Source organism: Anolis carolinensis, chromosome 1 (assembly GCF_035594765.1).
Source record: "Anolis carolinensis isolate JA03-04 chromosome 1, rAnoCar3.1.pri, whole genome shotgun sequence".
Classification (NCBI taxonomy): domain Eukaryota; kingdom Metazoa; phylum Chordata; class Lepidosauria; order Squamata; family Dactyloidae; genus Anolis; species Anolis carolinensis.
In genome coordinates this window covers 172,233,093-172,354,988 of record NC_085841.1, presented here as the reverse complement: position 1 = coordinate 172,354,988, position 121,896 = coordinate 172,233,093, and the positions used below count along the sequence as shown (strand labels likewise).

General features: G+C 41.5%; 1 protein-coding gene across 3 annotated transcripts; it reads right to left on the bottom strand.

The window, feature by feature from the left end:
- Window positions 1-10,068: 10,068 nt before the first annotated feature.
- Window positions 10,069-80,398, bottom strand: peli1 (pellino E3 ubiquitin protein ligase 1). 3 transcript variants are annotated; one of them, XM_062958887.1, is made up of 8 exons: window positions 79,995-80,398; window positions 52,529-52,601; window positions 25,127-25,269; window positions 22,714-22,843; window positions 15,622-15,723; window positions 13,729-13,926; window positions 13,417-13,605; window positions 10,069-11,599 (listed from the first exon to the last, which is right to left on the bottom strand). In XM_062958887.1, exons 3-8 carry the CDS (start codon window positions 25,195-25,197, stop codon window positions 11,033-11,035), a joined length of 1,257 nt encoding a protein of 418 aa, XP_062814957.1. In that variant the 5' UTR covers window positions 25,198-25,269; window positions 52,529-52,601; window positions 79,995-80,398; the 3' UTR covers window positions 10,069-11,032. The 3 variants fall into 3 exon arrangements, with proteins under 3 accessions (XP_062814957.1, XP_008112409.1, XP_003215234.1); XM_008114202.2 differs by lacking the exon at window positions 52,529-52,601 and adding an exon at window positions 32,924-33,077 and having other exon boundaries at window positions 10,170-11,599; XM_003215186.3 differs by lacking the exon at window positions 52,529-52,601 and having other exon boundaries at window positions 10,170-11,599.
- Window positions 80,399-121,896: the final 41,498 nt, after the last annotated feature.

Genomic DNA, 121,896 nt, shown 5'->3' with positions numbered 1-121,896 from the left:
GTGATTCATATGATTTCACCCTGGTTAATGGCTAACAGTGGGAGTTGTAGTTCAACCCCCTCCCCTGCTATGTGTCTTCCTGGCTTTCTTGTTTTTGATAGAACTCCTTTCTTCAGGAAACCACTTTTTATTTCTCTCCTGATATTTATGGAGAGGGAATTATATCTGCTCCACTGCCTTTTATATGACACACTAGATTACATAATAAATTTATACTTTGCCATTTTTACGTTTTATTTGTGTTTTTAAAGCATTTCTCTTTTGCCTTGCAACCCACGGGGTAGATGAAAAACATTTTAAATATTAGATACACAGAAACATGTTGAAACAAATTAAAATAATTTTTCAAAAGGTTTTAAATTCACTGACAACTGGAATATATAGAACAGCCATCCCAGGCTTTTACACTGATGAATTAATGCAGTTTGACACAACTTTAACTGACATGGCCCAATACTATGGGATTTGTACTTTGGGATTTGTAGTTGGGTGAGGGACTAGCACTCTGGCAAAGAAGGTTGAAGACCTCATAAAACAACACCTCCAGTGATTCCATAGCAACAAGTTTTGCATCATCTCTGTAGAAAGATAGAATGCTGCTATTCACAAAAGGTGTTTTTTGAATCTATTGTTGTTTTTCTAAGGACACATTTGGGGTAGTGAAGGGGAGAGGAGGAGAATCCCGACCCTTGTTACTGTCCAGCATGCCAACACAGAAGCAGAATGGACTCGTTGCACCAGGACAGGTGATGGGAACACTGTGGGATTGTGGATTTTGCCCATCAATAGCATTGTGATTGGAAAGATTTGTTAAGAGAAAACAGACCATTACTTTCATGGACTGCTGTCTAATTTATGTAAGTATGTACAGATATTCAGGTTGCTTTCTATAGTAGAGAAAAGACAGCAACTGGCCTAAGCATACTTTCCAAGAACTACAGGTCAGCAATGTTGACCAGAACATTAGAACAACATTTGAACTCAAAAGATTGTGAGTCACGATTTCTGGCTACATTTCCCTGCACTTTGGAAACTGAGATACATGGGAGTCCCACAGAGGCCATCACATAATGCGAGGGCACTTCTGGTGGGACTCCATCCAGCTCCACTTTCACAGTGCATGGAAACAGAACAAGACTTTCATCTTCAGTAGTTGGGTGTTACCCAACTTTAAACCTGAGAAAGCAGGGGAAGGCGGGTAAAAGACAGGGAAAGGACATGGGAAGGCTGGCCATCCCAGAAGACAAGGAAAGAGTAGGGAATGGAGTAAGATGGTTCCTCCGCTTTCCTCCACATGCCTGATGAAATAGTTGATTTGTTGTTGATTGGACCAAAACACCATCAGCTCCAAGAAGATGAGAAAAACGAGGAGAAGGGTGGCATCTAACATCGCACATCCACTTTGAAATATTCCATCCTCCATACTCTATAACTGCCACTTCAGGGCCTGCTTTTATTTAGAACACCTGAAGAAGGTGGAAAGTGAAAGGCTGTACTCTTGCCTTCAAATATGTATGCTTTGTTTGGCACTCAAATCCACACACATGCACATATCATGCACACAAAGCACATTGCCTGAACAGTATCAGTGCCAATATGTTAATGAATGTTGGCATGGCTGCATCAGGGCTGCACCTGGGGCCCTATCATACTACAGAATTATAGAATCATAGAATCATAGAATAGTAGAGTTGGAAGAGACCTCATGGGCCATCCAGTCCAGCCCCCTACCAAGAAGCAGGAAATCGCATTCAAAGCACCCCCGACAGATGGCCATCCAGCCTCTGTTTAAAAGCCTTTGATGCCACTTCAACTGCTGCTGCTCCATCCTATAGGATTCTGGGATTTGTAGTTTGGCAGCACAAGCAATCCCTGGCAAAGCATCCTGAAGGCCCTCCTTAATCCACCAATCCTGGGATTCCAGAGGATGTTGCCATGGCAGTTAAAGTAAAATCAGTGCTGTAAACCTGCAGATTGAAAAGGCTCTCTGGGAAGAGGAGGAAGGAGGGATATGGAATGAACTATACGTACAGTTTGAATATAGCTCACTTTGTTCATGCTGAAAGTGATTTTAATTAAAATACTAGTATTGAGCCTCACTGGATTTACACTGCCATAGAATCCAATGTCTGAATTCAGATTATCTGCTTTTAACTGGATTATGTGACTCTACACTGCCACATAATCCAATTCAAAGCAGATAATCTGGATTCAGAAACTGGATTATTTGGCACTGTATATGGGGCTAGCATTTCTATGTGATATGATTTTAAGAAAGAGAGAGATGGAATAAATTATCACAAGGGGTTGGGTTTGGGTGAAGTCAATATTAGGCTACCAAATATTGATTAGCTACCAAAACACTGAGGAGCCCTGGTGGCGAAGTGTGTTAAAGCACTGAGCTGCTGAACTTGCAGACCGAAAGGTCGCAGGTTCAAATCCCGGGAGCAGAGTGAGCGCTCGCTGTTAGCTCCAGTCCGAAAACATGCAAATGTGAGTAGATTAATAGGTACCGCTCCGGCAGGAAGGAAACGGTGCTCCATGCAGTCATGCCAGCCACATGACCTTGGAGGTGTCTATGGACAATGCCGGCTCCAACCTCCAGTCAGACATGACTGGACTTAACATCAGGGGAAAACCTTTTATCTTTTTTTTACCAAAACACTGATGTAGTTGTGTCTTCCCAGCACTGTAAATAATAAAAGACCAAACTTTAAGAAATATTGACATGTGTTGTTGAGTCATCCCTGGAATAAATTTTAAAAATGGATTATCCAACACATTTTTGTAGTCAATGTTTTCAGTACATCGTGATATTTTAGTGCTAAATTCATAAATACAGTAATTACTACATAGCATTACTGCATACTGAACTACTTTTTCTGTCAAATTTGTAGTTAAACATGATGTTTGGGTGCTTCATTTGTAAAATCATAACCTAATTAGATATGTAATAGGCTTTTCCTTAATCCCTCCTTATTATCCAACATATTCGCTTATCCAATGTTCTGCTGGCCCGTTTTTGTTGGATAAGTGAGACTCTACTGTACTTGACACTTGACAGAGACGTTGCCCAGGGATGCCCAGATGTGTTTTCATCCTACTGGGAGGCTTCTCTGATGTCCCCACACGTTAGAGCTGACAGATGTGCACTCACGTGACTCAGGAGTTTGAACCGGCAATCTTCAGGTCAACAACCTTCCTTGACGCTGAACACATGGAAGGCACTTCTATGTATATAACTTCCTTGTAAGCCTTTGTTGTTAAAAATGGTTGAAGCAGAATGGATGGGAAAAGTAATTTACTCTATCCCAAGTAGGCAAAATGATTAAAAAATTCTATCTGCCAATGTTGAGCCTTTTCCCTTAAAAACAATTCCAGGCTCCTTGCTTTCAGAATAATAAAATAACAAGAATCAATTAGCGAACCTCGTGTGTTACAGTAGATGGCACTCCAGCATCATATTTAAAAATGCATGTTAAAGAAACACTTTATTTGGTTTTCAAGAAATGCTGTAAAAAATGATCGGACATGAGAATATATTATTAATTTTCAAAACTAACAGACATAGAAAACTGGCTTATTTTGCCCAAAGCTATCAGTCATGGCAAAAAGAGGCTGAAATGGCATTTGCCTGTCTTTTATATTTGAAAGTGAAAAGGAATAGGACACCTTATATTTCCAAACAAGATAAAAAGAAATGAACATCACTTAAATAAAAACTGAAGAAAATGTATTACATGTCTGATGTAAATTGAAGAATAAATAAGGAGATAAACACCCTTCACTTTTCCTGTTACTAGTTAACCAATCAGTATTGTTATAAATATACCACAATTTCTGTATATAACCTAAGAGGGGAAATTTGTCATTTATTTCAGATGTCAAGAAAATGGTACCATCCTTTGCAAAATATGGAACAGCTTCCTTTTGGCTGGGTCAGCTGACAGGCAGAAGTGAAAGCTTCCAAGAGGAAAGGATTACCACATAACCTTTAATACTTGGATACATGGAAGACCATGGGAAACAATGCCTATCTTCAGAGTATAGTATTATTTTTTCTTTGTTGCTTGAGGGCGTTTACAACCCAAAACGCAGGTCCATAAAATGTGTTATGGCTGGTACATTCATTCAAAATATGGGTGGTTTGGGTGTGTGTGTGTCAGGGGAAAGTACTTCAATAGGACCCAGTTGACTTAAGAAAACTAGCTTGTTCTCTTTCATATTAAAAATGATGATCAATCACAATTACAGTTATAGTTTTCAGATAAGTAATTGTTAGTCTTTTGCAGCATAAAAAGGTGGAAGAGAGGGAGAGAGAAAAAGGAAAGTGGCAGTACCTTTAGGACTAACTGGTTTTTATGTTAGCATGAAATTTTGTGGATATAAGACCACTTTTTTGGATGCAATATTGAGTGAAATTAAAGCTTCTGATATAAAGTACATTTTATATGGTTATGGAAGTGGGATAGAATGCCATAACTTTTCCTGTCCTCATCTCCTGGGCAAAACCGCACTGAGTCTCCTTTGTGGAGAGAAAAAGCAGCGTATATATAAACATATTAATAATAATAAAGGAGCAAGGGCTTGGCAAAAGAGAGCTTCCATTCCTATCAATGAGCTCCCTAGTGCCTTCTTCTCCCAGTGAAAGGCAGAGATATGAGTAAAACAAAGTAAAAACCTATTTTCCTTTCCCCGCCCCAGAGAAGAAAAGAACCACTGTGTGCTGAGTAGCCAAATGTACTCTGAGGTTTAACAGAAAGCTTAAAGACATTTTATTCTAAGTAAGAAGGATTATATTAGGTTTCTAGGTGTCTTGGAGCATTTTTTTTTTCCAGGTATAGAAATATGCGAAATTACAGAACCATGTTACACTCCAAAAACACCTTGGAGCCAACAACCAGCTAGGAAACGTAAAAAAGTCTTAATGTTCCCTATGAAATACTATCCCACTCGTATAGCTACATAAATATGCTTTATGCCTGAGGCTTTAATATCATTCTTCAGGCGTACTACATCAGAAGAAGTGGATTTATATCCATCAGAGCTCATGCTAATAAAAAATCATTTTTAAAGATGCTGCCATATCATTATTTTCTCCTCCTCTACTTACTATCATGCCACCAGGAACAGAAATTAAATGTCTTGTGATTGCCTAGATACTCCCTGCACCCTCTCTAGAAAACAAAGCTTAGGTGGTCTGGTTTCTAGACTTCTGGCAGAGGCTTATCCTATGTATAAATTAAATACATTTTAAATATTTTTCTTTAAAAGATTGGAAAATTAGTATTTTTAAACCTTTAGGTGTCTACCTCCAAGTTTTAGTAGTCATTTTTGTCAGTAAGGCCAAAATATCCTATATCGGTGATCTAGATAGGAATGCATGGCTAAATATTTGCTTCTGCCCCAACACCCAAACCTATCTTAAAAGCTAGGACCTGTTCTAAACAATGGGGGTCTCTCCTGCTGGCAATTTGTAATGTGATGGGAAATTGTAATGTGAGTCCTGCTTTTGTGAGAGAGGGCTGGAAACATTATTCTCTGTGCCCTAGTTGCAAGCAAAACAGACCTCCATCCATGGGTGAAGCTCCTTTGTTTTTAATGTGGGATCCAGGCAGGGGGCATGTCTCTGTTGCATGTACTGTATGTGAGTAGAGAGAAATTATGGATCCGTAGTTCTAGGTTACAAATTTGTAGCTGCAATACAGGATGCTGGTTCATATTTTGTCAGCATTTGCCTCAGTCCTTGGGATTGTTTTGCTGAAAAAGTCAGTTCAGACGGTTTTTTGTTCTACATGTTCACTAAAAAAAAAAAAAAAGGATTCACTCAATTGGGTTGTTGTATGGCCATGTTCCAGAGGTATCATCTCCTGACGTTTCGCCCACATCTATGGCAGGCATTCTCAGAGGTTGTGAGGAATGGAGAAACTAGGCAAGGAAGGTTAATATATATCTGTGGGAAGTCCAGGATGTGAGAAGAGTTGTCAGTTGGAATGTTGTGTGAATATTGCAGTTAATCACTCTAATTAGCATTGGAAAGGTTCGTCTCTTCCCTGGGGGGCATCCTTTGTTCACTCAATTGTTCTGCAGATCCGTATCCCATTTTAGCAAACCTTATTGTTCCAGATTTTTGTTGCTGTTATCTGGTCTGATGGAATCGAGAATGCTTTTTATTGGCTTCACCTTGCATTTTGTGTGTATATAGATTTTTTGTGTGGGTCACTGCGACAGTACCGGCACAGCATGGGCAGCGTGGCAGCAGTGGAGGCAGACAGGCCTCCTCCTGCCCCTGCGCTTCCTCCCTGGCTCAAGGCCCGGCAGATCACAAAAGGGATAGAAAAGAGAAAGAGGGAGCAAAGCAGCCATTCTGGGGAGGTGGGGCTGAAGGAGGAGGCTACGGCGTGGCCCCTCTCAGACGGCTGGTCGACTGCTCTGGGGGGTTACAACCCCCAGGTTGAGAACCGCTGCTTTATTGCATTATCCTTGATAACAAATCCCAGACTGAAGGTAGATTTCACTGACAGCATAGGCCTTACAACAGTGGCTCTCAAAACATTTCTTTAACAGGGACTCCCTTTAAATATATTTTGTTGCTGCAAACAACCAAGACTTAGCTCAAGATTTAAAACAAAATGTAGAAGTGCGTCAAATATTTAAAGTTGCTCAAAGGTCTTCTAATTTGGAGAGAAGGGAGAAATTAGTATATGAACACATTCCTATTTCAATGGAATGATTTCATAAATAATAACCCTGAACGCTGCCCTATTACTTGTTGATTTTAATTAATGGGAAGCCTGGTGCTGCATTTCACTCTTTCACTTACAAGCCTTGTTATATCAGGCTTAATAGATGAAATGTGCATTCAGAGTTCCAATTCCATCTTTTTCAAATTGTTTATATACTTTTAAGACAAATGAGAGCAGAGGGTAATTTTTCACACAAGTATGTAGTTATGAAAGGCACCAATACTTCAACAGGCTTCTTCGATAGCTCTGGAAAAATCTGCTTGTAGGTGAGCTCAGAAATATGGGAGGGACTGTTTTTCATACTGCACTTTCAGAGCACCATCCTATGAATATTTCTATGGGCTTGTTCTGAGCCCCTCTATTTCACACATTAATTGTAGCCTCAGCTCAACCACAGCAAAGGCAAAATGATTTGTGACTCTTCCAAAAGCCAGATGAAAATGTACTGCTGCATGAGCTCCTCTCGGTACTTCAGGCAAGAGCTCCCTTTCCTCCTCGGGTGCCTGGAACTGCCTTGACTTGATCTAACCTCCCCTTCCACCCAAATCTTTCCTGCAAGTCTGTCATGTACTAGCATGGCTTGTGAGCCATTACACACATAGCCCTGGGCAACCAGCACCATGCAGCACATGAAGCAGGCTCTCAAGAGTTCAACCATGTATTGGCCTGGTGCCTGAAAAAGTAGCTTGAGTGGGGAAGAGGAAAAGGAAAATTTGTGCTTTCTGTTACCTGGTGCTCCAGCCATATCCTGCCCACCAAGGTTGGCCCTTTTCTCCCTGCTTCCCTCTCCCAAAATTATATGCCACTCCCCACCTCCCTGCTGCCTGCTACTCACTACTAGATGAAGTCGGCTCTCATTCTTGCACTTTCCATGCCTCCAAGGAGTTGAGAAGAACCGTGAAATGGATGAAGAGAGACTAGTGTGGCATGCCCACTAGTCTCCAAGAAAGGACTATGTATATGGGATCCACTGCCTCTCTTTTTGCCTACTGTTAAGTGCTTCAGGGGCAGACAAGGGTGGAAGCAAAGACACCAACAGAGAGGAGTTGGGCACAGGCTGTTTTTCAATTGGTTTGTTTTCCAGCAGCCAAGTGAGGGCGACAGATGTCATATAGCAGAGCCAAGATCATATCCAGGTGCTCACTGTTTCTTCAGTTTCCTAGGCTGTATACTAGAGCAAGAGTCCACAAACTGAGTACTATGGGCCAGATGTGGCTCTCCAAGGTCCTTTACCTGGCCTCCGCCCCAAACTTTAGAAGTAGGGTCATCCTAAGTCTGAAATGACTTGAAGGCACACAACAACAATCCTAATTAACTCGACTGTCTCAGCCCAAAGCAGGCCCACACTTCCCACTGAAATACTGGTAAGTTTATGTTCTTAATTTTAAATATTATATTGTTCTTTCATTTTTTTGCACTGCAATAAAATATGTGCAGATTGCATAGGAATTTGTTCACTTAAAAAAAAAACCCTATAGCCCAGCCTCCCAATAGTCTGAGGGACTGTGAACCGGCCCTCAGCTTAAAAAAGTTGCAGACCCCTGACCTAGAGACACTTTCTGTCTTTTACAGATGCTGTCTGATATCACCATGGCTCCTTCAGGGGTCCATGGGCGACAGGTTAAGAACCACAACTTTAGAATACCCAGATTACCTGTTGTTTTTTCCATAAACCAACAAGAACTTCCCATCTGTCTTTTATATATAATTGTCCAGTATTGACAGTTATACTCTGCGCTCATTGACGAGAATCCAATGACTTAGAATGAATGTATTTAAGAACATAAATACAGGAACACGAGAGCAGCCCTGATAGACCTAGTATCTAGCATCTTGCTTCCAACTGGGGCCAGATACCCCTTGAAGTCCAAAGAAAACAGTCCACCACTGAAGAATTCAGAAGGGTGTAAAGCCAATTGGCAATCAGAGAGTTGAACTATAAAGTAGTTGTGATACAAAATACTTGTGAACGGCCTTGGTCTTTTCCCTTCCTAGTGGATCATTTTCTTTTATTCTTAATAAAGACCCCCGTGTCTGTAGGAAATATGATAAGAGTTTTTAGCCTTAATATTTACTTAATTGTGCTAGTACAATGTTTAGATCTTGCATTGCTATGGAGGTACTCTTTTGTAACATCTTCTTATGCTCTCCTTTGGGTTACATTTGCACCTGGAACTGAGTTAGGTGACAACCACAAAGAAGACTTTTAAGCTGCAATATTACATCAATGACATTCCTTCCTTACAAAGCATACCTGCTGCCTATGTTGGAAAACTACCATTGGTGGACTTCAGCCTGCTAATCTTTCAAAAGCAGGGACTTAAAATCATAGAGTTGGAAGCAACCAAAAGGGCCATCCAACCCAATCCCCTGCAATGAAAGAAAAGCACAATCAAAGTACTTCAGAGACATGGCCTGCCAGCCTCTGTTTAAAAATCTCATTTCGAGGTAGTGAATTCCACTGCTGAATGGCTCTTGCTGTCAGGAAGTTCTTCTTAATGTTTAGGTAGAAATCTTTTTTCCTGCAATTAGAATCCATTGCTTCATGTCCTAGTCTCCAAAGCAGCAGAAAACAAGCTTGTCCCCTCCTCAATGTGACATACTTTCAAATATTTAAATATGGCCATCAGTTCTCCTCTCAGCCTTCTTTTCTCCAAGCTAAACCAATCCAGGTCCCTAAGCCATTTTTCATAGGGCTTGGTCTCTGAGCCTTTGATCATTTTAGTTGCCCTTCTCTGGACACATTCCAGATTGTCAATATCCTCCTTGAATTGCGGTGTTCAAAACAGGACACATACTCCAGGTGAGGTCTGACCAGAGTTATTCTAATATGGAATGGGGCCATTTAGTGAGAGAGAGACTACAGTCACATTCATACATTTGAAGAGATTAAGACTTCCATGCTACACACATTTACTTGGGGGAAAACTCCATTAAACACACTGAGATACTACTCTGAATCCCACACAGGTTATGTTGACATGGGCGAATGTGAATAAATATGTATTAGTGGTATGTATCTTACATATTTAGCAGAGATGCTATGGGTCAGAAGTAGATGATCAATGCTGTATTTGGAGGTCCAGCTATATCTACAGTATTTCCTGAAACATACACCTGAAAAAGTTTCATCATCATTATAGAGGCACCTGCAGGGGCAGAATATAAATTCCTCCATGTCTGCATGTATTTTTGTAACTTCACACATATCAAGTTGTATCTGTTGGATCACTATGCTAATCAGTTCCTAATCACATGTACAAAATCTGAATATTTTCCTCCTGGCTAACTATTGCCTATCAGTTGGAGGGGGGCAAAGATCTTACTTGGTTATTTTTTATTTAAATAAACATAAACTTTTCATTGTTGCAAAGGCAAAAACAAACAGAAAAAAACAAACAAAAAATCCCAGAACACAGAATATAACACAGGAAGAAAAAAAAATTTCATTGAGGATAAATTGCATATTCCAAGTATCAGGTAAATGTTAAGTGACCAGTTTCTTTTCTTACAGTTCTACCAGACAGAGAAAGAGAGAGAGCGAAAAAGCAAGAAAAAAACGAGTTTATCTGGAATATCTGACTTGTGGTTAAGCACTTTTTAAAGAAAGAGCATATCCACGCCATTTGTTTTAATTGTGTGTAAAAACCCTTGACTTTGCTATGAGATCAATGCTGTTATTGATTTTTACAAAATAAAGAAAACTCTTCTACCATTTCCCCCTCCTCCTACCCTATTCTGGTCAAGAACTACTCTACACATCCAGTCAACGGATGCAACACATCACTACCATGCTATTCTATCCAAGTCATGTAGGATAATTTTTCATAGTAAAGATAAATAGAAAAAGGAGTTATTATACATGTTCTATTTTACATAAAGTTTCCATTCAAGCTGTAAACTAAGGTCCTTTTTTGAGCTGATCACGCTTACCCTCAGTAATGTATTTACAAAAAGACAATGTTTAGATATTAAAGGCAGGTTATCCAAAACATTACATTAAAGGCAAAGAAGTTTCTCTTTTCCATCTCAAAAAGTGATGGGCGAGGAACTCACTTCAGCCTGCACCACCTGCCCATCACCTGGCTTTTTTACACAGCCAAACATCTTTATCTATAGAGGAATTAAACCACTGAAATAACAATAAAAGCATTCTTCATCTCAAAATAAACTGTCAAAGCCCAGAGAATGAAATACAGTTGATTTAAGATGACAGTTCATTTGAAATCAGAATCCTTTAGCTTATGCGTATGAGTTTAATGCAGTCCTTGGGTTACATGAGTGTGTTAGTCAAGAGGTCCTTGGAAAATAAGTCTTATGTAGCCTTGTTCCCCAGAAAGCTGATGTGCGCAGAAAGGACAGGCGGCATGAAAAGTGTGGGTGCCATGTGGAAGAGGGATTTGGGACCAATAGGAAGTTGTCTTTTCCGAGCACACGTGTCCACAGGGGCTGAACGCATGAGTAGGAGGCCCAGCATCCACATAAAATCCAGCTTCGCAGCCGAGCCATAGAGGCACATAGGGGCCGACAGACCGGCACATGGGACATTCCCGATCCTTCCCATCTCTCTCTTCTTTGTTCCCCCAGTTATGGTAGCCATGGACGTGGCCACAGTTTAGATAAACCCAGGGTTGTTTTTCATCCACAACATCTTTTCGCTTCATACTAGGAAAGGCTAACGTGTTAAAGCCCACAGGGCATTGAGGCCTAGCAGCATTGATTTCCTGCCTCAGGGCTTCCAGATGCTTCACGGTCGGAGTACGAGAGAGTCCTTCTGCAGTGCGCCACAACAAGGTTGCCCCGCAGAGGTCTATCAGCGAACCATCTTGGAGCTGGTTGGTTTCATTCTCCACCTGAGAAAAAAAAAAGTAAACACAGATTACACACCGCAAATCTTATGGAAAATGTCACTTATAAAATATGATACTCCGGCTTTGTTCTGTTGCCAATTAGTTTCTGGGCAAAGTACAAGGTGCTGGTTTGACCTAAATGGTTTGGGCCCAGGCCACCTACAAGATCACTTTCTCCTATATAACCTGCCTCTTAGGACAATGTGCTCCTCTGAGGGACAGTTACTCCAGCCCACCAAAACCCGACTTGAAACTGTCACTGAGGACCATTTCATCGGCTGCCCTAAGACTATGGAAGAACCTGTCAGAAGAGCTAAATCAGCTGTCAGAATTTAAGATTCAACAGAAAACCTATCTCTTCCAGCAGGCCAACCCAGATCATAACTATGAATTTTAAGATCACATTCTCTATTTATTGTGTCTTTACATTTGTTTCATGTATTTTTTTATATGTGTACATTTCAATAGATGCTTTTACTGCAATATGTGCAGTATTATGATGTATTTTAACTATATTGTACCCCTCCATGAGCCAGAGGGAGAAGTGGAAAATAAGTAAATAAATACATATTGATGAAACTGCTTCTCTCGGTGGAACAAGGAGGGAGGCAGGATTATCTCCTCTCCCCTCCCCCCCTCCCCCGGAGCCTTGGAGCACACCCCAAAACATTTTAGGAAACTCAGCACGTTTTTGGATGGAGTGAACAGATGATGCAAGGAGAAGGGAAAGTCATGTCACTGGCATAATGTCCTGTACTGTTCCCTTGGCCGTGCTACTAAAGGAGAAAATGAGAAAGCCCATGTTGCCTTCAACAATGAATGAACAATTCTGTTTCCCTTGCATTGTATTTCTATATTAGTTTGCTAATTTTTAATCAGCAACAACTTCCATTTCTAGTACTTAAGTGCTTATTTCTGAATGAATTCTACTCAAACCTTTTAAAATGTGTTTTATTATTATTATTTGATTAGAGAAGCTTTGAACAAATGCAACTTCTGATAAATTCTGATCTGTACTTAACAGTACAGACGAAGGTGGTTCATACTGAAATGTGTGAAGACCAAATTTATCATACACCCCAAATTGCCTGTACCCTATATGTTGCCTATACTCCTTTGGACCTATGTCTTACAAGAGGGTTGAAATGCTAGGTTGCTGCCCATTTGGGCATTTGCAACTCTAAGCATTTGTGATTGCATGCTTAGCTGTGGATAACCATAGCTGCAGAAAGAGTGCGATGGTGGAAATATTTGTATCTTCCCACATGCTCAGAATTTATATGTCAGTGGTAATAATTGAGTACATCAGGAGCTAGATGACAGGAATCCCACTGAAGTCCTTACATGACAGGTAATAAAACTCCTCATTCTTCTTGAGTATCTTTCTAGGATTCCACCTGTATTACATAGGATTCTATTAGGTCTAAAGTAGCAATGACCTCTTAGATCTGGAGTGGGGAATGCATGGCCCTTCAGATACTTTTGAATGGCAACTTCTATCTAGATTGTTCACCATAACAATGATTATGGCAGTTGTAGTCCAGCAACATCTGGAGGACCATGAATTTTTCCCCCTCCCGTGATGTTAACCGAGGGGAGGAGCACTTACAGAGCAAGAGAGCTTGCAAAGAATTTATCTTGAACCCAATAAGTATCGCTAATTCAATATATGCAATGTAATCTAATAATTCTTGGGGCAAAAGATAAGCACTCTGACTCATACAGATCCTCCTTCTGAAAATATCTGTGTAATGCAATGGGTCAAATTCTCACTGAAAGAGGATTATCTATTCCAACTGGAGCATGACTCTCAGACTTACCATCTTTCCTCTCTGCTGAGCAGATCTTGTTTCTCGGAGACTGAACACATTCCCACATACCGATATCTCCCTCCACACCCCCGGCTTGGAGTCTTCAGTGAATCCATTGCGTGGATGCATAACAAGGACTCCATTTGTGGTTAGCCCATCCATTTGCCCATCAGAGGTCTTCCACTTGGCAGCTTTCTCCTATAGGAAAATATCAGTGAAATAGCATTTATTCATTTCTTAGCCATTCACCCTGCAAATGTGCAGGAAAGCAAGTTGGGATCTTAAGTCTGAACTGAACAGCAATGGTCAATTGTCCCTTACCCCTAGAAATATGTTTTTGGAGGAGTCAAAGCCAGCTGCATATATTCTTGCTGTGAAAGGAGGATTTCGTTCACATATTATCCTGCAGGCAAATCTTGAAATGGTGCTCTGAACAGACTGAGTCTCTGAATTGCTCTGGCTCCCAGGAACAGTATCTGTCACTACAAAGTCTATAGGGCTCTCTGTTGATCTCCCAATCTGTTAAAAATAGATAGATATAATATAAAGTCAAACATTCCAGAGTAAAATAACATTTAATCTCTCCCCCTTATTACTATGAAGTAATAAGATGAGCATTTCTAAAAGTCTAAGCATGGAAAGAGTTGGTTTCTTTCTGTCTTGCCTAACTGACATCCATTTTCATACAAGTATGAAAATGCAGGAGTTCTAAAACATAGTACAGAGAAACTAATTTTGATTCTGGTAGCTTCACAATTAGAGCAATATTCAAGAAGGGTCTTGCCCCACCTGTAAGAGTTACCTGGCGCAGCAACTGGGCTTGGGACCCAAGTATGATTAGGGTAAAGATGAACTACTTAATTCAGTGTAAACACCAAATGCTTAGCTTCTTTTTTCCTGGCTGAGAACCATGGGGCACCTTATTGCTCTTGGTTGCCATTCAAAGATAAAGGAAGGGATACTTCAAAGCCAAAAATCACCACAGTCTTCTAAGAGATTCACGTGAATGTGAAATCACAGATCAGTCTGTTCAATCTAACTGTGTCCCCTTTCAGGCCACCTACACAATCAAGCTAGCTCTCCTTAAAAAAAAAATTACAGAGATGGGCAGTATTTCCACATTCCCATGCCCAAAAAAACACCGCTTTTGCTTTAAATTTGCCAGTGAGCAGCATGGTGGAAGCCCTCCTCTCTCTTTCAAGTGGTTAAAGAAAAGCATTTCTGCCTTACAACAAGAGAACAGGGAACACATGTTTTTTTTTTTTGGAAGTAAAGTACTCCAGGAAGCATGAGCCAGCTTCCAAAGAACATACGAAGCCCTAATAGATCTGTTTTTAAAACAGAAGTGTACAGATTTTATTTTCTTTCTATCATACCATCAAATTACAACAGCAAATGCACACAGGATCCTGATTAGTTAACTTACTGCTATACAACCTAATCCACCAAAGCTATCTTTTTGTTTGTAAAAGTTTTAGTGGCACAAGTTTTGATGTGATAAACGTTTCTATTCCTTCCCACCACCCCCAGGTGAAAAAGACAAAGTTGTTCTTCTATCAACTTTCAGATCTCCTGCCATTACATGGGGCAAGGCAATTCAAGAGACTCCTGGGTCGATTTATAGAACTGGAAAAATCAAGTGACATTTTTTAATTAGAATATGCAATGTCAGGCTGAGATATGTTGCTCACTCCTTATGCAAAAGCTCTCTCTATAAAGAAAAGTAGCATGCTGAGGAAAAAGCTAGACTAAACATTTTCTTCCTGATATGCTAGTTTTCCTATGTGCATGGATTTGTATGTCTATGCATAGTGGAGCATATAGTTTGCTGAATGGGTAAAGAATTTTAGGGATGTTTCCCCTGTTTGGTAGGGCTGCTTCTATATGGCTTATTTCTTTTACAATCATTGTTTAGCAAAAGAGTTGGCTTATTTGGCTTAAGGTAGTCAAATTGTTGGCCACTTGTTTAATGTAGTGTGTAGTTTTGTCCTAAAAATCTTTATAAAAGGGGGAAAGGTAGTATGACACACAAGGAAGAAACATACATTTATTACATTCTTTTCAAAAATGTTTGATCCAGAGTTTCTTGTCAAAGAAATAAAAAAACCCTGATAATTTGGCTCATTGACAAATATTTCCTTCCCATCTCCAGCAACCAAAAGCTACTAAAGCCAATAGATCCTTTCTGTTTTAACAAATGCAAATTTTATATACCTGGAACATGTCTGTGTTGCTGTCATGTGTGTATTCAACCACCACTGTTTGAACTCGTGACAAGGTGTAGGATATACTATGCTGGTCCTTATTGCTTATTGCCTAAAAGGGTAAAGAAAGTTGTTATTACAATAAAAACAAATGTATTTGTAAAACAAACTAAGCATTATAGTAGTGCACCATTATTGTAGATAATCCCATTCATGGTTTTCCAAGTCTTGAAATTGCAATAATCAGCCTTCCATCTCTAATTTCTTATACCCTTGATTTGAGAAAAAAATACCAGATGCTAAAATTGTGGTATAGCCAAAAAATATTTTAACCCTCCATATACAGCTTCTCCCATCATAAATTTAGCATGGCAGTGCAAAATCACTAGGCCACTGATACCTCTTGGCACAATGAGTCTGCCAGCTATGTGTGCCATGAATGCAACTAGTGTTCTGAAGCAACACAGGACCATAATTGTTCATGGATTCACGGCATTGCTAAAGCTGAATTCCTGTGCCCCTTTACGTAAGAATAAGCCACACTATATTCAGTAGGATTTGCATCTCAATTCCCAGAGATATGATTGCTCTGTAATCCTATTATGATGACTCTTGATGCTATCCAATCTACATATGCAGGTCCCCCTCTTACCGTATACACTACACTGTGAAAGTAGTATAGACGCATGTTTCCCCCCTAAGTCCTATGCAGCTGCTCTCTTGATGTACATCTTGCATTGTATTCCAATATGGCAAAGCAACATGAACGAATGGACTGCTTTTATATATAGCAGAAATATACAGCAAACGTTTCTGTATGGTGAACAGAAAGACAAATGTCTTACAATGCACTGTATAAGAATGAGAACAGAAAGTGAGAAAAAAAGTGCTCACGTTTTTGTTCATCATTACTAAGACAAAAAACACCTATTTCAATTACATTTGCAGTGAGCCCTCAGTGTCTATGGATGCTCAAGTCCCATTATATAACAATGGTATGGCAGAATGGCATCTCTTATACAAAACAGCAAAATCAGGATTTTATTGTACTTTTTTTCAAGAAGGGGAGGATATTTTCGAGTTGTGGTTGGTGGAATCTTTTTTCAATCTAATAAGCCTTTATTGGCATATATAACAAGACAGTGTAAAATGCAGAATATATTATACAATAGAAAAACTTCACATTTGACATACATTCAATTTGCAAACTTCATTCAGAAACCTTGCCACCGTGAGGCAACAGTTAAAATCTTGGGAATTTACGCGTAAAAGCATAATTACTTTGTCTAGCTCTGTTTGGTGTTTCATAAAATCTATAGCTTGCAGTAGCAAGCTTGATCTTAGTTCCTGGTAGAATGGGCAGTGGAGAATATGTGGGATGGAGTCCAGCTGTCCTGACTTGCAGGGACAGAGTCTCTTGTCGCTCGGTAGGCTGTTGACTCTTCCTCTATGAAGGAAGATGGCATAATATTGAATCTAGCCAGCATATGGCTTTCTTGTATATGGTGTTAGTGATCTGCTGCAATATAATAGGCTGGGTTTCCCTGTGTGAATGGAATTGCCATGTTCGTTGGCGAACAAGATTTATTGGCCAAACTCTGCAGTTGTTGGTGGTCCATTTCTAGCAGCCTCTCTTTAATGATGGTAAAGGTCTCAGTGAAAGTTAGCATATTCAAGGAAGACACCATCATAACCCAGTTTCTCGATCTTTGCTAGGACTGTTGTGCACTATTTTGAGTGATTGGTTGAATCTGTTGAAGCAGAATTTGTAGGTGCAGAGAGCCAACTGTGCATTAGATTTGGTGGGAATTAATGATTACATTTATATCGAGTGGCCATTTTCCTTTAAGTTAAAAGCTTGTAGAGAGCAATAGTATAGTATTATACTAGGGGCCCTTCCACACAGCCATATAACCCAGAATAGCAAGGCAGATAATCCACAATATCTGCTTTGAACAGGGCTATCTGAGTCTGACTGCCATATAACCCAGTTCAAAGCAGATAATGTGAGATTTTATATAGTTTTTGGAAGGGGCCTAGAACTCCAGGAAACCTGGGTACAGATCCCCTTTTGGCCATGAAAACCCACTGGGTGACCCTGTGCAAGTCATATTTTTTCAGAATCAGAGAAAGGAAAGTACAAACTACTTCTGAATAAATATTGTCAAGAAAATTTAATGATGGAGTCTCAGTTAAGTCAGTAAAGGACTCGAAGGCACAAAACAACAATGAATAAAAGTCTGAACTAGAATCCTGTACCAGAATGAAATTGAGAAGTGCCATCAACAATTTCTCTCGACTCCCCTTGTTTCTTGAGCATGGTAGAGAGGGAAATAGCTGCATAATTTTTTTGAAAATCCCATGTCCTATCCACTACACCAGAAATCCCTGTCTTAATTTATTTCCAGTTTATAGCTTTTGATGCAATTTGTCATTGTAGCTATAGTTTATTTTTGTGAGCAAAATAAAAATAGCTAAAGGTGTAGACAATTTCTTGCACTAGACCACACACTGAGTGCTACCTTGCTGCCAAAATGAAAAATTGGGTAGCAGTGTTTATTTTTCAGAAATGTATTTGATTGGCATTTGCACAAGATATTGGCTTTATGACTCTGTTGATGTCAGTAGCAAAAGATGGCTTGTGGTAATTGCAGAAGTGCCAGAAGTAGACATAATATAGTCCCTGTGTTGTAGATCTAGCTTAAATATATAAAGAATGCAGGCAAGAGGATAGGCTTCATGTGTCTTTTACTATGTGTTATTCTTATCATTTCTTTGTAATATTTTGGACCACCCAATTATAGAATTAAAATTATTTTTAATAACTAGCTTTGCCCAGCCACGTGCTGCTGTGGCTTATGGGAATCAATTGTTGGCCAGGTGGAATAGCAGTGAATAGCCTTGCAGCCTCAAAGCCTGGCCGTTTTCTAGAGTAGCACCCTCAATCAAAGAGACACTTTGAAACCTGGCTACTTCCTTAGTAGGGGAATCCTTGTTTGGCCAGCTTGAACTGCACTGAATAGTCTTGCAGCTTAAAATCCTGGCCGCTTTCTACATAGAGCATCCTTGCTAGGCCAGGTTGAATGGGACGGAGTAGCCTCGTGGCTTCAGAGCTTGGGGGTTTTCTATCTAGGGGACATCTTGGTTGGCCAGGTTGAATATCACTGAATAGCCTTGCTGCTTGCAAACCTGGCTGCTTTCTACCTTGCGGAATCCTTGGTTGGCCAGTTTGAATAGCAATTAATAGTCTCAGTGTGGCAGGTATGAATGCTGAAATTAGCCACCTTGATTAGCATTTAATGGCCTTGCAGCTTCAAAGCCTGTTTGCTTCCTGCCTTGGAGAATCCTTTGTTGGGAAGTGTTAGCTGGCCCTGATTGTTTCCTTTCTGGAATTCCCAATTTCCCTGCTTTCAGAGTGTTGCTCTTTATTTACTGTCCTGGTTTTAGAGATTATATTGTTCTGTATTATTATACCACAGTAATTATTTCACATTACAGTAGAGTCTCACTTATCCAATGTTCTGGATTATCCAACGCAGTCAGCCTTTTAGAAGTCAATGTTTTTGTAGTCAATGTTTTCAAAACATTGTGATGTTTTGGTGCTAAATTCATAAATACAGTAATTACTACATAGAATTACCGCGCATTGAACTACTTTTTCTGTCAAATTTGTTGCATAACATGATGTTTTGGTGCTTAATTTGTAAAATCGTAACATAATTTAACGTTTAGTAGACTTTTCCTTAATCCCTTCTTATTATCCAACATATTCGCTTAGCCAACGTCCTGCTGGGGTGTTTGTGTTTGATAAGTGAGACTCTATTGTATATTTATAATCTTATATTATATTTTTAGAACTGGATTATATGAGGCCCCTTCTACACAGCTGTATAAAATGCACACTAAAGTGGTTTTTTTTTTATCCCTGCTCTTCATCTTCTGAATCACTGCAGTGTTCCAAGAGCCCCTTCCCAAAGAAACGTGTCGTCTTACTGAGCCTTCAAAATGGCAGCTTTTGAGTGGCAGACCTTCCACAGGTATGTAAGGTGACACCCCACCCCTTTTGAGACAAAGTGGGGCTAAGAATCAAAGGGTCATGTCCTTGATGTTTCCATAAGAACTCTCCTTCTGGTGAGCACAAGTGGGGACATACTATGCCCTAAACTGAGTGTGGTTTAAGCAGCTGTAGAAAGAAACTGGCAGCACGGTCCCACCTGCCCCAAAACGTGTAGCTTTGTAGCATGAAACACAGGGAAAGCCAGTTCATAAGGCATGCTTCAAACTGATTTCCTTTATTCTCTCACCAGGAGAGCCAGCCCTTCCAGGAGCTGCTGCAAAAGCACTTCATCACTCCCAGCACAGAATGCTTTGCTATACAAAGCATGCATTTAGAAGCTTAGATTACCAGCCTCCTGTTGTGCTCCCTGAAAGCTCAAATATACAGATGCTAATTAGGTGCAGGTGTGTCACCTCACTAACTATGAATTAAACAGGCCCCCCTCCCCCTTTGAAAGTGCATGACTGATCTAGCCAACAAAACAGACCCAACTGGTCCCACGTAGCACTTCGCAACAGAAGACATGTTGCTATGAGACGAGCACATTAGTCATGCCTACTGTTAGCCATATGTTAGCCGAGACACATTGAATGAGTAAGATGCTCAAGATGATTAAGTGCCACGAAGGATGAGAGGCAAAATGTGACAGCTGACACAGCCTTCTCCCTTCCCAGCTATTACCAGAGGAACATGAGGGAGAAAAGTTTTTATTTAAACAGCACTTTTTACTCAAGCTGATATCCTGTGGTGATTACCAAGTCATTTGAACGAAACCAGTGTAACTAGAAAAACAAAGGAAATGGAAATTTACTCAGTGCAGGATGGGAAACAGCTAGCAAAGCAAATTGTGTTACTATTAGCCAGCTCAGTTTGGCAGTTTGGGGGACATGGTAGTTATTTGTCTCACAAAGCAATGTTCTGTTGTTGGTTAACTGGTCAATATACTTTTGTGAGTTCAAACTTGTGGCTTGAAGGGTAGAATAAGATGAACTGAGTGAAAAGATGAGGATGATTTCTTAAAAGTGTCACAAGACCTAAATAATCTTTTTCAACATTACAGTGCTGAAGACTGGATTTACAAGATGCCTTTATTTGTTGTGCCTCAAAAGCTTTCAAGAGCTGAGGGGTAATAAAGAAATACTTTATATAATAAGTGTGATTTATCAATAAATGTCACACTTAAGTATAAACTGTGTGGTTCTCATATATGGCAGGATGGGGATAAAACTGGGGGCAAGCACTTGAGACAGAATAATTTATTTTTGTTGGAGTTGTATGCCAGGCTGGCACCCCTGCAGGCCTCCAGCTGTTTGGGCCTCCAACAACCAGAATCCCTAGCCAGCTTGTTCAATGGCAGGAATTTTGGGAGCCGAAGTTCAAAATATCTGGAGGGCTGCACATTATGCAAGTCTGGTGTGTGCCTTCGAGTCGTTTCTGACTTATGCCGATCCTAAGCCAACCTATCACAGTGTTTTCTTGGCAAGACTGATTTAGAATGTGTTTGCCCTTGCCTTTTTCTGAGGCCGAGAAACAGTGTCTTGCCCAGGGTCACCCAATGGGTTTCCATAGCTCAGCGGGAATTTGAACCCCAGTCCCCTAACTGGTAGTCCAGCACTCAAACCATTAATCACACTATGAACAGAACAATGCGAAGAGGGGCAAAAATTCCAAAGTGCCTGCATTTTTTAAATGACCAGTGCGTTTGAAAAAAGAATATAATACAAACATCTCAGCTCCTTCTAGATTACAAAAACTTTTGAATCAGTCTGCAAATGATGAAGATTGCAGACATACCTCAATTAACAAAGCTCTGATAAAGAAAATTCTTTTTTTAATAAAGCCTTTCCCCTCATGCTCAGCCTCATTTTTCTTCTTCATCTTCTGTCTAACTTGAGGTTTTGAGCAGCAGAATAGAAACAAGGTTTGGAGAAACACTGACTTTGGTGCTGCATTGTAGCAGTGTGTCCTGTTGCAGCGAACAATCAATAAAGTTTGAGCTGGAAAAGAAGAGAATTCTAACCAGCCCTACTGTAGTTATGTGTGCTGCCTTGCAATAGTCATGCTTAACAGAAGCTGCCTCCAGAAGCCTTATTGAGAATGGATGAATATCAAAATCATGAAAAGTAGAAAGCAAATAAGCCTGTCTCACTAAACCTATACATTTGGCCACTAAGCTGGAAATCGTAAGAAAAGTGGAGGTTGGTGAAAGGAAAAAGTAATTGCTGGATGCACTGTGGAAGAGGCCTTTAAGTGGCCTCTAGAAGGTTAAAAATATTTTTGTGCACTTTCTCAAGGCTTACCTGATCTGGTTGTTTCATTTCACATATACATATTGTTAGTTCTGGATAAATACATTTGTTCAAACATGCCAAACTGCCCTCCTTTTTGTGGTGTAGGAGCCAACCCCTACTCTGTCTCTGGGACCAAACTTCCTGTTAAAGAAGCCATGCCAAGAACAAATCTACATTGCTAACAGATGTGCCCCTGAAATTAGTTTGAGTTGCACCCCTCGCTCCAAGTACTAAAGAGACCTGGCCATCTAGGCAGCATCACTCTGTGATTCCAGAAAATGCCAGACATACAGCCAATATTGAAATAATGTTAAAAGTAGTATTAGAAATGCTATTTAGGGAAAGTTTACCCAGAGGTTCTTGCAGTGAAGTGAAGTGTTTTGAGCCTGTTCAGTCATGGGTTATCTTTGAACATAGACTGATCTCTCTCTCTCTCTGACAAAATCACCTTGCAGAGTTGTCACAAGGATGAGGTTGAGTAGCCAACACATTTTTTTTTTAAAAAAATATTTATTTCATTGTTGTATGAACAAGATTCAAGAACTGATAATAGTATAGGAAAGGTTCTACTCACAAGAGGGCCCTATATATTTTTAAAAATCTTTCCATAGGGCAAGACTAGCCTTTCAGAGTAAGTGATCTTGTTACAAATCCATTCATCGGGTCTTATTAGAACCTGTTTCCAACTCATACTGAATACATGAAGAAATAAGACCACATCTCTAGTGATGGCAACTCATTAAATCAAGCTTACCTTTGCTGCCTGAGGTGTGCAGGCAATATGCACAGTGCTTGGTTTCACCCCATTTGCTTTGGGCCTTTTAAATAAAGCAAACCGGCTTTTTCTTCTTCCTCTGTCTCCATTTGGCAGAGAGCCATTGTACCTATGGAAAAGGTGTAGGAAGAATTACAAAGGGGATTTGGGGGAGTAGGTAAGGCTTCTGAATTTGCCAGTTTCATCATAAAGATGTGAATGACAAGATCTTCAAAAGAAAGTAATTTTTTTAAAAAAATCTCATAAGCATCATTTCACTACAAGGAGATGTATTAAGAGTGGTAGTAATATATGCCTATATAGAAGGAATATATCTCTAAAGTTTGTGAATTCGTGAAGTCTCAAGAATTAAGAATGCAACAAGAAAAAAAGGAGCATAATAGACAATGAAACACTACATTTTAGTTTCTAAGGAAAAAAAATGTGAACATAGGCATATACGCGTAAGAGTACAACATTTAAAATTATATAGAGTTTGCATTACAGATTTGCTGGCTCATATTTTCCAAAACATCAACAGATTATAAAGCATCCACTAAACTGTGTCAGATGTGAAATAGATCTCATGTTGTGTGTGTATGTGCCTTCAAGTCAAACCCATTAATTGTAGCTTGTTGAGATCACAGCACTTGGTGATCTCCCATCAAAGAACTAAACTGAACCTGCTTAGCTTTCAAGCTCATACGGACCTGGTATCTTTAGGGTGCTCTGGTTCTTATGGTATATATCCATTAAAGTTGCTGTAAAAACCTCTGCATGAATTTAAAATGTATGTGAAATTGCCAGATAAGATGTAGCTTAATACGATCCACATGCAAGCTCCATGATCCATGTATCCCAGCTGAAATTGTCCAATTTGATGCTTTCAATTTGTATGAAGTGTTGCATCACATCCAATCCTTAGCTCTCTCCGTACTGCTTTCCACAATATTAACTAAAGATTCGTCTTGAACTATGAAGACAGACACTACTTGCCAGTGAAATGTTCTTCACACAAACTCACTCTGAACAACAAGACAGAACAAAGTCTAATCCATTCTGAATGCCACATCACCAGTTAGTATCTATGGCATGAAAAAGATGTAGTAGTAGTTTAATTTCCCCTTTCTTCTCTTATTATATATTGCTCTCTGAGAATCTATTTTGTGCCCTCTGCCCATTTTTTTTCTGGTTAAGAGAACAAAAAAAATTGGGTCCTTTGTAAAAGACGGTACATATGGGCTACTGACAGCAGAAATTCTATGGAGAGTACTAAAACTATATCCAATTTAGAGTTATCTCTATGATGAATTGTCAGCTGTCATGCAATTAAAATTACAAAAAAAAATTCCTGAGAAAACAGGGTGGTACCTTTTTCTCTGACACACACTGGAAACCACTGACTTTAGCTATTATTGCTGTTATTGTTGTTATTATTATATTTATATTTATTTATCATGACAGAAGCGAATTGAGGGTACCGTTGTAATGTATTTAAAAACACAGACAAAGTTTAAAACTTGGCATTATCCTAAGTGTCCTTTGACCAGTAGCTTGCTACTTGAAGTGCCTCTAGTGTTGCCATAAGAAGGTCCTCCATTGTGCATGTGGCAGAGCTTAGACTGCATTGTAATAGGTGGTCTGTGGTTTGCTCTTCTCCACACTGGCATGTCGTGGACTCCACTTTGAAACCCCATTTCTTAAGGTTGGCTTATATGATATTTATTATATTTATATACACCTCGCTTTATCTCTCCCGAATGAGACTCAAAGTGGCATAACATAAAAGCCTTAGCATACAATTTAAAATACACAAATATGAAAACATTAAAACAGAATTAAATATAGACAGTATTTAAAAATTCAGTTAAAATCCATTAAAACATATTCAAAGTTAAAAAAAACCACTCACACTCATGGAAAAACACAAGAAAACACCAGCAACATTTGGACAATGGGGTTCAGATGTATCAAAACCTGCAAATGACTGCAAGTGGGTTTAATGTCTTACAAGAATATATATTAAAAACAGAAGTGCTGACAGATCTGTTACTTATATCCCATTGTTGTTCTAAATACCTGTATGTTGAAAATAAATGATTTAACACAGCCTTTAATTAAACCCAATGCCTATAGTGCTAAGGTTAAGCACACTTAAATCTTTCCTGCAGAATTCAATGGAAATTAAAAGTACTCAGCTTCAGTTGAACTGTGCCCAAGACCATACAGTACATTATGATCACATGCCTTAACTAACATTGATTACTCCATCATTAAACCTGATATCACAATGCTAGAAGAAAATGATACAGGAAATCTGTAAATAGCTAGACAGTGTGGTAAAGAAAAGGATCAACAAAGAAACTTTTTGCCTTCATTAATACAGATTTTCATCTGAATGTAAAGCACTTACCCCAACACAATCAATTCACCATATTTCACTAATACTTTTGATGGATGATTTTCTTGATCAGGCGAAAACATGGGCCTAGTAGTACTTTTATCTCAAATTTCACTTATTGATCAAGAATCTTGCCCCCCTTTTTTCATTATTTCCTAGAAAAAGAGAAAAGATGCAGGAGAAATTAGTTGTGTCTACCAATGTTGCCAAACACCAGATTATCATTATTGACTTTGTAGACCCACCTAAAATATATCGTTATCAGAACTTGAAAGCAACTAATTTCAAACAGGATGCTATTTGTAAGACATTCCTTTTTCCAATAATAAAGGCATGATTATATTGCTTTACCAGTGAAACCCAATGGGTAGTAACTGCACTTCTTTATAATTGTGTGTGTATACATGTTCTCACGTCTCCTACTGACTTATGGCAATCCCATGAATTTCACAGCATGTTCTTAGGCAAGGAACACTCAAAGAGGTTTTGTTAGTTCATTCTGCTGAAATACAGTCTACATCACCTGGTATTTATTGGCAAGTACTAACTAGAGCTGACCCTGCTTATATTCCAAGATCAGATGGGATCTGGTGCCTTTGGGATATTGTTGAGGCAAAAGTGAAGTGAATGGAAGACAATGTGTTTTGTACAACAAGCCCACTGCTTGTGGTATTTCTATGATTTTTTAAAAAGTTATTTTAAAGGCATAGTCATGTTAGCATGTTGTAACTAAAAACAACCCAAAGTCCGATGGTATTTCTTTATTCGGAAATCTGAAACCTCTAAAACCAAAAACTTTTTGCTACCGGTAACCTGCTTCCACCGTTGAAGCAGAAACAGTGATGCTCGTGCTAGCATTTGTGAAATAGTAGGATGTGTGGATTGCCACCATTTCACAGATCTTTAGTTTTTCTCCAGCTAAAACAATAGCAGCAGTATGAAAGAGGGAGTGCTCTGGGATAATTCTGAGCATATGCAGAGTAGCCATCCCCCCCTCCCCCAGCCACAGGACTATGATGTATTGGACATCATGTGAGTGGAGAAGGGCTCTGTGGTGAGGACCAGGCAGGTTCACCACTGAGCCACATGTCACAGTGTCAGTATCCATGTCACGGCACCAAGGCAGAATAGTGTTGCTGCCCACAACCAGCTTCACTACTCTCACTTTTGCCATTTCCCTCCTTCTCTGCCCCTTGATGCAGACCAGAAGCAGCCGCTGTGAGTGGACACAGAGAAAAAAGTGGTCAGAGCATACCTCAATCTCACTTATGCCACTTTCAGTCATTTGGTTCTCAAACCCTAATTTGGAAATGGGAACTCTGAAGCCCACTTCACAAAGAGTTCACCATGAGTAGGGACAGAGAGAGCAGAAGGCAGAGCAGTCTATAATCTCAGTCACACAATTTTAGGTCACCTGGCTCTCAAGCAAGCATTTGCATGAGGACAGGAAAATTGGGCAGTGCAGCTTACTATAGAGGGATGGTTGTCATGATTTATGGTTGCAAGGGTTCTTATTTCATATCACAAGTTGGCAGAGAAATAGAGAACTTGGAAAGACACAGAGTAACAAAAGATAGTCTCTCTCTTGCACTCTGGTTGCAAACCAATAAATCAAACTGTAACACAGCATGCTAATTTCTGTGTATCTCCAGTTGGAGCTTAATTATGTATTTATTATATTCATTTGTTATATAGCTACCGATTAGTTTGTTTTTTACTTGAGAAACAAGGCTAGGGGAGATATGGGAATCTGTAAAATGGCAGAGTCATATGTGTGTGTATTCCTAAAGCATTTCCAATAAGCGTTACTCAACCTGTACCATAATCCTTCTAGCAATTGTTAGTGTAATCAGTGTAATAGTTCTTCCCTGTAACCATTAAAGTTCAAAGATTTAAATAGTTAATAAAAGTTTAGGACCCAACTCTATTGTTTGGTCTCATTATTTCCTACTTGGCAAACTATTTGCTGTATGCTACAAACTTCTTTTGAACTATTCTGAATGGGGTTTCTATGAATGTGCAGACCTATATGTGTAATGTGCAGAGACCACAAAGAAGTACATATAGTACAGTTAACTACTATTTTAGAACTACATCTGTAACAAGTTGTTTTAAAAAGTAACTTCAAAAGTCTGATTACTATTCTGTTAATTGCCATTTTCACAAGATGTCCCGCTTGGTTAACCAACTTTTCTCTTTGCCTGACAGCCAGTGAGAATAATAATACAGTAGAGTCTCGCTTATCCAACATAAACGGATATGTGAGACTCTACAGTAATAATAATAATACAGTAATAATAATAATAATAATAATAATAATAATAATAATAATAATAATCTTTATTTCTAGACTGCCCTCTCCAGAGGGACTCAGGGCGGTTAACATACACATAAACAGCAAACATTCAACGCCACAACTACTTCACTAATATCAAAAGTATAAAATGACAATGACATACTCATTATAATAAAAATTCCAAATTAGAAAAAACAATTAATTTAAACATGACACTCAGTGAAAACATTATTGCATGAGTGAGCATACACCTGGACCGATTTAAATGGCCAAATTGCTAAAAATGTTCAGTATTTGTTGGTAGTTTCACTTAGACCATAGCTGCTATGGGGTGACAGTTATGTTAATCCTGTCAAATTGTGAAGAAAATTGCTTCCAGGTTTGGTTTCAAATTTCACTGGTTCTTTGTTATCTGCTGGGGTTTGGTTCCAGGACCTCCTGTGGACACCAAAATCTGTGGATGCCTAGGTCCTATGGTATACAATGGTGTGGTAAAATGGTTACCCGTATATATAATGTTCCATTTTGGAAAGGATTTGGGGGGGGGGGGGGGAAGAGAGAGAGGTTACATCTGTTGACTGTTGAATTCATGGATACAGAATCCATGGATATGGAAGTCCAGGTGTAATATTAATGATCTTGACAGGCTACAATAGTTCTTGTATAGCAGTCCTAAAAATTTAGTATAATACATAGAGAATTGTATTTGAAGTTTGCTGATTAGTCATTGGCCTTGGGAGAATCATTCAGCTCTGTCTGAATGACAAATTCAGGATGGATCATCAGAGAAGCTCCAGCAATTACTAACTAGAAGGTCATGTTACAGGCTAGCAATGTACAGAACTCCTAAAAACTATACTCGTCTGTGTTTGTGTGGCGTGCATGTACCTTTTGCCATTTTACTTAATGGTGTTTTTGCATATTGCAGAAATATGCCCAAGAAACAATTAGTGTCCTGGCACATGTTGATTTACCATGGTGCAGGAAATGGTTAGCATGATGATGAAATTAGGCCTGCACTGAACAGGAAAATGCTATCTTAAAATAATTCTCAAAATAAAAAAAATATGGCCAACTTGCACTGCAAACACACCGTGCTCCATGTATACTACATCTAGGGTGCTTTTCGTGTACAATTTTCTGTTTTCTATCTTACATTATCAAATAAGGCATACAACTTTTCTTGAAGCATTCATGCCAATGACCATCTTATTAATCATATTATTGGAGTGCAAGGCGGCATTCTACTTCCATACCATGAAAGATAGACAAGCGATGAGCAACACACTCCTTCATAGCCCAAGGCCAGTTGGAGAAGCTTCATCACTAAGGAAACATATGAATCTGGATCATGTTAGCTTTTGGTTGGTCTGGCATTAGCAGTCTATAATAATTTAAAAATAAATTGGTGGATAATTTTTCATTAACCTCAGAAACATTCTGATCATTCATGCCAATGATCGTAGGTATTGGATATTGTAGTAATGATGGCTCTATATGTTTAATTTGACACACAAAATGACTAAATGCAAAAAGAAATATAGTAACATTTTATTTCCAAATGTATAACATCAAAGTCCTTGTTTAAACACTAGGGATATCAAATGCAGGGACACAGCTAAGAGTTTACTATTAAATCTTTCCATATTGTGAATGAAAAAGGGATGTGGTGGTGAAACACTTTAAATAATTTGTATATAAAGTATTTACTTTACTAGAACCAAGAAACTTTACCCAGCTAGTTCATGAATACAACAAGGACATGGTTAAATATTTGAATTACGCAGCATAACGAACATCTCATACATAACTCTAAATTCCAAAAGGCTAGAATAAGAGTTGAGAATCAGTGTGGTCCAGTGGTCTGACTATTGGACTAGGATACTGGGGGACAAGATTTTGAATTCCTGCTCAGTCACATAAATCCATTGGGTAGCTTCAGAGGAAGGGAAAGGCAAACTCTCTCTGAACAAATCTTGTCAAGAAAATCCCTTATTAGGATCCTGATAAGTCAGAAATGACTTGAAGGCACATGATAACTAAAATAAAAGTATTCTTGCAATAAAATTACCTCCATGTTCCAGACACAGCTAGAAAGACTAATCTTCCCAATTTTCAACTGAAAGGAAAAAAGGTTTACAGTGTACTAACTGAAAGGATTTTTTAAAAAAAGAACTACAAAATGTGCCATTTCTGAGGTGAACCACATGCTTTTAACAACTGCTCAAATATTGGAAAATGTTTCCCCTTTCATATCCTCCGCCTTCCAGCCCACATCTCCTGAGGAGATAGCACAAAGACTTGTACAAGTAACAGAAATGCATGAATGCTGTATTATAAACTATTCAACTTTCAAATATTTCTCTCCTCTCAAGAACTTAACTTGTTCACTGGAAAACCTACATCACCAAACCTGAGAAAGAATTCCTTATTCCTTCACTAAGGGAGTAATTTCTGAACATAGCACTGTAGAAGTGCATGCCAGAAACTATTATTTTCAACCAAGATTGAGGAAGTTCTAGTATCCCTGCCCTGCACTATTCCAAATCTGTTTTATTCACAAATCAGAATGACCAGATTAAACCTGTAGAAACTGAAAGAAAAAACAATGCTGCATGTCTTATCATAGGATTTTCTGTTTTGCTTGCTCAAAATTCTATATGGCTACAATGCCCATGAGCACTCAGATTAACCAAATTTTTGTCACTGAGCTATTTATCTGTAACCCTCAGGATGATTGGGGTTTTTTTTTTAGTTTTCAAGGTTACAAGTTTGATGCTCCAACAATGTTTGATTATTGATGTTCAGGAAGAGTAAACAACTTTCTCTTTCCAAGGGAAACGTCATACAGTAGTGAAAACCTCCTCATGGCCTGTGAAGCAACTTTTTTTCTCTTACGATCCAGATCGGATGGGAAGATACCAGAAAAAATGGAAACTACACTATACTTAGGCAAGCACCTCCAAGATCTAAGCATTAGTTCACAGGATTTTCAAGTTATTTTCAGCTTTTACAGTTCAAGTACAATGTTCTCAGTTCACCCAGTGTAGGAAAGGTTTAAAGATAGCAGACAGTAAGTGGGAAGTGAAAGTATAATTTGGACATGGGTAGTGAAAATTTAACCCTTCTTCCTTTTAGAATTGCACATGTTTCATATCTGTATAAACTATGAGTAAAGAACATCCCTTTTTTGCCAACTAATCAAATGGAATTAAAACCATGTTCAATCACAGATCTCTTTTTCTAAAAAATCTTTTTTAAACACTGAATATTTCTGCCTATAAACAAAATCTTGAGCTCGGCTGTTTAATTCAGAATTTGGGAGACTCCAAGTACACATGAATCAAGAAACAGGAAATAATGAAAAATCTAGTATAAAGAAATATCCTAAAAGGTTTGGAAATCATCTCCTTGATGCTTGTTCTTCAGAACAACAATGAGTCTGTACTACTGGCAGGCACTCTCCATGAGGCAAGCAGTACACTAAATTTGAGGGTCCCTACTGCAGTGGAAACAGAAGCTCTTTTATTTGTTTATTAATTTGTTTAAATGTTAATGAAGATGCCTTTCTGGAGAATCTGGTAATTCTTTTATCACTCTCCCTCTTCTTTGCTGCTAGATCAGCTGAGACGCCTGGATATTTTTGGATTTGATTAGTGTGGTTACACTAGGAATGAGATAGTTGATTGTTTTGTTGCTCTTAATACAGAGTATATAGAAGAACTATGATAGTTGGTTCAAGAACTCATCATGTCTAGTCCTGGGTCTCAAATGAGGTATTGTAGCAGTACTTGAAAATGACTGCTTTATATAGAGAATCAGAAATTTGTGTCAGCACCAGCACATAATTTCTATGGGTTAAACACGTTCAGTTTATTCCTCTAATAAATAAAATATATTATTATTGTTGTTGTTGTTGTCATGCTACATGTTTTCCAATCGTCTATGACTTACAGTAACCCTATCTTAGGGTTTTCTTAGCAAGGTTTATTCAGAGGATGTTTGCCATTGCTCTAAGAACAGAGACAGAATGACTTGTCCAAGCTTATCTATCCACTGCTTTTTCATGTAAGTCTCAAAGGAAATTTGAACTTGATCAATTCTGACTGGTAAAGGCCAGCCGAGGGAGCTGGTTTGAACTCCTGAAATCCTCAGTACCTTAGATTTTGCATATCTTAGACATCCCTGCTTTCCTAAGGGTTGCCACAGCTTACAATGTACAACTTTGACCAAAGGTACCACTAATGGAATATCCAAACACATTCATTTAGCACCATGAGAAGACTGCAAGCATTCATTTTAGTCTTTATATACTTTTGCATCCATGGAGGATAGTTGCAGGACTTCCCACAGACATGGGGCACTGTTGGTAATAGGAAACACTCCATTTTTGCACTTGTTCACTATTTCCTCCACCCCAGTTCACCACCTGTCCCATGGGGGAAAGAGTAATTGAGGTTCCTCCATTTCATTGCCAGAGAAGACAGGACAGCTATCCCCACCTAACCAAGTTGATGAACCATTTGCTCTGTTTCATCAACTTTAGCCATCCTGGCACCAAAGCAACATCAGCAGGAACAATTCTTCCTGTTTACACTCCTCAAACCCAAGGGTGTTCTGTGAATAGCAGATAAGTGAAATCATGGATATGGGATCTGAGAATAAAGTACTCATACTGTACAGTTTTACAAGGAAATCCCAAATCTTTTGAAGGCAATATGTTGTCTTCCAGATGTTTTGATAAGTTCCATCATCCCCAGATGAAAAGGCTGATGGTTAAGTATTGTGGACAATGATTAACCTTAACTACACCTTTTACAAGCAAGCCAGCAATGTAATCTAAGCCCTGAATTTGGCTTGTTCCTTCAAGCTGTAATTACGAATAATCACAAGCAACTGTACTTACTCAAAAACCAAAGAGAATTTTAAAAATCTCCTCCTTGCAACTATGCCAGAAAAGGATAGGAGGGGAGCCAGAAGCATATGGTGACCTCCACTCATTCCTGTAATGGCCAACCATAGGGTTTTTGAGTTTTTTAAGAAGTCAATACTGTATAGAAAACTATTGGAAAAAATAATTGTTAATCAACTGTTATAGGGGTTCCTACCATTTTTTTATTACAGTCAATTTAAAGTTTTAAAATGTATTTTAGATTGTCAGTTTAGATTAAGGTTATTTCTGAATAGAGCCTTCAGAACTCAAGCCAAATACAAAACCTAAACAAATCATATTTTAAGAAAAATCCAAGAACATTTTGCTGTTCTGAAAATGAAACAGCTGATCTTTCTCTGAGGAAACCACAACACCAACCCACATATTATCTGTGATGTTCTCAGCTTCCCACACATTGTGTCTCAGAATTACATGCATCTTTTCCCCTTTTTTCCTTTTTGCACTGCATGGCCGTTTCAATCTTCTGAGGGTGACATTGTCATCTACATTTAACTGAGACTTTTCCTCTGTGTCAGAGTAGTAATAAAAGTCTTTCCCCCACCATTTTTATCCCACCTACCTCGACCATGTCTTGAGATACATTATACAAGCTATTTTCTAGATTAGCTCCAAGCATAAGACCCAGAAGTTGCAGAAATGCCAGGAGGTCATGAATCAATAGCAAAGAAGTGAGGCTAGGTTTCTGTCTGCTGTTGTCATGACTGAACAAATCCCTGCAAAAGACAAATAAGAGTTTATCAAGGCCAACCAGAAGCTTCCAAGAAGGTTACACCAGCATATGAAAAAATACCCTTCCTCTAGGTTTTAAAAACCTTTCCATTCGCAACCCCCTTTTGCCCAAGAAATGTTTATGTGACCCCAGGTACAGAGGTATATAAAATAGGTATACAGATCAAACATTTAGTGATGAAAATCCAGCATTTGCTAGGCTTGCTAAACAGGCTGATTTTCCTTTTTGTGGAGTGCAGCTGAAGCATTTTCTGCAAAGTCCACTATAAACACTGCACATTGTTGCCAATAGATTTGTGTAAATCAGTGGCACTCAAAAACCTTTTATTGTTGCCATTTTTTGCGACACCAACATTGAACTAATATAATCCTATTTGGGGTTGGGACCCACAGTTTAAGCAGAAGTGGACTAAAACATTGCAAGACCAGGGTTCAAATCTCTGCTCAACTATGGGAATGCACTGGGTGACGCTGAGCAAGCCAGTGTCAGAGGAGGGCAATCCCACTCTGAAATTGTCTTTTCAATTCCCCTTTGTGCTGGAGATTGCTCACACAGAGGAGGTGCGGGGGTTGGACGGTTCATAAACTGCTTTCTAATAAGACAGGGAGTGATCACAGTGGCTGCTGCCTTTCACAATCCCTATGTATCCCCTAAATTACATGCTATGAAGGAATCATGAATATGAAAGTCACAAGTTCATAGCTTTAGGTCAGAGATTCTCAAAATTTTTCAGCCATGCAGCCCTTTTTGAAGCAAAAGTTTCTCGTGGAGTCCCAATAAATGTTTATATTATATATTATCTATATATATAAAAGACTAATGGTGTTCCCTCCCCTGCCACTAAACAACAAAAGTACAAGCCCCAGAACCTAGAAATTGGGCAGCACAATCCACCATCCTTGCCCCTAGGTTCCGACAACAAAAAGAAAAGAAAAATAAAGTCCTAATTAGAGGGAGAGGAATAATTGCTGCCAGTTAGAAGGCTAAGCTCCGCCCACTTGGTCTCCTAGCAACCCACGCAGCCCAGGGGACAGGCAGAGTTAGGCCTCACTTAGACTTCTTCCACAGATTAACTAATTTGCACTGGATTATATGGCAGTGTAGACTCAAGGCCCTTCCACACAGCTATATAACCCATTTATAATCTTATATTATCTGCTTTCAACTGGATTATCTTTTGACTCCACACTGCCATATAATCCACTTTAGTGTGCATTTTATACAGCTGCGTAGATGGGGCCTCATATAATCCAGTTCTAAAAATATAATATAAGATTATAAATATACAACAGAGTCTCACTTATCCAACATAAACAGGCCAGCAGAATGTTGGATAAGTGAATATGTTGGATAATAAGAAAGGATTCAGGAAAAGCAGATTAAACATCAAATTAGGTAATGATTATACAAATTAAGTACCAACACATCATGTTATACAACAAATTTGACAGAAAAAGTAGTTCCATGCGCAGTACTGTTATGTAGTAATTACTGTATTTACAAATTTACCACCAAAACATCACAATAGATTTAAAACACTGACTACAAAAACATTTGACTACTAAAAGGCAGATTGCGTTGGATAATCCAGAACATTGGATAAGCAAATGTTGGATAAGTGAGATTGTACTGTAATATGAAATAATTACTGTGGTATAATAATACAGTGTTGGATTTTGGCTGTGTGTGTGTATGAAATGTGAATCAAGTATCTATGCTGTTTTGCAAGTGTGTGTTTCAGCAATGAAACAGTTAACAGAAGGTCAGTTTGACTGACAGCCTTCTGCGGCCTATACGACATGATTTCCGGCCTTGGAGGACAGGACTTCCTTCGGACTAAGGAATGTGTTTCTTATCAGTTGGACTGTGTGTGCCGAGCCGAGCAGCAAAGGAAGCATGCCTGCTTCCAGCGATGGCCTTTGCCATTTGTAAATATGCTTTGTAAATATTGAATAAATGTTTGAATTGCAGACTTCTGCAGATATCTGTGAGTCTGTACTGCTTCTCAGAACGAGAGCAAGCAGTCTGATGTTAGAGGAGAATTGGTGAGGGCAGAAGATCACCAATTCATCAGGGTGTTGATGCAGAGCTGATGATCGATGGTTTTTGAAGAAACCCACCCGCACACCCTGACGACATACAGAACAATATAATCTCTAAAACCAGAACAGTAAATAAAGAGCAACACTCTGAAACCAGGGAAATTGGGAATTCCAGAAAGGAAACAATCAGGGCCAGCTAACGCCTCCCAAGAAAGGATTTGAGAAGTTGAGAAGGAAGTGAAGCAGTGTGTATTACCAGAGTCATTACTATTATTATTATTATTATTATTATTATTATTATTATTATTATTATTATTATTGTGTTCCTTTGAACCGTCAAATGAATACAATCTGGCTCCAAGTATTCGAAAACAGTACAATCACAATATATAAAAATTACTGTGATATAATAAAACAGAACAATACAATCTCTAAAATCACAACACAAAATAAAGAACAACACTCTGAAAACAGAGGAATTACACACAGGAAACAATCAGGGCCAGCTAACACCTCCCAACAAAGTATTCCCATCACCAAAGTCTGGCAAATCCTCTGTTTTCTCAGGGCCACAGACTTTTTGGGGGGGGACTGTGTGCGCTCAACCACTGCATATGGGTACTTCTTCATTTACACAGACAGTACAAGCACATAAAATATCGCAAAGAACACCACTCTGAAAACAAGGGAATTCCAAATGGCAAACAATCAGGGCCAGCTAACACCTCCCAACAAAAAATTCCCTCAGGGAGGAAGCAGCCAGGCTTTAAAGCTGCAAAGCCATTACATGCTAATCATTTCGCCTAATTGCAGCATTCATACTTCCCTCCAACAGACAAAAAAAAAGGAACAATCAGAAATATTTTATATTCACAAGCTTTAGCAAATAATATGCGCTGATGGCGCTGTGGGTTAAAGCACTGAGCTGCTGAACTTCTGGACCAAAAGGTGACAGGTTTGAATTGGGGGAGTGGAGAGAGCCCCCACTGTTAGCTCCAGCTTCTGCCAACCATGAAGTTCAAAAACATGCAAATGTGAGTATATCAATAGGTACTGCTCCGGCGGGAAGGTAACGGCGCTCCATGCAGTCATGCCACATGACCTTGGAGGAGTCTACGGACAACGCCAGCTCTTCGGCTTAGAAATGGAGATAAGCACCAACCCTCAGAGTCAGACATGACAAGACTTAATGTCAGGGAAAAACCTTTACCCTTTACCTTAACTACCAACAATTCCTCAATACTTTATTTCCCATACCACCATACTTCGCCACAGCAACGTGTGGCCGGGCACAATTAGTATAATATATATTATGTATATATATCAGGCATGGGCAAACCTTTAGACACAGGGCCGCATTGCGTTTTAAAATTTGACAGATGAGCCAGTCCAGAGCAGATGGAGAATGTTTGCATGAACTAACTTAAAAAATGAACTAATTCCTGCGCACACTGCACATACCTCATTTGTAGTAAAAAAACAAAAACAAAACAAAAATGGGAAAGAAAGAACAATACAATTTAAAATTAAGAACAATTTTAACCAACATAAACATAACAGTATTTCAATGGAAGACCTCAGGGGACATCTAGTCCAACCCCCTTATGCCATGCAGGAAAAGCACAATAAAAATCACTTTCTACAGATGGCAATCCAGATTTTGTAATAATAATAATAAAAACAATAATAATCAGAAGAAGAGTCACTCCAGGGGCCATCTGGTCAAACCCCTTATGCCATGCAGGAAAAGTACCAAGTGCCCCAGAAGATGGCAATCCAGCTTCTGTAGTAACAGTAGCAGGATTAGTAGTAGTAATAATAATAGTAATAAGAGCAACCTCTTGGGTATCCAGTCCAACTCCTTATGCCATGCAGGAAAAGCACAATTAAAGCACCCCAACAGATGGCTTCTTAGCCTTTGTAATGATGATGAGGAGGAGGAGGCGGAGCCAGAGGCAGCAGGAAGCAACATGGCACCGTGGAGCCATGTTGAGAGCCACAGTTTGAGAACTCCTGTTTTAGATTATGTCTATGTAACTGCCCAACTTGATTCTTATCAATATTTTCTTTGAAACATGGGATTTTCTTCAAGAGTATATTAGAGCAATGGTTCCCAAACCTTTTTGGTCATGGAACCCTTCAGAAGACTTTCACCCCTGATTTTCCCACAGAACCCTAATTCTGTCCATACCTTCTTTCACCTACTCATATTGCCTGGGTGTTTTGTATAATGTAGGTTTGGTTCTACAGAGATTCAAAATTCATTTTTAAAGAAAAGGTACATAGATCTTCAATGATATTCATACTCTGACACAGATTTTTAAAAAAGATTTTTTTTTTTTTTTGCAGAAACCCTATGATGTTTCTGTGGAACACTAAGGTTCCAGGGAACACAGTTTGGGAACAGCTGCATTAGAACTTGGAAACAACCTGCACAACATTACTATTTTAAAATGTAATAAAATGACATATTGCATTCTTAAATTTTCAGTGTGACAACTAACACCAACTTGTTACTCCAAATATGTTGCTTTGGGAGATTATCTGAGTGGAATTTTATAATCTGTTTATATTACAAAAATTATTTCAAAGATAACAAAAAAGATAACATGCTAACAGAGAACAATGCAGTGAGTTACTCTTCCCTCTAATTCTGAGTTCATGCCAAAACTGATACAGTTCATTACTTAAAAACTCCTATTCTACTGAAAGAAACAGTCTTCTGGGTGAGAAAATGGCAGTGGTAGTTGCAGACAGGGGTGGTGTTTTCCATCTTCTGTGGAATAACCTTTGACTTACCCATAGATGATACCAAAATCCAAAGTTATGGCTCCAAAAAGTGCCCTTGAGGTTGACATACATATATAATAATCTTAAGATAGACATTTAAGATGTTCCTTATTCACTCAAACAGAAATATGACTCAAATAAACTGGATTGAAACATTTACAGTGAGTCTTTTTGCTCTCCATATAATTTTCACACATCCCACCATGCACACTCACAGTATGCCAGCAGAAATTCTGTGTATGCGCATGAACATACAGGGGCCCACTGGTTAAAATGAAAATGAGAGAGAAAGAGAGAGGTAACCCAAATAATCCATAGGTATACTTCAGCAAGTTAGCCAACCAGCCTCCAAGCATGAAGTGTGTATTGCCTTATCTTGTTTCATGTCAGCCATTGGGGTTATACATGCTTCAAAAAAGGGTCTGGCCCTAACTTCTGCAAGCAAGATAAACACCTGGCAAAAGGCAATTCCCATTGGCTAGAGTCAGAACTTGCATCTTGCTTAGCTTCCCCAAATGAACCCCTAGTTCCAAAAAAGAAAAGGAAGGGGGGTGGAACACATCTTTTCAAAGGCAGACTAAAAAAACACAGCAGCTCTTCAGGAGTGGAGCTTTGAAAAGAGAGAGGTGGAGACTGAGAGTGACAAAAAAGAGATTCTGTTCTATTTCCTTGTCAGCCTGGATTACATAACTGTACTGAAACATGATGTTACACTATGGAGCCTTTAAAAGCCCCACAAAAATTAGCATTTACGAATCTTATTCACCTCCCACATCATCAGTGACTCTCTTATGCAGTAGATATTAATACCTACTTTCCAAAGCAGTAGAAACGCCTCAGGCCACAGGGCATTTCGAATCACAGATTCATCACAATGGTCATTCATTCCAATAAGCATGCTCATACCTAGCAATACCAGCTGTATTCTTTGGGTTGAACAAATCCTCAGTTTTAGCCCTAACTGTGCTAGTCAACATTTCTTTAAGAAAGACAAAATTGCCAACTTATATGGGAAGATAAAAAGATATTGTCTACAAGTCCTTGGACTCAGTGTTGGAGATTACATTAGGTTTAAAACAGTGGAAAACAGGATCAACAAATTAGGCTTGATACACTTAATCACAGTAAAAGCAAAATATAGACTTGCTTTTATATACCCGTATTTACTCAAGTCTAATGCACCATCGAACCTACTGTGCACCTCAATTTTCAAAACCCTGAAATCAAAAAAGTATTTATTGGCAAATGTAATGCACAGCAGCAAAAAGTTTAACATTTGTAATTTGGCCAAAATAGGTGCACATCACAGTGGTTTAATGCTTAGAATTCCTTCTTTAAAAATAAGTGTTAGAGCACCAAAAATTTAAGCAACGGAAAAGAAACTGTGGGGTTCATCGAATCCACTTTAACTACCATGGCTCAATGCTATGGGATCATGGGGGCTGCCAAAGAATGATGATGCCTCACCAAACTAAATATCCCAGCATTGCATAACATTGAGCCATGGAAATTAAATTAGAGATGATATCCCTCAAATAGGAGCTCCAGATGCAGCTCCTATACTGTTGCTTTCGCTCAGCACTAAAATTACCATATTACGCTAATCTAATGCGCAGCGTGTTACCGTATTTTTCGCTTTATAAGACGCACTCCCCCCCCCCCAAAATAGAGGGGAAAAGTCAGTGTGTCTTATAAACGCAATCTGCGTCCAGGAAGGGAGAATGGGGCGATCTGTGCCGTCCGCACGCGCGGACAGCACAGATCGCCCCATTCTCCCTTCCTGGCGATCTGCGTCTTATCATCAGGTGCGTCTTATAAAGCGAAAATACGATAAATTGCTGAGCTGCTGAACTTGCTGACTGAAAGGTCGGCAGTTCAAATGCAGGAAGCGAGGTGAGCTCCCGCTGTTAACCCCAGCCTCTGCCAACCTAGCAGTTTGGAAACATGGAAATGTGAGTAGATCAATAGGTACCGCTCCATCGGGAAGGTGAAGGAACCGTGTTTCCCTGAAAATAAGAGTATCTTATATTACATTTTGCTCCCAAAGAAACACTAGGTCTTATTTTCAGAGGATGTCTTATTTTGCTCCCCCTTCCTCCACCGAGGAAGGCGCCTTTCCCTCCTTCTCCTTCCTCGGAGGAGGAGGCAGAAGTCGCTGCCACAGAGGAAGGAGAAGGGAAAGGCGCCTGCCTTTCCCTCCTTCTCCTTCGCGCCGCACACGCCTTCCTCAGGGGCAGCGGCTCCTTCCTCCTAGGTCTTACTTTCGGGAATGCCTTATATTTGGCAATTCACCAAAACCTCTACTAGGTCTTATTTTCAGGGGATGTCTTATTTTTGGGGGAACACGGTATGTGCCTAAAAGTCACCTGTAAAATTATAGCAATGCCATGAATTTCACAGAGGTTTCTTAGGTAAGGAGTATTTAGAGCTGGTTTCCTAATTGGCTTCCCAATAATAATTTGACCCCCCCCCCCAAAAAAGGGAAGATCCAATGGGAACCAACAATTGATGAAATACTACTACACGAGCAATAGAATAGAAACTACAGACTATTATTGTCCAAGAATCAGGATACTGGAAACATTCTAAATCCCCCCTTCACTCTTTCTGCAACCCCCTTTTTTACTACGTCTTCACCACCCCCAAATGACCCCTTTTTGTGTTTCTTTCTTTCTTTTTCTTCTTCTTCTCCCCCTTTTCCTCTTTCCTGTTCTTTTCTTTTTTTATTCATTCCCCCCTTGGAAACACCTTAATAAAAATTATTAAAATTATAGCAATGCCATGAATTTCACAGAGGTTTCTTAGGTAAGGAATATTTAAAGCTGGCTTCCCAACGGCTTCCTCTGTAGTATACCTCACAGCACATGGCATGTATTGGCAGCATTAATCAAGGCGGAGCTACTGAGCTTCCAAGATCAGACAGGATCTGGAGCCTTTAGGGTATTTAGGCAGGCTATTGCCCTCATATTATATAACATTAACTTAGCACAGTGAATAGCGTACTTGGTCGCCTTAGTAGATGATCGATCTACACCAGTAACTGGACAGGGGGAGTGTGTCCCTGCTGGTTCTGCTGGACCTTACAGCGGCCTTCGATACCATTGACCACGGTATCCTTCTGGGACGCCTTGCGGGGATGGGTCTTGGAGGTACTGTTTTGCAGTGGCTCCACTTATCCCTGGAGGGTCGGTCCCAGATGGTGTCACTGGGGGACACTTGCTCAGCCCCGTAACGTTTGTTTTGTGGGGTCCTGCAGGGGTCTGTACTGTCCCCCTTGTTGTTTAACATCTACATGAAGCCACTGGGAGAAATCATCAGGAGTTTCGGGGTGTGGTGTCATCTCTATGCAGATGATGTCCAGCCCTGTCACTCCTTTCCATCTGTCACTAAGGAGGCTGTTCAGGTCCTGAACCAGTGCTTGGCCGCAGTGTCGGGCTGGATGAGAGCCAACAAATTGAAATTGAATCCAGACAAGACAGAGGTCCTCCTAGTCAGTCGGAAGGCCAAACAGGGTATATGTTTACAGCCTGTGCTGGACGGGGTCACACTCCCCCTGAAGGCGCAGGTGCACAGTCTGGGGGTAATCCTAGACTCATCGTTGAGCCTGGAGCCCCAGGTCTCAGTGGTGGCTAGGGGATCCTTCGCACAATTAAAACTTGTGCGCCAGCTGCGACCATACCTTCGGAAGCCGGACTTGGGCCATGGTGGTCCACAATCTTGTTACATCCCGATTAGATTACTGCAACACACAGATTACTGCCTTTGAATACTGTTCAGAAGCTCCAACTAGTCCAATGGGAGGCAGCCAGGTTGTTAACTGGAGCAACGTACAGAGAGTGTACTACCCCTCTGTTATGTCTGCTCCACTGGCTGCCGATCAGCTACCGAGCACAATTCAAAGTGCTGGCTTTAGCCTATAAAGTGCTAAACGGTTCCGGCCCAGCTTACCTGTCCGAACGTGTCTCCCACTATGACCCATCACGCAATCTAAGATCCTCCGGGAAGGCCCTGCTCTTGGTCTCGCTAGCCTCACAGGTGCGGCTGGCGGGGATGAGGGACAGGGTCTTTTCAGTGGTGGCCACTCGCCTATGGAACGCCCTCCCAAACAAAATTAGACAGTCTCCCTCCCTCCTGTCTTTCTGAAAGAGAACTAAAACGTGGTTATGGGACCAGGCATTTGAGCATCAGTAGCAGCAGAAATGAAATATGAATATATGACCCACTGACAGACCCCCACCTGGACATGAAAAGTGCCTCAAATGTATATTTAAATGTATAATTATGTATGCTTTTAATGTGTACTCTTAATTTTTTTGCCATTTTTAATCTTGATGGATTTTTAAATCTGATGTACCGTATATACTCGAGTATAAGCCGACCCTAATATAAGCCGAGGCACCTAATTTTACCACAAAAAACTAGGATAACTTATTGACTCGAGTATAAGCCGAGGGTGGAAAATGCAACAGCTACGGGTAAATTTCAAAATAAAAATAGATACCAATAAAATTTTATTAATCAAGGCATCAGTAGGTTAAATGTTTTGAATATTTACCGTATTTCAAAGAAAAACAATAAACTAGCTCTATAAGTGGAAAAGTAGGGGCAACAAAAACAATATGGTATCAACAATAACCTAATAATAACAATAATAATAATAATAATAATAATAATAATGTGATGAACCATGGGCCTTGTAGTCCTGCTCAGGACATTGTAATCCCTGATGAAGATGAAAACTTGGGTTTTTTACCTTCCCAGTCTGAACTGGATTCCTCTCAGCCAGATCCTTCCCAGGCAGATCTGGAAACCTTGCACCTGCAAGAAAGTTGTGCCCCAGAAGTATGTCAAACAACCCCAGAGCCTACTTCTCCCGTGTTCTTGCGCCGGGAGTTTTGTAAACAACAGAGAAGTTTGGATTCAGCTTCGCGCAGGAGTGCGAGGATAGCAGCTAAGAATGTTGCCAATTAACATTGGTTCTCGTGAGAATCTTTAAGGAGTTTAACATCTGGTCTCAGAGTTTAGCTTTCGTTTCGGATTCCCAGAGAACCGCTTTGGTGAGAAAGTTGGACTCTATATAGGTGTTTTGCCCGCGTAGCAACTTCGCGGAGTCAATTCGTCAGCCTACGGAGCGAGTTGTGTCTGGACAGCGCGCTCCGATTCAAGCCTCGCTTCAGCTCAAGCCTTGCCTTGCTATCCAGCCTTCGCCTTGCTTCCCAGCCTTTGTTTACCTACGGACTTTGCCTTGTTTCCCAGGACTAATCCTTGCCTTGTTTCACGGATTTTACCAAGTTATTCCACGGACCTTGTTCTTGTTCTTAGTTACCTTGTTCCACGTTCAAGCCTTGTTTCAAGTATCAAGTTATTTCCTAGCCACGCTCAAGTTTTATGGACTAAGGACCTTGTCATCTCCCCTCACTTTGCTTGGCAAAGTGAGTGTTTCGGTTATTGGATTACAACTTTGGACCTTAATATTTCTTATTGGACATTGCTTTTTTGGACTAATTCTGACCTTTCCTGAAGGGTCTAATTCTGGACTATTTTCTATACTTGTTTTTATTAACTTTATATATTCCTTCAATAAAGATATTAGTTAGATTCTGGCCTCTGTGTATGGTTATTGGTGCCTCTGCCGCCTGGGTCGTGACAGTTTGACTCCGCCACCCATAAGCACCAACTAACCGAGGCCAGGATGTCTACCGGAGCCGCGCCGGCTGGACAGCCGCTCAGCTACACCATCAGCAAGGACGAAGTGGACCGCATCCGTGACAGACTCAACGCGCAGGATGGAGAAATAAAAGGGTTGAGGGAGCGCGGAGTTCGCCTCCCGGCCATGGCGTTGCCTACCAAGTTTTCTGGAGAAGCTGCTAAGGTTCATGTTTTCCGCCGCCAATGTCAAGCTTATCTAGAGGCCCGTGATGCCGAGTTTCCCCAAGAAGACATCAAGGTGGCGTGGGTCTACAGTCTTCTAGACGGACCAGCGGCTAGCTGGGCGACGGCCCTGTTTGATCAAGCCTCCCCCCACCTAAGTTCAGCACAACGCTTCTTGGATCACCTTAAGGAGACCTGGGGAATCGAGGACAATTTGGAGGCAGCCGGTCACAAACTCCGGCGCCTCCTTCAAGGAGACAGACCCATGTCTCAGTACATAGCCGAGTTCCGCGTGCTGGCCCACAACACCGGCTGGAACGATGTAGCCCTCAGAGGACAATTTCGGGAGGGTCTCAACATTGAAATGCTGGAAGAAATCTCCAAGGTGGATCCTCCCCAGACCCTCGAGGCACTCATTGATCAATGTTTACGGGCTGAAGTCATGATTGCCAACAGGAAACAATGGGTTCGAGGCCAGGGCGGTAGAGCCGGGGCAAAACCCCCCGCTCCCGCCAGTGTTCAGCCACGTCCGGTGTGGAGACCCCCGCCGCCAACCCCATACCCCAGAGGAGGCGAGGAGGTGCCGATGCAGTTGGGCAATGTGCGTCCCAGACTAGATGCCGCCGAGAAGGCCCGTCGTCAACGCTTGAACCTCTGCTGGTACTGCGGGAACGGGGGCCACTTCGCCAGAGAGTGCCCAGCCAAAGGGAAGCCTGCCGCCCGTCTTGCGGCGGCGTCCTCCACGGAGTCGAAGGCGTCTGAGCCGACTGGCACACAGCCGGCGGGGGAAGCCAACGACCGGGTGTAGAGAGGCTCGCCAACCCGGTCAAAAAATCCATCCAAGAGCCGCCAACCGGGGTCCTGTTCCTTCTCGTGGTCACATTATGGTCAGCAAAAAGGGGACCCGTCATGATCCACGCCATGATAGACTCTGGAGCTACCAACAATTTCATCGATAGAGAGTATGCCGACTCTCTGGGATTACAATATCATGATTTCAAGAATGCCCGTGTGGTGCAAGCCATAGACGGCCGTCCCCTCAAGACGGGCCCCGTAAGCCAGTGGTCGGAACCCACCAGGATGTGGATAAGGGAACATATGGAAGAGATTTCCTTCTTTGTTACCGAGGTTCCCCATTTCCCTGTGATTTTGGGAATTCCATGGCTGACACTCCACGACCCTAACATCTCCTGGTCCAACAGAGAACTGCAGTTTGCTTCACCGTACTGCCAAAACCATTGCCTCGTAGCCAAGGTATGCCATGCCACAGACTCCGAGCCCATCATCACCTTGCCAAAGAAGTACTCCGAGTATTGGGATGTATTCAATGAGAAAGAAGCCGAAAAATTACCCCCACATAGACCTTATGACTGTGCCATTGACTTGGTGGAGGGGGCCCCGATCCCGCGAGGGCATCTCTACTCCCTGACTGAACCAGAGCAAGAAGCTCTCAGGGAATTCTTAGAGACAAACCTTCGCAAGGGGTTCATCAGACCCTCTCAATCCCCAGCCGCCTCCCCAGTGATGTTTGTGAAGAAGAAGTCAGGGGAATTACGCTTGGTGGTGGACTACAGAGCATTGAACAATATCACCAAGCGGAACAGCTATCCCCTGCCCTTAATCTCGGATCTACTGGACCGACTTCGAGGAGCCAAGGTCTACACCAAGCTGGATCTTCGGGGGGCTTATAATCTAGTTCGCATCAGAGAAGGGGACGAGTGGAAGACCGCCTTCCAGACTAAATTCGGATTATTCGAGTCCCGAGTTATGAATTTCGGTTTATGCGGAGCTCCCGCAACGTTCCAGCATTTTGTCAACGATATTTTTCAGGACTATCTAGACAGATTCTTGATAATCTACCTGGACGATTTTTTGGTGTTTTCCAGATCACAATCAGAACATGAGAACCACGTCAAAATGGTGTTGCAACGACTGCGGGATCATGGACTTTATGCCAAGCTAGAAAAATGCGCTTTTGATCTACAAGAGGTAGATTTCCTTGGCTACCGCATCTCGCCTCTAGGGCTTTCCATGGATCCAGCCAAAGTTTCAGCAGTATTGGAATGGCGGGCGCCAACTAACAAGAAAGAGGTGCAGCGTTTCTTGGGGTTCGCGAACTACTACCGCAAGTTCATTCCAGATTTTGCCCGCTGGTCCGACCCCATCACTAGCTGCATCCGTGGAAAGCAGCCTTTCCGCTGGACTGATCAAGCAGAGAAAGGGTTCCAGCAACTGAAGAAACTATTCACCTCCCAGCCAATTCTACAGCACCCAAATCCTGGAACCCCTTTTGTGGTGCAAGCGGACGCCTCTGATGTGGCAATTGGGGCTGTACTCTTACAACCGGTGGGAGATCACCTCCACCCCTGTGCCTTTTATTCTCGTCAACTAACCACACCAGAGAGGAATTACACCATTTGGGAAAAAGAACTACTGGCCATAAAGGCAGCCTTTGAAACTTGGAGACATTGGCTAGAAGGGGCCAAATTCCCCATTGAAGTCCACACTGATCATCGTAATCTAGAACATCTAAGAACTGCCCGCAAACTAAATCAGAGGCAGCAACGTTGGGCTTTATTCTTTGAACGTTTCAACTTCCAGATCCATTATGTGACCCCAGCTCAAACCAAGCAAGCAGACGCCCTGTCACGTAAACCGGAATACGCTGCAGGACGCAAGGAGACCTTTGAATCCCAACTGCTACAACCTGAGAACTTTGCCACGCTCACAGTGGGGAACACCAAATCCAGTCCCATTGGTTCAACTTCCCCTACTCCAGGACCCATCTGTGCTCAAGAAATCAGGGCTAGTCAGCAAGCAGATGCCTGGGCGCAGGACCAACTTCGCCAAGGTCTGCATTTTCCCTTTTCGCTTAAAGATGGGCTGCTCTGCTATAGAAATCATGTTTATATCCCACCCGGACCGGGCAGGGAAAAAGCGCTTCGTCTGTGTCATGACTGCAAACCAGCAGGACACTTCGGACTATTTAAAACCATGCATTTGATCCTAAGAGATTTTTGGTGGCCCAAGATCCGCAAGGATGTGGAAAAATATGTCAACACCTGCCCAGTATGCCAGCGCTCCAAGATACGAAGGGAGAAGCCCTCAGGGCTTTTGCACCCCCTTCCTACCCCATCTCGCCCATGGGAAATAATTTCCGCGGATTTCATCACTGACCTACCACCTTCCTGTGGATTCACCACGATCTTAGTGGTGGTGGACCTATTCACCAAGTTAGCCCATTTCATTCCCTGCGAAGGCCTCCCCACGGCCAAAGAAACTGCGGATCTATTTCTTCAGCATGTTTTCAGACTACATGGATTGCCCAAGAGTTTAGTCACAGACCGTGGATCTCAATTCACCTCTCGTTTTTGGAAGGCACTACAAAAACTACTGGGCATAGACTCTCGCTTATCTTCAGCTCATCATCCCCAAACAGATGGGCAAACGGAGCGCACCAATGCCACTTTGGAGCAGTATCTTCGCTGTTATGTAAACTACCAACAGGACAATTGGGCTTCTCTGTTACCACTGTCTGAGTTTGCCTACAATAATGGAGTTCAAGCTTCTACAAAAGAAACGCCGTTCTTTGCAAACTACGGTTTCCATCCACGTTTCTTTCCCCCTGTCATTGAAACTTCAGAAGTTCCCGCAGCAGAGGATTGGCTGCAGGAACTCACAGCGGTGCAACAACTTTTGCTCCAGCAACTGGACCAAGCCAAGGAGGACTATAAACGCCACGCTGACAAACACCGCCAGCCGGGCCCCGAAATCAAGGTAGGAGATCGGGTTTTTCTGTCCACTCGCTTCCTGCCCTCCCACCGCCCTTGCCGGAAGTTAGATGCCCGTTTCATTGGCCCCTATCCAGTGGTGGCGCAATTAAACCCCGTGACTTTCAAACTCCAACTTCCGCGTTCAATGCGCATTCACCCAGTGTTTCACCGTTCCCTGCTCCTTCCGGCGGATGGTGTGCGTCCTGATACAGACCAACCGGCCCCCCCTCCTGTTTTGATGAATGGGGAGGAGGAGTTCGAGGTTGAGGACATTTTGGATTCTCGCTTTCATCGCCGCCGCCTACAATATCTCATTGACTGGGTGGGTTTTGGGCCTGAGGAACGCTCTTGGGAAGACGCCTCCACAGTCCATGCTCCTGATCTAACCCGTCGCTTCCATCTGACCTATCCCACCAAACCGCGACCTCGCGCCTCGGGGAGAGGACCCCAGTTTGGGAGGGGCCCTGAGGAGGGGGATAGTGTGATGAACCATGGGCCTTGTAGTCCTGCTCAGGACATTGTAATCCCTGATGAAGATGAAAACTTGGGTTTTTTACCTTCCCAGTCTGAACTGGATTCCTCTCAGCCAGATCCTTCCCAGGCAGATCTGGAAACCTTGCACCTGCAAGAAAGTTGTGCCCCAGAAGTATGTCAAACAACCCCAGAGCCTACTTCTCCCGTGTTCTTGCGCCGGGAGTTTTGTAAACAACAGAGAAGTTTGGATTCAGCTTCGCGCAGGAGTGCGAGGATAGCAGCTAAGAATGTTGCCAATTAACATTGGTTCTCGTGAGAATCTTTAAGGAGTTTAACATCTGGTCTCAGAGTTTAGCTTTCGTTTCGGATTCCCAGAGAACCGCTTTGGTGAGAAAGTTGGACTCTATATAGGTGTTTTGCCCGCGTAGCAACTTCGCGGAGTCAATTCGTCAGCCTACGGAGCGAGTTGTGTCTGGACAGCGCGCTCCGATTCAAGCCTCGCTTCAGCTCAAGCCTTGCCTTGCTATCCAGCCTTCGCCTTGCTTCCCAGCCTTTGTTTACCTACGGACTTTGCCTTGTTTCCCAGGACTAATCCTTGCCTTGTTTCACGGATTTTACCAAGTTATTCCACGGACCTTGTTCTTGTTCTTAGTTACCTTGTTCCACGTTCAAGCCTTGTTTCAAGTATCAAGTTATTTCCTAGCCACGCTCAAGTTTTATGGACTAAGGACCTTGTCATCTCCCCTCACTTTGCTTGGCAAAGTGAGTGTTTCGGTTATTGGATTACAACTTTGGACCTTAATATTTCTTATTGGACATTGCTTTTTTGGACTAATTCTGACCTTTCCTGAAGGGTCTAATTCTGGACTATTTTCTATACTTGTTTTTATTAACTTTATATATTCCTTCAATAAAGATATTAGTTAGATTCTGGCCTCTGTGTATGGTTATTGGTGCCTCTGCCGCCTGGGTCGTGACAAATAATAACTTCATTTGGATCCCACCCTATCTCCCCATGGGGACTCAGGCCGGCTTCCAACATAGTAACAGGCAAACATTCAATGCTTATATAAACAATGTAGAGCTAGATATAGATCTATAATTATAGATACTAATTTCACATATGCATTTCCCTGAAATGTTTGCAAATCCCCTCTCAGATATGCTAACAAGCACGGCAACTACTAGCTTGGGAGGGTAGGCAGTAATTTCTTTGAAATACTCATTTTAGACCTGCTAACTAAAGAAATCCTCCAAAACGGGGGAGGGGGAAGATATCAAATTAAACCTATGTTACTTTAATTTCCCTCCTTATTGAAAAAAAATTACATCTTGAAGGAGATAAAAACCTGTATCTGTTAGGAAAGCTAGAATATAGATTAAGCATACCAGAAGTGTTTCAGATTTTAGATTTCTTCCGATTTTGGAATATCTGTATTTGTATACACATATACAATGAGATATTTTGACGATAAGACCTAAGTCTAAACAAAAAAATCATTTACTTTTCATATACACATTCTATATACACATCCTGAAGGTAATTTTATTCACAACATTTTTAGTAATTGTGTGCATGAAACAAAGGTTCTATGCATCAAACTGTCAGAAAGCAAAGGTGACACTGACCATCTCAGTCACCTATGTGGATAGTATCGGATTTTGAAGTATTTTGAAGGATTCTGGATAAGGAATGCTCAAGCTGTATTCAGAATTCCATAGATGAAGTACCTTCCAGATGTTGTTGAATTACAGTGCCTATATGGTTTGGGACTGCAATATCAGAAGGAGCACCACTCTCCATATTTATGTGCCCCAGAACCGATATCTGCTGGAGGGGTGGTCTTCTGTGTCCCCCTAGTTGGAATGATGGGATCCCTAGCTGGAATGATGCCTTCTTTGATGTGGTGCCCTGTTTGAAATACTCTCCCCTTGGAGGTACAACCAATTTCAATAAAATTTGACACGATTCCTACCCATCTCATTGATAGGTTGCAATGAACACACAGCAGGCTGGCAGCTTGTCTATCCCTTTAACCTCCAGTGCAGATGTTTGCTTCATTTGTGATAAAGTTTTGCAATGAATTGCTTGAAACAAATCTGCCTTTCTGACAGTGAAGACTCCTTCAACCTATTATTATTCATGATTAATCCTATTATAAACACTATACTATTATTTTCTAACTTTTTTCTTTCTCTGATAGCATAGGCTTAACCAATATCATTGGAAACAAAACATATAATTTGTAGAGATTCATGAGATACTGGTTTCACAGGTTTTGCTGCTACATCGGTATGGTTAAAAAAACATACCACTATATGAACAATGCGGCTTGCCATCTGTAACAAGGTGGCTGGAGGATAATAGGAAATGAAGGTTCAAATCTCTAAATAGCTGGGAAGTTTAGTAGGCATTTTGCTGAACTTTTGCCCTATATATCATACGTAATTCAATGACCAGTAAGTACTTCACATTATTAGCTATGATGCAATCCCTCTGTCGCCATTGCTGCTCCCACTTTTCCAGGGCCTACCTAAGGCTCATTTTGATTTAGGAATGAGAAGAAATTACTTCTAAACTTGTAAACTGTATTCAGATCAATACATTCTAAGTTAAATTCTAAGTTAAATAGGCACACACACCTAATTTGTACAGCACAATAAACTTGACTTATATTGTATCAGGAGAATGGTTTTAATATGTGGTTTGTCTTTGGATTACCCAATTGACCATGTGGAAAGCACAATAAACAAACTGCAGTGCAGTGAGAACAAACATACAGCATGTATCAGAAGACTAAGACATATTTTTATAAATATTTATGCTAGAATAATACTAATACTAATACTAATAATAGATTATTCTAACATCTGAATGAACACCATGTTGGGTTTTCATAGTGTCTCTGATAGAAAATCTACTCAATATGTGATGGCTGAATAAATTATAACCTGTAGGTTCTCTATTCACACTATTGAATGGTTTCCTCCCCTCTTTTTCCCAAGCTGGCTTAATCATCATTGGAATATTCAAACAGTGAAGAGAAATCAGTACATAGGAAGGCATTACATGGGGGCTTCACAATTCAGAGGCTTCCCTTCTGTCGTCCTCCAAACAGAAATATGTGGCAGAATTTCATTTTTAACTTGGGGGCTTCTGAAAATAACGCATGGGGAGATAGTCATAGTTATATCTGAATGAAATTGAAGTCACACAATGAAAAAATGAAGCAGTTACCGCCAAATGTATGACCAGATTGGAAAAAACTAGAGAAATTGGGAGGTCTAAAAAGCAAATTGAATGAAAGCACAAACTTGGTGCACAATCTTACTAATCCAATATTTTCTTTACACGTCATCTAACTGAAATAATATAATACGCTTCTCTTGTTCACCTCTACCTCTCTCCCTTTCAAGTTTGTTTTTGTTAGTAAGCCCACTGGGAAACAAACATGTCAAATCTGATTTTTAAATAGAACATAATAATGTTATTTTGATTATGTTGGTATTTCACATGCCAACAGCATATTATTAATCCATCTCTTAAGTTTACATGACTTATTATACATATAGAAATATTAAAGAACTACAACAATTGAATATTTTATGAATGAAGGAGTCTAAAGCTGAAATCCTTTGCTTGCTCACTTGGGAGTATATTTAATTGAATTCATTGAACCGACAGGTAAATTAATCTACCTAAAAAGATTCTGCAGGAATTAAAAACTTGTCTTGTTTTCTTTGAAATTTTGGCAAATGTACAACCAGCAGCTGCTTTATGTTATGAAGATAATTTGATATGAAAATTAGGAAGTTCAGTCCCTTCATTATACTCTTGGACTTTCTAAATAAGTCTTGCTGATTCTTTTGTTTTATTTTATTTTATGTTTTGTTTTGTTTTTTTGTAATGGCAGAAAAAGTTAACATGCTGTTAGTTGGCTACTGATATGTACTGTGTCATTCTGGACATTCCTCTTAACCTAATTTTTGTCTCTCTGTAACCATAAATAGATTGAAGATTCCAAATTCCAGGCATTCTTCTTAAACAATATTATGCAACTTTACATACAGGACATGAATAAATGTTTCTGCAAAAAAGTCTGTGAACTTGCTAAGCAAATAAAGAAATTTCCCTCAAGTTTTCGTTCTTCGGCATTATTTTTTTTCTTAAATGGCCAACTGAATATGTTTCCTGGATTTGAACATTTTAATTTAGCTTTAAGAAGAGGGAGTGAATGGATTGAGAATTAGCTGTTTGAGGATATTACCTCAACAAAGGTAACATTATTTCATCTGGGCTATAATTGGCAAGTTTTACCTATATGGTATCTAAATGTTTTTTTCAGGTTTAACAGTACATGTATCTATTGAGAAATTCAATGTTCTCTGCCTGATAAATGTTCAGTTAGTTTTGCACAGGACAAGACAATCAGGGTCTTATTAAGGTAACTTCACTAATGTAAATGGCATTGAAATTTTATTACCAATCTTTTATGGTCCTTTGTCACACATCTCCCCAAAGTGAAGGAGTGGTTTTTGCTTGCACTGAGATTCCTCCTGTACAAATGAAATGCAACAGAAACATCTCTTTAAAATATGTAGCGGTGTGACTCTAACAGCATCACTTTACTTCTCCTATATGATTTTAAAAATCTGCTTTTTCCTGATGAAGCAGCCAGTGCAATATAGATTTTGTGCATTTCAGTTAGCCAATAAATGTATCATGGATTTTGTATTTTGCTGGCTAACCAACATTACTACCCTTGAATATGTTTAATTATTAATGGGCTCTTTCTCCACAGTTTACTTGAGACAAGACTGTGAGCAATTACAATCAAACCAGAAGCTGGAACAAAAAAAAACTTTAAAAGGTGCCACAATATCAGGTAACTGTTTATCTGCAGCCCTTAAAATTATTTAAGACCTCTGGAATTTCATCCAACATTTTTTCTCCTTTTTTGGGTCATCACTTACAATTGCACTTTGATGATAATATACGGCCATAAACAGGAACGCTTGTCAAATCTAAAATCAGTCAACAACAAAAAGGAAGATGGATGCAAGGCAGTTTTAACTGTAGAGATGTCCTGTTCTACCTGCCTTGACCTCCTTACCCAAAGAGGGTTAAACAGTCTTTAAACCTTTGATTTTTCAAACAACCTACAAGAAACATATAGCACAAGTGATCCTAAAATGTGCACAGACTCTCAACCTCCTTAACTCTTTTCACACTTTTGCCTCCCATATTTTCAGTATCCTTACTGCAAAATTATCTTAGCAACTGCTTGGGAGGAAAACACTTAATCACTACTTCAAGGCTACATCAGCACTGAAACTCCACTCATTCCTAAGGCCTGACGAAAGGGGCATAAGTTTCTGGTCCTAGTCTGAAACAGCTTGTATAACATGGAGAACAGTAGAGAGAAAGGTGATATAACTTCTCAGTTGAGCATACTAGTTAAATTACTATGTCAACATTTGGCACACACAGTCTATATGCAGAGCCAATGTGGTATAGTGGTTTAAATGTTGAGGTATGCTCTGGAGACCAGGGTTTGAATTTGCACTCAACCATGGAAACCTTAGACAAATTACACTCTCCCAGCCTCAGGACAAGGTAATGGCAAACCACCTCTGAACTAATCTTGCCAAAAAAGCCTATGTATAAGAGAGCTTATGACCTGCTATAGGCAGCCAATGAACTATATATAGAAGAAATAAACACTCAACAAAATATGCTAATAGTTCAAGCTAGTCCTTATATTAGAAATGGCATAGCAAAGACACATGCATTCATCTTCAAAAATACATCTATTGAAAAGAGCTTTCTTTTTGTTACTGAAGGTCTCTATTTTTAATTGAACAAAACAAGGTTAATCATTGGATCTGTCCTACCCACATTCCTTCCCAACATTAGTCTCCCTCCATATTTTCAGCATGCAGGCCATTCATAACTGCATACACACAACAATACTTAAGAGTGTTCAACTAATCTAGTTAAAACTGTAAACAGTTCCAGTAAAGTTCTTTAATTATTCAGACTGCATCCTTCATACTGAAAGCTATTTTATTCTTCATGATACACTCTTGATCCTGGACTACTGAGATCATATACTAAGTACAGAGCTAGCATCGCTTCATTTCTAGACCTCATGGACTATGTTTGTATGTGTTTGAAGAAGATTTGCTTGTACTTTTAATTGGGCAAAGAAGATTATTTGGTCCTACAAAGAATTTTTAAGTTGAGGAGAACTCAGTCTTGGCAAACTGTGGTTTAACAAACCAGGAAAGCGTCTACAAAGACAAATATATGAAGAAGAGCAAACGGTGTGTGTGAATACCCTGTTTCCCTGAAAATAAGACATCCCCAAAAAATAAGACCTAGTAGAAGTTTTGCTGAATTGCTAAATATAAGGCCTCCCCCGAAAGTAAGACCTAGCAACGTTTTTGTTTGGAAGCATGCCCAGCGCCTGCCAAACAGAACACCAGAGCATGCAGGATTGGTAAATGTACATACCAGTTGTACATGGAAATAATGGTAGTAACAAGAAATTCTTGATAGAATTCAGAGTTTGTCTGGTTATGTTGGTTTGTGATGACAACTACTGTACAGTATATAATAAATGTTCTTTTTTGTTCAACAATACATGTGAATTCTTCTTCATGGAAAAATAAGGCATCCCCTGAAAATAAGACCTAGCACATCTTTGGGAGCAAAAATTAATATAAGACACTGTCTTATTTTCGGGGAAACATGGTAGATGCACATATCTTTTTCAAGTCATGTTTGAAGAATATAGTAATCAAATGAAGCCATTCTATAGAGGTAGGCAACTCTGTTGGCTCAGGATGCACATATAATTTTCTGTCTGGGGAACCACATGGATTCCCAACCCTCAAAGAGCTTTTTAAGTTTAGAAAAAGTTTTTAAGTCTAGTTTTCTAAACCATTTTAAAAACTCAAACAGTGCATGAGATCCCTGTGATCAATTTAAATGGTGAATTGCTATTACTAGTTACTTCCAGGAAAGGCAAATCTCCGTATTTTCCAAATAGACAGTAGTCAGGTGGAAGTACGAGAGTGAAGAAATAGCCTTGAGGGTCACGTGCAACCTCGGGGTCATATTTTTCCCACCTTATCCTAAAGAGAACAGTTCAAATGTGTTGTATTTTAGTTACAAGATGAAGTTCCACAATTATTAAAGAATGAGTAATTCCATCGGTATGGTGAATGGGCACAAATTGTGAAATTAATTATCTTATTAGTTAAATATATTTCCAGAATTGGCATTATAGAGGTCAGCTATGCTATCCTGAGTTTTAATCTCCCTTTGTTTGTTATGTTAGGAGACAGTTAAAACCTAATTTATGTATTCTAGGACTTTCAAATAATTGGAATGTAAGGAACAATAAAGCCATTCTGTGTACGTCTTTCTTGTGCTAACTTGGAGGCATTTGACATTTATGACCCCAAATTAGATAGGAGGTGACATACAGAAATAAAAACTGGTAAAAACATTCTTCAAAAAGCAGATCAAACCAAAGTATTGATATAGAAACATGTCAGCAGATGACAGACCACAAAGCCAAGCTTACAGTCTTAGAAGCACAAATCAGATCTAAGAATGTTGCTCATTCTGTCTTTCCACACTGCTTCCTATTGTGACCAATTCACATGTTATCATAGATATAAACTCTGGCATGGTAGTGACGCCACACAGCTCTCAAGGATGGGAAACATTAACCACTGTGGCAAATCCTACCACACAGTAGCTATGCAAGGCATTAAGCAAGGAGGCTGTCCGTAGGACAGGCCAATGCTGAGGTGCAAACTGCAAATCCCCACATGGAACCATGTGCCATATCATGTTGCTTGGCTCCTACAGAATGGTTTATTTATTATCTAATATTATCTAATATCATTCATGTTCATGATATTATACAATTACTAAGTTTAACAGGTTTGAAAACTTGTTTTCTGTTGCTCTACAGAAAAGCATCCAAACTGCAGGAAAAGAGATTCCACCTGATTATTAGGAAAAACTGTGCCTACAGTGGAATATGCTGCCTTGGAGTGCACTGGAGTCTCTTTCTCTGGAGATTTTTAAAGAGATATTATATGGCCATCTGTCAGGAGTGCTTTGGGTGTTCATGTCAGAGGGTTGGACAGATAGAGACTTTGAGCAGTGGATTATGAAAAAGGTGAAAAAACATGGAATTTAATGTTTGAGATGTTCATAATATGGTCTTGATTTTGACAAGAAAGCTGAAGAATAACATGCAATTAAAAGAGAAACCATCAAATAACAAAATAGTAGATTAAGTGATTCACCGAGATGTTTAGCCATTCTCAAGTGACCCACAAAAAGCTATGAGAACCAATATAAAGGCTTTACAGAGGAATTAAGAAGCTCAATACGTCTGATCAAAGCAAGCAGGTAAATTCACGGAACCCTCTGAGAAGTAAAGAAGTCAGGAAAAGACAGGAAACATGCTGCCAATCCAAGTATCTTTCTATCATTCTCAACTACAACACCCATAGCAAATTAACTTTGTTATTCTATTTAATATTTTAACCAATGAAAAAGCAAACTTCAAAGTTGGTGTATACACTGATCTCAAAAAATCTTTTATCCAGGAACCAAAGAATTTTCATTTCATACTTTACTTATTTAAAATCGCACCACACATATACATGCTGTAAAAAGAGGCATCTTCTTAATTGTTTAAAAAGTTCAACTGGGAAAGAGCCACTTCTTAATGGGAATTATCACCACCCACCAATCAATCCTACCCAGCCCTAACTCCTATTCCTCAACTTCACAGCAAAGTAATACTGACCTGGCCATTCAGATTACAGTAGAGTCTCACTTATCCAAGCTAAATGGGCCGGCAGAAGCTTGGGTAAGCGAATATCTTGGATAATAAGGAGGGATTAAGGAAAAGCCTATTAAACATCAAATTAGGTTATGATTTTACAAATTAAGCGCCAAAACATCATGTTATACAACAAATTTGACAGAAAAAGTAGTTCAATACGCAGTAATGTTATGTTGTAATCACTGTATTTACGAATTTAGCACCAAAATATCACAATATCGCAAACATTGACTTAAAAAATGGCTTGGATAACCCAGAAGCTTGGATAAGCGAGGCTTGGATAAGTGAGGCTCTACTGTATCTGTAACACAACACTGTTACTGTATTTTGAAACAGACTAACACCCAAAGTACTGCAATGCAAACAACATCAAAAATCAAAAAAAGATTACAGCACCTATGAGGTAAGTAGGGATTTTTGGCCATATAGATGCCTTCTAAGTTCTACAGAAAGCTTGGCCATCTTTTCAAAGCAGTAAGGTCTCTCTATGTAGACTGGATGACAGAAGTGAGCACTATATTTTTCTTTCTTCACTAGCTTAGTGGTTTGGCAGATTGCAGATACAATTAAGGTAAAGATATAAGAAATCAGGATCAAAATTAAAGTAGTTATGTTCCAGATTCTGCTATCATTAGAGTAGGTCACATAGTTATTTTTCACAAGTATCCATCCATACAATAAACCTAAGTGATAAAGTATGTAGGGAAATGTTCTAAAATTATCTGCCTTTTGTGTGTGCCAGTAACTGCATGTATCTGAAAGCACACCTCTGAACCTTGTCCCAACCATGCCAGTAGCAAATGCCAAACAGCATTTCATGTGTTTCACATCACATGCAATTTATTCCAAAACATAAACTGTTGTTGTTCTTAGCAACCAACTTGCAGGCTTCAATGTTATGGTTTCAGCATGAAACTAGGGCAAGTTAGGCAACACTGACCCTCAGTATTACCAAGATGGAATTCTATCTTTTGAGAAACACTATTCTGAAAAAGTTTATGAAAGGAGAAAAATAAATCTATGACTAACTTTATTATTAGTCTTGGCTAATCAGCCTCGATGTTCTTATTCCAGTGCCAGTCCTATTCATTGTAAAGTGATATTACTAATAAGATATGTGATCAGATCTTTGCATAGCTCCCTTGGAACATGCTTTATTATTTTTTAAAGCATGGTGCAGTGGTCTGACTATTGAGCATCCCACTGGTGACTTGGGCCTGTCACCGAGAGGAAATCAAAAGCAAACCCACACTGAACTTATGGTGTTTGGATTGCCATAAGTGAGAAACTACTTGAAAGCACACTCAACAATAAAAATATCTATCAGTCCATCCATAATTATAGCTATAGCTTGACTTTCTCATAAACTGGTCATATACAAAAAGAAAAATACAGTGTTCCCTCACTTATTGCTGAGGTTAGGTTCCAGGACCACCTGCAATAAGTGAAAATCCATGAAGTAGGGACGCTATACATTTATACATTATTTTAGTAGTTATACACTATTTTAAGTCTTTATCAACCAATCGTGTGTTGATAAATCGCCTCCTTCTCCTCCCGTTGCCGCTTGGGCTCCTTTTCTCTTCCTTTGGCTTCTCCTTCCTTAGGCTGTAAATTGTAATTTTTTATTATTTATAATAGTCTTTTAGAGTTTATTGAAAAACCGCAAAACAGCGAATCTGCAAAAAGCGAACCGCGAAGTAGTGAGGGAGCACTGTAACCCAATAAAACACATATAAAACATACAAAATTAAGTTCAAAATAGTATTTGTTAACAACATTAAAACCAATTTAAATCCTTTTTTAAAACAAGTATTAAAAACAGTACACCACCCTGGTTTCATCAAGGTGGATGAGGTACATAAAGCCTTTCACAGGCCAGGGCCAACACATATTCAATGTGTTGGGAAACATATGGGAGGAGCCTGTCAGCACGGCCTCATGAAGCCCATACAGACTTTTTTTCAGCACATGAGGAAGGCTGTTTGAACCATCTCCCTTTTCTTAAGTTTCTGATCAAATATACTTGCCTATATATAAACAGTAGAGATGTGTACAAAAATGTTCCTTCGTGCTATTGTTTCGTTTCGCCCGTTTGTCTACACAAAATGAATGAAGACATGTTTGAAGGAAACTAGAGGCGACATGAAAATGAAAGCCGCAGAGTCATTGTGCTTGCTTTTGTTTTCCTTTCCTTTCAGCCCCATAACAATAAGCAGATACTGAGAGAGGGCTGCTTTCCCATTACACCCGATGTGTACCGATGGGATATAATAATAATATTTACATTAATATTAAGAACAACAGTTATTCTGCCACCCTAAGCTGAGTCTGGGAGAGGAGTGCCTCCCCATGACAGCCGATGTGTGCCACTGGGTTTTAATAATAATAATAATATTAATAACAATAGTACCCAAATGTTTTAAAAGTTGGTGAGCGGGTTCGAAATGCCCTCCGTGTGTGGTGATTTAGAATCATAGAATCATAGAATAGTAGAATTGGAAGAGACCTCATGAGCCACTCAGTCCTACCCCCGCTAAGAAGCAGGAAATCGCATTCAAAGCACCCCCGACAGATGGCCATCCAGCCTCTGCTTAAAAGCCTCCAAAGAAGGAGCCTCCACCACAGCCCGGGGGAGAGGGTTCCACTGTCGAACAGCTCTCACAGTGAGGAAGTTCTTCCTGATGTTCAGGTGGAATCTCCTTTCCTGTAGTTTGAAGCCATTGTTCCGTGTCCTAGTCTGCAGGGCAGCAGAAAACAAGCTTGCTCCCTCCTCCCTATGACTTCCCCTCACATATTTGTACATGGCTATCATGTCTCCTTTCAGCCTTCTCTTCTGCAGGCTAAACATGCCCAGCTCTTTAAGCCGTTCCTCATAGGGCTTGTTCTCCAGACCCTTAATCATTTTAGTCGCCGTCCTCTGGACACCTTCCAGCTTGTCAACATCTCCCTTCAACTGTGGTGCCCAAAATTGGACACAGTATTCCAGGCGTGGTCTGACCAAGGCAGAATAGAGGGGCAGCATGACTTCCCTGGATCTAGACGCTATACCCCTATTGATGCAGGCCAGAATCCCGTTGGCTTTTTTGCTGGCTCATGTTTAACTTGTTGTCCACGAGGACTCCAAGGTCGTTTTCACATACACTGCTGTCAAGCCAGGCGTCCCCCATCCTGTATCTTTGCATTCCATTTTTTCTGCCGAAGTGAAGTATCTTGCATTTGTCCCTGTTGAAATTCATTTTGCCAAGATCGTTTTGAATTCTGCTCCTGTCTTCTGGAGTGTTAGCTATCCCTCCCAGTTTGGTGTCGTCTGCAAACTTGATGATCCTGCCTTCTAACCCTTCGTCTAAGTCGTTAATAAAGATTGAACAGAACCGGGCCCAGGACGGAGCCCTGCGGCACTCCACTTGTCACTTCTTTCCAAGATGAAGACGACGCATTGGTGAGCACCCTTTGGGTTCGTTCGCTTAGCCAATTACAGATCCAACTAACCATAGTTTTGTCTAGCCCACATTTTACTAGTTTGTTTGCCAGAAGGTCGTGGGGGACTTTGTCGAAGGCCTTACTGAAATCCAGGTACGCTACATCCACAGCATTCCCTGTATCGACCCAACCCGTAACTCTATTGAAAAAGGAGATCAGATTAGTCTGGCATGACTTGTTTTTGGTAAATCCGTGTTGACTATTAGCAATGACCGCATTTGTTTCTAAGTGTTCGCAGACCACTTCCTTAATGATCTTTTCCAGAATCTTGCCTGGTATCGACGTGAGGCTAATCGGACAGTAATTGTTTGGGTCGTTCTTTTTTCCCTTCTTGAAGATAGGGACCACATTCGCCCTCCTCCAATCTTCTGGGACTTCTCCCGTTCTCCAAGAACTCTCGAAGATAATTGCCAGTGGTTCTGAAATAACTTCCACTAGTTCCTTCAATACTCATGGATGTAGCTGATCTGGCCCTGGGGACTTGAATTCGTTTAGAGCGGCCAGGTGTTCCTGGACAACTTGTTTCCCTATTTGGGGTTGGATTTCCCCCAATCCTTCGTCCATTCCATGTTGCTGAGGTTGAAGATGGCTTTCTTTTTGTGAGAAGACCGAGGCAAAGAAGGCATTAAGTAGTTCTGCCTTTTCCCTGTCCCTTGTCACCATCACCCCATCTTCTCCTTGCAGTGGCCCTATCGCCTCCTTGTTCTTCCTTTTTCTACCAACGTAAGCAAAAAAGCCTTTTTTGTTGTTTTTTATGTCCCTGGCAAGCCTGAGCTCATTTTGCGCTTTAGCCTTGCGAACCTTTTCCCTACAGGAGTTGGCTATACGTTTGAATTCTTCTTTGGTGATTTCTCCCCTTTTCCACTTCTTGTGCATGTCACTTTTGAGTCTTAGCTCAGTTAGAAGTTCTTTGGACATCCATTCTGGCTTCTTTGCACTTGTCTTATTTTTCTTCTTTGTTGGCACTGTTTGCATTTGCACCTTGAGTATTTCACTTTTTAAAAACTCCCATTTCCACCCCTCTAGCCCAAAAACTGAATTGGGGGGAAGGAGGGGGGGGCTCGGAAGTCCTCCAATTGAGGCCAATGGTCTGAAAATGTTGTTTTTTCCCGTAAGTCAGATAAAAATTCTGTTTGTATAGGCACCCCATTTTCGTTAGCGGGAACAAATATGAAAATGAAACAAAATGAGTGAAACTACACAAAATGAACAGCAATTCCATACAAAAGAACAACACTAATAAACAGTCCCTTTAGCATTTTAAAAAGAAAACTAAGCAAGTTCATTGTTAACTACTGATGCAATATTCTTGCATTTTCATCAATAAAGTGGAAGGTAAGAAGTCAGTTTTGGTGCACAGAATCAAAAAACTGGAAGTAAGCACAAAAGTCATCTAGTCTGGCCCCATCATGCAAAAATACATAGCTAATGCATTCTTGAGAGACAATCATCCAATCTCTATTTAAAACCTCCAGAGAAGACTCAATTCTCCTTATAAGTCAGTCTACACCACTCTCCTACCATCTAGAAGTTTTTCTAATATTTAAATATAATCTCTATTTTCTCTTTCCACTGAGAGTGCAGGGGCTTGGTTTCTTCTTTTCTTTTTGTCTACTACATGCTTTCCGGTGATGATTTAGAGAAGATAATCATCTTCTGTAACATGTGAAAAACCTTGTCAAGTGAGTACTGACAACACACATTCTCATCCGGATTAAGCCTCACCCATGATATACTCTCATTTCAGTTCGTTGTATGAGGCAACCTTGAGAGAATTCCTGCTGAATACCTTAACATGACAAACGTATCTGCTCATCCATCCTGTCTGTCCTTAGTCACCTGCGTGAACATACACCAGTGACACTCAGCTTTTGTCACTCCAGATGATTTGGACTTCAGCCCCTATAATTTCTGAGCAGGTTCAAACAAAGGAGATGCAGTCAGCCAAACTGACTGGACCTGAGCCATCTAGGGCTTTAAAGGTCATAACCAGCAGTCTGAATTGTTCCCAGAAACAGACTGGCAGCCAGTAGAGCTGTTGCAACAGGGGGATTGTCTTCTCCCTGAAACCAGCCCCAGTTAGCAACCTAGCGGCAGCTCTTTGGATCAGCTGAAGTTTCTGAGCACTCTTTAGAGGCAGCCTCACCTAGAGCATGTTACAGCAATCCAGATGGGATGTAACTAAGGCATGTACGACCGGGGCTAGATCTGGCTTCTCAAGGAATGGGCGCAGTTGGTGTACAAGTTCTCCTGGCCTTTTAAAAAGGCCCTCCTGGCCACCACAGCTACCTGGGCCTCCAAGTTAAACACTGAAACCAGCAGGACCTCCAACTGAGGACTTGCGTCTTCAGGGGGAGTGTAATCCCATCCAGCACATGCTGGATCCTTATTCCCTGATCGGCCATCTGATTGACCATTTTGTCTGGATTAGAGTACCTCTGTCTTGTCTGGATTAAGTTTCAATTTGTTTGCTCTCATCCAGTCCATTACTGATGACAGACACTGGTTTTGCATCAGGACAGCTTCCTTGGCTTTAGGTAGAAAAGAATAGTAGAGCTTTCCCTCCTATTCCTGCTCCTCCTCCCACCACCTCCCTTGCCGACAAAAGCCCTTTTCCCTCAGCCCCCTCCCACCAAAAGTCTTCCCTGCCTCCCTTGCCACCAAAAGCCTTTTCCCTTGTGCCTTCCTTGCTTCCAAACCCCTATTTCTCCCACTGCTCAGGGGGTGCTCTGATCATGCTTTTCCTGCATGGAGGAAGGGCGTTGGATTGGATAGCCCCTGGGGTTGCTCCTATTACTATTATTACAAAGGCTGGATGGCCATCTGTTGGGGGTGCTTTGATTGTGCTTTTCCTGCATGGCAGAAGGGGAGTGGACTGAATGGCCCTGAGGGTCTTCCACTGAAATATATTAAGTTTATTTTAGTTAAAATTGTTCTTCATTTTGAATATTTTGCTTTATTTTTGCACTACAAACGAGATATGTGCACTGTGCATAGGAATTTGTTAATTTTTTTCCAATTACAATAGAGTCTCGTTTAACTAACCTTTGCTTATCCGACAGTCTGTCTTATCTGACGCAAAAACATGGAAGGTCTTACTGTATTTTAAAAAGTCAATTTTTAATTGTACAAAATGCATAAGGTTGTGGGTGAACTGCAATTCCCATCATGCCAGGTAACCCCAAGAAACTCCATCAATGCGTACTTAAAGGTCTCTCCTGTCCCCTTTACTTTGCGCCGGCCGAGCGTCCAGCCCTTATCCACGCCCACCAGGATGACAACACGGCGCAGGGGAAAGGGAATGAAACAGGTGCTACTGGGAGGGAGGGCCCTCCTTTTCTTCTTGCCCCCCTACCCAATTGTTAATCCCCTCCCAAAAGCTTGCAAACCCCTCCCCAAAAAGGAAGAGAAAGAGAGAGAGAGAGAGCCACGCACACTTTTTCTTGGTGCGCCTTCAGTAAAGGATGGTGCGCGGCTCCTGGATGGCTCCCTTCTATACTGTAGTCCTAAATCAACTGGGTTGTATCCTTTCTATTCTGTAGTCTTAAAGCAGTTGTACAGCCATCCCTCCATGTTTTCAGGGGTTAGCACAGACATGGGCAAACTACGGCCCTTCAGATCTTTTGGGCTTCAACCCCCACAATTCCTAACTTCCAGTAAGCTGGCTGGGATTTGTGGGAGTTGAAGTCCAAAACACCTAGAGGGCTGAAGTTTGCCCATGCCTGGGATAGCAGCACAGGACCACTGTGGAAATGAAAATATAATGATGTGTTTTTTTAAAACCCTGTCTTTTTAATCTGAGAGAACACCTCTCTAGGAATTCATAGGTCAATCAGTGCAACTATTTGGTCAATTTCCAGTAGAATCATTCTGGAGGACCTATAAATGTTTAGGGAATTCTTCAAGTGAAGAATTTCTAGGTCCTCCAGCAAGATTCTGTAAATAACCTTCACTCAGAGTTGGCTATAAGTTGAGGTGGAGGACTTAAGAGATTCCTAGACAGAATGTATTAATCAGATATGTGAATAATCAAATCCGCAAAAGTGAACTCAGCAAATGTGGAGGGGCAACTATATCCTTCCATGTGTTGAAGGTGGGAGGGAGGAAACTGCCTATACCTTATTTGGCCTGGTTTTCCCTTTACCATGATATTTCTCCTGGAGGTTAAGAGAACCTTCCCATGGGTCACTGGTTCTATGTCTGAGAACAGAATTCATTTGTATTCTGCCTTCAATTTCAAAGTAAGTGTTGCTACTGTAAAAAAAAGTATAGAAAAAAAAGAGCAAGAATGTATCATTAAGTAATAAAAAAGAAACCATGCAAAAATAAGAAGTTTAGCATAAGAACAAATTCTTTGTATGAAGAAGTCTTATTTTGGCACTCTAAGAGTGACTGATCAAGTCTAGAATACTAAATGGAAAGCAAAAAATTCAAGGGAAATTCAATAAAACTGGGTGTATAGTATAAAACTGAACAGAATCTGGTTTGGATGCCTTCAGTACATGCAACACACTAAATTTGGCAGCAATCCTACAGAACACATAGTACTTGTGGACTGAGCCTGCCAAGACCCAGGAATATAGCAACCATGGCTTTGAAGAACAAAGCAGAGCTATTAATCGTTTCTACTAGGAGCATTTTTTAAAATACCCATCAATTCAAGGTTATCTCTGAAGGCATGACAACATTAGAACAAATTGGCAAGCTTTATGAAATGCTGCACATTGGTTGGCAGATTATCAACCCCTGCCATTTTAAATAGCGATAAAGGTTAAGAAAATCAGTTAAACTGTACCATAGAGGCAATGGTAAGGGCACCTGGAATTATGACAAGCAGCACCATGAAGAAAGATACTGAACACTGCATAGTATAAGAAATTATGACTACTAGTCTTGACATTGGACAACAGGAGGGTGTTCTGCTCTGTTATAGAGGACATTTGGAACTTTCAAAACTTTAGATGATGTGTATAGTAGTACTTAGGGGACCCTGGTGGCACAGTGTGTTAAAGCACTGAGCTGCTGAACTTGCGGTCCCAGGTTCAAATCCCGGGAGCGGAATGAACGCCCGCTGTTAGCCCCAGCTCCTGCCAACCTAGCAGTTCGAAAACATGCCAATGTGAGTAGATCAATAGATACCACTCCAGCTGGAAGGTAACGGCGCTCCATGCAGTCATGCCGGCCACATGACCTTGGAGATGTCTATGGACAACACCGGCTCTTTGGCTTAGAAATGGAGATGAGCACCAACCCCCAGAGTCGGATACGACTGGACTTAACATCAGGGGAAACCTTTACCTTTATAATAGTACTTGAGTTCAAGATACAGATGTAATAATTATAACAAACTTAACTTCTCTTCCCTCTCAATCCCCTTCCTCTTCTTTGGTGATATAGTAGACATTTATATAGTCCTAATCTACTAATCAGGGCTCCACAATCCTCACATCTTTTGTATTTTCCTTTGTGTGATTTTTTTTTAAATCATAATAATAAAATAATATGGAGAAAGATATTAAGGGCATCTGTCAAATAAATTGATAAGTGAAAAAAATCTTATTTGCATCCCTCTTATGCACTATAGTTATTTTAAAAACTGCACACTATAAGCACTTTAAATGCAGACTGTGCCCATATACCTATCCTACAAAGCAAACCTGATTATTTTCCTTTACATGTAATTTTGGGACGTATAGCTGAAAATGTGAATATAACATTCACTTTAGGAATGCCAAAGTTGGTACTATAAGCAAAAGGATCAAGCAGGAGCCACGGGTAGCCCACATAAAATGATATATATAACAATATCTATTCTATGTCTCAAACTCACCAGACAAGCTTTAAGCAGTTTTCCTTTATCCTTTGAAATACAAGAGAGTTCTAGCCACAGCAACTTTAATTACTAACTGGATTCATTTTCTCCCATGTTTCAACATTCCTCAGAGGAAAACAACACACACACACCAGCCCCAAAAGAAAAAATGGTGGGAAAGATGGTGGGAAACTGAGGAACTAACATTTTTAGAATTAGAAACATATCCCAAGTGGTGCATTACAGAAGTGGAATGAGCTATGACTTGCTCTGAAAGGAAATGAATGACTTTATAGTAAACTTTAGATGTGAGGCATTTCAGAATTCTATTTCTGCACATAGATCAAAATTCGGTTTAGTCCAATGTTATTTCAATAGTATGTACTTTGTCTGCTCTAAACACATCAGCTAAAATTACTCCTGCAACTGAGTAAAAAGGTAAAAGTCACATGTCTGAACACAATGATTTTTAACCTTATAACAACATTTACTTCTGGACCCAAGTTCACTTATCATTCCATTCACAACTTAACAGAAGAATTAATTTCACTGTCAGGCACTTTTTGAAGGTAACAGTGGGCAACTCTGCTCTAATTTCTCACCCACAAGCACTTATTTGTGCACATGAATTATCACCTGACACTGCAGACCTAATAAGGTACTACCACCTGCCAATCATGTATAGTATTGCATTGGCAGATCAAACGTTACTTTCATTGAACAAGATGTGGAAGGGAGGCTTCCTCTATCTGATTGCTCCAGTGTTGTAAATTGCTTACTTTCTGCTGCCCCGAAAGTTTGAGACCGATCTAATGATTTTAAGTTACAGGAAAGTTTCTTGACATTGACAGTGGTCAGCAATGGTACCAATTGCCTAGAGAGGTGATGAGAACTTCATCTTTAGACATATTCAAGAAGTGGATAGACAGTTCCCTGCTGGGGATGCTCTGGTTGGAGATCCTGCAATGACCAGATGGTCGGGCTTAGTGGCCCTGGAAGCCCTTTCCAACTTTATGATTCTGTGATTCAAAGGAAAGAAGAAGACAGTGTTCTTGGACATAGTTATATGTCTGCAAGAGAATACATCTTGTCAAGGCCAAGTTAAATAAGGCTGCTCTGCTTTTAAAGTGCTGTGTCAAAGGAGTCCTGATTCCTAGGAAGCAAAGGGAATTATTGCCCACCCAGTTATTAAAATCATGGCTATTTAATCCTCATCATTCATCATAGCAGATTGTTAAAACTTAAATACTGTCTCATCAATATTCATTTCCATGAATTTCACAAGTCCATATCAAACCTGTTAAAGGTCCATGAATACTATAGAAACAAACATGTTTTAACACAGAAACCTAAGGAGGCATTCAGTACATCTGATCCACTGTTCAAAAGCTTCTGGAGTATGCTGGGTTCTCTACTTCCCTCCACTATGAAACAGGCTGTTGTGAATGCCCAAATGAGTTTGTGGTGTTTTTGTTTTTTTTTTTGGGGGGGGGGGGGGGAACGGGACACTTAGACATCTATTTTGGGAAGCTGCAATCAAATATGCCCTAAAATTTGTGGAGAACATATAGTGCTGATTACAATTTCCACTGCAATGAAGTGGAAAGGTGGGTAGCTAGAAGACTAGTGTTCATGATTCTCAAAGGGGACAGGAAATACAAGCTTTTCTCAGAAAATTGTATTCTTAGCAATTGCCTTAACATTCCAAACAAGCTAACTGAGTAAAAAAAGAGTTTCCAAAGCTCTTTTCCCATGAAAGAAAGACAAGTTTATCAAAACACTTTCAACTGATCATATAGACCAAAAGGGAAATGCAGCATCTTTCCATGAGCTCTCTTCTCCCATGTGCATTTGTACTTCTTCACTCTTGTGAGCACACAAAAAATTTACAAGTCACAGATTCTTCCTTTGCTCTCAGGTGCCATAAAGGATAACTGTCTGTTATATTGTAGAGATTATCAACTTCTTCTTAAATAATAATCTGATAGGAAAAGCCACTAAATTGGTTCTAAAGTCTTAAAGCTTTATCTCTCAAGGCAGGCAAACTAGCATTACAGATGGTCCAAACACTGTCCACACAGCACTACACACACCCTGCTGTTGGTCTGCCTTCTTTCGGCTATTAACCCGTCCCTCACAATTCATGGGTGAATCCCAGCAATAACTCGCAATCCAGCAACGTCTCCATCACTTACTGGTGTGATTGGTTCTATCTCCTCTTGAGCTGGCCTGCTGACACTACGATGACATCGAGGGGACAGAATTTTCCTGATCTATCACTTTCCCCCCTCTTATTCATAAGCTGCATGTTTTCTGTTTTACAGGTATATGTGCCAGATTCGGGGGGGGGGGGGGGGGACGACGACGACACATTCATCAAACTATGCCCAGGGATCCCAGTCCTTTAATTCTCAGAAGAATTTTTTTAAATTTTTTAATACTGAAATTGTAAAATTATTTCAAAAACAAAAAATAAAAAGCAAGGGACAATGGAAATGCAGGAAAGTGGAGTAAGGAGCATATGGGGAAGTACAATCACAGGACCTCAGATCAATGCTACTTAGTGGATGAAGAGAGATGCGATATCATCCTGGTATGTAACTGACATGGAATAACAATGCATTATCGAAAGCTTTCATGGTCAGAATCAGTGAGGTGTTGTGTGGTTTCTGGGCTGTATTCTAGCAGGATCTGCATCTGTGGCTGGCATCTTCAGATGCAGGTAAAACATCAGGAGAAAATGCTGTTGAACACTATCATACAGCCCAGAAACCACACATCACCCCATGGAATAGCAGATTCAAGTTTATAATAAATCCCAGAGATTTAGAATAAACAGTGGCCAACTTTCGCATTTACTTAAGATAATACTAGGAAGATGCAAACAAATTCCAAATACTAACCTAATGCCTCTGAGTGCAAAATAAAATGCTTCAAGTTTTAAAATACAATTTTGAAAAAGTTTCTTCCTTTGTCCTCAGTTTCACGAAACTCCAAACTGCTGAACATATTTATGCTATTGTATCACAACATGATGCCTGAAAGCACATTAAGGATCATTCCAAGCCTTGTTCCATAATGAGAACAGGACAGCAGTACATGCATTCATTCTCAATAATAACAGATGTTTAGAATTTTTTTGAGTCTCCATCTATGAAGACAGTATAACCATTATAAATAAAGTTCTACAAGAAGAAGAAAAAGCACCAAGGAAAGTGACAGCAATGTATACGAAGAAACAGTGGATACTCTAATGTTTTAATTCAGATTTACCTTCACACAGAAGAGAATACCAATGCTCTATATATACATCTCTAACTTCCTGAAATCTGATTCAGGCATATAAGAAAAACAAAAACGATCATATAGTTTTCTATTAAGACTCTAACAATATAAAACAATGGCATGAAAATGAAGCTGAAAGAAATTAGATCCTAGATCAGATAAAAACAATTTTTTAAAATCACAGAATTTGTTTCAATAGCATTCAGTGTTACTTGACCTAGTTCTAACATCAGTACTGTGTCATAATTTCCTTTGACAATTCTGTTAGAGAACTTGTGAGTTCAGACGAGAGAAGAAGCATTTGAGAAATAAATAGGTGGGGTTTCTCCTCCTAAAGTTCCTTGAAGTTGGCTATGTTTTTCAGTAGATGATAGTATCTTTTAACCGGTACCTGACAGTATCTATTATTTTCTGGGTGCTAACAGTCAGCATAAGAATAAAAATGGGTGAGAATTTTGTTTCAATTCTTAAAATAAAAACATCACAGATTTCCTTATATAGAGAGAATTCTAGAACTGAAAGAGACCGAAGAACCATCCAGTTCAACCCCCTACCATGCAGGAAAATATAAACAAAGTACTCCTGACAGGCAACCATTAGGAGACCCCACGGCACTCCAAAGCAGCATATTCCTTTGCCAAACACCTCTTAATGTCAGGAAGTTCTTGCTAATGTTTAGGTGGAATCCCTTTTTCTGCTATTTTAATTCATTGCTCCATGTCTAAGTCTCCAGAGCAGCAGAACACAAGCTTGCCCACCTCAACGTGATATCCTTTCAAATATTTAAACTTAGTTATCATGTCCCCCCTCAGCCTTCTTTTCTTCAAGCTGAACATGCCCAGCTCCCTAAGCTGCTCCTCACAGGGCTTCGTTTCCAAACATTGGATCATTTTGGTCACTTTTCTTTGGACATGTTCTGGATTGGCAATATCCTTCTTGAATTGTGGTGCCCAGAACTTGATATGGCATTGCCGGTGACATCTGACCAAAGGAGAATAGAGAGGAACTATGACTTCACTTTATCTAGACCAGGCCTGGAACCTGGAAGTAGTAAGGGGCAGACAGGTTTTAGCACCTCACTTTCCAAGTAAAGGTATAATCAATGAATAAATTATTGTGCAAATAAACCATATTATAAAAGATGAAGCTTCAATTAATATCAATTAAATCTATTTGGATGTGTTTTATTATGAATTTTTTCATTCATGTGACAAAAATACTTTGCTAATTAATTAAATGGAAATAGTAAGAAAACCTGAGAAACACATTCATGCTTTAGCAAACATAAAATTATAACGAGTATTTCTAATAATTAGCATTAGAAACTCCACAATCAGACAATGCTGTTCATAAGATAGTTATCAATAAATGGTTGTCTTGAATGAGTCACACTCTCTCAGCCTTGAGTCACACCCTCTAGATAAGGTAAAGGTTTTCCCCTGACGTTAAGTCCAGTCATGTCTGACTCTGGGGGTTGGTGCTCGTCTCCATTTCTAAGCCGAAGAGCCGGCGTTGTCCATAGACACCTCCAAGGTCATGTGGCCGGCATGACTGCATGGAACGCCATTACCTACTCTCTACCCCAGAGAAAAGTGCAAACTTTTTTCCTGCAAGCACTATTGGCCATGACTGCACAAGTGTAGGCATGTAAGGCACAGGCTTAATCTGACTACCTTTTCACATACTCAAGAGTGGTACTTCACCACATAATCTTATAAGGAAAGCATTACCTTTTAAAAATAACTTCTTTCAAAGGAAAGTCCACACTTCTAAAACTCACTTCTTTCCAGAGAAGCAACACACTTTTTAACTCACTTCTTTCCAGAGAAAAGCCTGTTTTTCACTCATTTCTTTGATTGAAAGATCACACTTTTAAATTCACATCAAGAGAAGCATGTGCAACTGGTAAATTCAGGTGGGGTGTAGTTAAGGGCAAGGTGGCGTCACCATCTGCAGAGGGAAGTTCCGCCCCGATGATACTGCGCAGGCAAACTCAAAGCTGACACCCCCCCCTCCCCCGGCAACTGAATTTCCAGTGACCTCACCCTAAAAGCCTCACCTAGAGCCTTCCCGAGCCACAGGGAAGTCATCTGTGGACTGCATCTACCTCACAGGCCATATGTTGTGCAGGCCTGATCTAGGCACTATACTTCTATTGATGCAGCCTAGAACTGCATTGGCTTTTTAAGCAGCCACATCACACTGTTGACTTATGTTCAGCTTGTTACCTACTAAGACTCCTAAATCCCTTTCACATGTACTGTTTTCAAGCCTGGTGTCACCCATTAAGAATCTGTGCATTTCATTTTTATTGACTAAATATAGTACTGTACACTTCTCCCTGTTGAAATTAATTTTGTTAGTTTTACCTCAGCTCTCTAACACTTTGGTTTCTGATCCTGTCATCTGGAGTATTAGCTATCCCTCCCATGGTGTTATGGGAGTCATCTGCAAATTAGATACGCATGCCCTCCATTCTATCATTCAAGTCACTGACGAAGATGGTGAATAGCACAGGGCCTAGGACAGAACTCCGCGGTACCTCATTTGTCACTTCTCTCCAAGATGAAGAGGAGACATTGAGAAGCTTCCTTTGGGTTTGGTCCGTTAACCAATTCCCAATCCACCTAGGAGTAGTATTATCTAGCCCACGTTTTATTAGCTTCTTTGTGAGAATATCATGGGGAACCTTATGCTACATACATATCATTCCTTTCACTGGCTAAGCTTGTAACTCTTATTATATAAAAAGAAAGATAAGTTTTGTCTGGCATGACTTGTTTTTGAGAAGTTCATGTTGCCTTTTTGTGAATATGGCATTCCTTTCTAAGTGCTTACAGATTTTCTGTATAATGGTCTGCTTCACAATTTTCCCTAGTATTGATGTCAGGCTGACTGGGTGGCAATTGTTTGGGTCCTCTTTTCCTCTGTTTCGAAAATGGGGACTACTTTTGGCTTTTTCCAGTATGCTGGAACGTCACCTGTTCTCCAGGAATTCTCAAAGATGACTGACAGTGGTTCCAAAATTACTTCTGCCAGTTCTTTTAGTACTCTTGAATATAACTTTTCTGGCTATGGGGACTTGGAATCTGTTGATTAGCTATGTATTCCTATAATGCCTCTTCACCTATTCTGTGTTGCATTTTCCCTACTGCATCCATTATTTTTATATCCTGTCACCATCTCCCCGAAGGGACTTGAGGTGGATTACAAGTGGGACCAAGCCCAGTAACAACAGAGTAAACAACTAAAAACATAATTAAAAACAAATGGTAATAAACAAATACTCTAATTAAACAGTTAGGAACAGTAGAGTATAAAAACATCATTAAAACGAATCAAAGAAACCTTAATAACCAGAATCAGTTAATGTAATGGGCAGATCAGAATTTAGAGGGGGCTGGGCAGGGGCTTGTGCAAGAAGTGGATTATAGGGACAGGACTGGGAGTAAAGTGCTGAATACCATATGAAGGCTGATTTGAGCTGGGCATTCATGGACAGGGGCCTAATCATTATCAAATACACATTGGGACATCCATGTTTTGTGGTCCCCAAGGTAGACAGAGTGAGCGCTAGCCTAATCTCCCTGGGAATTACCGGGGGGGGGGGGACCCACTGAGAAGGCCCTCTCTCCCATTCCCACCAAACATGCTTGTGACGGTGGCAGAGGCGAAAGAAGGGTCTCCCTGGCAGATCTTAGGCTCTGCACCAGTTCATAGGGGAAAATGAGGTTGTGAAGACAGGCAGGACCCGAACTTTTTAGAGCTTTGTAGGTGATGACCTGCACTTTGAATTGGGACCAGAAACCTATTGGCAACCAGTGGAGCTGTTTCAATAGGGACATCATCCGCTCCCTATAATTAGCTCCAGTTAGCAACCTGGCTGCCGACCTATGCACCAGTTGCAGTTTCCGGGCCGTCTTCAAAGGCAGCCCCACATAGAATGCGTTGCAGTAATCCAGTCAGGATGTAGCTAAGGCGTAGACCACTGTGGCAAAGTCTGGCTTCTCGAGGTATGGTTGCAGCTGACGCACAAGTTTTAACTGTGCAAAAGCCCTTCCAGCCACTGCCGACACCTGAGCATTAAGCATTAGAGCTGAGTCCAGGAGGACCCTCAGACTGGGGACTTGTGTCCTCAGGGGGAGTGTAAACCTATCGAGCACATGTTCCCACCCTATACCCAGATCAACTTTACGACTGACCTCTGTCTTGTCTGGATTAAGCTTTAGTTTGTTAGCCCTCATCCAGTCCATCAAAGAGGTCAGGCACTGGGTCCAGGATCCGGGAGGCTTTCTTGGAATTTGGTGGAAAATAATAATAGAGTTGGGTGTCATCTGCATAGAGATGGCACCAAACTCCAAAACTCTGGATGACCTCACTCAGTGGTTTCATGTAGATGTTGAAAAGCATGGGAGATAGAATAGAACCTTGAGAGACTCTACAGGTTATTATCTCCAAGACAAGCAATGTTAACCTTCTGGGTGAATAGTGAAGCAAATAAGGTATTGCATAGTTCTGCCTTTTGTCCTCTGTTAACATTTTGCCATCAGCTGTATGCAGTGGCCGTACCATTTCCTTCTTCCTTTTGATACATTTTATTGTTTTTAACCCTCTCTAACAGGTCTGAACTCATTCTGTGCTTTACTTTTTAAACTTTCTCCTTACACATGCTGACTAGTTCTTTATGGTGATTTCTCCCCTTTTCCATTTCTTGTATATTTCCCTTTTAAATCTGAGGTCAAATGAACGTTCCTTCTGGTTTCTTTACACAACTCTATTTTTCCTCCTCATTGGAATTATTTGAAATTATGTCTCTAATATGTCACTTTTCAGAAACTCCCATCCATCATTAACTTCTTTATCTTTTAGCATTCTTGGACATGGGATCACACTCAATTTTCATCTAAATTTGCTGAAGTTAAGCTTAAAGTCCAGAATGTATGTCTGACTACTAATATTGACTTCTTTCTGCTGTATGACAAACTAAAACAATATAGGGTACCACTTCAGCCCCAATTTAGCCCATGTGTGTTAGAAAGTACTTAAAGTCTTAAGAGAATCAACTGTGGGGAAAACCAAAACTTACATTCATCTATCTAGATACAGGGATCCCAGTCCTTCAACTCTTGGAAGCCTAGAGTTGAATCCCTGTGGATTCAATCTCATTAGTGGTGGATTAGACTTGCCACTTTCTTTTCTCCCTGAGGTTCATCTTTAACAGTTACATGGCAGGCAAGCTCAGTTGTAACTACTGAATGTCGCTAATACAAACAGGAAAGAAATGTATTTTCAGTTTATTTTTGAAGGCTGCAAGAAAATTCATAAATTGGATATTTGGAAAGGAAATAACTTTTAAAAATTGAGTACTATATAAGAGAAAAGAAAGCTTTTTCCATCTTTGCACAATAATGATTTTTTAAAAATGTTTACACTCATATGGAAGTATCCGCCTTAAGTCCCCTCGGGTGAGAAAGGCAGGGTAAAAATGCTGTAAATAATAAATAAATAAATAATTATCCCACGGAACACAGGGAATTTAACTTCTGAATAAATAAGCAGGACACCTTCACTGAAATGCTCACTAGCAGCAAGCTCCCCTCCCCTATATTACTAGCACAAAGGTCACTGAGCTCTGGGTTTCTGCATGAGTAACACAGAGATGTTATAAAATCCCAGCACAAGAGGCAGAGATCAAGCTTTATGACAGGAGTTGGGACAGCCACACATTTTAGCAGGCCAGCTAAGTCACAGGTTGCAGACTGTGGATTAGCAATCATCACAAGCATTGGGAATCAGCTCCTGCATTCAGATGATGTCATTCTGTATCTCACCAGAAGCATGTATTGAGCTTACACAGCTAGTTACACATTACTATTTAATGCCCTTTAACAACTCAAGCCAAGCAAGTCTGAAGTATGAATATTTATGACTGAACTTGCCTAAGTAAAAGAACAAAACAAATGAGGGCATACAGACTGAGCCCTGTAGCTTAGTAATACCTAGCAGTATTTCATTTTTACTAAAAGGCATTGTTTCCTATACCACTGCATGCCATAATAGTCTCTCAGTATCAATACAAGTAACCTTGGGTTTACAGAAGTAGTTGGGCTGGGTTCTTCTGAGTACATTTGTACTTACCATCTCACTGCAAAATATGGAATAAAATACTATTGGAATCCCCGATGCCTATTTATCTTGTAGTCCTGCATGTAACTGGCTTATTGACTTTACTGTCCTGACTTCAGTGAGATTCTGGCATGGGACTGCAACCTTCACCTTGAGCTAAGTGCTCCTGCTTTTTCTACCTTTAATGCATATGCAATATTTTAAAATATTCAGAACTAACCCTTCCCCACATCTCTAAATACAGCTTAAAAGCCATATAAGCAATATACATTTTTTCTGTAGGAAATAACTTTATATGAAGAATTGTTTTTATACTAAGTCGGAAACAGCTTGAAGTAGAGCATGACAACAAACAGCACTGATGAGATTTAAATCAATACAATGATCTGTAAGGCCATGTTCTGTTTAAGCGATAAAGGATTCTAGAAGTCTCAGCAACATACAGCAGACTTCCTGTAAACTTAATAGAATACAAAGCATTAAGCCCACCAAAGTAGTATGAAATTGATAAAATAATACCAGTGTTATTACTCTTACATGGCTAGGAGGTAGGGACTTGGATTCCAGCTAAGAAAAGCACAGCAGGAAATAGGTCTGTTTGTTTCCTCTTACCATCTTTATGTATAGAATGTGCAAAAACCACCATACAGATATTGGCAAATTTACTATAAGTATCTTTCTTAGGGGAACTGAGCCAAGAACAAAGTAAAATAGCTACTATTTGCACCCATCACTGCCCCAAAGAATGGAGAAGCATTCCAACACATATATACAATTTTAACTGTTGATCAATAACTTTAAAGCAAAGAAGCAAGGCTACATGTCTGAATCCATCAAAGCACAGACATGGTTAGAAAATTAATAGTGTTGCATCCAATAGTGCCCATTGCACAGGTCAACATGGCCTGCAAAAGAAAATCTGACCCTTTGTCTAAAATGTGTTGTACGATACGAATTCCTGTGTTTATATAGTGTTTTTATTCTTGTGCACTAATGTGATCTGGTAATATTTGGTGATCTATAAAAAGACTAACGAGTCTTCTCTTTACAGTTCAAACTGAAGGTTGAATGGGCATGCAACTGTTTCTACAACTCAATCCTCACGATTAATTTGTTCTAACTGTGCCTCTCCACAATTCTGTCATTTACCCAAAAGCTGACATTAAATGTGTTATTGTTCGCAGCTCTTGTCAGGCAAACTCACACTTATCCAGACCTCTACAAACAGTGCCCAGTGCAAGTATAATCAGCAATGGAGGACCCAACATCATTTGCTCTGGAATTTTAGAAGTGCCATGATGGGAGCTGCACCAACTGACAGATACTTTGCATTTGTACAGCCAAACATAGAATTCATGCCAAGAGTTCATGACAAACACAATTTTCCCTGGCTCCATCTTCATGGTATTTTGCATACACAGTAAACTACACAGCTAAAATGAAGGCTAGAAAAACAGAAGACCTTGCAGACTAGAACCATCTACATTAAGCTCAAAATAGTCATTATAGGATGCATGTGTATGTAAATACTATAAAACTATATAAAGTAATCCTATAGCATCCACAGATACCAACAGATTTAATCATCCACAGATTTAAAATATTCAAAACAAAAATTCCAAAAAGCAAATCTTGTTCTTGCCATTTTATATAAGAGGCTCCACTTTACTATGCCATTATTTGGTATCTATAGTGGTAGAAGTGATACAAATTTATCCTAACCAAGAGCTTAGTGATATTCTTCATTCCTCTTGCAAAGAAGGGGACTCAGAAGTCAATGCTTTATGGCCACAGCTGCATACGAACATTGGGAGCATGTGCCTTTTCTAATGTTATTTAAGCAGTCTAGGTTGAAAAACCACACCACTGACAAGAGGGGAAAAACCCCTTTATCACACTGAGTTCTTTATCATTTTAAACATGTTTTTCAAGATATTCTCATACATGGCCCAAAGTAACCAGAACCTTTGAAAAGTCAGAGTGATTGAAAATAAAACTTGCTGACAATACTAACTTCAGAAGTGGTGCCTCAAATATAAAACAATCCCTATGAAACAAGCCCTGTTGTTTCAATAAAGCTTATTCAGTGTATGTATTAGCCAACTTTCAGGTATTTAAATTTTCCCCCATATTCACCAGTGAATCATTTCAAAGATCTAAAGCAATAGTTAAAATCGAACTGCATTACCTTTGCCATTAAAAGGATGCCTAATTTTAGTATATATTTTTCATTAAATTTGGTCTTTGAATACAAAATTTTAAAGTATCTCTAACCGCTAAACATTACTTATTGAAACAGTGAAATCATGTAATATTTTATCATACCAGAAAATAACAATTTAAACAAAAACATTCTATAGGCAAATATAGAAAACAAATAAAAACAGAATGATATATATATAACAATATACTTAGCATTATGAGCTACATCTTCTTCCAAGGTAACAAAAGTCGAAAATAGGAAACTCAACCTTCCTGAACACTCTCCCCACCCCACACCGCCATTGAAATCCAACATAGAAACAAAGCTCTAATTATTGCTGTACAGCTCAGATTCAAAGCAGCCTGGAGTTTAATTAAGAGAAAGCCAGAAGGAGAAGTCTGGTGTCTAGCTGACAGGAAGCTGAGAAGGGGAGCTATCACAAAGATTGTACTGAAAAGTCAAGCTGACTCACAGCCAAAGCAAAACATTCAACCTTTTAAAAATAGTATCACATACTCTCGTATAACTGTGCTCTATCTACTAATGAAGAACTGCATGTTTTTAATGCAGCATGTTATAAAGCAACAGTAAATAGGCAGGTACAATAATAAGTGATTTAAGACAATACGGGATCTTTCAAGATGGAAACAAAGCACAATTTAAAGACCTCCACCTCAGCTCATGATGCCCCTTTGTTTCCATTACAAAAAAAACCCCTGAGGTTTTTTTTTAAGTGCCACGTTCCTTCTGCTTTCCAGGTGGCAGAAAATAAACACACTTTGTCAGAAAATCAGATACTTTTAGAATCATCCCAAGTATTTTTAAACTATTAAATCCTAGAATACTCATGGCAAGAAAAGGGAAACCACTGTCCTTTCCTTTTAAGAGGGGGGTGAAACATTTAGGGAGGTCGAGGGACAGAATGACTGAGAATAAAGCCCTGAGGCATGAGCACAAAGGGAAAAAAGGGCTTCCTTTGTTGTGTTGCTGTCACTTGGAGGGGGGGGGTCTCTTTATTCTCCAGAAACATGGCCAAAATTGGAGGAAATGCATCCTAGCCTCCACATCCCCTCCAAAAGAAAAGAAAAAAAAACACACAAGTATGTGTGTGTATATATATCTATCTCTTCTGGCAGGCCTATCCAGACAGTCTTTAAACGTGAATTTTAAGTGTCCTTTGTTTGATCTTGTTTTGTGTGTTTTAGTATGCATTTTGTAGAGAAAGGTTTTGGTGTGGAACTTTCATGGAGGTAGGTTTTAGTGTGTGTATTTGTAGTGTTTTTGCTGTACTCATGTCTTTTAATTGTTTTGTAACCCGCCTCGAACCATGAGGAGAGGTGGGTAAGAAATACAATAACAATAATAATAAAAAATATATATAAATATATCCATACACATAAGATATCCATAATAAATAAATAAATAAATTCACACAGTTGTTTTCATTCCATCATCATCCCTGGACAGAAAGAAAAGGTCTTATTCACTGGGCTTACAATTAGGATACACACATATATACACACAGAGGACAGTTGTTTTCATTTATATACACACACACACACACACACATATAGTTAGGACAGTTGCTTTCCTATACATATACATATATACACATACATAGACACACACACATACAGATACAGCTAGAGTTGGGACTTTTTTTTCCTGCACGCACACAAACATACATACATACGCATACAGACAGAGTTAGGACGGGGTTGTTGTATGTCTTTCGGGCTGTGTGGCCATGTTCCAGAAGCATTCTCTCCTGACGTTTCGCCCACATCTATGGCAGGCATCCTCAGAGGTTGTGAGTTAGGACAGTTGTTTTCCTACACACACAGGAAAACAACCGTTCTAACTGTAAGCCCACTGAAAAAAGACCTTTCCTTTCTGCCCAGGGATGATGATGGAACGGGGATGAAGGGAATCTGAGCCATTTGAGGAGAAGGACAAAGAACAGCAGCACACGAACCGCCACAGAAACAGGAGGAAAAGCAATCGGCCTATAAAAGGGGGGGGGGGGGGGGGAGAGAGAGATAATCTGTTGTTGTTGGGGGAATGTTATGTTTTGATTTCCCTTTGTTCCTCCCTCTTCCCAGACAGAGCGCGCGGTGGGTGGGGGGGGGGGGGGCAGGAAGGCAGGCAGGTCTCCTCCTTACCCGGGTCCGATGCACGGCGGCGTCTCTTTCTCCCTCGTTCCGCCCTGACGAAGGGCTCCCGCGCGACGGCCGTAAATCAGGCAGCTCCGCGAAACGACAACCAACGACAACAGCCTCCCCTCGCGCCCGCGTACACACTCACCGCGCGGCTGAGGTAATAAAGAAAGGGGAAATAAGAAGGCAAAGAGTCTCTTCCCGGCCCAAAGGGCTAACTAACTAATCCTGGGGCTGCGTCCCCTCCCAAAGAGTGGCTGAGGGCCGGGGGGAAGGCCTGTGTCGCGCTGGGCCTCGGAGGAGGACAGTCGTCGGCTCCCTTGCTCTCCACCAGCCCCGAGCAGCCTCTGGGTCAGCAGCCGAGGGGGCCCCAGCCGCGCAGGCACACAATACACGCACGCGCACGCACGCACCACGGTGGGCGGGGGAAAAGAAGCGCGTGACCTCATCAGCGCGCGCCGAGGGTGTCCCCGCCCCTTTCAGCTCCGTATCTTTGTCAGTGACAAAGATACGAAACTGGGTTGCTGTGAGTTTTCCGGGCGGTATGTATGGCCATGTTCCAGAAGCATTCTCTTCTAACGTTCCGCCCACATCTATGGCAGGCATCCTCTGAGCTTGTGTGGTCTGTTGGAAACTAGGCAACTGGGGTTTATATATCTGTGGAATAATGTCTAGGGTGGGAGAAAGAAAGAACTCTTGTCTGTTTGAGGTAAGTGTGAATGGTGTAGTTGACCACCTTGATTAGCATTGAATGTCCCTGCAGCTTCAATGCCTGGCTGTTACCTGCCACTGTGTGTATTGCTAATTGTCAAACAAATTAGGTGATTCTGGCCATGAAAGCCTTTAACAACACAAAGGCACAAAACTTCTTTCTCACCCTCCTCTTATCTGGCGATACTGCACCTCCTCTTCTCACCTTATTGATGGGAAATCATCTATGGGACAGATGGGAAACTATTTAGCCTCAGCAGACTGAAAACCAAAACCAAGGTCACAACAACATCTGTTATAGAACTCCAATATGCTGATGATAACATAGTCTATGCACATTCAGAAGACCACCTACAAGCCACTAAACACTTTTGCAAAAGTATACAAAAAGCTTGGCTCTCACTGAACATCGAGGAAACCATGAACATCGAGGAAACCAAAGTGCTCTTCCAGCAGTCACCAGTCAACCCTCTGCAATGCCAGAAATAGAGCTTAATGGTGTAACATTACAAAATGTTGATCATTTCTGCTACCTTGGCAGCCACCTCTCCACACCTCTCCTCTTCATTGACACTGAAATAAAACACCGCCTGAGCTCTGCCAGTGCAACATTTTTCTAAATGAAGCAGAGAGTGTTTGAGGATTGGGACATCCATAGGGAGACTAAGATGCTTGTTTATAAAGCTATTGTCCTCCCAACCCTGTTATACGCCTGCGAAACGTGGACCGTCTACAGACATCACACTCAACTCCTTGAATGATTCCATCAGCATTGCCTCTGAAAAAGCTTGCAAATCTCTTGGGAAAACAGGCAGACAAATGTGAGTGTGCTGGAAGAAGCAAAGTCCACCAGCATTGAAGTGATGCTCCTACGCCATCAATTCTGCTGGACTGGCCACGTTGTCCAAATGTCCGATCACCATCTCCCAAAGCAGTTACTCTACTTGCAACTCAAGAACAGAAAACAGAATGTTGGTGGACAGGAAAAGAGATTTAAAGATGAGCTTAAAGCTAACCTTAAAAACTGTGATATAGACACTGAGAACTGGGAAGCCCTGGCCCTTGAGCGTTCTGACTGGAGTGTAGCTGTTACAAAAAGTGCTGTGGAATTCGAAGTGGCACGGATAGAAGGAGAAAGGGAAAAACATATTAAGAGGAAGGTGCATCAAGCCAACCCTTTTTGGAACCGCCTTCAATCTGGAAATTGATGTCTTCACTGTGGAAGAACATGCAGATCAAGAATAGTTCTCCACTGTCACCTACGGATCCACTGCCAAGACACAACACTTGGTCATCCTACTCGAACATGAGTGATCGCCTCTCTGGCAATGAAGTCGGTTCATGAACAGCAGAAAAGCAGGGAGGAGGAACAAAGACTAGGGAAGGAGGAAGGAGAAGGAGGGAAAGAGAAATAAGCCATTCAGCCACAGGCCAAGAGCCCCTTTCTCCTTCCCAAGTCTGCACTGAGCAATAGAGATCAAGCAGGCAGCCTCCTGGGCAGCTTCCTATATATAAATATCTGCTTATCCCAGATTATCTGGCAGTGGATGCTGATATAATTCAGTTCAAAGCAGATAATCTGGAATCAGATCCTGGGATATAGGGCAGTGTAGACCCGGCCATAGTTATTACCCTTGCATTTCTGGTCAAGCAAATTTTGGAATCAGTACATTTGGATAATCCGTTTTTAGGCTATTTGCATTTCTCTAGAAAAAACTCTCCTTTTGTTTCTAATATGGCCATGGAGCAGAACTGCCAATATTCAGAATCTAAGAACAAATTTAATGGCTTCCCCATTATAATTCTAGAGAGGAAAGAGATACTATGTGCCTCAAGGTGCATTTACACTGTAGAATGAATGCAATTTGACACCACTTTTACATCATGGCTGAATGCTATAGTTTGACAAGGCACTGTGTCCTTAGCAGAGAAGGCTAAAGACCTTGTAAAAATAAAACTGCCATGATTCCATAGCATCGGGCCATGGCAACTAAAATAGTGTCACAACTGCATTAGAATCATAGAATTGTAGAGTTGGAAGAGACCTCATGGGCCATCCAGTCCATCCCCCTGCAAAGAAGCAGGAAAATCTCATTCAAAGCACCCCCAACAGATGGCCATTCAGCCTCTGCTTAAAAGCCTCCAAAGAAGGAGCCTCTACCACAGTCCGGGGGAGAGAGTTCCACTGTCGAACAGCCCTCACAGTGAGGAAGTTCTTCCTGATGTTCAGGTGGAATCTCCTTTCCTGTAGTTTGAAGCCATTGTTCCGCGTCCTAGTCTGCAGGGCAGCAGAAAATAAGCTTGCTCCCTCCTCCCTATGACTTCCCCTCACATATTTGTACATGGCTATCATGTCTCCTCTCAGCCTTCTCTTCTGCAGGCTAAACATACCCAGCTCTTTAAGCCACTCCTCATAGGGCTTGTTCTCCAGACCCTTAATCATTTTAGTCGCCGTCCTCTGGACACCTTCCAGCTTGTCAACATCTCCCTTCAACTGCGGTGCCCAGAAATGGACACAGTATTCCAGGTGTGGTCTGACCAAGGCAGAATAGAGGGGCAGCATGACTTCCCTGGATCTAGACGCTATACCCCTATTGATGCAGGCCAAAATCCCGTTGGCTTTCTTAGCAGCCGTATCACATTGCTGGCTCATGTTTAACTTGTTTTCCACAAGGACTCCAAGATTTTTTTCACACGTACTGTTGTCGAGCCAGGCGTCCCCCATTCTGTATCTTCACATTTCATTTTTTCTGGCTAAGTGAAGTATCTTGCATTTGTCCCTGTTGAACTTCATTTTGTTAGTTTTGGCCCATCTCTCTAATCTGTCAAGATCATTTTGAATTCTGCTCCTGACTTCTGGAGTGTTGGCTATCCCTCCCAGTTTAGTGTCATCTGCAAACTTGATGATCGTGCCTTCTAGCCCTTCATCTTAGTCGTTAATAAAGATGTTGAACATAACTGGGCCCAGGACGGAACCCTGCGGCACTCCACTTGTTATGGTTGAGCCTTCTGGCTCCGGTACTGGGAGACGGGGTCGTAAGACTCCTCGAGAGTCAGACTCTTTTGAGGAGCGTGAAAGGAAACGGCTCCGGGACTTATTTGCAGAACCAACAGATGAAGACTCATTTGAGGGCTTTACCGAGGGAATGGAGGAAGAGATGGTTAGCTCAGAGGAGGATGACATGGAGTGGACTCGTGTGAGGGAGGATTTGGGTGTCACCGGCACTGATAGCATGGGAGGCGATTGGCGGATTGCAGGATCAGACCCATGGACGGGCTGGAGGGATGGAACGGGATCCGCAGCTGGGGATGCTGTGGGGCGTAGTCAAAGGTGTTTTAGCTCTGATGAGGATGATGATGATGAGACACCTGGAATTAGGATAGCAGCTGACAGCGATGAGGAGTTATGAACTGGATAAAATGGGGTTTATGATCAATGGCTAATTGCGTTGGGCAAGGTAATCTGGACGAACGCTTGGGCTCTTGTTTGGGAACTTCCTGAAGACGGGTGTGATTCGTTGCTGGATACGTAAGTTACCAAGGGCACTGGGCATAGACGGCGGGAGGAACTGTGTGGGGTTTTTCTGTGCAACTTGTGCTTAATCTTGATAGCTTGGACCTCCGTCGTCTTTTTGACGGACATTAATTACCTACTCTGGATTGACGCTGGACTGACTGACTGACTACGACCTTGGACTATCCTTTCTGTGGCTATCGGTGGAACTCGTGGAACCTTAGACGCCTGCACCTGGCTTTCGACCTCGGACCGGACTGGGACCCTGCTGACCGCTGTGATCCTGATTGATGTGCCTGGACCCGGATTTCGCTCGTTGCACGGAGGAGTAACAGCCTGAGTTACTCATCTGTAGATTTTTGGTAGCAGAGAGGAATCTGCTGCCAGCTTTTGATGTTCATTTTGACCTTTGTTTATCAACTTTTGTTTGTTTAAACTGCCAGGCTGAAGTAAGCACTTTTGAGTTAACCCGGATTAAACTCCTGTTTAATCCGGTTTATTCCTTTGAACCGTTTTAGTTTAAACTGAGCTGTTTCTGTTACTTTTCACACTGAAGACAAGTGTTTGCCTAGTCCTTTGTTTTCTACGGGCATTTTTGTGTTCTGTAACTTTAATAAACTGTGTTGTACTCTATTTGGTGGCGTTCTGTCTATGACAGATTGCCCAACGCCCTAAAATAAAGTTTTTCTAGTGAGGTATCCACGTCAAGAAGACGATGGAGGAACTTAAGGCCCGTTTTGACCAGCTACAGGCTGCATTTTACGCTGCACAAGCAGCACAGCCAGCTAAAGGACATGTAATGACTCCTGAACGTTTTGATGGGTCTCGAAACAAATTGCCCACTTTTTTGGCACAAATTGAACTTTATTTTTCTCAAATTAGTGCACAAGCTTTTCCTACGGACACTAGCAAGGTGGCATTTATTTTGAGTCTATTGACCGGTCCTGTGGGACAATGGGCAACTAATTTGATTCTGGGAAATGACCCAGTCAAGGACAATTTAGATGATTTCAAGAAATTATTATCAGACACTTTTGGGGATCCCCTCCGTATGGAAAATGCTAGCTGGGCTCTTTATCGGTTAAAACAGGGAAAAGGGTCTGTTTTGGACTATTTAAATAAGTTTAATTATTTTCGTCATCAATTAGACTGGGGAGAGAACGCGTTTATGCTTTTGTTTACTGCGGGTTTGAATGATTATCTCCAAGATGAACTGGCGCGATTAGAGCCGGCAGAAGACTGGGACGCCTTGGTGGCTAAGGTTTTGCGTTTGGACGCCCGGTTTGAATCTCGTAAACAGTCTAGGGCTATGTATGCGCCATCTGTATCTGCGCCTAGGGTACCTGTGGCAAAGGGGGAGGAGCCTATGGAACTTGGGGTGTTTAGAAAATTATCCACGGCGGAAAAAGACCGTAGAAGGCAATTGGGATTATGTTTATATTGCGGGACTGCTGGGCATTTTGCTAGAAATTGTAACGTTAAGCCTTCTCAGCTTTCGGGAAAAGGTCAGCCCTAGTGCGACGTGAGTCCAACGCATTAGGGCTAATAAAGCAGTCACTTGAGGGGAAGAAACATGTTTTTGTACCCATTTATTTATCTGTTGGGGGAAAAGAACTTGCTTCTACTCTGGCACTGCTGGACTCAGGGGCTACGGTCTCATATGTGGACGTTGGGTTTGCAAGGAAACATGGGCTTCCTACAGTACGTAAAGCATGCGATATATGGGTGGAAGGAGCGGATGGGAAACTACTGGAGTCTGGGGTGGTTAATCGTGAAACCGCAGAAATAACGTGGGAGGTACAAGGAGTAACTGGAGAATTTGTATGGGACATTACACGGTTACCAAGATACAATGTAATCCTGGGAATGGATTGGTTAACTTTAGTAAATCCCCAGGTGGATTGGGTGAAGCGTACTATAGCTTTTAAAAGGCAGGGATGTTTTGCGTTAAATACTTCTCAGGTTGACATGGAGGGCGTACCTGCTGAATATAGGGAATTTCAAGATGTGTTTTGTAAGAGGGAAGCGGATAAGTTGCCGCCTCATAGACCATACGATTGTGCGATTAGATTGGTAGAAGGCACTAAGTTACCAGCAGGAAGGTTATACGCTCTAACGGTACCAGAAAGACAAGCCTTGAGAGAATTTCTTGACGAGAACCTAGCCAAAGGGTTTATTCGCCCATCTAGCTCTCCAACTGCTGCACCTGTGTTCTTTGTGGCTAAAAAGACAGGGGAGCTTAGATTAGTATGCGACTATCGGGTTCTCAACAAGCACACCATTCGTGATAGATATCCGCTACCTTTGATTTCAGAATTACTATCGAGAGTGCAAGGGGCTAAGATCTTTACTAAGCTTGATCTACGGGGGGCGTATAACTTGATTAGAATACGGGAAGGTGACGAATGGAAGACGGCATTTAACACGTGTTTCGGATGTCACGAGTTCTGTGTGATGCCTTTCGTATTATGCAATGCACCTGCTGTCTTTCAAAGATTCATAAATGATGTATTTAGAGATTTAATTGATCAATTTGTGGTGATTTATTTGGACGATATATTAATTTTCTCTAAGGATGAAAAGGAACATCAGCAGCATGTAAGGCAGGTGTTACAACGTTTACGGAATAATGGGCTTTTCGCTAAGGCCTCCAAATGTGTATTTCACGTATCTGAGGTTGAGTTTCTGGGACATGTAGTTTCGGGAAAGGAGCTAAAAATGGACCCGCACAAGGTTGACGCAGTCAACTCTTGGCAGGAACTCAAGTCTAAAAAAGATGTACAGCGGTTCTTGGGCTTTGCTAATTACTATCGGGAGTTTATTCCAAACTTTGCTAAACTTACTGTGCCTTTAACACAACTCTTACGTAAGAAGCAACCGTTTGTGTGGGGACGGGAGGCTCACGATGCGTTTATACAGTTGAAATCTAGTTTCCAAGCTGATAATATACTAATACATCCAGACATTGATAAGCCATTCGTTGTAGAAGCAGACGCTTCTAGTTATGCGTTGGGGGCTGTATTATCGCAAAGGGATTCATCAGGGACCTTGCGTCCCTGTGGATTCTACTCCAGACAACTAACACCTTTTGAACAAAACTACACCATCTGGGAAAAGGAATTGTTGGCTATAAAGGTGGCTTTTGAGGTGTAGCGGCACTGGTTAGAGGGCGCACGTCATCAAATTGTGGTCAGATCTGACCACAAGAACTTAGAACATTTACAAACTGCCAAGAAATTGAATCAACGCCAGATTCGATGGGCTTTGTTTTTCTCTAGGTTTAACTTTAAGGTTCAGTTTGTGGAAGGGAAGGTAAACCTACGGGCAGATGCCTTATCTCGTAAACCTGAGTTTAAAACTTGCGAGCAAACAGTGCGTCAGACAATATTGCCTACTGCTTCTTTATGCGTGGTAGAAAATGAGGTTGGTTTACACACTCAGATTCTAGAGGCTCAAAAGAACGACAATTGGACTCAAGAGCAACTCATATTGCTTTCGGTAGGGACTCGTACTGTGCTGCCTCATTTACAGGATCAGGAGGGAGTATTGGTACGTAATGGACAAGTTTATGTACCGGCGGGGGCTCTCAGGTTGGAAGTTATTAGGGCACATCATGATGAACCGATGGCTGGGCATTTTGGTAGGTTTAAGACTGTACAAATCATTACCAGAAATTATTGGTGGCCTAAAATGCGGCAGGACATTCTCCGGTATTGTGATAGCTGTGCAGTATGTCAGCAGAGCAAGACGCCTGTCGGGCGCCCTAGGGGATTATTATCGTCATTGCCCGTTCCTGAGAGACCATGGCAGATTATTTCTATGGATTTCATTTCTGACTTGCCTAGATCAGGGGGTTATACATGTATTTGGGTGGTGGTGGATCTTTTTTCCAAAATGGCTCATTTTATACCTTGTTCAACAATTCCAGCGGCTCCTACATTGGCTTTACTTTTTACCAAGCATATTTTCCGTTTGCATGGGGCTCCTGAGGTTATTATCTCTGACAGAGCTCCTCAATTTGTGTCTCGTTTTTGGAGGCATTTCCATGAGTGTTTGGGAACCAAGTTGAATGTCTCCTCTGCTTTTCATCCACAAACGGATGGACAATCTGAGAGAGTTAATGGGTTATTGGAGCAGTATTTGCGTTGTTGTCACGACCCAGGCTGCAGAGCACCAATAACCATACACAGAGGCCAGAATCTATCTAATTTCTTTATTAAGGAAATAAGTAAAGGCAATAAAAATAAGTGTAGAATATAGTTCAGAAGATGTCCTTTCAGGAAAGGTCAAATATAGTCCAGAAAAACAATGTCCAATATGAAATAGTAAGGTCCAAAGTTGTAATCCAGTAACCGAAACACTCACTTTGCCAAGCAAAGTGAGGGGAGATGACAAGGTCCTTTAGTCCATGAAACTTAGGCAAGGCAAGGAAATAGCTTGATTCTTGGTACACAAAGCTTGATTCAAGGCAACAAGGAACGAGGAACAGGGACAAGATCCGTGGTAAATACTTGGCAAGGTCCGGGAAGCAAGGCAAGGTCCTGGAAGGCAAGGCTGAGTCCTAGGAAACAAGGCAAGGTCCGTGAAGCAAACAAGGCTGGGAACGTGAACGAAGGCTTGGAAACAGGAACGAGGCTTGGAAACGGGAGTAGCGCTGTCCACACACAACCTACTCCAGTAGCCGACGAATTGACTCCGCAAGATTCCTTCGGGGCAAGGAACCTAAATAGGGTCTCGTTTTCCCACCAAAGAACACTTCTCTGGGGAATCAGAAACGAAAGTCAATCTCTGTGTCCAGATGCATGACTCCCTAGAATTTCTCATGGAAGCAGTCTTAATCAGCTGAATGCCTGGCTGCGATTCTCAGGCTTCTGCGATTAGCCTGCTGAACTCCTTTTTGTTGTTGATAATAACTACGGCGAGAAAATGGGGGAGATTCTGACTCAGGGCTTGTTTGGCAGATTTCTGGAAGGCAAACCTCTTGCAGGTGCAAGGGCTCCAATTCAGGCTGGGAAAGTTCCAATTCTGGCTGAAATGGTGGAAAACCCAAGTTTTCCTCTTCATCTGTCACAACAGCGTTAGGAACGGGACTACATGGCCCATGAGTCATCACACTATCCCCCTCCTCAAGCCCCCTCCCAAAATGGGACTCTCTCCCCGAGGTGCGAGGCCGCGGCTTGGTGGGATAGGTCTGATGGAAGCGGCGGGTTAAATCGGGGGCATGGACTGTGGAAGCGTCTTCCCAAGAGCGTTCCTCGGGACCAAAACCCACCCAGTCAATGAGATATTGTAGGCGGCGGCGGTGAAAGCGAGAATCCAAAATGTCCTGAACCTCGAACTCCTCCTCTCCGTCCACCAAAACAGGGGCGGGGGCCGGCCGGTCTACATCAGGGCGTACACCATCCGCCGGAAGGAGCAGAGAGCGATGAAACACTGGATGAATGCGCATAGAGCGCGGAAGTTGAAGTTTGAAAGTCACGGGGTTAAGTTGCGCCACCACTGGATAGGGGCCAATGAAACGAGCATCTAACTTCCGGCAAGGGCGATGGGAGGGCAAAAAACGAGTGGACAGAAGAACCCGGTCTCCTACCTTGATTTCGGGGCCCGGCTGGCGATGATTGTCAGCGTGGCGTTTATAGTCCTCCTTGGCTTGGTCTAGTTGCTGGAGCAAAAGTTGTTGCACCGCTGTGAGTTCCTGCAGCCAGTCCTCTGCTGCGGGAACTTCTGAGGTTTCAATGACAGAAGGAAAGAAACGTGGATGGAAGCCGTAGTTTGCAAAGAACGGGGTTTCTTTAGTTGAAGCCTGGACACCATTGTTATAGGCAAACTCTGACAGCGGTAACAGGGAAGCCCAATTGTCCTGCTGGTAGTTCACATAACAGCGAAGGTATTGTTCCAAAGTGGCATTGGTGCGCTCAGTTTGCCCATCCGTTTGGGGATGGTGAGCCGAAGATAAGCGGGAGTCTATGCCCAATAGTTTTTGTAGTGCTTTCCAGAAACGAGAGGTGAATTGGGACCCACGGTCTGTGACCAAACTCTTGGGCAACCCATGCAATCTAAAAACATGTTGAAGGAATAAATCTGCAGTCTCTTTGGCCGTGGGGAGGCCATCGCAGGGAATGAAATGGGCTAACTTGGTAAAAAGGTCCACCACCACTAGGATCGTGGTGAATCCACAGGAAGGTGGTAGATCAGTGATAAAATCTGCAGAGATTATTTCCCACGGGCGAGATGGGGTAGGAAGGGGATGCAGAAGCCCTGAGGGCTTTTCCCTTCTTGTCTTGGAGCGCTGGCATACTGGGCAGGTATTGACATATTTTTCCACATCCTTGCGGATCTTGGGCCACCAGAAATCTCTTAGGATCAAATGCATGGTTTTAAATAGTCCGAAATGCCCTGCTGGCTTGCAGTCATGACACAGACGAAGTGCCTTTTCCCTGCCCGGTCCGGGAGGGATGTAGACATGATTTCTATAGCAAAGTAACCCATCCTTAAGCGAAAAGGGGAAATGTAGTCCTTGGCGAAGTTGGTCCTGAGCCCAGGCATCTGCTTGTTGACTGGCCCTGATTTCCTGGGCACAAAGGGGCCCTGGAGTAGAGGGAGTTGATTCAATTGGAGTGGATTTGGTGTTTCCCACTGTGAGCGTGGCAAAGTTCTCGGGCTGCAGCAGTTGAGACTCAAAGGTCTCTTTGCGCCCTGCAGCATATTCCGGTTTCCGTGACAGAGCATCTGCTTGCTTGGTCTGGGTTGGGGTTACATAATGGATTTGGAAGTTAAAACGTTCAAAGAATAAAGCCCAGCGTTGTTGCCTCTGATTTAGCTTGCGGGCAGTTCTTAGATGCTCTAGATTCCGATGATCAGTATGGACCTCAATGGGAAATTTGGCCCCTTCTAACCAATGTCTCCAAGTTTCAAAGGCTGCCTTTATGGCCAAAAGTTCCTTTTCCCAAATAGTGTAATTTCTCTCTGGTGCGGTCAGTTGACGGGAGTAGAAGGCACAAGGGTGAAGATGATCTCCCACTGGTTGTAGGAGTACAGCCCCAATCGCCACATCGGAGGCGTCCGCCTGCACGACAAAAGGGGTTTCAGGATCTGGGTGCTGAAGGATTGGCTGGGACGTGAATAATTTCTTTAGTTGCTGGAATCCTTTCTCTGCTTGCTCTGTCCAGCGGAAAGGCTGTTTCCCACGGATGCAGCTGGTGATTAGATCAGACCAGCGGGCGAAGTCTGGAATGAACTTGCGGTAGTAGTTCGCGAACCCCAAGAAGCGTTGCACCTCTTTCTTGTTGGTTGGCGCCCGCCATTCCAATACTGCTGAAACCTTTGCCGGGTCCATGGTGAGCCCTAGTGGCGAGACACGGTATCCCAGGAAGTCTACCTCTTGTAGATCAAAAGCGCATTTTTCCAGCTTGGCATAAAGTCCGTGATCCCGCAATCGTTGTAACACCATTCTGACGTGGTTCTCATGTTCTGATTGTGATCTAGAAAACACCAAAAATCGTCCAAGTAGATAATCAAGAACCGGTCTAGATAATCCTGAAAGATGTCATTGACAAAATGCTGGAACGTTGCGGGAGCTCCACATAAACCGAAATTCATGACCCGGGACTCGAATAAACCGAATTTAGTCTGGAAGGCGGTCTTCCACTCGTCTCCTTCCCTGATGCGAACTAGATTGTAAGCTCCTCGAAGATCCAGTTTGGTATAAACCTTGGCCCCTCGAAGCCGGTCTAAGAGATCCGAGATCAAAGGCAGGGGATATCGGTTTCGCTTGGTGATATTGTTCAATGCCCTATAGTCCACCACCAAGCGTAGGTCCCCTGACTTCTTTTTCACAAACATCACTGGGGAAGCGGCTGGGGATTGAGAGGGTCTGATGAACCCCTTGCGAAGGTTTGTCTCTAAGAACTCCCTGAGAGCTTCTTGCTCTGGTTCAGTCAGGGAGTAGAGGTGTCCTCGCGGGATCGGGGCCCCCTCCACCAAGTCAATGGCACAGTCATAAGGTCTATGCGGGGGTAGTCTCTCGGCTTCTTTTTCACTGAATACATCCCAAAAGTCTGAGTATTTCTTGGGCAAGGTGATGATGGATTCAGTGTCTGTGGTATGGCAGACCTTGGCTACAAGACAATGGTTTTGGCAATATTTTGAAGCAAACTGCAGTTCTCTGTTGGACCAGGAGATGTTTGGGTCGTGGAGGGTCAGCCATGGAATTCCCAAAATCACAGGGAAATGGGGAACCTCGGTTACAAAGAAGGAAATCTCTTCCATGTGTTCCCTTATCCACATTCTGGTGGGTTCTGACCATTGGCTTACTGGACCTGTCTTGAGGGGGCGGCCATCTATGGCCTGCACCACACGGGCGTTCTTGAAGTCGTGATATTGTAATCCCAGAGAGTCGGCATACTCTCTATCAATGAAATTGTTTGTGGCTCCTGAGTCTATCATGGCATGGATCATGACGGGTCCTTTTTTCGCTGACCCCAAGGTGACCACTAGGAGATATAGGACCCCGGTTGGCGGCTCTTGAGCGGGGTTTTTGACCGGGTTGGCGAGCCTCTCTACGCCCGGTCGCTGGCTTCCCCCGCCGGCTTCGCGCCAGCCGCCTCAGACGTCTTCGTTTCCGTGGAGGACGCCGCCGCCAGACGGGCGGCGGGCTTTCCTTTGGCTGGGCACTCTCTGGCAAAGTGGCCCCCGTTTCCGCAGTACCAACAGAGATTCAGGCGTTGGCGGCAGGCCTTCTCGGCAGTATCCAACCTGGGACGCACATTGCCCAGCTGCATCGGCACCTCCTCGCTTCCTCTGGGGTATGGGGCTGGTGGCGGGGGTCTCCACATTGGACGCGGCTGGATGCCGGCGGGAGCGGGAGGTTTCGCTCCAGCCCTACCGCTCTGGCCTCGGATCCATTGCTTCCTGTTGGCCAGCATGACTTCAGCTCGTAAACATTGATCAATGAGTCCTTCAAGAGAGTGTGGAGGATCCACCTTGGAGATTTCCTCCAGCATCTCGATGTGGAGACCCTCCCGAAATTGTCCTCTGAGGGCTACGTCGTTCCAGCCGGTGTTATGGGCCAGCACTCGGAACTCGGCTATGTACTGGGACAAAGGTCTGTCCCCTTGGGAGAGGCGCCGGAGTTTGTGGCCGGCCGCCTCCAAATTGTCTTCGATTCCCCAAGTCGCCTTAAGGTGATCCAGGAAGTGTTGCGCTGATCTCAGATGTGGGGAGACTTGGTCGAACAGTGCCGTCGCCCAGTTGGCCGCTGGCCCGTCTAGGAGACTGTAAATCCACGCCACTTTGATGTCTTCTTGGGGAAATTCGGCATTACGGGCCTCTAGATAAGCCTGGCATTGGCGACGGAAAACATGAACCTTAGAAGCTTCTCCAGAAAACTTGGTTGGCAATGCCATGGCCGGGAGACGGACCCCGCGTTCCTTCAATCCCCTTATTTCTCCATCCTGCGCATTGAGCTTATCTCGGATGCGGTCCACTTCATCCTTGTCGATGGTGTAGCTGAGTGGCTGGGCCCCCGGTCCGGCTCCGGTAGACATTCTGGCCTAGGTTGATTGGTGCTTAGGGTGGCGGAGTCAAACTGTCACGACCCAGGCTGCAGAGCACCAATAACCATACACAGAGGCCAGAATCTATCTAATTTCTTTATTAAGGAAATAAGTAAAGGCAATAAAAATAAGTGTAGAATATAGTTCAGAAGATGTCCTTTCAGGAAAGGTCAAATATAGTCCAGAAAAACAATGTCCAATATGAAATAGTAAGGTCCAAAGTTGTAATCCAGTAACCGAAACACTCACTTTGCCAAGCAAAGTGAGGGGAGATGACAAGGTCCTTTAGTCCATGAAACTTAGGCAAGGCAAGGAAATAGCTTGATTCTTGGTACACAAAGCTTGATTCAAGGCAACAAGGAACGAGGAACAGGGACAAGATCCGTGGTAAATACTTGGCAAGGTCCGGGAAGCAAGGCAAGGTCCTGGAAGGCAAGGCTGAGTCCTAGGAAACAAGGCAAGGTCTGTGAAGCAAACAAGGCTGGGAACGTGAACGAAGGCTTGGAAACAGGAACGAGGCTTGGAAACGGGAGTAGCGCTGTCCACACACAACCTACTCCAGTAGCCGACGAATTGACTCCGCAAGATTCCTTCGGGGCAAGGAACCTAAATAGGGTCTCGTTTTCCCACCAAAGAACACTTCTCTGGGGAATCAGAAACGAAAGTCAATCTCTGTGTCCAGATGCATGACTCCCTAGAATTTCTCATGGAAGCAGTCTTAATCAGCTGAATGCCTGGCTGCGATTCTCAGGCTTCTGCGATTAGCCTGCTGAACTCCTTTTTGTTGTTGATAATAACTACGGCGAGAAAATGGGGGAGATTCTGACTCAGGGCTTGTTTGGCAGATTTCTGGAAGGCAAACCTCTTGCAGGTGCAAGGGCTCCAATTCAGGCTGGGAAAGTTCCAATTCTGGCTGAAATGGTGGAAAACCCAAGTTTTCCTCTTCATCTGTCACAACAGCGTTAGGAACGGGACTACATGGCCCATGAGTCATCACAGTTGTTTTTGTCTAGAACAACCGAGTGCTTGGGTAAAATGGTTGTCGGTGACTGAGTTTGCTTATAATAACGCTGTGCATATGTCTAGTCAACACACACCATTTGAGTTAACTTATGGCTTCCATCCGTGGGGAGGGGTGGCGCCATCGACTAATGTGGTTTCCCCTGATCCGGTGTACCGCTCTTCTGAAATGGCTGCTTTACATGATGTTGCTCGTCGGTTGTTATTAGAAGCTAAGGCAGCGCAGAAAACTCAAGCAGACCGCCATAGACAAGCAGGGGAGGAGTTGGATGAAGGGGATATGGTTTGGTTATCCTCTAAATATATTAAACATACTGGGGGAAAGTTTGCGCCACGGTATTTGGGACCCTTCCCTATTGTTAAGAAGATTTCTTCTGTGGCGTTTAGGTTGCGCTTGCCACCTTCTTTTAAAATCCACCCTGTCTTTCATCGCTCTTTATTGAAGTTGGATACTTCTGGGCGCCGTAACGTTGTAGCTGAGGAGGTCACTGCTGTATCCCCATCTTTGGAGGAGGAGGCCTTTGTGAGAGGGGATAGTGTTATGGTTGAGCCTTCTGGCTCCGGTACTGGGAGACGGGGTCGTAAGACTCCTCGAGAGTCAGACTCTTTTGAGGAGCGTGAAAGGAAACGGCTCCGGGACTTATTTGCAGAACCAACAGATGAAGACTCATTTGAGGGCTTTACCGAGGGAATGGAGGAAGAGATGGTTAACTCAGAGGAGGATGACATGGAGTGGACTCGTGTGAGGGAGGATTTGGGTGTCACCGGCACTGATAGCATGGGAGGCGATTGGCGGATTGCAGGATCAGACCCATGGACGGGCTGGAGGGATGGAACGGGATCCGCAGCTGGGGATGCTGTGGGGCGTAGTCAAAGGTGTTTTAGCTCTGATGAGGATGATGATGATGAGACACCTGGAATTAGGATAGCAGCTGACAGCGATGAGGAGTTATGAACTGGATAAAATGGGGTTTATGATCAATGGCTAATTGCGTTGGGCAAGGTAATCTGGACGAACGCTTGGGCTCTTGTTTGGGAACTTCCTGAAGACGGGTGTGATTCGTTGCTGGATACGTAAGTTACCAAGGGCACTGGGCATAGACGGCGGGAGGAACTGTGTGGGGTTTTTCTGTGCAACTTGTGCTTAATCTTGATAGCTTGGACCTCCGTCGTCTTTTTGACGGACATTAATTACCTACTCTGGATTGACGCTGGACTGACTGACTGACTACGACCTTGGACTATCCTTTCTGTGGCTATCGGTGGAACTCGTGGAACCTTAGACGCCTGCACCTGGCTTTCGACCTCGGACCGGACTGGGACCCTGCTGACCGCTGTGATCCTGATTGATGTGCCTGGACCCGGATTTCGCTCGTTGCACGGAGGAGTAACAGCCTGAGTTACTCATCTGTAGATTTTTGGTAGCAGAGAGGAATCTGCTGCCAGCTTTTGATGTTCATTTTGACCTTTGTTTATCAACTTTTGTTTGTTTAAACTGCCAGGCTGAAGTAAGCACTTTTGAGTTAACTCCTCCCCACTTTTGAGTTAACTCCTTTTGAGTCAACTCCTGTTTAATCCGGTTTATTCCTTTGAACCGTTTTAGTTTAAACGGAGCTGTTTCTGTTACTTTTCACACTGAAGACAAGTGTTTGCCTAGTCCTTTGTTTTCTACGGGCATTATTGTGTTCTGTAACTTTAATAAACTGTGTTGTACTCTATTTGGTGGCGTTCTGTCTATGACACCACTCGTGACTTCTTTCCAGGATGAAGAAGACACATTGGTGAGCACCCTTTGGGTGCAATCGCTTAACTAATTACAGATCCACCTTACGGTTGTTTTGCCTAGCCCACATTTGACTAGCTTGTTTGCCAGAAGGTCATGGGGGACCTTGTTGAAGGCCTTACTGAAATCCAGATAGGCTACATCCACGGCATTCCCCCATCTACGCAGCTCGTAACTCTTTTATCGAAAAAAGAGATCAGATTAGTCTGGCATGATTTGTTTTTGGTAAATCCATGTTGACTGTTAGCAATGACCACATTTGTTTCTAAGTGTTTGCAGACCACTTCCTTAGTGATCTTTTCCAGAATCTTGCCTGGTATTGACATGAGGCTGACCGGATGGTGATTGTTTGAGTCATCCTTTTTCCCCTTCTTGAAGATAGGGACCACATTCACCTGCCTCCAATCTGCTGGGACTTCTCCCGTTCTCCAAGAACTCTAAAAAATGATTGCTAGTGGTTCTGAAATAACTTTTAGTTCCTTCAATACTCTTGGGTGTAGTTGATCCAGCCCTGGAGACTTGAATTCATTTAGAGCGGCCAGGTGTTCCTGGACGACTTGTTTCCCTATTTGGGGTTGGATTTCCCCCAATCCTTCATCCACTCCATGTTGCTGAGGTTGAGGCTGGATTTCTTTTTTTAAATTCTACAGTGTAGCTGTACCATCAGAAATAATTATATTTAGCCAGTGGCTTTTGCTTGACTTATGAGCTGAAAAAATAAAACACAAAGGGAACCCATTTTGAACTATTTGTTTTTCTGTTACTTCTGGGTTGGGTATTATGTTCTGGAACCTTACGTGGCTGCATGACAAATCACCTACTAATGCCTACTGAGCATTCATCTTTCTCATATTACTCATGTCAAAACATGTGGGCTTTCAGTGCACATCATCTTTATGAGTTATGAATGAATGCAGATTTGCCATCTGAAGCACTGAGTAATGATGCAAAAAAGAAGTCTTGTTTCTTATGCAGTAATAGTGGTGTTTTACAGATTTAACATGAAGAATAAATGAAATGCTTTGCTCTCAAAGAGCTAACAATCTAAATATTAGTTGTAAGGGAGATAGTTAAGAAATGAAAGTAGAAAGAAGGGAAAAACAAAGAGCGGTGTGGAAAGGGTATGGCAAGAAGTACGAGCAAATACATTGATACAAAAATCATGTTGAATTTCTCATGGTTCAAAGCATTCTTAATCTTTTTTTGAAGAGCCAATTTACTGCCAGATTGGTCCAGGCATTAAGTCTCTTTAAGTCTCTATTCAGGAAGCCAGTAAAATTAATTGCTAGTATTAAAGATAATGTTAAGATTAATCAAGATACCCAACTCAAGGCAATCAGCACAGTTGACCTTGACAGTCCCATTTGCCACCTCATCTGATCTCCAGAGACTACCAGATCTCATATGTGATGATAGCTACCAATTTAAAAAGCTTAAAAAGAGAGCTAGATATACCCATGGAGGATAGGGTCTATCAGCAGCAACTAATCAAGAGGCCTGTGGAGCTCTTTTAGTATTATAGAATATACGGTAGGCCTCTCAATATCATTTACTGACGACCATGTGAGGGAGAGTGTAGTTGCTGAGAGATTTCCCATGGGTAACAGAATGGGTGCTGTGTGAAGCTTAACTGGGGCCTCTTCTACACTGCCCTATAGGATCTGATTCCAGGATCTGATCCCAGATTATCTGCTTTAAACTGGATTATATGAGTCTCCACTGCCAGATAATTTGGGCTAAGCAGATAATCTGGGACCAGATCCTGGGATATAGAGGTAGTGTGGTAGGGGCCAGAGTGGACTTCAGTCTGGTTCAGCATGGTTTTTAAAAAAGTTTTCATATCCAGAGCTATTAACATGAGCTCACGTCTTTATTAGTGTGCATCTACAATGTAGAATTAATTCTGTTACAGTAGATGCACCATAAAAAGATGACATGCATTAAAATTCATCTCACGGCATGTTACACATAAATCTTCTTTGGGATATTATATCTTAAATCCAGTTCTTCATCCCACTAGAACAGTGGTTCTCAACCTGTGGATCTCCAGGTGTTTTGGCCTACAATTTCCAGAAATCCCAGCCAGTTTACCAGCTGTTAGGATTTCTGGGAGTTGAAGGCCAAATATCTGGGGATGCACAGACTGAGAACCACTACACTAGAATAAACCAATAAAATCAGTTGAATATGATATCTTGCCTTACACAATTTCCATTAATGTAATGGGTTCAGTCAAGCGAGTACTAGTTTTCAGTTGTTACTTCTATGATTGATAATAGTAGACACATTTCAGTTGGCCCCTGTGTACAGCCTTTCAAGCTACACAGAACTGTTTAGAAATAAAGGTAAAAGTGCATCCAGTTTAAACTCCAATTCAGCAGGAGAAATGTAGTCCATTATCATAGGCCCCTTCCACACAGCTGAATAAAATCCCACCTTTTCTGCTTTAAACTGGAATATATGGCAGTGTGGACTCAAGTAACCCAGTTCAAAGCAGATATTGTGGGATTTTCTGCCTTGATATTCTGGGATATAAGGCTGTGTGGAAAGGCCCATAGTTTTAAAAAGGCTTTAATCTGCAGTGGAGATACATCTTCACATTTGTATAGAAAGGGTGATTCAGTGATCAGATACTTAACATGTTTTGTGTATTACCATCTGTTGTATGCTTGTATTCTAAGAAAAATAATAATTGCTAATACACTTACATAATGCAGGCATTTACACCATCATTACCTAATTCGTTGCCCTCAAGACATCTGTGAGATAGATTTCCTGCTGACTTGTATTATTATCTAGAGTTACTGAAGAATCAAATTATTACTGAAAACTGAAGCATGGCATGGGATTCACTAAAATTTAGAAATGTTCAATTCTTTTCCTGCCCTTAGTTAGCTTGGTGATATAAACATCAGAGAAAAATGTTTTTAAAGCTTATTGATAGTACACTGATGAAGACTTATTGTTGTTTTGGCTATGACAGTCCACCCTGTTTATGTGAACATTTCTAGGTGGATCCTGTATACTCAGATTCCCACTGAATTACATCAGTCATGACTCTGCCAGTTATGCATTCCAATTGACTACAAATTGTCTACAGCATTAGCTTATTCATCCTGAACCTGTTTATATGTGGCTATAATGCAGGAATAATCTATTGCAAAGGTCAGTGGAATATTTCACTGGTTTTCAGGTAATTCACAAACTTTCAAAGTTTGTTTCTTGTTTAATTTGCTGTTTGATTTGCGATGCCTTGATTTTATTACTCAAAATCTATGGAATACATAATAGTACTAAAAGTGTGATAAGGAAAAAAATGGTGAGAATTGCCAATTGCTAAAGGCTGGCATTTTTTTAAAAAAGTCAGCAGAAAGACAGAAAAAAAGTTGTGTTTGTAGGTACAGTAGAGTCTCACTTATCCAACACTCGCTTATCCAACGTTCTGGATTATCCAACGCATTTTTGTAGTCAATGTTTACAATACATTGTGAAATTTTGGTGCTACATTTGCAAATACAGTAATTACTACATAGCATTACTGCGTATTGAACTACTTTTTCTGTTGAATTTGTTGCATAACATGATGTTTTGGTGCTTAATTAGTAAAATCATAACCTAATTTGATGTTTAATAGGCTTTTCCTTAATCCCTCATTATCCAACATATTCGCTTATCCAACATTCTGCTGGCCCGTTTTTGTTGGATAAGTGAGACTCTACTGTATATGCACACGCACACACACTAACATGCATGCACACCATTCTTTAGAAACATTTAAAGGAAGATGCTGCCCTCAACTTCTAAATGACCAAATAAATAAGAAATTCTTTAGAAAAAAACAGCAACTGTTTTAGTCTCAGACCAAAGGGAGCTTTAATAACCAATAAACTGGAGGAACATTGCTCTGAATTCATATTTGATTTTTTTTTTTTTTTTTTTTTTTTTTAGCCAGGAGTAGTTTTCTGTTTTGTGACAGGCACATTCTGTTCTGGCATTTCTACCCAACAAGGCTTTCTGAGTCATATATGAAAAAATAAAATAACACATGGAAGCATGTGTTTACAGATAACACATATTTCCCCCTGTCATGTCTTTGATGCTGGTGAAGCCATTAAAGTGAACAGCTGGGGGTTCTGGGCATAGAGTTCTAAATATTACATTTTTATTATTTAATTAAATGCTACAGTTGTTATATAGGAACAAACAGGCAATTGGCATTTCATGTATATCTTGGAAAATCATAGTAAGTCCCGGCTCCTCACATGATACACAGGTTTAAGTATTTGAAGCATGTGCCTGTGCAAAATATCTTTGCACCTAAATGATGTTATGTATTATATGGCCACCCCATCACATGGATGTTTGTTTATTTATTATTTACTTTGTTTTATACCCCATCCTCTCTCTCTCATTGAGGGACTCAGAGCGGCTAACAGTTGGAAACAGTTCGATAACATTCAAACCTAGGACAATACAAATTCAAATACATGTAAATCAAGCAAAACAAAGCATTTCTAACAATTTATAAAAGCAACAATATATGATAAAACAATATTAAAACCATCTATAGAAAACCAGCTATATTAAAAACTAGCTTTATCTCGTTGCTGTAGTCAAAGTCCATTGCCATTTAACACAATTACTCATTATCTTCCCCGAAAACTTCATTACAAAAAAAAGTTTTTATTTGCTTTCTGAAGGACAGCAAGGAGGGAGCCATTCTGATGCCCTTAGGGAGGGAGTTCCAAAGCCGAAGGGTCACTGTTGAGAAGGCTCTCTCTCTCATTCCCACCAGCTGCACCTGAGGCAGGGGTGGGACTGAAAGTCGGGCCTCTCCAGATTGCAGGGCTTGCACAGGCTCATATCTGGAGATGCGGTCAGAGAAGTTGGGCCTGAACCGTTCAGGGCTTTTAAGGATTAAATCCAACACCTTGAATTGCTCTTTGAAGCAAACTGGTAGCCAGTGGAGCTGCTATAACAAGGGAGTTGATTGTTCCCTGTACGGTGCTCCAGTGAGCAGCTTGGCTGCAGACCTTTGTATCAGCTAAAGCTTCTGGATGGTCTTCAAAAACAGCCCTACGTAGAGCTCACTACAGTAATCTAGTCTGGATGTGTCAAGGACATGGACTGTCATGGCCAGATCAGACTTCTTGGTACGGGTGCAGCTGGCGCACATGTTTTAATTGTGCAAAGGTTCCCCTGGCCACTGCTGACACCTGGGCCTCCAGGGTTAGTGATGAGTCCAGAACACCCAAGATGCAGATCTGCTTCTTCAGGGGAAGTATAACCCTGTCTAACACATCTTACCCGGGGGTGTAAGATGATTTCCCCCCGCATTCTCTGTTTTCGCACACTGGCAAAATGTAGTCCTATGTAGGCCATCCCATGATGCATGGCCACTTCCTGTGGCCGTCTGATGACCACCTGTGGGACACCATTTTGCCAGCATGCTACAAGAGAGAAAAGACTCTCTTCTCAGGAACCAGGTATTACCCAACTCCTGCTTCCAGAAAGTGGGTGGGGGGAGCAAGGGAAAGCAAAGAGAAGATGGGGAAAGTTTGTGAGATGTCTGTCTATCCCTGAAGACAGACCCTGCTGAGAGAGAACGGGGTAAGATGTTTTCCCCACACTTCTCAATGCTTTCCTCCGCTTTCCTATGCTTCCCTCCTGCCCTAAGTCTCTATTCTCTTGCTTCATTTGCCTGCATGTTAAAGAACTGTACTGAACCAAGAGAAGTGGAGTGTGTAACAACAGTTTGCTGAATACTGCTGCGGTCACAGATCACTTCTGCACAGTTCTGCAGTGTCTTCTACTTTCCAATACCATTGTTTTCAACATGAAAGTGTTGTGATACAGGAAGCAGGATATTGTTTGCATGTGTATGTGCCTTCAAGTCATCTGTTGACTTATGGTAACCTCATGAATTTCATAGGTGTTTTAAGGCAAGGAATACTCAGAGGTGTTACTTCAGTTCCTTCCTCTGAAATACAGCCTACACTATCATTACATAATGGACACAATCCATTTACATCTTGCAGAAGACTCAGATACTGATTATGGGAGACAGCAACACGGTCCTGTAATATTCAGAAAGGTACAAGGCAAAGTTGACTATTACCTTTGCTTTTCATATTGACTCTAGAAGCTTTGAATAGAGCTATAATGAGTTAAGAGTTAAAGGGCACATGATTAAACTGAAGGCCTATGTGTAAAGGATTTAGTATTTTTTTGTGTAAGAGCCATTGGAAAGTGCTGGTATTATGTTAATATACATTTTGTGAGGAGAAGGGGATAAATAGTGGTATGTACCATGTCTGTTAGGAGCCCCAGTGGCGAAGTGCGTTAAAGCGCTGAGCTGCTGAACTTGCAGACCGAAAGCTCCCAGGTTCAAACCCCCGCGAGCGGTGTGAGCGGCCGCTGTTAGCTACAGCTTCTGCCAACCTAGCAGTTCGAAAACATGCCAATGTGAGTAGATCAATAGGTACTGCTCCGGTGGGAAGGTAACGGTGCTCCATGCAGTTATGCCGGCCACATGACCTTGGAGGTGTCTACGGACAGCGCCGGCTTTTTGGCTTAGAAATGGAGATGAGCACCAACCCCCAGAGTCAGACATGACTGGACTTAACATCAGGGGAAACCTTTACCTTTTACCATGTCTGTTTAGTTTGTATTTGGTATATATTAAGTACTTTGAAGTTAATTAGTATTAATCCCTCTACGTGTTTTATATAGTATAAAATTGTAATTTGTGTGTGTTTGTGTTCAGTAACAATTTTAAAAAAAGAAATTAAGCTCCAAATGCAACAGACAAAAATGGTAAAGACACTGAAAATAAAGTTCTCAGATATTTGAATGTATAGAAAATATTATTGCAGTCATAGAATCATAGAGTTGGAATAGGCCTCGTGGGCCATCCAGTCCAACCCCTTGTCAAGAAGCAGGAAAATCACATTCAAAGCACCCCCGATAGATGGCTGTCTAGCCTATGCTTAAAAGCCTCCAAAGAAGGAGCCTCCACAATACTCTGGGACAGAAAGTTCCACTGCTGAACAGCTCTCACAGTGAGGAAGTTCTTCCTAATGTTCAGGTGGAATCTCCTTTCCTGTAGTTTGAAGCCATTGTTCCGCGTCCTAGTCTGCAGGGCAGCAGCAAACAAGCTTACTCCCTCCTCCCTATGACTTCCCCTCACATATTTATACATGGCCATCATGTCTCCTTTCAGCCTTCTCTTTTGCAGGCTAAACATGCCTTGCTTTGGACAAGTATTGATTTATCAGACATAATATTTTTGGAGCAAGATGCTCCAAAAACAAGTTCAGCAAACAGATTTAGGGAAATATGTGCAATTTTTTGTCTGATCTTTTGAGTGTAATAAATTATTCAATTCGATGTAAAATTTACTATTGCAGCCTTGGGCACCAATCAACAGTAAAAACTGTGCTAAGTTCTGTTTTCTTCCTCACACCACCCCTGCTCAGGGCATATAGTTTAATATGAAAATATAATAGAATTTTATAAATAAAAGGATCTCACACCTGTTTAATCTTCCAGCTGTTAAAAGTCTGTCTAAACAAGAACATTTTGACCAGTTTGAAAATCAGGAGTTGGTAAATGTGGATTACATGTGCCCTGCCCCGATAGTTTATAAGACTACCAGGGTCATGGGTCAAAACTATTTCCCCTCCAAAATCCTCCAAATGCCCTCAGTCATGTGAAGGGGAATACATTAGAAGAGGTGCATTCATACAAGTGGGAAATTGTGTACAAGGCTTAAAAAATAAATAAATAACAAACTTTGGCTAACAACCTATTAGTAGCCTATAAAGCCTTAAACGGTTCCGGCCCAATCTACCAGTCTAAACTTATCTCCCTCTATGAACCAACTCGGGGTTTAAGATTGTCTGGGGAGGCCTTGCTCTCGATCCCACCCTCTTCGCAAGCACGACTGGTGGGGACAAGAGACAGGACCTTCTCAGTGGTGGCCCCTTGGCTGTAGCACTCTCTCCCTAGTGATATTAGATCAGCCCCCCTCCCTCCTAGCCTTTAGAAGAAGAGTGAAGACCTGGCTTTGGGAGCAGGCCTTTAAAAGATAGCACAGTGCAATAATTTTACCCGAAAATTGGGCAATTGATATGGAATGGCTTAGATCTTGTTTTTGGATGACGTGTCTTATCATTGGAATGTATTTTAACTATGCTTGTATGTATGTATTAATTTTAACCTAATTCTATCTCAAGTTGGTTTTCATGTTCAAGGCACTGTACAGTGTTCCCTCACTTATCACGAGGGTTACATTCCAGGAAAATCCATGAAGTAGGGACGCTAGGCTTCTACTTAGGAAGGAAGTAGAAAGAGGGAGGAAGGGAGGAAGGAAGGAAGGAAAGGAAGAAGGGAAGAAAGAGGCAGGGGAACATGGGGCTGCCTCCTTTTCCTCCCGCTGTCGGTTAGGCTCCTTCTCCATCCCGCCGCCCGCACCTGACTGAGACCACCGCCACTGTAAATCATATTTTTTAATGATTTATAATATTTTAGTGTTTATTAAAAAATCGCAAAACAACGAGTCTGTGAAAAGCGAACCTCGAAGTAGTGAGGGAACACTGTATAAGTGCTGTTTATAAGCCGCCTCGAGTCCCCCTTGGGGCAGAGGAAGGTGGGATATAAATAAGGTAAATAAATAAATAAAATATGGATGGAACTATAGAAGTTGTTATTCTCTTCCTCTTTCTGCAGTGACCAAAGCCACCCACCCACTCACTCACCCACTATTAATGTGCAACCTCAGGAGCACCATTTCCAGCCATTCCATGCTTCATGGGAAGCAAGTAGAATCAGAGAAGCATCTGGTTAAGTACCTGTACTCAGTTGCAAAATGGTTACAGCAACATTGAGCTCTCCATAGGACCCCAGAATGTTTCAGCACCAATGTAATTATGTTGCCTCTTGCCTGCAGAGATATAGCCAGAGATTTCTTTGAACCTACTTGATCTTCACAAAACATGGAGTAACCATGCAGGAGACTGTACATGTGGTACAGTAAGTCTGGAGGTGGTGCTTTATGACTCAGGTTAGTATAGGCCAACATTAGGAACTATTACTATTCTAAGCCATATCAGATTGCAGCTTGATCTGGTTCAGGACACAACAGGTGTGTGTGAGGGGGTGGGGAGAAGGAAAGCTATTTGTTAGACACAGGTTTACTACACCTGTACTGGGCCTATGACATGTATCTAGTGTTGGATGATCTCTCTCTTCTTAGATGTTAGTGGATTGCAGCTTCCATCATCTCTCCAATTAGCTATGATCTTTGGGTTTGTGGTAGTTTCACTCCAACAGTATCTGGATGGCTACATGTTTTCCACCCTCAACCCCCCCCCCCCCCCAATACACTCCCCATGCTAGAAAGAGAGAGTTCAACAACTGAAATCCAGTCACTAAGGATGTCCGTCACCCAGGTAGGTAAAGGTTTTCCCCTGACATTAAGTTTAGTCGTGTCCAACTCGGGGTTAGTGCTCATCTCCATTTCTAAGCCGAAGAGCCAGCATTGTCCATAGACACCTCCAGGGTCATGTGGCCAGCATGACTGCATGGAGTGCCGTTACCTTCCCACAGAAGCAGTACCTATTGATCTACTCACATTTGCATGTTTCCAAGCTTCTAGGTAGACAGAAGCTGGGGCTAATAGTGGGAGCTCACTCCACTCCCTGGATTCAAACTGCCAATCTTTCGGTCAGCAAGTTTTGTTATGTAGGAAACCTGTTTTCTCTACAGGAAGCTCTTTTTGCTCAAAAGAAACCACACATTTTTCTATGAAGTATGCCTTTTCTGCCACACTTCAGTAGATTTGAATATGAAAATTGCTGAAGATTCTCATTTGTCAATTGCTTTTTCTGATGTACTTTCATAACTATTTTGGTTATTTAGACATGAATAATAACAAACATTATTTCAATGTCTAATTCATATCACATGTGTACTTTTACTGGCTGCAAACAGACCTGATTTGAAATGCTTTTACTTTTTAGCCCTTAAGTATCTTAGAATCCTAAAATCATATAGCTGGAAGAGAGCACATGGACCACAGGGGCCATACAGGAAAAGGACAATCAAAGCACCCCTGACAGATGGCCATCCAGCCTCTATTTAAAAGCCTCCAAAGAAGGAGCCTCCACCAGAATCCAAGGCAAAGAGTTCCACTGCTGAACAACTCTTACGGTCAGGAAGTTCTTCCTAATGTTCAGGTGGATTCTCCTTTATTGTAATTTGAATCCATTGCTCAGAGCCAGAATCGCCCTGCCCACATCCAACCCTGTCCACACCTGTGGAATTACCCTCATTCCTCCAGGCAGACCATGTGGGATCTGCTTCTGAAGGAGCCCAAGTTTCTCCTGCATCCTCAGCATCCATGGACCCAGTTTCCTCCCCAAGATCCTCCGGAGCCCGTGTCCAGTCCATGCCAACCTTTTCCACCACCACCGGGTCTTCAACAGTCATTCCCACCTCAGGATCCCCTTACAGATCCCCGAATGAATCCTCATCTGAGGATTCCTTTTAGCTTTTAGGAAAGACTTGAAAACATGGCTCTTCCGCTGTGCCTTTGGTGAGTAATTTCTGTTATTTCTGTGTTACTCCCACCCCGAACATCTATCCTCTAGATTACCCCACTTCCATATGTCCCTGCCCGCAGTGGAGTACCCCTATGTCCCTCTCACTCCAGGTTTTATCTTTGTGTTCACGTGGCCTGCCCTTGTTTTACTGTTTTTTGATTTCTTGATGTAATGCCTATTATCATTTATTGTATTTTTAATGGTGCTATGTTATGTTGTTTTATATTTTGTTATATTGTATTGCTCTGGGCATGGCCGCCCCGAGTCCCCGTTGGGGAGATGGTGGCGGGGTATAAATAAAGTTTTATTATTATTATTATTATTATTATTATTATTATTATTATTATTATTATTCCTCAAGTATTTCCCTGATCCTTTTCTTGTGTAAATCTTCCAATGAGCCTTCCTCGCAAGGCGTCTTTCTTCCCCTCCTGATCCCACCATTAGTACTAACAGCCTCAGAAAACTCATTCACAACAAGGATAGTGTTATCCCACTGGTGGAGTGGTTTGTCTATAGTCCTCCTGGTAACATAGAAAGACCTTTCTCTTCATCTAAGACAGTGGTTCTCAACCTGTAAGTCTCCAGGTGTTTTGGCCTTCAACTCCCAAAAATCCCAGGCAGTTTACCCTCTGTTAGGATTTCTGGGAGTTGAAGGCCAAAACATCTGTGGGCCTATAGGTTGAGAACCACTGATCTAGGCCTTTTAAATAACATCATTTAAACATAACATTATTTAATAGCATCATTTTTAACACCTTTAACACCTTTACCTGATGAAGAAGCCCATGAAGCTTTGAATGTAGGCATGTTGTATTTTGTGCATTTTGGCTGGCCAATAAAGGCACTAATATAGATGTGTGCCAAATCTATCTCTATTAGTTCCTCCTACCCACAGAAAGCAAAGCTGAAGTTCAATTCAAAAGGAACCAATGTAGATCTATTACACTATATAGTGCAATTATTTAGCAGCAGACTTTGAGATCTTTAAGATGAAGTTCTAAAATATTTATTTCCTTAAAGACTGAATTACCACCTCATCATATTAAGAAGTATTACAGCACTACCTTTATTGGCCAACCAGCCAATTTTGTGGAGTTTGTTGCAACATGGTACCCTGAATACGTGTCCTCAATAACTCATGATATCTAGGCCTCTCTGGTGTAAAACCTCTTGTATTCATTTTGCTTGCTGCGAATTTCTACAGCACACCCCCTGTTCCCACGAGGAATAGGTTCCAAGATACTCCAATAGTGATCGAAACCACAGTTTCCATTTCTAGTTCTACAGCATTACATTATATGAACATGTCTCTGAATGGTTACATGATCTGCAAATGTCAATTTTTAATAGGGACAAGCAGGTTTCTACAGTTGGCCCCTATTAAAAATAGTGGTGGCTGCCTCTCTGCAGAGGAGTTTATTGTAATAAGTCACTATTTAAAAAATGACCGATGCCATTCCCCTCCACCTCAGGTGCCCCAAATGGCAGAAGCACTGCATTCTCCAAGCTGTTGAATGACTTTCAGGCAGAAAAAAAATGTGAGGAAGGAGGGAGGACTGCCTTTCTTTCTTTGGTTTGGACAAGGGAGGTAGCTTCTTGCTTCTGGCTCTTGTCATTGCTTTCATGCTGGTTCCTTATTCCAGCACTGACTTGTGTATAAATTGATCCAAATTTTTGGGATTATTTTGTCCATTTTTTTACTTCTGCATGAAAATACACAATGTGTCTTGCCATATCTTTTTGCTTTTGCCTTCCCCTCTCCTATCTTTGGCCTTTCCTTGTGCCCTTAGTGCCACCCACTGCTGGAAGCCAATTCCCAAGTCCATTCCAAAATTGGCATTTCATTCTCCATGTTAGTGGGAATACTTTCAGAGAATGTGTGTTTCATATATGAAGGAAATGTGGCAGCATTGCACTTCAGACACAGTGATCTAAATAGATTTGCTAAACACTGAGGAATAAAAATGTACACAATAATTGCACTTGAGAGAATAAGCAAATGAGATTATCTGCTTAAATCCTACATTCAAAGGAATCAATATTGCTTTTTCCTGCAATATTGTTTTTATGATGGTTTTACTGATATTGTTGATTTATTGTTGTAAATGTATGTGTTTTGATTTGTTTTTATATTGTGATGTTGGGCAAGGCCCCATGTGAGCCGCCCCGAGTCCCTACGGGGAGATGGGGCGGGATACAAGAATAAAATTATTATTATTTATTATTATTATAATTATTATCAGATAAAGGCTGGATCTACAATGCTATATGTTCCAAGTTTTGAATCCAGATTGTTTGCTTTGAACTGAATTATATGAGTCTATGTTGCCATATAATCCAGTTCAATGTAGGTATTCTGGATTCAGTAACTGGATTATATGGCAGTGTAGATGGGGCCAAAAAGAAAGAGAGACAGTTTTCAGGGAAGCCTAGGGCTATAGGCTTGATTGATTTCAGCTTAAAAAGCTGGAATCAATCAAACAAACTAGACAAAGCTGGCCAGATTGTTTGACAATATTTGAGCACAAGACCTCAAAAAATCAAGAAGTTTCTTCCTAGGAACCTGAGCTCTTTATCAAATAGAGAAGTAAAAAGCAACTTGAACCTACAACTGAATTAGATTTGAATTCTGGGTTCTTCTATTTCTTTTACTTCAGGAAATTTCTCTACATCAAAGGAAACAATAATACATGTAGGTGTCCATCTGGCCTTCCTGAAATATATCACAGGACATTTAGTTTCATGAAAAAGGAAGGAAATATAACAAATTCCTATTCTGGCAATCCACTTTCCTAAGGGCTCTTCCAGACAGCACTAAATCACAGGTTTTAAACAGGGGCTAAAAATTCCAGGACTTCAGAAGAGGTCCACATACAGACCTGTTAGTCCTGGGATTTCTGCCGCCGTCATCCAGACTTGCTGCTTTGTTCCTAAGATAGTCACTGCAGAACTTCCGGTGGAAACCTTGGCAATTTTTTTAAAGCCCCAAGATGCAAATATATGGATATACGGATATGCGAAGATCTGCAGAAGTGCTGTTCTTTGTCCTGGCCAGAAAAACTGCACTCTCCAGATGGTTCATGAAGTATCCGTCACACAAACAAACCTAATGGGGTAGGACCACTTCTGCCCAAGTCACCAGTGCACAATGAAACAGGAACACACACTTTTAAGCCAGGAACAGAACTTTGTCATTATTGATACTTTTTAGAGCCTGACTGCCTGGCCATCTGTCCAGACAGATTTTGTTATGTACTTATGGCATTGAACAATAGGGTGCTGTTCCTGGGTTATATATAGCTTTTCCTATTAGCCACCTGCATGACCTTGGCTCTCAGTATTTACATTCCTCTCCAGCACATCCATGTCCACACAGCCGGTAACAAGTTTTTGCCATTTACTAAACTGTACCCATATGGTCAGCATACACACAATGTATAACTTGGCAACATCATCTTGTTCTTCCCTGGCACAATTACACCACAAAACTTGTCTGCACAGATGGCCATACCACAAGGTCTGACTAATTACAGTAATGGTGACACTCTGTTCCTGGTTTGAACGTATCTGTTCCTGTTTCATTGTGTACTACTTAATGTGAAAGTACTTGTTGCACCCCAGGAACTTCATTTTTCTATCACAAGCTTCATTAAACAGATGAAGGATAAAGTTCCTCTTCCTAGGACAAAGTTTTTGCCTTCTATTTAAGTGTCACCTTCTTTTTAGGAACCGATCAATCAAGAACAAACATCTAAAACCTGGGAACAAACTCAGATAAAACAATCCCGTGATGTCTGATTGCAGGGACATATAGACATGCGAAGATCCGGATATTCGGCTAAAAGTCGCAATATTCTGTGCCTGGAAACCTCTTGTTTTTTGCCTTTTGTAGTGATTGCTTCCAGGTTTACAGGGAACGACATCTGGCCATCCTCCTGATTGCTGCGGGAGCTCCTGGGATAAAGGCACTGCCTGGATGGGTCCTAAGGTTCTTTCTGTGTCAAGATGACCATTTTCTAGATACACGAAGTCTAACTTCATGTGTATGCTGGCCTCCTTGCTTAGATGGTACTTCATCAGCTATAATGCCAATTGATTGTTTGCTATATACAGTACTAAGAATATTCAGCAATGAGTTGTTGTTATAGGTTGCCCTTTCAGTCACTCATTTTGTGCGGGACCAGACAAGATTCCAGTTCAATCAGCAGTTGTCACAGAATAAATGCACTCCGGCTCCTTTTACACTGTCCTTTTATCCCAGGATCTCATCCTAGATTATCTGTTTATCCCAGATTATATGGCAGTGGAGACTCCTATAATCCAGTTTAAAGTAGATAACCTGGGATCAGATCCTGGGATATAGGGCAGTGTAGAAGGGGCCTCAGACACAAGTCCTGGCATGCAATACAAATACAAGCAACCTGAGAACACCCATCTATCCCAGGTTAAACCCCTTCATTCTAGGGTCTTGATCAGTATGATAATCAAATGAGGTCTGACATCCCACAAAGAAAAGAAGAGGTTTTCACAATAATCCACTAGAATCCTGTCTGCAACTAGAGTCCTTCTGAAAATGCTGAAATCCTGAAAGTGAGAACACATGAAATAACTCTGCAGGGGAAAGAAATCCCGTGAACCAGTTGCTCACAAGTCTCCAAACAATAGCAAAATACTTCAGTCACTCTGAAAATAAATTAGAAAAGAAATCTATGGTTTGTTTATACAATGGGAGTAAAAATAGGAAAAAGTATCAGTTGCTAGTATTTTCTAATTTGCTGAATCTATGACGCTTTGTGTCAAATCATCAAACAATTGGCACAGTTATAGACATCTCCAGAAACATAGTTTCACATTATTAGTTCACTGGGTGTCATTTCCATTAGTCATAAGATTTTGAGACTTCCAATGTCAGAACATTTTGGCATGTGACCTTATTGAGGCATTCTTGTTTCTTTATAACAATCCCTTTTATATAAAGTGAGTGCATGGACAGAATTTTTTTTGTTATGGATTTGCTCTAAAAATCCAGTTCATACTGGGTGGCTGAAAGAGCTGGATATGTTTAGCCTGCAGAAGAGGAGGCTGAGAGGAGATATGTTGAGGGCCATGTATAAATATGTGAGGGGAAGTCATAGGGAGGAGGGAGCAAGCTTGTTTTCTGCTGCCTTGGAGACTAGGATGTGAAACAATGGCTTCAAACTACAGGAAAGGAGATTCCACCTGAACATTAGGAAGAACTTCCTCACTTATGGGAGCTGTTCAGCAGTGGAACTTCCTCTCTGCCCCGGAGTGTGGCGGAGGTTCCTTCCTTGGAGACTTTTTAGCAGAGGCTGGATGGCCATCTGTCAGGGGTGCTTTGAATGCGACTTCCTGCTTCTTGGCAGGGGATTGGACTGGATGGCCCATGAGGTCTCTTCCAACTCTGTGATTCTATGATAAAAAAAATGCTTATTAATTGCTAAATTCAGTATACTAACATTATCCTTCCCCCTGCTCCCCCCCCCCCCCAAAAAAAAGCTGTTTCATGTCTCTCTTTGACAAGCTTGAGGTAGGCAAACAAACTCCTCTTTTTTGTATATTTTGTTATCCAAATATATATACATCTTTAGACACTGTCAAACTATTTTTAGTTTCCGTTTGGATATGTTTAGAACAAGCGCTTAACTGTTACCATGCTGCTATGGAGACTGTATCCATGTACATCGGCATGTTTACAATTGTTTTAAAGTCTTCCAAGGGCAAAGGCAAGCAGCTCAGTGGCTTTTAGTGTTGTTCTTCTTAATTTTAATGACACGTTTCATTCATTTTCAAATGCATCTGGGTTCATATAGCCTTGAAATGTTGATGAATTGGGGACTTGTATGTCGGAATGGCTTTTAGGGAACCAAGTGGGTGTCTAAAATGACATGTTTGAAACACTGAATAATTTTGAATGTCCCGTTCCCCAAATGCAAGTTATTTAACAATAGAGCGGTTGCCAGAAAGCTCCAAAAAGGTCAAATTAGTCATTCACAAAGTCAAGAGAAGCCCATATGCTGTTCCTCAGACCTAAGGGAACTGTTACTGCAACATCAAATGGTTCCCTTAGTGATAGCTTCTGATGTCCAGCACATCGTTCCAGAACTGTTTGCAATGCTTTACAGTATTGAGTCCGACTTGATTTCCAGGCACCTAAGTTTAGATACTTCTATCCATATTTAGACACTTCCTGAACTACATAAGATGGGTCAGTTTCCCGATATCTCCTAGCAACCAAACTACTTCTTTGCTTTGCTAAGCATGGTAGCAAAAGAGAACACTGTGTGTCTCCAATGCTGCTATTTGCAGCAAGATCCTTGATTAACCCACTGTATATTGACAAGCACCAACAGTCCTCAGAGATTTATCCTCAGAGGTGTGCCACATCTATCTCTATTAGTTCCTCCTCCCCACAGAAAGCAAAGCTGAAGTTGAGTAGAAAAGGAACCAATGTAGATCTATCACACTATATAGCAGACTTATTTGGCCGCAATCTTTGAGATCTTTAAGATGAAGTTCATGAAATATTTATTTCCTTAAAGATTGAATTACCACCTCATTGCACATTGAGGGAGGAAAGCATGGATGGCCGTCTCTTTAAGAGTAAGGAATTGCCCCCTTATATTGTCAGCACTTTCTTTTTGCATTCTGCCTCCCCATCACACTCACAGGAGCCCCTGGTGATGCAAAGGGTTAAACCCTTGTCCTGAGAGGACTGCTGACTTGAAAATTGGATTGCTGACCTGAATGTTGCCAGTTCAAATCCAACCCGGGGAGAACGTGGATGAGCCTTCTCTGTCAACTCCAGCTCCATGTGGGGATATGAGAGAAGCTTCCCACAGGATGGTAAAACACCAAAAAACATTTGGGCGTCCCCTGGACAACGTCTTTGCAGATGGCCAATTCTCTCACACCAGAAGCGACTTGCAGTTTCTAAAGTCACTCCTGACATGAAAAAAAAAAAAAGAATCACACTCACACATGGAAGGTCAGTATTACTTTTTTGTTTTTAATAAAGAGAAACAGCAATATCCGAAAATCAAGAGATCCCTTGCTCTGCCCAAAGCCCCTTTTATTAAAGGAGACTGACATCAGTTTAAAACCACTTCTTTCCATGGGATAAAATTGTTCTGCCCCAAACCCCATATGATACAGGAGACAGTGATCCAGGTTAAAACCATTTCTTTCCATAGGATCATATTGTCCTGCATTAAACCCCATAGGATACAAGAGCTAGCGATCCAGGTTAAAAGCATTGCTGATGGTTGGGCAATGAAACAGGATGGGAAACTGTGATGGTGCCCATCCCACCTGTTTTTCAGTTGTAACCATGGGAGTAAAAGTGTGATAAGAGGTAGGACGTATGGACATGATTGCTGGCCCATGTCCAGAGTTCCCTCCTTTCAGGACATTTCTGTCACTTTTCAACCCTGGAACATGTGATAAGCTCAGTGTCTCTCCATACTTGAAAAGAGGCTAAAGTGTCCTATGACATTTCTCAATGTCATAAGGTGGTTTGAGATCTTTAAGATGAAGTTCATGAAATATTTATTTCCTTAAAGACTGAAAAACACTTAGTCTTCACTGCTATCCAGATGTATCTAAGGCTGGATCTACGCTGCCATATAATCCAGATTATCTGCTTTGAATGGGATTGTATGAGTCTACATCTATATATATAAAAGAGTGATGGAATCCCAGCGACGGACAAAACAACACTGCCATATAATCCAGTTCAATATGGATTTTATACAGCTGTGTGGAAGGGGCCTTTGTGGTCTAAAAGCAAAAACTGGGAAATGCCACTATGAGATAATGTTAGTTTGTAATTCCATTATGATGAAACCAAAAATGATAGTTCTTCAATCTGCATGCTCTGTGTACCTTTCCAACAGGGAACAACATGTTTAAACACATTAACTTAATTGTATTTGCAAAAAAAAAAAAAAGATTGCAGGGGGACTATCTGACTCTCCCTCAATACTCCAAAACCTGAAGTGAAACTGGTTATGTTTATATTTGGGGTGGGGGTGGGGGGAAGCAGGGAGAGATAGCAGTGAACGATTCCTGTGTTTGCTGTCTCTATCCTTTGGTCTAACACTGTCTGCTATACAGAAGCAGCCAAACTGAGGATTGAGGTATTTGGCTCCTAACTGTTCTGAACTCTATAAAATGTTGCTTTGGATTATCTCCAAAACTAATGTTGCCAAATGAGTCAGCCAGGGAAGTGGAGAGGTGGCTGTGATGGAATCTCTATGGATATTTTAAATTACATTTAAAACATTGCTAGAACACAAGATTAAATCAATATGAATCAGACTTAGGCTGAACAGTAGAGGAAAAACTTACCTAGGTTAAAACAAAATTTTCGCCATTGTTAATAAAACAATTAAAACGACTTTAAAAGACTAAGAGCCCAACCAGACAGGGCCCAAAATGCGAGAGCCCTTGTGCTTTTTTCAGGAGGTGTCCAAATGACTAGCCAGGAGTCCGTCCACACACACCTCTCGCACCTTTTAGGCTCCTGGTGCCTAAAGATGTGAGATGGTGTCCAACCCATTCCCACCCCTACTCTACAAAAACCTTAAAAATAAAGAAAACCTGGAGTTTCCTGGACCTAATGGCGGCCCGGTAAGGTTTTAAAGGTAGTTACCACGCAGGAATGTGGACAAGCACCCAGGAAAGCACAGGGTTTGCATGGAGGTGTGCGGACTTTAACTCACTATGAAGTGGGTTTAATGTGTGTCTGGAACCGCCCTGAATATATTCCCTACCCATTCAAATAACATATGGATATATTTCAGAGGAATGAACTGGCAAAACCACCTTTGAGTATTCCTTGCCTATGAAAACCCTATGATATCTATGGGGTCACTGTAATTCCAGTGGTTCACAACAGGTGGGTTCCCAGATGTTTTGGCCTTCAACTCCCAGAAATCCTAACAGCTGGTAAACTGGCTGGGATTTCTGGGAGTTGTAGGCCAAAACACCTGGGGACCCACAGGTTGAGAACCGCTGTGTAAGTCGATAGGCTACCTGAAAGCAAGCTGGCTTGATGCCTCACTTTAACTCTAGGGGCCCTTCTACACAGCCATATAACTCAGAATATCAAGGCAGATAATCCACAATATGTTCTTTGAACTGGATTATCTGAGTCCATACTGCCATATAATCCAGTTCAATGTGGATTTTATACAGCTGTGTGGAAGGGGCCTAAACTTTTCCTGAGGAAGAACCCTGTAACAGTTTTAACACTGAGCCTTTGTTCAAGGCATCTGCTACAAGTCTATGTTTTGGGGTTTAAAATAAAAGTTGTTCTTAAATGAACATCAGCTGCAAGCATGAATTGATCATAAGTACTATTACTGCACTTTTTCGCTATGGAATAATTATCATATAATTCTTTCTGAATGTTACAGTTTTATAATAGATATTGAAAGACAAGTGCAAGCAACAATCTTGAAGTGACCTTTTAAAACTCATGCAGTTTATGTTGTAGTGGGGAAACTTGTCTATTGTCAACAGTATACTTAGGAAAGCCATTTGATAAAAACCAAATCCAGGCTGTGTCAGTTGTTGCAAACAAGAGGCACTGTCTGCCAGGAAGTTCTGTATGGTATCCATCAAAAAGGAAGGAGAACTATATAAGGTGAGGCTCCTTCAGAAGAATTGGACTGTAATCAAAGGAAGCAATCCAGCTAGTCCAGAAGACTTAAATATTCTTAGCTGTGCTTACAATGTACTATATAATATGCACATTTGAATAATGAACATCACAGGTAGCTAGCCTCACTAACAAGAAGCATTGTGTGCTTGTCTGGTACGCACGCACTGAAGGAATAATATCAAGATTTAAAGGCACATGTAATTTCTGGGAACCTTTCACCCTGCAATTCCAGTGACTCACTACATGGAACAGTAGCTTATCAAAAAAGGAACATTCCCATCTTTGAGTAGAACGGTGAAAGGCAAGAGCCTAGTCATCCAGGAGAACCTCATAGAAGCACCGAACCCCTCTACTTTCTCTGCTGTGACACTGAAACGGTGGCGGCGGCGGCTCTCTATCACTTCCCCTTAAAGGAAAACCAAAAGAATAGTGGAACTTAGTGGTTTTTAAGGCTTTCCTTCATGTGGCCCCATCATCCCCAGGTGCTGATCCTTTCCACTCTCCATGGAGTGACCCTCGGCTTAGCCATGGGTCATTTCAAAATCCATACTTTTGGCTCCCATTCATGCCCTTGACTTGTAAATAAGGTCAACATATACATAAATATGTCCTATATTTGTTTTGGCAGCACCAGATACTCCGTGCTTGCTTTCCTATTAGAAAAGCAAATTGATGGCTGAGCAAGAAGAATTCTGAGTCTAGGGATCTTATCACATGGATGCGGTCCAGTATTGTGATTCGCTAGGCTCCATGGCAAATCTGGGTGGCAGCGAGGCAATCCCGGTGCCCAGGCCACCAGCTGACGGTGCCCCATCCCACATAGGAAAGCGTTGCCATGCAGCCTGAGTCTGCCAAAGGCCCGTTGTTCCTAATGAAACATGGGTTGGCAGTGGCACTGTCCCACCATGCTGCCACCCCAGTTCACCCATGGAGCCACACCGGAAGTCATCCTATGTGACCCTATGGGTTGCATGGGGCAGAAGCATCCTAAGACTTTTTTTTGCCCCATGTGATAAGGCTGTAAATCTCACCACTAGTACTTGAGGTCCCTTCTTGGTTTTAGCTTGGGGTATTGTAGCATGCCTTGTAAACCTCCTTTTCTGCATGTGAAATAAATCCGCAGTGTTATCTTTTACTTTTAAAAAAACTTTTAAAATTTAGCAGCTCAGAAAAAGGAGTTTTGTTTTACTCCCATGCTTCTGATGGTATCATGAGAGATTATATTTCAAACTGCTACTCAGGCAGATACTGCATTATTTATTGGAGAAGGTAACTGATCTTAAAGCGGGAGGCAAAGTCAGATACATATCTCCTTTTTAAAAAGGTTGCTCAATGAAATATATTAACACAGTAAAACTGGACAAGATCTTTCTGGCTAAATTTTGACTACAGAAAAAATAGAGAAAATGTGCTGTAAGTATATTTTCTTTTTATATTTTTTATGATAGACGAGATCCTGATTACATATTTTTGCAACATACATTCTAGCATGAGTTCATTGCATGGTCCAGTTAGTTTGATACCATTTTTAAACATTATGGTTCCCTCTTCTGAAATACTGGGATTTACAGTTTGGTCCCATACTTTTAGACGCCCTTTCCTCTCCTCCAAGTGCTATAATTCCATGAAATGAGTTAAAATTTATCTAGCAGAAAACTCTGTCTCATCAAACTACAAATTCCAGGATTCTGTAGAATGCAGCCAAAACAATTAAAATAATATTCAAAAGTCAATACTGAGGAACTATTGGGAGTTGCAGTCCAACAACATCTAGAGGGCTACAGAATTTCCATCCCTGCTTCCAGGTTGCTCATTGCAAGTCATGTGTGTGGGTTCACTAGAGGTGAACTGAGCAGAGCAGGGAGAGATATGGGTGGTTCTACATTGACCCTTTATCCCAGAGCTAATCCAGAATGGAAAATGGTTTAGACCAGCAGCACCATCTCCAAAAAGATCTTGGAGTCCTTGTGGACAACAAGTTAAACATGAGCCAGCAATGTGATGCGGCTGCTAAGAAAGCCAACGGGATTTTGGCCTGCATCAATAGGGGTATAGCGTCTAGATCCAGGGAAGTCATGCTCCCCCTCTATTCTGCCTTGGTCAGACCACACCTGGAATACTGTGTCCAATTCTGGGCACCGCAATTGAAGGGAGATGTTGAAAAGCTGGAAAGCGTCCAGAGGAGGACAACTAAAATGATCAAGGGTCTGGAGAACAAGCCCTATGAGGAGCGGCTTAAAGAGCTGGGCATGTTTAGCCTGCAAAAGAGAGGGCTAAGAGGAGACATGAAAGCCATATACAAATATGTGAGGGGAAGTCATGGGGAGGAGGGAGCAAGCTTGTTTTCTGCTGCCCTGCAGACTAGGACGTGGAACAATGGCTTCAAACTACAGGAAAGGAGATTCCACCTGAACATCAGGAAGAACTTCCTCACTGTGAGGGCTGTTTGGCAGTGGAACCCTCTGTCTCGGAGTGTGGTGGAGGCTCCTTCTTTGGAGGCTTTTAAGCAGAGGCTGGATGGCCATCTGTCGGGGGTGCTTTGAATGCGATTTCCTGCTTCTTGGCAGGGGGTTGGACTGGGTGGCCCATGAGGTCTCTTCCAACTCTACTATTCTATGATTCTATAGCTACCGAGGAGACAGGAGGGAGTCCTGACCATCTAGCAGCACGGTATCTCAATGTGATATGCATACATTAATAACAATGAAACATGCAAAGGACACACGAGCCTAAGTCCAAGTCTTAGTCTCGATTTTCATGATTAAAATTGTTAATTTTGGCAATAGTGCTGATAAAAAGGCCTCACCTTTCCCACACTGAACATGACATTCCTGCTTCCCAAATACACAATCTCATGAACTATGAAAAAAGTTTATTTTAAAAGCATAAGAAGAGCTTTGTTTGGCTGGACAAAAAACATTCCAACTTTCTGTTTACACAGTGAGCAGTCAGTGGCTTAGAAGCCTGACAGCAGCAGGCTGTGAGACCAACTCCTTTATGAACTAACTGCCAACTGATGAGCAGAGGGATACTGCCTCTGATTTTGGAGATGGTATGTAGCCATGAATGGACTCATTCCGATCCTTCCAATTCGGCAACTATAACTCCCATCTTGTAGCAGAGAGTTCCTGTATGCATTGTAGACCTAAGAACCTTTCTATCTGAGCTGTATGTATTTTCAATATAAAACTCTGGGCTCCAGTGTCATGAGAGAGGAGGATCTGACTATTTTCTCAACACCATGTATATTTGTATATACTTTCCCCCTCTTTATTTATATTTTGCAATTCCCCTCACAACTCACATTCAATGCATCTTATAGAAATTAAAATAGATTTAAAAACCCAAATGTACGTAAACACATGCAAAATGGTGTTAAAATGTACTTAAAATATTTGTGGCATTAAAACCATCTAAAACATCATCTTTCCCTTCTTATCATTACTTTCTTGGTTTATACTATTTTATTCAAATAATGGGTTTTGTTGTTAGCAAAGGGTTGGTTGGATGATGATGATGATGATGATGATGGTAGTGGTGATGATGATGGTGATGATAATGGCAATAATAGTGGTCTCTCCTTTCTGCCCATGCACAAGGAACTCTGGAATTTGAAAAGACAGATCATGCCAAATAGAAGACAACAAATCTATCTTGGTTCTCAGTGTCACACAGCCGTCAAAGCACATATCACCTTTTTACGGACGGGTCTGAAATTAACGCAAGACCAGGAGGTCTAGCACTTCCAAATATTGCCTGCAATTGTTCTAACACTGCTTCTGACAGACTTCAGAAAATCTCACAACATCTGACCAATAGTCACATGTAGGTTTCAGGGACAATCTGTGCTTGTCCCAATAACTTTCCTTATAATAATTGTGATTCTAGTCTGGGTTAGGCTTCCCGGATCTCCAGGCAGACGTTTGGGACCTCATCACATGGGCAAAAAGTCCCGTTCTAGGATGCTAATGAGATGCAGCCATGATAGAGCCTGCTGGAGCCTATCACTGGGCCACTTCCGGTGAGGCTCCGTCCTGCCTCCATACACACTGCTTCTCAGCAGTGTGCTAAGCGACAACCCTGAGAACACAGGTGACTCCCTGTGTTCTCATTGAGTAAGCTTAGAACAGTGTGGGATCAAGACAGGAACAGATGGGAAACCACATGGGATGGCAAGAGGGCGATGTGCAGCGCTGCCTGATGGTTTTCAATGCTGCCCCATGGATTCGCCCTGCTCCCGACAGATTCCCCTGCTGTCCCCCGGCTTAAAGACATCCATGTGATGAGGTCCCTTGAACTCTAGACCCATGGAAAGTGTATCCTTTCCTCCCATCAGAGAACCCTTTTCAGAAGAAAGTTTTAGTGAAAACATACTTTGAACCTACTTTCCTAAGTGTTCTAAAAACTGAGTGTAAATGTGTTCATTATCATGACCAGAAGTCTGGGTTTATTTTAGAGAATAGGAAACAACAATATTATACAATGTTCTAATTGCAGAAGGGAACATTTTGCAGTGTGGCAGCAGCTTCATCGTTCTTTTGAAACAAATATTGTATAATAATGCTCAAAACTACTTGTTTTGAGACAAAGCAAACAGTATGAATCTGTGCCTTTTGAAACTAGAGGCCGACTTTTCGGCATTCTACAAGGACCCTATTTCACCTTCACGGCTTTCTGTTTCACTGGAAATACCTTTCACATTTAACGTTCCAAGTTCTTTGGGAAAGAATATACAATACTGCATCGATTTTCTGTCAACAGGTTGATGGTATTCAGCAGCTCTTTTTAGTAACTATGATTCTATGACCGTGGCCAGACATCAGCAGATGCCTAGAGCAGAGAGAGAAGTAATGTTTATAAGTTACCCTATTTAATACTATTTGCTTTACCTGGGGAAAGCTATCAAGGCTGGAAATGCATTTTCTCCTGTTGCTAACCTGCTTGCATAGTTTTTATTGCTATTGGAATGAGGAGAAATGGGTCACACTTCCATACTTTTGTCTGCCATAGAATCATAGAATCATAGAATAGTAG

Bases quoted from the DNA above. Each gene is read 5' to 3' on its own strand.
- peli1 (XM_062958887.1), bottom strand. From the start codon at position 25,197: ATGTTTTCGCCTGATCAAGAAAATCATCCATCAAAAGTATTAGTGAAA. The intron at 13,927-15,621 runs GTATATAAAATT...TATTTTTAACAG, and splicing joins GCAACACAGACATGTTCCAG to ATTGGGAGATCAACAGAGAG. The intron at 11,600-13,416 runs GTAAGTCTGAGA...TTTTTTTCTCAG, and splicing joins CTCAGCAGAGAGGAAAGATG to GTGGAGAATGAAACCAACCA.